General features: G+C 40.3%; 1 protein-coding gene and 2 long non-coding RNA genes across 4 annotated transcripts; 1 reads left to right on the forward strand and 2 right to left on the reverse strand.

The window, feature by feature from the left end:
• Nucleotides 1-45,966: 45,966 nt before the first annotated feature.
• Nucleotides 45,967-52,111, forward strand: AMER3 (APC membrane recruitment protein 3). The gene has a single exon (XM_081583137.1). The coding sequence runs from the start codon at nucleotides 49,047-49,049 to the stop codon at nucleotides 51,474-51,476; it is 2,430 nt and encodes an 809-aa protein (XP_081439263.1). The 5' UTR covers nucleotides 45,967-49,046; the 3' UTR covers nucleotides 51,477-52,111.
• Nucleotides 52,112-59,339: 7,228 nt separating this feature from the next.
• LOC145543012 (uncharacterized) lies at nucleotides 59,340-61,978 on the reverse strand. The gene is made up of 2 exons (XR_014080343.1): nucleotides 61,279-61,978; nucleotides 59,340-61,116 (listed from the first exon to the last, which is right to left on the reverse strand). It is a non-coding gene; the product is annotated as an uncharacterized LOC145543012 (long non-coding RNA).
• Nucleotides 61,979-65,464: 3,486 nt separating this feature from the next.
• LOC145543011 (uncharacterized) lies at nucleotides 65,465-121,107 on the reverse strand. Of its 2 annotated transcripts, XR_014080341.1 has the most exons (5): nucleotides 120,898-121,085; nucleotides 120,238-120,431; nucleotides 74,853-75,832; nucleotides 74,637-74,715; nucleotides 65,465-70,101 (listed from the first exon to the last, which is right to left on the reverse strand). It is a non-coding gene; the product is annotated as an uncharacterized LOC145543011 (long non-coding RNA). The 2 variants fall into 2 exon arrangements; XR_014080340.1 differs by lacking the exon at nucleotides 120,238-120,431 and having other exon boundaries at nucleotides 120,934-121,107.
• Between the last annotated feature and the right edge of the window lie 789 nt (nucleotides 121,108-121,896).

Here is a 121,896-nt window from a genome sequence, read left to right on the forward strand (position 1 = left end):
CCCGCTGCCAATGCAGGAGACAAAAGAGACATGGGTTTGATCTCTGGGTCAGGAAGATCTTCTGGAGGAGGGAAACCCACTTCAGTATTCTTGGCTGAAGAATCCCATGGACAAAAGAGCCTGGCAGGCTATATAGTCCACAGCGTCGCAAACAGTCAGACATGACTGAAGTGATGGCATACACCACGTTTTGATCTTTGAGGGTTGGACTTAGAACTGTCATGGCATCTCTGAGTATGTCATTTAGCTTGTTGATGTATTAAACTGAACCTATACTGAGAATCAAGGTCTCATCCAAGTTGACCTGTCTGTTATCCTGGACCCATTGGACTCATTCTTTCAAAGATTGTGCCCTGCCCCCCAACCTCATATTTCACTAGTGTCTGATGAGGAGCCTGCTCTGAACCAAGAGGGGAGTGGTTTGGGGGCTTCTTCTGGGACTTGCTAACTTTCAATTTTTCTAATTCCCCAAATAGGGACTGGGGCCCTTGTATCACAGTACAGAGGATGCCTTACAACTCTGATACAAATTGTTCTATGGTTTTAGTATGAAAACTGCTTTCTAAAAATGATATGCTTCCTTCAAAGATGAAACAGTCTTTGATACTGATTAATGTTTTAAACCTTTAGATGGGCGGTTAATTAAAGAGGTTGTAAAATAAACTAGTAGGGAATTGGTAAGCCTGGCTGTCATGAAGCCTCCCAAAAGTTGGGTCCATGAGCTACCGGGACCAGGACCCATGGATCTGAGTGGAGAAAACATACAGAGGAGGTTCTCTCATGACTTCATGAAACATCTGTAACGGGAGTCAAGACAAATATACTTTTAGATGTAATGATTAGTACTTGTTAATTGCATAATTTAGTTATATACAAAAGTAATTACATTTGTGAATTTAAATCAACTGGGTATAACAGGCAACCATTGCCAATTTTACTTCATTGATTATCCCCAGCACTTTTTCTCTTGAAGTTTTATAGGCAAATAACAGACATGATGATATTTCCTATGTCAAATAAAGTTTGGAAAATATGTGTCTTACAAGTGGAAACTGTAGAAGAAAGAGGGGAATGTCTTGCCAGCAAGATATGATTGAGGCTAGAAATAGGATGAATGTCCCATCTATGTTTGCTTAAGAGTTGAAATCAGCTCTGAGGAGGATTCAAATTGCCAGAGATCAATTTGCCAAATCTGTTGGATCATAGAAAAAGCAGGAGAATTCCAGAAAAAAACATCTACTTCTGCTTTATTGACTACACTAAAGCCTTTGTGTGGATCACAGCAAACTGTGTAAAATTCTTAAAGAGATGGGAATATCAGGCCATCTTACCTAAGAAACCTGTATGCAGGTCAAGAAGCAACAGTTAGAACTGGACATGGAACAATGGACCAGTTCAAAATTTGGAAAGGAGTACATCAAGGCTGTACGTTGTCACCATGCTTATTAAACTTTTATGCAGAGTACATCACGAGAAATGCTGGGCTGGATGAATTAAAGCTGGAATCAAGAATGTCTGGAGAAATATCAATAAGCTAAGATATGCAGATGACCCTACCCTAATGGTAGAAGGTGAAGAGGAATTAAAGAATCTCTTGATAAGGGTGAAAGAGTACACTGAAAAAGCTGACTTAAAACTCAACATTCAAAATACGAATATCATGACATCTGTTCCCATCACTTCATGGCAAATAGATGGGGAAAAAATGAAAACAGTGACAGACTTTATTTTCTTGGTCTCCAAAATCACTGTGGGTGGAGACTGCAGCCATGAAATTAAAACACACTTGCTCCATAGGAAAACTATGACAAACCTAGACAGTGTATTAAAAAGCAGAGACATCACTTTGGCAACAAAGGTCCATGTAGTCACAGCCAAGGTTTTTCCAGCAGTCATGTACAAATGTGAGAGTTGGACTGTAGAGAAGGCTCAGTGCCAAAGAAATAATGCTTTCAAACTGTGGTGCTGGAGAAGACTCTTGAAAGTCCCTTGGACAGCAAGGAAATCAAGCTAGTCAATCCTAAAGGAAATCAACCCTGAATATTCATTGGAAGGACTGATGCTGAAGCTGAAGCTCCAATACTTTGGCCACCTGATGCGAAGAGCTGACTCATTCGAAAAGACCCTGATGCTGGGAAAGATTGAGGGCAGAAGGAGAAGGGGATGACAGAGGATGAGATGGTTGGATGGCATCATCAACTCAGTGGACATGAGTCTGAGCAAACTCTGGCAGATAGCGAAGGACAGGGAAACCTGGCATGCTGCAGTCCATGGGTTGAAGAGTCAGACACGACTGAATGACTGACAACAACAACAACAACAAAAAATAGTCAACCAATTTTTACTGGTGCTTTGGGCTCATCTACTAGAACCATGAAATATCAATTATGGGCTTCAGTGTGCATGTGGTACACAAATCCGTCACTGAGATTTATCTGACCAGGTAGGTGAATTAATGGGCAACATCTTCCTTTAGAAAATACAGGTAAACCCCACCAAAACATACCAACTTTTATGCTAAATAACAGTAACAATCAGATCCATTGTAATAGCTAAGAAAAAAATAGCAAATACTGGGAATGATATGGAATAACTTAAGCTCTTACATTGGTGATAAAAAATTAATTTAAACACACAGCTTTTTCATGAACCAGCCATTTTGCCTTCCAGCTTTTATCCAAGGGAAAAGATAGGTCCACAAAATTGTGTGACCGAATGTTTACAGTAGCTTTTAAAATTCCTTACAAAAGTGGAGATACATTACATATCCAGCAATAGGAAAAGGTATAATACAGTACAGCTATATAAAGGTTTAAACTGGAAAATTTAGCTTTAAAATGTGTCAGTTTTATAGTACAACAATTGGTTAAATCTCATAAAAATCATGAAGAGCAAAAGTGAGGTAGGGGGAGAAGCTGTCCTGTTGAAAACAAGAGCCTTAATCACATATTACAAATGGGATCCCACCTCTTCTTTCCCTGATCAGCTTCCAGAATCCTGGCACCCATGCTTAATCCTGCCTGGAAGGAGACTAAAGAAGACGTGTGGAGACATCTAGAGACGTCCAGTCCAGGTCAAAGACCTCCAGCTCTGTATGCTTCCCATCAGTTAACACAGTGAGGAGCACTGAGAGATCCAGGCTATCACCCAAGCACATAGAGTTCACAGTCAGCTGATTCCTACCTTGCACACAATGTGAACAAGTGGAGGAGGGCATCTTCTAGTATGAAAGATGATTAAAAACAATTGCAGAGCAGTCTCCCAAAGAACAGAAAAAAAAAAAAAAGAAAAACTCTTAGGAAAACATGATAAATTATCTCCTAATGTATTTTAGAAAATAGGGAATATATTCTATCCATTGAACACTCTCATGTACTTATGTTACAACTATACATATGTATGTATGAGTATATATATATGTATAGGTATACGTGGATACATAGTATGCATATGTATATGGTTTCACAACAACCCAGAAAGTTGCACCAAGAGGTTTGCTACCCTCATTTGCAGCTCTACATACCTACATGGAATAGAAAGCTCCTGACTCACCTTGGAGAATTTGAACAGAACCACTTGGATTTTACAGTATACACTGAAAATGCACTCTCAGTACATACGTCATCATGCGTACTCCCATCACACATCAGCACAAATGGTTTTATTGTCAACTATATATTCAGGGCAGTTAAGAAAATGCCCCTCTGCTCCCTTGTATGTTGGCTCCCAGGGGACCCACGTGACTAATATTCACATGCAGGGTCTTCATGTTAGAGCCCTGAAAGCTGGCCTTGACTTGCACAAGTAGTCAACTAGGAATGATGACTGAATTTTCCTGCATCTCAGTTTACACCTCTATGATATGAGGTTATAGCAGAAACTACCTTATTTTGTCCTCATGAGGACTGACTGAGATCCAGATAATGTATGCTTTTAATTTCTTTTCTCATCTGAATGTTTCTGGCTAGTTGCTTGGCAGGATTAGAAGACTCATGTGGCTTGCATGGGTTCTGACTTCCTGCCTAAAGAATACTGAATTCCAGCCTTGGGAAGTGGAAGGGAATGGATTTAATGGTTCACGGGCTTACAGGGCTGGAAATTTCCCTCAGAAGCATAAGGGAAGGTGAGAACTCTTATCATCCAAAGATCACCTGACAGTGAGGGTTAGGATACACAGACGCAAACCAGAGTTCAAAACCCAATTGCAGGCTGAGTCTCCAAGTCAAACACTGGTTGGATTCATTTGACAAGAGGCAAAGACAAGAGCAGCACTTCCTGTACCATGACTCTGTATGATGGTTCAGACCATATTCCTCATTTCTCTCAGGGCTCTATGATTACCTGACATGCCCCTTCCCATGCTGTGAAAAGGGACTAGGGTGGGGATTCTGCACAACTGAAGCCCAAACATGTGGGGACAGAATCAAGGAAACTACTATTGCAGAAACTTGTTTTGGTGTTGATACTGGGAAAGCCAAATTGGCCTCTGAGCACAAACAGGCCCACAGAGTTCACCCCGTGAAATTAACCCAGCCCTTGGACTAATTTTCTGTTAAAGTAACTTTACTCCCTGATGATACTTCATAGTGATAGCTACATCTGTAATCACTTCCTAAACCCCAAGGCCCTTGTATCACTCTTTACACTGGTATTTTTGCTCTGGTGCCATGGGACCTCATCTAAACAATCTCTTCTCAATTTCCCATCCAACTACACTCCTCTGCCTTCAGCTGCATTTCAGTAGAAAACACCATCTCTCATGCAGATGCTCAGGTAGGAACTATTGACTTCATCCCAACTCTTCTCTTCCCTAGGAACCACAGGCATCATCATAGCTCATATTCTCTGCCTGTTGGACCTATCCTGGATCTGATTCTATCTCTCCATCTCCCCTTCATTTCTCCCCTTGGTTCAGCCATTACTGTTGGATCATTGTCACAGAATCCCATTGGGTTAAGCCTTTCTCAAAATGGCAGCCAATGTTCTTTAAAAGGAAATCAAACTCTTTATTGTGGTGTCAGTTCCCTCCATTTTCTGACACCTGGTGGCCTTCACCCCCATTTCTGCCATCCCCTCACTGCATTCTGGCCACCTTGCATTTTGGCTGGTCCTCACACCCACCATGATCCTGCCTCTTTCAGAGGTATCATTTGTAACTGTCTCTTCAGATTACAAAGCTTCTACCCAGTTGTCCTCAAATTTCAAGTGGCCCCTCCTCAGAGCAGCCTTCCAGAATCACTTCTACCAAGACCACCCCTTCGTTCCACTGCTTCCACTTTCCCTCTTCATATTTCTTCAGAAAACCTATCACATCCCAACACAAACCATATCTTCAGTTTAATTATCACGTCCAGAATCTTCCTCTCCCCACCATACCCCCAACGAAAAGACAAGGACTTTATGGTTTTTATTAATCTTCTCCAATCCAAGTACACTTTTTCTCATCAATTGTGAGGAATTACCATTACCATATCTTGATGTTCTGTCCTTTACTCATGTGATTCCCTCTAATTATAAAAATGTTATGTGCTGCTTTCCTTACACCATGATAAAAACCAGTTTGTGCTCACTGTCTAATGAGAGGACATCATTTGTGAACAGAGATGCTAATTATGGAACTTGGACTTAATTATGTGAGGAAAAAACCCTTGAGAATTCCTTAGCTTTCTACTGAGTAGTAAGTACATGATGAGGAGTGAAGGATGAGGAGTAGCAACTGGCAATTCCCACAGATTGTCCAGCTGGATTTCTTCTTGCTCAAAAAACTCATACTGCAGCAATCTTGCAATGAAAGGAAACAATCTCCATCTAATATTTCAAATGTAGCCATTGTTAAATTGAAATATAAATATTAAGTGATAGAAATTTCTTTCTATGTGATCTATATAAGAGCCTCTCAAAGAGGGATTATCATTTTTTAATAACAAAATGGCAGACAAGGTCCTTTGAATTAAACTTATAACTGTTTGGAATTTAGCTCTATAAGTATTGATATTGCCAGCTAAAAGTCAATATTGATGAACTATATGTATTTTTACATTATAGTGCAATATTTACACAGAGAATATCCTATAAGATTGATATAGATAACCAAAACTATCAAGAATTGTGACTTAATGAAGATTCAAACTGAGTAAAAGATTAGTCTATATAGTACTTTTATTTCACTGTAATAAGAGATAATCCAAGCATTCTGTAAATAGAGAAAGTCCCACCTATTTTGGTATGTTCTAGGAATTCCAATATATTTAGATGAAAGAAGTTGACCATGAAGGCGCTCACCACTGTGCTCAGCATATAAAGTTTGAGGAACTGCAGCCCAAGGAGGAGGCTCTCATGCATCCACTGGTCTGAGTATGGCTCCTGTGGAATGTGATGGAGGTGGGTGAATGCACCCTGGAATGTTGGGAGGCCTGAGAGGAGGGTATGGAACAGCACAGTTAATACTCAGGCCCACTCCTAGGGAAGAGACAACCAGGGCTTGGTGCTTGGCCGCCTTGCTGGTTTGAAAAAGGCCTTGGGATCCGGTGATTCTCATGACCTCTTTCAGGGACTTGAGCACTTTTAGCATCTCCTCCATCTCCTCTTCTTGTTTAGACTGCATGAATCTCTCTTTGATCAGTTCTTGAACCAGAGAGTTGAGTTCCTTCCTCAAAATCAGGTTGACCATGCTCAATTTTCTGTAAGTGTCAGTAAGACTGAGTACATTTACTGACTCATTCTCTAGCCTGGTTTTCTGTAAAGATGTTTCCATCTCTGCATACTCATTTTTGGCAGCACGGTACTTGTCAGTGAGTTGGCATTTCTCATCAATCTGTGCAGCCAGTGTTTCTGCAAGCTGCTTTTTGTGTCTTACATACAGTCAACATTTAACAGACTGAACAAGTCTGAATGTAAATAAGAGACCCACCAATAAGGTGATGACAGGCAGATACACCACTGTCTCCCACTGGAGACTCTGGAAAGTAAACTGTGAACTCTGGCCGCTTGGCAGCAGCAACATCACCATCTCACTCAGCTTCCCAAGGATCAGCCCAAAGCCAAGTTCCACAGAGGATGGAAGCCCCTCCATGGCATGCACTCACCATGGTGCTCTGCCCAGTTACCATGGTACCACCAGCCACAACAAACCCCAACATTCCACCTGAAACCCAACCAGCAATCAGCATCCTGGATTTCTCAGTGTTGGGGGGGGAGGTTGAGGTCATAGGAAGATTTGTAAATAAAATATGATTCTGTTATTTTCTAATGGTAATTTTTCTTTACCTCTTTCTTACAGTGCTTATGTCAATATATAATTGCAACATAGTGAAATGTGTCAGTCTTTATAGCTTCGCAAATCTTTAAAATTCATAAGCTCTACAGTATCTAAAAGTTTAGTGTATCAACATAAATATCACTCATATCCACTGGAACAGAAAAGACCTCTCTGTCACATTTCAGTTGAAACACACCCACTTTCAGGCCATGCTGCCTCAGTTTCAGTTTTTCCAAACATCGATCAGTTTGGCAGGAGTTGAACTTAACAAACACGAAATAAATCTCAATGTACACTTTGATGTTTGTGTCTTTTGCTTCAAGTAAGGTGGTTCTTTTTAAGAGTCACATAGTTTTATTTGAGAAAGCAGTTCTTTCTGTTTTTAGGGCTGAATAACTTTTCCTTGTAAGAGTATATCACAAAATCTTCATCTATTATCTTAATAATAGACGTTTAGGCTAGTTGAAATGTGGGGTATTGTGAATAGTTTTTTGCATATTTATGCACGTGTCTTTTTTCTAAATATCTGTTTTTATTTCCCCTGGGTAAAGAATAGTTGGGAGTGGCACTATTTAGTAGATATGTGCTAAAGAAATATATTCTTTTATTATGCAGGTGATTTCTTGAGGTATAATTTACATGCCATATAGTCACTCATTAAATACACAATTCTTTGATTTTTGTGTCAGTTAATGCACAGAGCTGTGTCTCCATCATAATTCCACTTTGGAACAATCATATCACAGTAAAAAGATTCTCAATCCTCAGAATCTCAATCTAGAGCTTATACACATTCTTTTTCTGTCATTTCCATTAAAAGTTATTACAGTGCCTCCATTGCAGGGGGCGTGGGCTTGATCTCTGGTTGGGGAAAAGATCCTGCATGCTGCATAGCTCAGCCAAAGTATATAAATAAAAATGAGTTTTAATAAACATAAATAGCGTTGCCATATGATCCAGCAGTCCTACTCCAGTACATGTATCCAGACAAGAGTATAATTCAAAAAGATATATGCAGCCCTATGTTCATAGCAGCAGTGTTTACAATAGCCAAGACATGGAAGCAACCTAAATGCCCATCAACAGATGAATGGATAAAGACAACGTGGTACCTATATACAACCATAAAAAAGAACAAAGTGATGGCATTTGCAGCAACATGGATGAACCTAGAGATTACCACACTAAGCAAAGTAAGTCAGAAAGAGAAATGAAATACCATATGATATCGCTTATATGTGGAACCTAAAATATGGCACAAATGAACTTATTTATGAAACAGATTCACAAAGACAACAAACTTGTGGTTGCCAAGCAGGATGGGGTGTTGGCAGAGAGTGAACTGGGAGTTTGGGAGTAGCAGATGCAAAGTATATATATTGAATGCATAAAGAACAAGGTCCTATTGAGTAGTACAAGAAACAATATTCAGTATCTTGTAATAAAACATAATGAAAAAGAATATTTATATATGTATAACTTAATAACTTTGCTGTACTCCAGAAACTAACATACCATTGTAAATCAACAGCACATCAATAAAAAATACTTAGTCTTCATTTAAAATAATAAAGTTTCCTACAAGAATATTGAATAGTTTCTTGTGCTATACAGTAGGTCCCTGTTGGTTACCTATTTTATATATGGTGCTGTGTATATGTTAATCACAGCTCCTAATTTATGTGTCTCCTCATGCCCTTTATCCTGTTTGTTAACCATAATTTGGTTTCCATGTCTGAGAGTCTATTTCAGTTTTGTAAATAAGTTTATGTGTATTACTATTTTAGATTCCACATATAAGTGATATATGGTATTTGTCTTTCTACATCTGACTTATTTCACTCTATATGATAACCTATGCCCATTCATATTGCTGCAAATGGCATTATTTCATTCTTTTTTATGGCTGGTAATATTCCATTATATGTCACATCTTCTTTATCCACTCAGCTGTCAATGGACATTTAGGTTGCTTGCTGCAAAGAACACTGGGGTGCATGCATCTTTTCATGTATTCTCTGTCCAGGATTGTATTGCAGGAAAATGTGTTAACTTTACTGTTAGATTTTTAAGGAATCTCCATGGTACATACTTGTTCAGTCACTCAGACGTGTCTTACTCTTTTTGTCTGCCAGGCTGCAGTCTTTCACTATCTTTCTTTCACTATCTTTCACTATCTCCCAAAGCTTGCACAAATTATTACTTCTTGACCTATATTCAGGTTTTACAGGAGGCAGGTAAGGTGGTCTGGTATTCCCATCCCTTTAAGAATTTTCCACAGTTTGTTGTGATCCACACAGTACTATAAGATTAAATTTATTTTCTCACATATTGAGTGCAGCACTTTAACAGCACTATTTTTAAGGATTTCAAATAGCTGAGGTGGAATTCCATCACCTCCACTAGTTTTGTTCATAGTGATGCTTCTGAAGGCCCACTTGGCCTTACACCAATGATCATCTGAATTAAATTCACCCATTCCCACCCATTTTAGTTCACTGATTCCTAAAATGTCGATGTTCATTCTTGTCATCTCCTGTTTGACCACTTCCAATTTACCTTGATTCATGGATCTAACATTCCAGGTTCCTAAGCAATATTGTTCTTTACAGCTTTGAGTTTTACTTTCACCACAAGACACATCTTCAGCTGGGCAGTGTTTTTGCTTTGGCTCAGCCTCTTCATTACTTCTGGAGCTATTTCTCCACTCTTCTCCAGTTACATATTGGGCACCTATTGACCTGGGAGGTTCATTTTTCAGTGTCATGTATTTTTGCCTTTTCATACTCTTCATGGGGTTTCAAGGCAAGAATGTTGAAGCGGTTTGCCATTCCCTTCTTCAACAGACCATGTTTTGTCAGATCTCTTCACCTTGACCTGCCCATCTTGGGTGGCCCTACATGTCATGGCTCATAGTTTCATTAAGTTACACAAAGCTGTGATCCACGAGATCATTTTGTTTAGAATTAAGACCAATCATTCTCAAACTCTTCCAAAAAATCGAAATGGCAGAAATACTTCTAAAGTCATTTTATAAGACTGACATTGTACTAATGCTAGAGCCGTACAAAGGCACTAGAAGAAAACTACATGTGCATATCACTGATGAATAGTAATTCAAAAATCTTCAACAAAATACAAGCAAACTGAATTCAACATTACTTAAAAAGGACCATATACCAGTATTGGGTGGGATTTATCTCTGGAACACAAGAATTATTTTTGTTATATTTCATATGTTATTGCAAAATACTTGGTATTCCCAACTTTAAATTAACTGAAAAAATTTGAAATCTTTTTTATGTATCTTAAATTTGAATCCCAGCCAACTCAATATATCAAATATAAATACTATGCCTAGGTTTATGTTAATAAATGCATATGTTATGGGATACAGTATTGAGTCATATTGTTAGGGCTAGAGTGAAAGTTAGGGTTGGCACAATGAATACAGACATGGATGATAGTGGTTGTAGAGGTTTTTACTGAATAGTTTGATATCATCAGGGATATGTTGTAACAAGAACTGGATATAACCTAACGCTTTGGGTCAATTAGTCTAAGGAATGCTGAGACAATATGGACAAAATGGAAGAAAGTTGGTTATGAACATTCTGTTAGGGAGAAGAATTGACCTTCTGGTAATAAAGGTTTAAGTTTCATGCAGTTACTGGTCTCTGCCACTCCAACAAACTCTGTTCTTTGGCAGGACAATATAAAAATTAGTTAGATTATGATTATATATTATATTGTTAGGTTGAAAGCACTTTTGTAAAGGAGGTCATATTTCTCTTACCTTTTCCTACTAGAATAAATGTAGAATTGATAGAAATTGACCTGCATTGCTTTGGTCTGAACTCGAATCATGCCAAACTCTAATTGCTGTACAAATAAACCATTAATAGTGGCTGTACTGTTGAGATGTCCTGATCCAACTTCAAGATCATAAACTCTTTTACCGATATAAGCTCTAGGTGGGATTGAGCTCTTTTACCGATATAAACTCTAGATGGCAGCTTCTTCCACTGATTATTATTTTAGATCAATATGTGGCTAACTGGTGTAGATTTTAATCATCTAAAGATCATTTTATTTTTCGTTCTCCCCAACCAAAATTATTAGCCCATGTAAAGTTTTGTTATTGCTTATTTGGGTTGTTGTTTGTTGTTTTTGGACTAATTAATTAAAACTCCACAGAGTCTTCTCATCATATTTGGTCATTCCTGCCTGTTCACAGACTGGTCAATGTCATTGATTCAAAGTAAGTAAGAGACAGTAAAACCTCAGGATGCCATTCAAACAAGTCCTTATCATGCTACCTTTGAACGATCAGGATCCCACAGCTGTTAACCAGATGTCAACTGTAGGCCATGCCATTAATATTATAAATGCCATTTCCTCCAAGATCAAGAATAAGACAAGGGTACCCACTCCCATCACTATCATTCAATATAATTTTGGAAGTCCTAGTCACAGCAATCAGAGAAGAAAAAGAAATTAAGAGAATTCAGATTGGAAAAGGAGAAGTAAAACACTCCTTGTTTGTAGATGACATGATACTATACATAGAAAATCATAAACATGTCACCAAAATCTTCTAGAGGTAGTCCATGAATTTAGTAAAGTTTCAGGATATCAAATTAATACACAGAAATCACTTGCATTCCTATACACTAGTAATGAAAAATTAGAAAGTGAAATTAAGGAAATAATCCCATTCACCATTTCATCAATAAGAATAAAATACCTAGGAATAAACCTACCTATGAAAGAAATAAAAGATGACACAAACAAATGGAGAGATATACCATGTTCTTGGATTGGAAGATCGATACTGTGAAAATGATTATATTACCCAAAGCAATCAACAGATTCAATGAAATTCCTACTAAATTTTCACTGGCATTTTTCACAGAACTAGAACAAAAAATTTCACAATTTGTTTGGAAACATAAAAAGACTCCAAATAGCCAAAACAATCTTGAGAAAGAAAAAACAGAACTAGAGGAATCAACCTCCCTGATGTCAGGCTGTATTACAAAGCTACAGTCATCAAGACAGTATGGTGCTGGAACAAAAACAAAAATAAAGGCCAATGGAACAATATAGAAAACCCAGAGATAAACTCACATATCTATGCACACCATATTTTTGACAAAAGAGGCAAGAATATACAATGGAGAAAAGACAGCCTCTTCAATAAGTGGTGCTGGCAAAACTGAATGGCTAGGTATAAAAGAATGAGATTAGAACACTCCCTAACACCATACATTCAAAAGCAAACAAACAAAAAATCAAAATGAATTAAAGATCTAAATGTAAAGCCAGAAACTATAAAGCTCTTAGAGGAACACATAGGCAGTACACTCTCATATAAATCACAATAAGATTCTCTCTGACTCTCAGATAAATAAAAATAAAAACAAAAATAAATGAGATGTAAATAAACTTAAAAGCTTTTGTACAGCAAAGTAAACCATAAGCAAGATGAAAAGACAACCCTTGGAATGGGAGAAAATAATGGCAAATGAAGCAACTGACAATTCATCTTCAGAACATACAGCTCAATATTAGAAAAACAGAAAACCCAGCCAAAAAGTGAGCAGAAGACCTAAACAGACATTTCTCCCAAGAAGATGCACAGATGGCTAATAAATATGAAAAGATGCTCAATAACACTCATTATTAGAGAAATTCAAATCAAAACAGAAGAGAAAAATATCTACTTCTACTTTATTGATTATGCCAAAAGCGTTTGACTGTATACATCACAACAAACTGTAGAAAATTCTATAAGAGATGGGAATATCACACCACCTTAACTACCTCCCGAGAAATCAGTATGCAGGTCAAGAAGCAACAGTTAGAACCAGACTTAGAACAACAAACTGGCTCCAAATTGGGAAAGGAGTGAGTCAAGGCTGTATATCATCACCCTGCTTATTTAACTTATATGCAGAGTACATTATGAGAAACACTGGGCTGAATGAAGCACAAACTGGAATCAAGATTGCCAGGAGAAATATCAATAACTTCAGATATGCAGATGACACCACCCTTATGGCAGAAAGCGAAGAACTAAAGAGCCTCTTGATGAAAGTGAAAGACGAGAGTGAAAAAGCTGTCTTAAAACTCAACATTCAAAAACGAAGATCATGGCATCTGGTGCCATCACTTCATGGCAAATAGGTGGAGAAACAATGAAAACAGTGACACACGTTATTTTTGGGGGCTCTAAAATCACTGCAGATGGTGATTGCAGCCATGAAATTAAAAGACACTTGCCCTTTGAAAGAAAAACCATGGCCAACCTAGACAGGCTATTAAAAAGCAGAGACATTTCTTTGCCAACAAAGGTCTGCGTCTTGCTTACAATGCAGGAAACCTGGGTTCAATCCCTGGGTCAGGAAGATCCTCTGGAGAAGGAAATGGCAACCCACTCCAGTACTCTTGCCTGGAAAATCCCATGGACGGATGAGCCTGGTAGGCTACAGTCCATGGGATCGCAAAGAGTCGGACATGACTGAGCGACTTCACTTTCAAAGGTCTGTCTAGTCAAAGCTATGGTTTTTCCAATAGTCGTGTATGATGTGAGAGTTGGACTATGAAGAAAGCTGAGCGGCGAAGAATTGATGATTTTGAACTGTGATGTTGGGGAAGACACTTGAGAGTCCCTTGGACTGCAAGGAGATCCAACCAGTCGATCCCAAAGTAAATCAGTCATGAGTATTCATTGGAAGGACTGATGCTGAAGCTGAAACTCCAATACTTTGGCCACCTGATGCGAAGAACTGACTTACTGGAAAATTTTGACCCTGATGCTGGAAAAGATTGAAGGCAGGAGGAGAAGGGGATGATAGAAGATGAGATGGTTGGATAGCATCATCGACTCGATAGACATGAGTTTGAGCAAGCTCCGGGAGTTGGTGATGGACAGGGAAGCCTGGCGTGCTGCAGTCCGTGGGGGTAGTAAATAGTTGGACATGACTAAGTGACTGAACTGACTGAAACATTAGCAGAGATTTTGAAGGAGACTGCTGAGCCAGGGCCTTCTTTCTCCCAGCTGTTGCATGAACCTATCTAAGGTTTCGAAAGAGTTTGAGCATTATTTCCCAACCACAAGAGACTCCCAAACTGGGGAGGAATGGATCCATGACCCATTTGTGAATAAGTCAGGTGAATCAACTTTGTTCATGCTAGACGATCAACTGCTTGAGATCACAAATGGTGGTGGCCTTGAAAGTATGTTTAAAACAACTTCAAATCTCCATATATTCTGGATTAAAGCCAAGATGGAATATCCTGAGATTGCCACAAAACACTAAAAAGCCTGCTTCTATTTCCAGAATCCTATTTTTGTGTGGTAGAATTTGCCCAGAGACAGCAACAAAAAACTATGACTAGACATAAGCAACACACTTCGGGTGTCATTGTCTCCCATAACCCCTAGATGGCACTGTCTAGTTGCAGGAAAACAGGCTCAGGTTCACTATGATTTTGCATTTTGGTGTGTTGCATATTTCATTATATATCAGAATGTAATAATAATAGAAATAAAGTGCACAATAAATGTAATGTGTGATGGAATAATTGTCTTCCACGAAACTGGTCCCTGGTGCCTAAAAGGCTAGGAATCACTCTCTTAAGGCAAATGATGTGGAGCATCTTTTAATATGCTTACTTGCCATCTGTCTCTCTTCTTTAACGAGATGTCTGTTGAAGTCTTTTGCCTATTTTTTAAAGTCAAGTTGCTGGTTTTCTTATTGGAGAGTTTTCTGTGTATTTTGGATAACTGTCCCCCCCCCTTTTTTTTGTCTTTTGTCCAAATATTTGTCTTGTGCATATGTTTTCTCCCAGAGTGTAGCTGGCCTTTAATTCTGTTCACATTGTCTTGATGAAGTACAGCTTATAAATTACTCCTTTCATTGTTTGTGCCTTTAATGCTATATCTAAAAAGTCATCACCAAACTCAAAATTATGTATATTGTCATACATATTCTTCTGTCTTATAGTTTTGCATTCTACATTTAGATCTGTGATTCATTTTGAGTTAATTTATGTGAAAGGTATAAAGTTCTTTGTCTAATATATATTCCTAAAACTAGCATAGCACATGGTAATAATGTCTCACTGTTCATGTGTAATTTTTCAAGGAGTAATTTAAGGAGAATTTCAGCTTTGTGTGCTGGAAGTAGAAGATCAATACAAAAAGATCTTCACAACCCAGGTAATCATGATGATGTGATCGTCAACCTAGAGCCAGACATCCTGGAATGTGAGGTCAAGTGGGCCTTAGGAAGCAACACTACAAAGCTAGCTGAGGTGATGGAATTCCAGCTGAGCTATTTCAAATCATGAAAGATGATGCTGTGAAAGTGCTGCCCTCGATATGCCAGCAAATTTGGAAAACTCAGCAGTGGCCACAAGACTGGAAAAGGTCAGTTTTCATTCCAATCCCAAAGAAAGGCAATGCCAAAGAATGCTCAAACTACCACACAATTGCATTCATCTCACACGTTAGTAAAGTAATGCTCACAATTCTCCAAGCCAGGCTTCAACAGTACATGAACTGTGAACTTTCAGATGTTCAAGCTGGGTTTAGAAAAGGCAGAGGAACCAAAGATCAAATTGCCAACATTCGTTGTATCATTGAAAAAGCAAGAGAATTCTAGAAAAACATCTACTTCTGCTTTATTGACTATGCCAAAGCCTTTGGCTGTGTGGATCACAATAAACTGTGGAAAATTCTTAAAGAGATGGGAATACCAGACCACCTGACTTGCCTCTTGAGAAACCTGTATGCAGGTCAGGAAGCAACAGTTAGAACTGGACATGGAACAATAGACTGGTTCCAAATCGGGAAAGGAGTACGTCAAGGATGTATATTGTCACCCTGCTTATTTAACTTATATGCAGAGTACATCATGAGAAATGCTGGGCTGGATGAAGCCCAAGCTGGAATAAAGATTTCTGGGAGAAATATCAATAACCTCAGATATGCAGATGACACCACCCTTATGGCAGAAAGTGAAGAACTAAAGATCCTCTTGATGAAAGTGAAAGAGGAGAGTGAAAAAGTTGGCTTAAAGCTCAACGTTCAGAAAACTAAGATCATGGCATCTGGTCCCATTACTTCATGGGAAATGGATGGGGAAACAGTGGAAACAGTGTCAGACTTTATTTTTTTGGGCTCCAAAATCACTGCTGATGGTGATTGCAGCCATGAAATTAAAAGACGCTTACTCCTTGGAAGGAAGGTTATGACCAACCTAGACAGCATATTTAAAAGCAGAGACATTACTTTGCCAACAAAAGTTGGCCTAGTCAAGGCTATGGTTTTTCCAGTGGTCATGTATGGATGTGAGAGTTGGACGGTGAAAAAAGCTGAGCGCCAAAGAATTGATGCTTTTGAACTGTGGTGTTGGAGAAGACTCTTGAGAGTCCCTTGGACTGCAACGAGATCCAGCCAGTCCATTCTAAAGATCAGTCCTGGGTTTTCATTGGAAAGACTGATGTTGAAGCTGAAACTCCAATACTTTGACCACCTCATGCGAAGAGTTGACTCATTGGAAAAGACCCTAACGCTGGGTAGGATTGGGGGCAGGAGGAGAAGGGGACGACAGCGGATGAGATGGTTGGATGGCATCACCGACTCGATGGACATGGGTTTGGGTAGACTCCGGGCGTTGGTGATGGACAAGGAGGCCTGGCGTGCTGCAATTCATGTGCTCGCAAAGAGTCAGACACGACTGAGCGACTGAACTGAACTGAACTGAGTTTGAATACCTTTTAAATTTATTTTCCTTTTCTAAGTCCTGTGGCTAGGACTTCCAATACTAGGTAAAATAGAAATGGTGACAGTGGACGTTCTTGTCCTTGTTCCTAATTTTAGAGGGAACACTTCTAGTTTTTACCTTTTGAGTATAATGTTAGCTCTGGGTTTGTCATAAATGGCTTTTATTATGTTGAGTTATGTTCCATCTATATGTGACTTTTTGTCATTCCTCTCGTTAATGTATTGCATCACATTAATTAGTGTGGGTATTGAACCCTTCTTATATCCCTGAATAAATGTCACTTGATCATGGTGTATAATTCTTCTATATATTGTTTAATTTTATTTGCTAATATTTTGTGGAGAATTTTGCATCTATATTCATCGGGAATATTGGACTTGGTGTTGGTGTTCTCTGCCCTGGAGCTAGCTTCACCACCTCTGAAGTGTTTGCAGGGATCCGCATTCCCGCTTCACAAATCCCAAGATGTCACTGGCTGCCTCTGGCCTGTTCAGAGGCAAGGCAAGGATTAAAACCAGATATGTTCCTTGCGTGTATATGCATTCTCATTGGCAACAGTAGCCTCTGCCTTAGTGGAGGGAAGTGCCAGAAAAAGGGGATGGAGGACCCTGACTCTAGCTGGAAGCTTCACTGGGGTGGCCCTGGCAGACCACCAGGCAATTTTCAATATTTTGCCTTAGCACTGTGATAGGGAAAAAGCAACTCTGTGTGTGCCTTCTTGAAAAGTGGAATTTTAGTTTCTAACAGCCCTCAGGTTAGCCCAGTGGTTTTCAAAGTGTTGGACCCCAGGCCCGAAGCAACTTGAACACCTCACTTCCCAAAGAGGATTCCCAAGCTCCCGATACCCCTTCATCTTCTGTGTCCTCCAGTGTGTCCTTACCAGGTCACTTTTGCTCCCTTCCTACCAGACTCCATGTGGATCTGTCTTTTCTTTGGTTGTAGAAGAGCTGCTCTTTTAGTCCCTAGATCAATTTCAGCAAGAGCCACTCTACATGTAGTTGTAATTTTGACGTGTTTTTGATGGGAGACGAGCCCAGAGTCCCTTACTCTGCTTCTTGATCTCTCTCTCTTCCCTTTTCACATTTTCATGGGGTTTTCCATTCTCTTTCCTCCAAGAATATGTTGCTCTGAGCCTTGCCATGAGGTGGCAGTATTAAACTGTTTGTCATTGCTTTAGCAAGCTTGTATGTTCAAACCTAGTACCTAAAATCATGGTGTTCATACTCTTGGGTACACAGGTTTCCTTGTACCTACTATTTTCACTATTGTTAGCTGTGGCCCCTCAACATTCCTGCTATCTGCACTGTCCCAGACCCCCTAGTTGCCTCCCCATTTATCTTCCCCTGTCAAGTGGAAACTTGCTTTCTCATTTTTTTCTTCCTTTGTCTGAGTCCACTGGCTTTAAGAACAAGCCATTTAACCCCCAGCTTTGCATTTACATGAGCCCTCTGTAAGAGGGCTAAGAATATGGTGGAAAGCAGGACAGACTGGATTCTTACTTCCGTGGAGCTGATTCTGATAGCAAAGTTAGACATGAGTCCTGAAAGGAAACTGAGACAAATTGTGGTAAATCATGTGAAAGAAATAAAGAGCAATGCATGAGTATAAGACAGAGAGCTGTGTTCCATTCTAGGTACTAAGGGATATTTACCTGAAGAGTTTTTCAAACTGAATTGGTTGATCTGCAAAGTGGGCAATAATGTTCCCAGGTGGCATGGCTCTTGTGTCGTTTAAGGAGTCAACAGGAGGCAAGTGAGCTGGAAAGAGGGACTGAAAAAGGAAGGGAGGGACAAGGATGGGCTGTTCTTGGTCTCAGGTGTTAGGTTAAAGAGCTTAATCTTTATGTTAAGAGCAATAAGAAACCAGTGGAGAGTTTTATTTAATGGAAGCAGCATGCTGATGGCGTGATGGTGGTCAGGGTAGTGGTGAAGATGGTGAAGAAGAGAAGGAAGATGATGGTGATAATGATGATGGTAGATAACTATGGTGATGGTGAGGATAATGATAGTAATGAGGTTTTTTACATAAGGATGAGTGTGATTACGACAGTGAGAGTGATAATGACATGGTGATAACAATGATGATGCTGTTACCTGAGATGCTGATGAGGATGGTGCAGATAATGAAGGGTCTAGTACCACTACCTGCTAAGAAGGCAGGAATGAGGATGGAAACAACACATTATTTGAAGGGAGACACACCTGGTACTCTGCCACTTATTTTCTGGTTGGAATCAGAAAATGCTTTGACCTCATGTGTACCTCAATTTATTTATCCTCGGAAGGGTTTCTGAAGATGAAATGATGTGTATAAGACTGCTTGGCACCCAGTAGTTGCAAAGTTAGCTCCCTAGTGTCTCCATGACACACAAGCATGCAGCCAGGCATGTGACAATGAGAGCCTATGTGTGGAGTCCCTCTACTGCTTCAGTTCTGCAGCCTGGTCAGGTGACACACTCAGAGACTGAGGGACATCATAAACTAAAAGCTCCTGTTTAGATCATCTCCTCCAAACTGGCTGTCCTGTTGTCTGTGGGAACAGTTGTGAGGTGGGAGCTCTGCTGGTGTATCTCAGTACATGCCTGTTGCCCTCACCCTTTTACCATAGTGAGTAACTCCTATCACTCTGGCAACTTAGGGGGAAACAGCAATGAGGACTCTGCATGTCTAGGGAAAAATCCTAAGTCTCCTCAAAATGTGACACTTGGCAAGACACAACCTCGCTTGGTCCGTTTCTCATCTGAAACCAGTTTGGCAGCTTAAGGTTGCTTCCTGTGAGATTGTGCATACAGTGGATGCTCCACAACGAGGTGGTGTGCAGTCACTCTTACCTTACCTCTCCCTTGGGGGCAGGATCGAGGGGTCCATCTATTGTCACTTTGAATCTATTTGCATTGAGTCTTCCACAGTTTCTGTTTAGCTCCAGCTTCCTGGACGTTACCTTCTGACCAGTCCCAGAACACGGAGAGTCCCAGAATCCCAAGGCCTTTGAAATGACACAAATGTGAAGACTTGTTTCCAAAGTGACATGTAGATCACTAACCTGCGCTGCACATCTGCCCTGTGTCAGCACATGGTGAGTGACCCCCACAAGGCTGACAGGCCAGGCTGTTCCGACCTGTAATGAATGCAGAAAATGGAAGGGGGCAGAGCATTTTAAGGGTCTGGGGTCACTAGCCAGAATCAGGTGGTGCTGGGTCATCCCCTTGGCTAGGTCATCCCCATGGTGGCCAGGGCATTTTGAGTTGGTCTAACTGTAACACAAATTCTTGAACACATAGCAGTTCACTCATCTTGGAAATTAGTCCCTTTCTGTTTCCCTCCAGCTGTTGCCTATTGCTGGCTATTGGAAGGGTTGAGCTCCCAGCCAGATTTTTACTGAAGGATTGTCATATAATGGGTTTCCCTCTTCCTGGGAATTTGCACTACAAGACAGGGACCTGTGAAAGAGAATACTGACAGCCAGCGTCTGGGAGGGGCTTTCTGCTGGGCTTAGAGCAAAGAGAGCTCTCACCTTCAACCCATCTCTATGACATGCAGATATGAAATGGAATATCTCCTGCCATATCAATAAACAAGAATATCATAGTGTTGCAGTGAATTAAGAAAAGTTTCCTTTTTCTCGTTTGCCCTTTTGAGTCCTTCTCTATTTTACCTGTTCCTGATGTTGAAGCTGAAGCTCCAATACTTTGGCCACCTCATGCGAAGGGTTGACTCATTGGAAAAGACCCTGATGCTGGGTAGGATTGGGGGTGGGAGGAGAAGGGGACGACAGAGGATGAGATGGTTGGATGGCATCACCGACTCGATGAACATGGGTTTGGGTAGACTCAGGGAGTTGGTGATGGACAGGGAGGCCTGGCGTGCTGCAATTCATGGGGTCGCAGAGAGTCGGACACGACTGAGCGACTGAACTGAACTGATCTACAGTCTGCATTGATAACTAAGTTTCTTCTTTTCAGAAGATTAACCTGTTATGTAAACTACATCTCACATCTGTCACCCTCTAACTCTGAATGGGCCACACTCTGCATCTTTTAATTTTATACTAGCCACATACTGATGCTTAACTTTATGGTACTCTCTCTCTTTGTAAACGACCCCTTGTGGTTTGTTTTTCCCTCTTTTTCCTTTAAGCTAACAATATCTTGATGCTTAACTTTATGGTACTCTTGGAAACCATCCCTTGTAGTTTTTTTTTTTTTCCTCTTTTTTCATTGCAGAAAGAAAGTCACAATGCCATCCACAAAGGACAATGGACCCAGTTACCAGGACGGACTGCCACACCCAGGTTACCTGATGCTGGCCTAATGACTGGAAACAATGCAAAAAGAAAGAATATAGGATCCCCACACCTTTGTTCTTTATCTCTAACCCTGACTGCAAGCCCCAACTATGTGATCCCCTAGATTCCCTGTGGAGAGAGGCACAATTCTTGAGACAGCAGCCTACTATGTTCTCTCCTCTGCCAGCTTGAGGATTAAAGCTATCTTTCTAGTTCCTCCAAACACTGTCTCCATAGTTTCTTATTCAGCTCCATTGGGCAGAGGAAGCCAAGATTTTGGCAGCAACAATAGCTATCCACAATTTCGGCCATCCAATATGAATTTCTGAGTCATGCAGATAAGCAACACCATTCCCTACATGAGAAAGTTAAGGATGATAAAATCATTAGCGATTACATCCCTCTGTTGTGAGCAGGAAGGTTCTAAGGAAATTTAAGAAAGAGAAAAACATCTCTGTAAATATACTAGAAGCTGGCCCCAGATAGTTTAGATACATATGATAGGAAAGACCAACAATTCCATATTCTTGCATCTTCCCATACATAAAAGAATGCTAAATTCCTTAATATCTTGTTTTCCTTACTTAAAATAATCTTTGATGTTCAGACTGCCTGCCACAATACTGCAAACTTGTATATAGCCTGACTCCCTCTCCTGCCTCCTTGGAGCACTTTTTCAGGGTTGCATGAAATATTGTCTCACAGGCTTCGAGTCTAAACATTCTCACCAAATAAAACACTGTCTACTTTCAGGTTGTGACTATTTTATTAGTTGAAAGATTGTACACATGCAGGGTAGGGCAAAAGTCTCAGAAAATTTAAAAAAATTAAAATTATCCAAAGCATCTTTTCCAACCACAATGCTATGAGGTTATTAATTACAAGAAAAAGTTGTAAAAACAGACACAAGGAGGCTAAATATTGTGCTGCTAAGTGACCAAGAGAACACTGAGGAAATCAAAGAAGAAATAAAAAAATACATAGAAACAAATGATAAAGAAAACATGCAGAACCAAAACCTGTGGGGTGCAGCCAGAGCACTTTGAAGCACTTTCAAGATGGAAATTTATAGCAATTCAATCTCACTTCAAGAAACAAGAAAAATCACAAATAAGCAATCTAATGTTACATATGAAGCAACTAGAGAAAGAAGAATAAAAAACCTCAGTGTCAGTAGAAGGAAAGAAATCATACAGATGAGAACAGAAATAAATGAAATAGGAATGAAGAAACCAATAGCAAAGATTCATAAAAGTCGGTTGTTTGAGAAGATAAAAATATAAACCTTTAGATGGAATCCTCGGGAAAAAAAGGAAGAGGACTCAAATTAGTAAATTTAAAAATGAAAAAGGATAAATTAAAACTGATAACACAGAAATATAAAATATCATTAAAGGCTACTTAGTTAGTCAGTTCAGTTGCTCAGTCATATCCGACTCTTTGAGACCCCATGGACTGCAGCATGCCAGGCCTCCCTGTCCATCAGCAACTCCCGGAGTTTACTCAAACTCACATCCATTGAGTTGGTGATGCCATGTCCCCTTCTCCTCCTGCCTTCAATCTTCCCCAGAATCAGGGCCTTTTCAAATGAGTCAGCTCTTCACATCAGGTGGCCAAAGTATTGGAGTTTCAGCTTCAAAATCAGTCCTTCCAATGAATATTCAGGACTGATTTCCTTTAGGATCAACTGGTTGAATCTCCTTGCTGTCCAAGGGACTCTCAAGAGTGTTTTCCAACACCACAATTCAAAAGCATCCATTCTTCGGTGCTCAGCTTTCTTTATAGTCCAACTCACATCCATACATGACTACTAGAAAAACCATAGCCTTGACTAGATGGACGTTTGTTGGTAAAGTGATGTCTCTGCTTTTTAATATGCTATCTAGGTTGGTCATAATTTTTTTTTCCAAGGAGCAAGAGTCTTTTAATTTCATGGCTGCAGTCACCATCTGCAGTGATTTTGGAGCCCAAAGAAATAGTCTGCCACTGTTTCCACTGTTTCCCCATCTATTTGCTGTGAAGTGATGGGACCGGATATCATGATCTTAGTTTTCTGAATGTTGAGCTTTAAGCCAACTTTTTCACTCTCCTCTTTCACTTTCATCAAGAAGCTCTTTAGTTCTTCTTCACTTTCTGCCATAAGGGTGGTGTCATCTGCATATCTGAGGTTATTGATATTTCTCCTGGCAATCTTGATTCAAGCTTGTGCTTCATCCAGTCCAGCATTTTTCATGATGTACTCTGCATATAAGTTAAATAAGCAGGGTGACAATATACAGCCTTGGCATACTCGTTTCCCGATTTGGAACCAGTCTGTTGTTTCATGTCCAGTTCTAGCTGTTGGTTCTTGACCTGCATACAGATTTCTCAGGATACAGATCAGGTGGTCTGGTATTCCCATCTCCTGAAGAATTTTCCACAGTTTGTTGTGATCCACACAGTCAAAGGCTTTGGAGTAGTCAATAAAGCAGAAGTAGATGATTTTCTGGAACTCGGTTGCTTTTTTGATGATGAAACAGATGTTGGAAATTTGATCTCTGGTTCCTCTGCCTTTTCTAAATCCAGCTTGAACATCTGGAAGTTCATGGTTCACATACTGTTGAAGCTTGGCTTGGAGAATTTTAAGCATTACTTTGCTACCATGTGAGATGAGTATAGTTGTGCAGTAGTTTGAGCATTCTTTGGCATTGCCTTTCTTTGGGATTGGAATGAAAACTGACCTTTTCCAGGCCTGTGGCCACTGCTGAGTTTTCCAAATTTGCTGGCATATTGAGTGCAGCACTTTTACAGCATTATCTTTTAGGATTTGAAATAGCTCAACTGGAATTCAATCACCTCCACTAGCTTTGTTCATAGTGATGCTTTCTAAGGCCCACTTGACATCACATTCTAGGATGTCTGGCTCTAGGTGAGTGATCGAACCATCGTGATTATCTGGGTGGTGAAGATCTTTTTTGTACAGTTCTTCTGTGTATTCTTGCCACCTCTTCTTAATATCTTCTGCTTCTGTTAGGTCCATACCATTTCTGTTCTTTATTGTGCTCATCTTTGCATGAAATGTCCCCTTGGTATCTCTAATTTTTTTGAAGCGATCTCTAGTCTTTCCCATTCTATTGTTTTCTTCTATTTCTTTGCATTGATCACTGAGGAAGGCGTTATTATCTCTCCTTGCTATTCTTTGGAACTCTGCATTCAAATGGGTATACCTTTCCTTTTCTCCTTTGCCTTTCCCTTCTCTTCTTTTCACCTACCATCTTGCTCAAAGGCTACTAAAAGCAACTATATATTAATAAAATGGACAACCTGGAAGAAATGGAGAAATTCTTGAAAATGTACAACTTTCCTAGACTGAATTAGGAAGAATCAGAAAATATAAACAATCAAATTATAAGTAATGCAACTGATTCTATAATTAAAAATCTTCCAAAAGTCTAAAGTCTAGGACCAGAAGGCTTCACAGGAGAATTCTATCAAACAATTAGGAAAGATCTAATGCTTGTTCTTCTTCTAAGCTCCTGTTCTTCCCAAAACTTGCAGAGGAAGGAACACTACTAAATTCATTCTATTAGATAACGATCACCAGATATCAAAACCAAAGATATCACAAAAGAAGAAAATTACAGATGAATATTGCTGATGGACATAGACCCAAAAATCCTCAACAAAATACTAGCAAACAAAATCCAATAGCACATTAAATGGATCATACATCATAGTCAAGTGGAATTTATATCAGGAATGTAAAGATTTTTCGATACATACAAATCAAGCATTGTGATACAATATATTAACAACTTGAAGAATAAAAACCATATGATCGTATCAATACATGTAGAAAGAACTTTTGATAAAATTCAACACCCATTTATGGAAAAAGCTCTCCAGAACATGGACATCAAGGTAATCTAACCAGCATAATAAAGGCCTTATACAACAAACACATAGCAACCATCATTCTCAGTGGTGAAAAATTAAAGGCATTTCCCCTAAAATCAGGAACAAGGCGAGTATGTCCATTCTTGCCACTCTTATTCAACATAGTTTTGGAAGTCCTACTCGTGGAAATCAGAGGAGAAAAAGAAATAAACAGAATACAATTTGAAAAAGGAGTAAAACCTTCATTGTTTATGTATGATATATTGCTAACACATAGAAAATACTAAAGATAACAAAAGAAAAGTACTGGAGCTACTCAAAGAATTTGGTAAAGTTGCAGGATACAAAGTTAATGCACACAAATCCCTTGCATACATATACATTTTCTTTTCTTTTTATTTTTTTATTAATTTATTTAGTTTAGTTGGGGGCTAATTACTTTACAATATTGTAGTGGTTTTTGCCATACATTGACATGAATCAGCCATGGGTTTACATGTGTTCCCCATCCTGAACCCCCCTCCCACCTCCCTCCCCATCCCATCCCTCTGGGTCATCCCACTGCCCCAGCCCTGAGCATTTGTCTCATGCATCGAACCTGGAATGGCGTTCTGTTTCACATATGATAATATACATGTTTCAATGCTATTCTCTCAGAATGTCCCACCCTCACCTTCTCCCTCAGAGTCCATAAGACTGTTCTATGCATCTGTGTCTCTTATTCTGTCTCGCATATAGGGTTATCATTACCATCTTTCAAATTCCATATATATGCATTAGTATACTGTATTGGTGTTTTTCTTTCTGGGTTACTTCACTTTGTATAGTGGGCTCCAGTTTCATCCATCTCAATAGAACTGATTCAAATGTATTCTTTTTAATGGCTGAGTAATATTCCATTGTGTATATGTACCACAGCTTCCTTATCCATTCGCCTGCTGATGGACATCTAGGTTGTTTCCATGTCCTGGCTATTATAAACAGTGCTGTGATGAACATTGACGTACATGTGTCTCTTTCATTTCTGGTTTCCTCAGTGTGTATGCCCAGCAGTGGGATTGCTGGGTCGTATGGCAGTTCTATTCCCAGTTTTTTTAAGGAATCTCCACACTGTTCTCCATAGTGGCTGTACTAGTTTGCATTCCCACCAACAGTGTAAGAGGGTTCCCTTTTCTCCACACCCTCTCCAGAATTTATTGTTTGTAGACTTTTGGATAGCAGCCATTCCGACTGGTGTGAAATGGTACCTCATTGTGGTTTTGATTTTCTCTAATAATGAGTGATGTTGAGCATCTTTTCATGTGTTTGTTAGCCATCTGTATGTCTTCTTTGGAGAAATGTCTGTTTAGTTCTTTGGCCCATTTTTTGATTGGGTCATTTACTTTTCTGGAATTGAGCTGCAAGAGTTGCTTGTATATTTTTGAGATTAATTCTTTGTCCGTTGCTTCGTTTGCTATTATTTTCTCCCATTCTGAAGGCTGTCTTTTCAGCTTACTTATAGTTTCCTTCATTGTGCAAAAGCTTTTAATTTTAATTAGTTCCCATTTGTTTATTTTTGCTTTTATTTCCAATATTCTGGGAGGTGGGTCATAGAGGATCCTGCTGTGATTTATGTCGGAGAGTGTTTTGCCATACATATACATTAGTAGTGAAATATCATAAAGAGAAATCAGGGAAGCAATACCATTTACTGTCACAACAAAAAGAATAAAATAGTGAGGAATAAACCTACTTTAGGAGGCAAAAGACCTCTACTCAGAAAACTATAAAACACTGATGAAAGAAACTACGGATGACACAGATGGAGAGATCAGCATGTTGGTGGATTGGATGAGTCAATATTGTGAAAATGAATATACTATCCAAAGCAACCTACAGATTCAGTGCAGTTCCTCTTAAATTACCAATGGCATTATTTACAGAATTAGAGCTTTTTTTTTTTTTTTTTTTGCAATTTCTGTGGAAACCCTAAGGACATTGAATAGCCAAAGCAACCTTGAGAAAACAAATAAAAGGAATCAGACCCCCCAACTTCAAACTATACTAAAAAGCTACAGTATTCAAGACAGTATAGTACTGGCACAAAACAGACATATAGACCAATGGTACAGGATAGACAGCCCAAAGATAAACCCGTGCCCTAGGTGACCTTGTGAGGTGACAAGGGAGGCAAGAATGTAGAATGGAGAAAAGTCAGTCTCTTCATAAGTGGGCCAGGAAAACTGGACAGCTGCATGTAAAAGAGTAGAATTAGAACATTCTCTAGAAGCATACAAAACAAACTCAAGCTAGATTAAAGATATAAATGTAAGGCTGGACTCTATAAAACTCAAATTAAAACTCTTGGAAATAAACCACAGCAAGATCTTTTTGACCCACCTACTAGAGTAATGAAAATAAAAACAAAATTAAACAAATGGGACCTAATTAAACTAAAAAACTTATGAACCACAAAGGAAATCGTAGATGATGAAAAAACAACTCTCAGAATAGAAGCAAATATTTGCAAATTAAGGAACTAACAAAGGGCTAATCTCCAAAATATATAAGAAGCTCAATGTAAACAACCCAATCAAAAAATGGGCAGAAGATCAAAACAGAAATTTCTCCAAAAAAGACATACACATGGCCAAAAACACATGTAAAGGTGTTAAATTTCCCTCATTAATAGAGAAATGAAAATTAAAATTACAATGCGGCATCATGTCAGACCCATCACAATGTCTACTATCAAAAATCTACAAACAATGCTGGAAAGGATGTGGAGAAAGGGGAACCCTCTTTCACTCTTGGTGAGAATGTAAATTGACCCCACCATTATGGAAAACAGTATGGAGATTCCTTTTAAAATAGAAACAAATCTATCATATGACCCAGCAATCCCACTACTGGGCACATACCCTGAAAAAGCCATAATTGAAAAAGACACATGGACCCCAGTAGACATTGCAGCACTATTTACAATAGCCAGGACATGGAATAAATAGTGGCTGTATCAATTCAATTGATACTTCATTGTAGTTTTGACTTGCATTTCTCTAATAATGGGGGGTGTTGAGCACTTTTTCCTGTGTTTGTTGGCCATCTGAATGTCTTTGGTGAAATGTCTGTTTAGGTCTTCCACCCACTTTTTGGTATGATTGTTTAGTTTTATGATATTGACTGAATGAGCTGCTTCTATGTTTTGGAGATTAATCCTTTGTCAGTTGTTTCATTTGCAATGATTTCCTCCCATATTGAGGGTTGTCTTTTTATGTTGTTTATAGTTTCATTTGTTGTGAAAAAGCTTTTATGTTCAATTAGGTTCCACTTGTTTATTTTTGCTTTTCTTTTCTTTCTTTGTTAATTAATTAATTAATTTTAATTGGAGGCTAATTACTTTACAATATTGTAGTGGCTTAATTTTCATTACTCTAGGATGTGGGTCAACAAGGATCTTGCTGTGACTTATATCAAAGAGTGCTCTACTTGTTTTCCTCTAAGAGTTTTATAGGTTCTGGCTTTACATTTAGGTCTTTTAATTCATTTTGGGTTATTTTTTGTGTATAATGTAAGGAAGTTTTTTTATTTTCATTCTTTTACATGCATCTGGAACACTTATCAAAGAGACTATCTTTTCTCCATTGTATATTCTTGCCTCCATTGTCAAGGACAAGGTGACCATCAGTTCAGTTCAGTTCAGTTGCTCAGTCGTGTCCGACTCTTTGTGACCCCATGAATTGCAGCACGCCAGGCCTCTCTGTCCATTACCAACTCCCGGAGTCTACCCAAACCCATGTCCATCGAGTCAGTGATGCCACCCAAACATCTCATCCTCTGTCGTCCCCCTCTCTTCCCGCCCCCAATCCTACCCAGCATTAGGGTCTTTTCCAATGAGTCAACCCTTCGCATGAGGTGGCCAAAGTATTAGAGTTTCAGCTTCAACATCAGTCTTTCCAATGAACACCCAGGACTGACCTCCTTTAGGATGGATTGATTGGATCTCCTTGCAGTCCAAGGGACTCTCAAGAGTCTTCTCCAACACCACAGTTCAAAAGCATCAATTCTGCGGCGCTCAGCTTTTCTTCACCGACCAACTCTCACATCCATACATGACCACTGGAAAAACCATAGCCTTGACTAGACGGACTTTTGTTGGCAAAGTAATGTCTCTGCTTTTAAATACGCTATCTAGATTGGCCATAACCTTCCTTCCAAGGAGTAAGCGTCTTTTAATTTCATGGCTGCAATCACCATCAGCAGTGATTTTGGAGCCCCCAAAAATAAAGTCTGATACTGTTTCCACTGTTTCCCCATCTATTTCCCATGAAGTAATGGGACCAGATGCCATGATCTTAGTTTTCTGAACGTTGAGCTTTAAGCCAACTTTTTCACTCTCCTCTTTCACTTTCATCAAGAGGCTCTTTAGTTCTTCTTCACTTTCTGCCATAAGGGTGGTGTCATCTGCATATCTGAGGTTATTGATATTTCTCCTGGTAATCTTGATTCCAGCTTGTGTTTCTTCCAGCCCAGCGTTTCTCGTGATGTACTCTGCATATAAGTTAAATAAGGAGGGTGACAATATAAAGCCTTGACGTACTCCTTTTCCTATTTAGAACCAGTCTGTTGTTCCATGTCCAGTTCTAACTGTTGCTTCCTGACCTGCATACAGGTTTCTCAAGAGACAGGTCAGATGGTCTGGTATTCCCATCTCTTTCAGAATTTTCCACGGTTTATTGTGATCCACACAGTCAAAGGCTTTGGCATAGTCAGTAAAGCAGAAATAGATGTTTTTCTGGAACTCTCTTGCTTTTTCAATGATCCAGTGGATATTGGCAATTTGATCTCTGGTTCCTCTGCCTTTTCTAAAACCAGCTTGAACATCTGGAAGTTCACAGTTCATGTATTGCTGAAGCCTGGCTTGGAGAATTTTGAGCATTACTTTACTAGCATGTGCTGCTGCTGCTGCTGCTGCTAAGTTGCTTCAGTCGTGTCCAACTCTGTGCGACCCCATAGATGGCAGCCCACCAGGCTCCACCATCCCTGGGATTCTCCAGGCAAGAATACTGGAGTGGGGTGCCATTGCCTTCTCCTACTAGAATGTGAGATGAGTGCAATTGTGCGGTAGTTTGAGCATTCTTTGGCACTGCCTTTCTTTGGGATTGGAACAAAAATTGACCTTTTCTAGTCCTGTGGCCACTGCTGAGTTTTCCAAATTTGCTGGCATATAGACTGCAGCACTTTCACAGCATCATCTTTGAGGATTTGAAATAGCTCAACTGGAATTCCATTACCTCCACTAGCTTTATTTTTAATGATGCTTTCTAAGGCCCACTTGACTTCACATTCCAGGATGTCTGGCTCTAGGTGAGTGATCACAGCATCGTGATAGGCGTGGGTTACCTCTGGATTTTCTATCCTGTTCTGTTGATCTATATTACTGTGTTTGTGCCAGTAACATGCCATCTTTTTAAATCTTTTCTTCATTCTTGTTTACTGTAGCTTGTAATGTAGTTTGAAATCAAGGGCTCCGATTCTTCCAGCTCTTATCTTCTTTCTCAAGGTTACTTTGGTTAGTCAGGGTGCTATATAAAAATTTAAAATTTTATGCTTCCATACAAATTTAAAAATTTTTTGTTCTAGTTCTGGGAAAAAGGGACACTCATAATTTGTTAGGGATTGCATTGAATCTGTAGATTACTTTGTATAGTATGGTCATTTTCACAATATTTATTCTTTCAATCCAAGAACATGGTATATCTCATCTATTTGTGTTGCCTTTGATATCTTTTATCAGTGATTATAGTTTTCTGTATACAGGCCTTTTGTCTCCTTAGGTAGGTTTATTCATAGGTATTTTATTCTTTTTGCTTCATTAGGGAATGGGATTGCTTTCTTAATTTCTGTTTCTGATTTTTTGTTGTTAATGTATAAGAAATCAAAAGATTTCTGTATTTAATTTTGTACTCTGCAACTTTACTAAATTTGCTGATTAGCTCTAGTAATTTTCTGGTGCTACTTTAGGGTTTTCTATGTATAGTATTATGTCATCTGTAAGCAGTGATAATTTTACTCCTTCTTTCCACTCTGGATTCCTTTTTATCCTTTTTCTTCTGATTGCCCTGGCTAGGACTTTTAAAACTATATTGAATAATAGTGGTGTGAATAGGCACCCCTGTCTTGTTTCTGATCTTAGAAAAAATGTATTAATTTTTCCCCATTGAGAATAGGGCTTCTGTGGGTTTGTCATATATGGCCTCTATCATGTTGAGATAGGTTCCTTCTATGTCTATTTTCTGGAGAATTTTTATCATAAATGGGTGTTTAATTTTGTCAAAAGCTTTTTCTGCATCTATGCAGATGATCATATGGTTTTTACCTTTCAGTTTGTTTATATGGTTGTAGCACATTGACTGATTTGCATATACTGAAGAATCTTTGTATTCCTGGGATAAACCCAAGTTTATCATGGTGTATGATCCTTTTAATGTGTTATTGGATTCTGTTTGCTAGTGTTTTGCTGAGGAATTTTGCATCTATGTTCATCTGCGATATTGGCCTGTAATTTTTTTTTTTGTGTGGCATCTTTATCTGATTTTTGTATTAGGGTGCTGGTGACCTCATAAAGTGAGTTTGAGAGTGCTCCTCCATCAGCACTTTTTTAGGAGAGTTTGAGAAGGCAGGTATTTGCTCTTCTCTGAACGTTTGACAAAATTCGCCTGGGAAGACACCTGGTCTTGGGCTTTTGTCTGTTGGAAGATTTTTCTCAAATTTTCAATTCAGTGCTTATGATTGCTTCATGAGTTCTATTTCTTCCTGGTTCAGTCTTGGAAGGTTGTACTTTTCTAAGAATTTGTTGATTTCTTCCATGTGGTTCATTTTATTGGCATATAGTTGCTCATAGTAGTCTCTTATGATATTTGGTATTTCTGCATTGTCTGTTGTAACGTCTCCTTTATAATTTCTAGTTTTATTGATTTGAGTCTCCCCCCTTTTTTTCTTGATGAGTCTGGCTAATTGTCAAATTTGTTTATCTTCTCAGAGAACCAGCTTTTGTTTTTATTGATCTTTGCTATAGTCACCTTCATTTCTTTATCATTTATTTCTGCTCTGATATTTATGATTTATTTCCTTAAACTAACTTCGGGTGTTTTTTGTTCTTCTTTCTCCAATTGCTTTAGGTGTAAGGTCATGTTGTTTATTTGAAGTTTCTCTCACTCCTTGAGGTAGGCTTGTATTGCTATAAACTTCCATTTTAACACTGCTTTTGCTGCATCCCATAGGTTTTGGGTCATGTGTTTTCACTGTCATTTTTTTCTAGGTATTGTTTTATTTCCTCTGATTTCTTCAGGGAATTCTTGCTTATTTAGAAGTATGTTGTTTAGCTTTCTTGTTTTTGTTTTTCAGGTTTTTTTTTTTTTTCTGTTGCTGTTGTGTGAGTTGCTCAGTTGTATCTGACCGTGACTGCATGGACTGTAGCTCACCAGGCTCCTCTGTCCCTGAAATTCTCTAGGCAAGAATACTGGAATGGGTTGCCATTCCCTTCTCCAGGGGATCTTCCCAACCCAGGGATTGAACTCAGGTCTCCTGCATTGCAGGCAGATTCTATACTGTCTGAGCCACCAGAGAAGCCACCCCCTTCACCCCACTTTTTTCTTTTTGTAATCAATATCTAATCTCATAACATTGTGGTCAGAAAAGATAATAGATATGATCTCATCTTTCTTAAATTTACCAAAGCTTGATTTGTGAACTGAAGATGTGATCTATCCCTGAGAATGTTTTGTGTGCGTTTGAGAAAAAAGTATATTCTGATGTTTTTGGATAGAATATGTTAAAGTTATCAATTCACTCCATCTAGTCTAATATGTGACTTAAGATTTGTGTTTACATATTAATTTTCTGTGTGGATGATCTGCCCAGTGGTATAAATGGAGTATTAAAGTCCCCTACTATTATTGTGTTATTGTCACTTTCCCCTTTTGTATTGTTAGCATTTGACTTATGTATTGAGGTGTTCCTATGTTAGGTGCATAAATATTGATAGTAGTTATGTCTTCTTCTTTTATTGACTCCTTGATCATTATGTAGTGTCCTTTCTTATCTCCTGTAATGGTTTCTATTTTAAAGTCTATTTTGTTTCATATGAGTATTGCTACTCCTGCTGTTTTTGTTGTTTCCTATTTGCATGGGCTATGTTTTTCCATCCCTTTTCAGTGTGTATGTGTCCTTAGGTCTAAAGTGGGTCTCTTGTAGGCAGCATATATATGGGTCTTTTTTATCTGTATCTATTCAGCCAGTCTGTGTCTTTTGGTTGGGGCATTTAATCCATTTACATTTATGATAGTTATCAATATATATGTTCCTACTGCCATTTTCTTAATTATTTGGGTTTTTAAATATTTATTTCTTTGGGTATACTGGGTCTTAGTTGCAGCATGCAAGATATTTTAGTTACAGCATGTAGACTCTTAGTTGTGGCATGGTAGATTTAGTTCCCTATCAGAGATCAATTCTGGACCCCTGAATTGGGAGCTTGGAGTCTTAGCAACTGGACCACCAGGGAAGAACCTGGGGTTTATTTTTGTGGGTCCTTTTCTTCTATTGTGTTTTTCCTCCTGGAGAGTTCCTTTAGCTTTTGTTGTAAGGCTGGTTTGATGCTGTTGAGTTCTCTTAGCTGTTGATTGTCCATAAAGTTTTGATTTCATCATCAAATCTGAATGAGATCTTTACTGGATAGAATAATCTTGGTTGTAGGCTTTTACCTTTTGTCAGTTTAAATATATCTTGCCACTCCCTTCTGGCCTGCAGAGTTTCTGCTGAAAGTTCAGCTGTTAACCTCATGGGTATTCCCTTGTATATTATCTGTTGCTTTTCTCTTGATGCTTTTAATATTTTTCCTTTGTATTTAATTTTTGTTAGTTTGGTTAAGATGTTTTGTGGCATATTTTTCTTTAGGTTTATCTTGTATGGGACTCTATGAGCTTCCTGGACTTGGGTCGCTATTTCATTTCCCATATTAGGAAAGTTTTTGATTATAATCTCCTCAAGTTTTTCTCGTTTACTTTCTTTTTTTCTTCTTCATCTGGGAATGCTATAATTCAAATGTTGGTGCATTTAATATTGTCCCAGAGGTCTTTAAGATTGTCCTCAATTCTTCTCATTCTTTTTTCTTTATTCTGCTCCTTTGCAGTTATTTCTAATTTTCTATCTCTCAGTCCACTTATCTATTCTTCTGCCTCAGTTACTCTGCCAACTACAAATTGATGTTTGCCAAGGGCATTTGTGATGTGCCTCTGCAGAGAGGTAACTCTGTGCTGCTGCAGCTATTTACCTTTGACACACCCTGAAAGGAGTTCAGGATGGAGAATGAGGCACTTTGTGCTCCAGGGAGACTGGTGGAACAGGTCTTTAGATAGCTTGATATTTTAGGAACTGATTTCATGATCACAATCCTTCCATCTCCTCATATCTAGAAAAGCACTAAATTTCTTCATGGTTATATTAGGTCCTCTTGACCAACAGGAAATCTTTTATAAAATAATTACTTGATTGCCTGAACTCCCCCTTCACCAAAATCACATATATTGACCTTCACCCACTACCTCTTTGGACTAGTTTATCAAAGCTATTTGAGGTACCATCTCCTGGGCTGTAGTCCTCATTTTGCCCCCAAATAAAACTTAACTCACAAATCTTACGTTGTACATCTTTTTTCAGTTTACAGTTATGGCAACCATGAAGGGACCCAGAGTGAACATCCCTTCTTCACTTGAACTCTACAAGGAACTGGAGCTTTGGTACCAGCAGCAGCTCCTTGCACCCATCTACCTTCTCAGGTAGTCCAGACGAATTTGGCTAAGCCTTTCCTGGTTCTCAGATATCCCATATTGTTTGGTGGTCATGAATTTTATTTGGCAGTGGAGCAGATTACTTATTCCCTCCCAGTTGAAAGGCACTGGGCAGGGAGTGGGGGTCGTTGAAATATACCAGAGCATACCCACTCAGTGTATAGAAACTGAGTGGAAAGATACTGGGGGTGGGCTGGTTGAAGGATACCAGGGCAATACTCACTAAGTGGAAAGGTCTGGGGGCAGGGCTTGGTTGAAAGATACTGAGGAATATGCAAGGCTCAACTGAAAGATCCTAAGGTTGCTCAGTTGTAGGAGACTGAGGGGTCTGTAGTGAGTAGTTAAGTAAGAGGCTAATCTGATGCTTTTCCTCAAATTGGCTGCCTTAATAGAATTTTGGGGAATAAAAGTGAAGATATTACATGAGAGCTTTACATCATAGAAAAGGGACAAGAATCCTCTCAGCTAGTTACAGCTTACTCAGGTGACTGAGAAATTTATAGAAGGGGTGGAAGCCGAGTCCTCATACCATGCAACGATCCCATAGGGAAACTCACTCATTAATTAAAACACTTGCTTATCCAGGGGTCACAGATAAGAATTGACCATTCAGTGATCTGAGCACTGGGGTGGTCTTAGACTGCCAAAGTGAGTAACTAAGACTTGTAAGAGGGCTCAAATGACTCTGGAGTGACTCCTGGAGGGAGTTAAGTTCACAAACAGTGTACTGGCCCACCACAGTTTCACGAGTGAATTTTATCCACAACAAGTTCAACTTAAAATAAGTAGAGCCTCTCAAACACAGAAATGAGGGACATCAGAAAGAAGCCTCTATCTCCAGCCAGGATTATGTACATACAAAACTTACACTTGCAAGTACCTACTTAATTGGGGAAGTTATACTAAAGGAAATCTCAACCTAAAATGTCCAAATTGAGGGTGTTTTGATATTCCAAAATTGATATTTTTGTGCACATAGTTAGAAAAAGTCGGCTTTATGATGAGATAGCCTGAATGAAATGCTTACTTTGTTATGCAGAACATTCTAAAAGAGGAAACAATAGAGTAACTTCTTTGCAGGAAACTAACAAGAAATTACATGAAACTATATAAGAACTCAAAAAGACCACTAGCAGTGACTCAGGTCTAGTGGGACTGGAAAGTCATATTTAGGGCAATTATGCCATGTGACTTTTGATTTCTGGGCATCGTTTTTCCATTTGCTCCATTTGGCTTTTGATTTCTGGGCATCTCTTTGCTATTTGTTTTATTTGGAGTGTAAATTTTGGCTGGTGTTATTTTGGTACGGTTTGATTATTTTGGTTTGAGCACACAGATTGGCTTGATTGTGCAGACATCTGTACAAACTGCTTGAGCTAAAATAGGAAGTGCTTCCTCTAAGCTTCCACCACCACTCCACACCTAAGAACCCCTTGGGAAAAATTTTAAATGGCTGGTCAACCTATAGCTTATGATCCAATGACAAAGAAAAATGGCCTAAAAATATTAGATCTTTATTGATGGGAAAATGGATAGAAGTTGCCTTATGTTCAGGACTTTTCTCCTATGATCAACAGCATGGGGCTGATCAAAATAAGATCCTTATCTCCCAGAAGAACAATTCCTGATAGAACATTTTATTAGTCAGTCTGCCTTTGTTATCAGGGCCAATTTGAGAACTATCTGGTCTAAATTTTGGTTATGAAACTATGATCACAGAAAAACAAAGATTTTTGACAGTGTGGCCACAATATTCTTTAGACTCCAGAGAAAATTGATTAAAACTTTTTTGAAATTGTCCTACTAAGAGAAGATGTTTTCCTCTCCTTGCGCCTTGAGATTATGGCTTTCAGGGACACCTATCTAGACCATCTCTAATTCCTGAAACTGAGAAGGAAAAAAATAGGAAAAGAAGCCTTAAAAAATTTTTTTTATTCCAACTGTTAGTTATAATCTAGTGAGTTTTATATTGTGCTATCTGATTCATAACTAAGTTTGGAAAACAAAGCTGTGAGATCTCTTGTTTCCATTTGGATATATGTATGTCTCACTATGTGTGTTTGTCTTTGGATATTGTTGCTGATATTTGTAAATGAGCTCTGTTTAATTGGCTTTAAGAAAAGTAAGCACTTACAACTCAAACAATTCTAAATACAAGAAAAATTAACCTAAATGAATTTTGTGTTCACATGAACTGGAAAATATTTAGCATTAAATACCCGGTATTAATGTGTTTGTTGATCTAATTAATATAAGGGTCATTAACATTAAGCATAGTATTTTCATTGTGCCTTGGTTTAATAAAAGTTAAATAAAATCTTGTTATAACAGCAATTACTGAACAACACCTTCCTCTTACAGAGAAACTAAAGAGATTTTGCACAATAAGGGAATACGTTTGATGCCATCCTGAGATATTCTCTATAAGGAAGCAAAGGTTTTTAGAAATTATCACTGGTATTTATGTTCACCAATCTATTGAATGCTAATATAAAGGATAGTTCATGGTTGCTTAAGGAAAGTAGGATGTGTGTTTTTAGTAAACAAGGTATGATGAACAGAATTTCATTTTGTTAAGGGAAAAGGAAGTAGGTTTGACTTACAGGTGGCTTTTTCAGGATAGGAGAACAAATTAATGGGTACAGAAAGTGATTTAAAAAAAAAGGTTCGTGGAAAGTGGACCCTGAGAAAAGAGTTTTGTGCATGCTCAGAAATGACTGTTTAAAGTAAATGTAATCGAGTAAATTAAAAGTAGGTACAAAATGTGAATTTGACTTTTCTCTATATTAAGAGGACAAGCTTTCTTCAGATGTTGAACTGCCTTTGATAACAGTTTCTTTACCTCTTAAATGTTTCTTTACCTCTTAAATGATCTGTTCCGTATTTGTCTTTGAAATCGTTTATTGTTTCTTTGGCTAAGTGAATCAAATTCCAATGAAACATTTTTTGACCTATAGCTAACTTTGGGATGCTTCAAAGGGCCCCTGAAGCATCCCAAAGAGAGCTATTAAACTAATTAGGTTCATCTGGTACATTTAATTGCAGGGAAGTATTGTCAAATGAGTAATAAATATTCTCAGGTTATATAGTATGGTAAATGTTACTAATATAGATATCCTAGAAATCCTATGGAGTTTCTAAAATTCTGATATGTCCTGACAAAATATTATCAGTCATAATTCTAGTTACTATCTTAAAGTGTTGTTACAGCAGTAACCAGGTTTCTTTGTCAATTATATTGTAGTCAGATTTTAAACGTGCCTTCTTAAGTCTTTTGTCATTATAGGCAGTTATGGTTATTTATTATTTATTTTAATAAATAAATAATATTGCTTTTGCAAAATGCTTCCTCTTCAGGAAGATTTATAGAAGGAACTTTTGGATAAACATATGTTTCTTACTTTCAGACCATAATGCTGACTGTGTAAGAAATTAAAGGATTCTAATGGGAAACCTGATAGCTTCATAAAAATTAACAAAAGGACTTAATCAACTGATGAATATGCTTATAAGTTTTATGGTTTCTATCTGAAAAAGTTACTGGTTTGAGTATATGTTTTCTAGGTGTAAGGAAAACCTTCCTCTCAAACTAATTATGAATCACAGTAATTGGTAAAATTATTCTTTTGTAAGCAAAAGTAAAACATTTATCTTTTTTCTCTCTCTGATCTCTCTAGAGACTGGGCGCTCTTAGATTTCCAGTAGCTTTATCAGATAAGTTAGGAAGGCTATCTCACTAACAAGTACAGAAAACTCAAAGAATCTTGGAGCCCTTGAGAAGGGAGAAATTCACCTAAATTTATTAGGCAAAATCTGTGATAAGCCCTTGGCATAATTTCCTAGCCTTCAGTTTTTTTTTTAAAGTTCAGCCTGAGACTCAGCAAAGCAAAAAATGTCTACAGTCAATTATGGCTATATAAATCATCAGGTAAAGTTTATTGAGACCAGACATTTTTCAAAAAAAGCTCGTCTTAATTTGGTTATATTTGGTAAAAATGAGGGTAATCTTAGCGAGGAAAAGATATTTCAATAAATGTTAAGTCCTAGTTTTGTTAATGGAGGCCTGTATCTACTAAAACTCATTTCCTGGACAGTTCTTTACTATATTAACATAAACTTTAATTGAGTTATTAAAGGACACTCTAAGTTTGTTTCTGAAGCTTATCTCAGTAATGTATCATTGGAGAAAGATCAGATGCCTCACAACCTGCAACCAGGACTGGAAAATAATTTAAGAGACTGTCTCCAACCCAAATGGAAGGACTTTTTTTTTATCAAAGGAAAATACATTACACCAGGACAAGAGGAAGATATCAGAAGTACACAGTTTGCCCAAGATGCTGGACCAACTCATGATAATTTATAATGTTTTCTTGACTTCTTGGGGCTTCACACACAAATCAAATGTTTTCTATCGTGGACATCATCCTATGCTAGTTTTAAAACTCAATCCAGTTGTTGGGTTTGTGGCTAATTAGCTGCGTCTAATACTTCTACATTACCTTGGTGGATTTCTCCACTCCAAGGCTCTAACTGGATAACCCTTAGGAAATGTATTTTAGAAGAATGAGAGTTCAGTCCTGTTCTATCTGTGCATATTACTAGATGGGACTCTCTCAGATGGCCTGTTGATAATACCTGCTCTGACCCTGACCATAGATTCAAATTTTCTTTTCAGGTCACTCAAACTCAGTCAGAATGATGACCCAAGTCTCAATCAAAAACTGTAACCTCTCATCTGTTTAAATGAAAACTCTCATAATAATGGGATGGATCTATATGGTTAGCATCAGTCTGTGGTCATTTAAGCTCTAAGGTCCCCCACTTTATCTTGGGAACAAGTAAATTATACTAGAATAATCAACCTAGTAACACTAGGAAATTGGGCTAAGTGTCTTATATAATTTTCCTAAAAATAAAAAATATTGGTACAGAATAGACTAAGTAAAATGACCTAAGAATGTACTGTGGTACACCTAATGTAAGTTCTTGGCTTAATTCTCACTCAAGTCTTTAATAATACTGCCAGTGACGTTATTTGTATTTGCCAGTTTTACAAGATTGTTGTTTCTTGCAATTACCAAATATGTAACTGAGTCTCCAATGAAAATAATGGTGACTAGGAGACTTGCAGTGGTTGATGAAACATATAGTTCTGTATATAATCAATGATTGTAATAGTATAACTCTAGATATGGGAAGATGCAATAAGAGAGAATATTTTCCTGGACAGAAGACAGGTGTTCAGAGATCTTTGACTATTAAAGACCCAGTCCAATAAGAGCACATTGAGTGGTCTATCAGTAAAACCTTCTCCAGAACTAGGAATGAGCCATGAAATGCCTCCCAAATTATGGTCAAATTTATGACTATGAGGGGGGCCCTATCAACTACAAATTGGTGCTTGCCAAGGGCATTTGCCATTTGTCTCTCTGGAGATTGAATCCTGTGCTGCTGCATCCATTGACCTGCAACATGTCCTGAAGGAAGTTCAGGATGGAGAATGAGCCCACTTTGTGCTCCTGGTAAACTAGTGGAACAGGTCTTTAGATAGCTAAATATTTCTAGGAACTGATTTCATAATCACAATGTTTGTGTCTCCTCATATCTAGAAAAGCACTAAATCCCTGCATGGTGACATCAGCTTCTCATGATTAGCAGAAAACCTTTTGTAAAATAAGTGCCTGATTGCATGAACTCCTTCTTCACCAAAATCACATATATTGACATTCCCCAACTACCTCTTTGGGCCAGTTTCTCAGAGTTATCTGTACTGTCCCCTGGGCTCTGGCCATCGTTTTTCTCCAAATAAAACTCATGACTCTTACATTGTGCATATTTTTTTAATCAACAACTCCTTCTAGAGTATTTTTAATTTCAGTAGTTGTGTTGTTCGTTGCTGTTTGCTTATGTTTATTTCTTCTAGGTCCTTGTTAAATGAGTTAGAAATTTCTTGCATTTTCTCCATTCTATTTTTCATCTTTTGAAAATTCTTTACTATGTTGTTGTTCAGTCACTCAGTAGAGTCTGACTCTTTGCCTTCCAATGGACTGCAGCACGAGAGGCTTCCCTGCCCTTAAGTATCTCCCAGAGCTTGCTCAAACTCATGTCCACTGAGTCAGTGATGCCATCCAACCACCTCATCCTCTGTTTTCCCCTTCTCTTCCTGCCTTCAATCTTTCCCAGCATCAGGGTCAGCTCTTCACATCAGATAGCCAAAGTATTGGAGCTTCAGCTGCAGCATCAGTCCTTCCAATGAATATTCAAGAGTGATTTCCTTTAGGATTGACTGGTTTTATCTCATTGCTGTCCAAAGGGCTCTCAAAAGTCTTCTCCAGCATCACAGTTCTAAGGCATTTATTCTTCAGCGCTCAGTCTTTTTTATGGTCCAGCTCTCACATCCATATGTGACTACTGGTAAAAACCATAGCTTTGACAATATGGACCTTTGTTGGCAAAGTAATGCCTCTGCTTTTTAATCACTGTCAAGGTTTGTCATACCTTTTCTTCTGAGAAGCAAGCTCCTTTAATTTCATGGCTGCAGTCACCACCTGCTGTGATTTTGGAGACCAAGAATATAAAGTCTGTCACTCTTTCCATTGTTTCCCCATCTATTTGCCATGAACCTTCATCAAGAGATTCTTTAATTCCTCTTCACTTTCTGTCATAAGGGTGATGTCATCTGCATATCTGAGGTTATTGATGTTTCTCCCAACAGTCTTGATTCCAGCTTATGCTTCATCCAGCCCAGCATTTCACATGATGCACTCTTCTTATAAGTTAAATAAGCAGGGTGACTATATGCAGCCTTGACATACTTCTTTCCCAATTTTGAACCAGTCTGTTGTTCTGTGTCCAGTTCTAACTGTTTCTTCCTGAACTGCATACAGGTTTTTCAGGAGGCATGTAAAGTGGTCTGGCATTCCCATCTCTTTAGGAATTTTCCATAATTTGTTGTGAACTATATCTACATATAGGTTATTTATATATATAAATATATTTTTTATCATGTATAATTGTATAGTTTTTTATTACATATAAATACATATTTATGTTATTTATATGTTTTGGTATACATACACATATATATCTGTGTGTATATATATATATATAAAGTTTGTTTTGGTTTGTGGTTTTTAATACCCAAAAGCAAAGATGTTTTTAAACTCTCTAAAAGAAGGAAGTAGATGGCTTAGAGTAGCTCTCACTGACAAAAGGGTGGCAAGCAGAGCATTGACTAGATCAATTATCACTCATTGGAAGAAGTTAAGCAAAAAGTGACAAGTTTAAGGAACATAAAAAGTCTTTGTAATGCTGTAACGTGGAAGAAGGGAGACCATAGTTGGAGAGACTAATGTTTATTACCAGTTGTTTTTCAGTTGCTGTCACGTCTGACTCTTTTTGACCCCATGGTCTGCAGCACGCCAGGCTTCCCTGTCCTTCACCATCTCCTGAAGCTTGCTGAAACTCAAGTCTGTTGAGTTGGTGATGCCATCCAACCATCTCATCCTCTGTCATCCCCTTCTCTTCCTACTTTCTCTTTGGATTGCAAGGAGGTCAAATCAGTCAATCCTAAAGAAAATCAACCCTGAATATTCATTGGAAGGATTGATGCTGAAGCTGAAACTCCAGCAATTTGGCCACACTATGTGAAGAGCTGACTCATTGGAAAAGACCCTGATGCTGGGAAAGATTGAGGGCAGGAGGAAAAGGAGGCAGCATAAGATGAGATGGTTAGATATCATCACCGACTTAATGACCATAAATTTGAACAAACTTCTGGAGAGAGTGGAGGACAGAGGAACCTGGTGCACTTCAGTTCATGGGGTTGCAAAGAGTGGGACACAGCTTAGCAACTCAACAATAACAAACGCTTATTAGCTTTAACTGGTGAGGAGTGTGGAGTCTAGGGGATCAGACACATGATTCAGGGTTATTTGGTGATAAGGCACAGATTCACCTTTGTTTTTACCTAATGGGGGAAAACTGATTCAGGGACCTCTGAAGGCCAGAAACTGCCAGGAAGTTCAGGACTATACTATCAACATGAGTGGAGGGGGACTTCTGGGATAACAGTGAGTCAGTCACTGGGTAGAAAGGTGGTTCAACTCCAAAAAATGTGAGAAAGGGGATCACCCAAATGTGGTTGGTGATCCTCACTGAAGGAGGGGCCTGTGGTGGAGCTCTTGAATGGGGTGACTGGGGTGGGACAATCTCAAGGTGACTCAAGTAAAAGAAGGCTGCTGCTCTATGACAAATTCAGCCCAGACCAAAGGTAGTATTCCGGTGTTTTGTTTTGTTTTGTTTTTTAAATAGGAACGGGGAGGGAGTCCACCATGCTCAAAGAAAGGAAAGGCCTTCATCATCCACAAATCTCTGATCTCTCTGGGGACTCAGCCCAAGCCTTGGGTGGAAGACTCCTTCATTCTTTCTCTCAGAGCTCCCCTCCTGCACTCTTCTGTGCTGCTTGGGATCCGTCCCCTCATCACAACCTGCACCCTGCCCCACCAGCCCTGTGCTACGCCCCTCACACATGCTCCTGGCACTTTTCTCTGAGCCATCCCAGAATTGCTTAATCCATATTTTATTCCTACACCCAGTGTGCAAACCCTCTGCCCTCAGCTCAATGGGGAGAGAGTCTTCACAACACTTTCGCCCCTCCTGCAAGACTTCGGCAGCCCACAGTATCAGCAAACCCCACGCTGTGACTACCTGAAAGGGAAGCACCTCCTTCCTTCTCATTAACAATCTAATTGGGGCCCAAGAAAGGTACTCCATAAGGAAGATTCCGGGAAGAGTGCCCCGCATCTCGAGTCTGACTTTCCCCTTCTTCCAAATCCTCTCTGAACACTGGGTAGGACTCGTGGCTAGGCCCTTCCGAGATGGTTGGGGTTAAACTTGCCAGGCGCTGCGGGATGTGGGGGTTAGGGGTACCCACACCTGCGCACTCTAAGGAATTCTGACCGCGGCTGTGGAATACAGTATATGGTCGGGCCGACAGTCACGATTGGATGACTGTCAATCTGGGGTGCACAAGAGGCTGGGCCTCAGGGATGCAAAAATCATAGCCCTGCGGGGAGGCAGAGAAGCACCGAGGCTGATTGCAGAATAAACACGAACAAAGCGAGACGGAGGCACTGCCAGAGCAGCCCCCACTCAGCCCCGCGCGCGTCACCTCTCCGACTACTGCGCAGCGGCTGACAGGCTCCCGGCCCACCTCTGCCCCGCCCCGGCCTAGTTGCCCTCTCGCGGTTAACCCTTGCGGGCCAGTCTCCTGGAACGGCTGCCCAGCGCCTTCAGCGCGGAAGGAAGGACGCAGGCCCTCCGCTTCCCCCGGGTCCTGAGTGGGTGCCAGGCGCCGGGAACTGACCGTGGTGCTGAGCGCGCAGCTCGGTATCGGGCGTGGCTCCCAGACCTGTCAAGACCGCATACTGCGACACTCCCGGCCTCAGCGGTAAGTCGCCAAAGCCCCGAGGATGTAGGCGTGCGTGGAGTGGGGGAAGGGAGTGATTTGGGAATTTTTGTGCGATTTTCGTGCAATGGGCGGGCTGAGTGGAGGAACCAGTGTCTGCACTCTGTCCACTCGCCGGTGCCCAGCGAAGATGATGTGGTGTCCGGGAGCGATGATCAATCAGTCTGAGCTAGGGAAGGGGAAAACCTTCTCGCGGATGAGGTCTTGGGAAAGGACGAGTAAGACTGGAGGCCCATCTTCTCTCCACTGGGCAGGCCAGAAATATCCAGACACTCCCTTATAAAAAGTGGACCAGGACCTTCGGTCCCCAAAGGTCCCTTTGTCTCCCCAACATGAGGGTTGAGTGAATTGGTAATGTTCAAAACAGTGCAGATTCTGTTTCTGCTTTATCCCCAATCTCACACCCACCCCAGAACACAGAGACTGTCCTTCCCCACAATGGCCTTCACTCCATCCATATGGTAGGTTTTGGCTTCTACAAGGTAGCCTATTACAGAGATAAACTACTGCTCCATACATACCCTCTCCACCCCAATGTCCAAGATGTCCCTGAGTGGGGCTCCCCTCAGAAGCCCCTACTCTTATCACCACTCACCCCTATGTGCTTCATGTTTGTGATTTCCTGGGTATTGGGGGGTGGGGCAGGGGAAATCAGGGTAAATACCAAAACTATTAGCCAAAATTTTTGTATTTCCAAACTGTTTCTGTTGTACATGTGTAACTCCAATGTTTTTATTTTGCTGCATGAAATACCCAATCATTTTCATGTTCAAAAATGAAAGAAAAGCATAGAATTACCTTACCAAAAAGAAAAGAAAATTCCAGGCAGTTGAGCTAGTTAGTCATAATGTAGAAAAGCAGCAAATGAAATTACTTCATTTTCTCAATTTGCAACAAGTTCATATGCATGTGCATGCTCTGTGTAAGATGCTTCGAGGGGAAGGTTTCACATGTGGGAAGTCTCTGCCACCACTTTCTTTCTGTTGGACCCTCTTCTGGCTCCTAACTGACCTCTCTGCCCTTTTGCTTCTACTTTACATTCTTATTCACAACTAGAGTGATCTGTTAAAACTAAAAATTGGTCTTCATGGCTGGCAAATAATGGGAGAGTATCTATCAGGTCCCCCCCACCCCCCAAGAGATTGTTTAGCCACAGGATAACAAAGCAGAGTGTGCATTTTTAAAACTGAGAACCAGGACACATATGGTCTCTGCCCTCAGGAAATGAGAGTGCCAGCACCTGGGTGTCTAGATAAATCCTACTGGGCCCCTGAGAATTATCAAGAAAGATGACTGCTCAGCCTGACTTCAGTTGGTTAGTGGATCCTCTGACCACTTAGGGAGTTCCCACCCATGTCACATAATGGACCACAGATTTCCAAAGAGTCAGGATCTGATAAAACATCTTAACATGGAAACTGAATGGACTAAACACACACTGAATTTCAGTGAAATAATCTTTATCATGACTGGTTGAAGTTATTTTCCAGAGTACAGTAAGAAAAAGATTTTTCTAAAACATAAGAAAAGTAACTACATAATCATAACCAATATCTTCAAAATTTCTTGCCATAGAAATTATACTACCTTCAGTTACAATTTTTCTAAGTTTGTGTGAGCTATACTTTTGCTTTTAATCTTCATTTTCCTTTCCAAAATTTCTTACAAAACATATTTAGATTTCCCATGAAGGGGAAATTGAGCTGTTGGTTCATAGAATGTCTATCACAGTTAAGAACACAGGTTTAGTATCAGTCAGTCTTGGGTTCAAATCCTAGCTCTGTTGCCACCTGTGTGAGGGCCAATTCATTGACTTTTCTGGATATTAAATTCTCCTTTGTTAAATGGGGTTACAGCAGTATGTCCCTTATAAGCTTATGGGCTAAGCATTCTGCCTGGTTACCACTATGCTGTGTGCCCCAAAATCCATCAGGGCTGGGCTACAAAGGATTGGGAGAAGTAAGAATGGAGTCTGCAGGTACAGGTTGGGAAAGGCTTGGGCACATGCTACATACTCCCCAATAGGAGGCAGAAAGGTAGCTGACCCACTGTCCAGGGTGCTGCCACCAAGAACTGGGCTATAGCCAGAGCCAAGCCTGGGTTCTGCAACTTTCCCTTGCATGGTGCCTACTCCTTCTGCTCTCCTCTGGTCAGAAGTCCCAGATGTTCCTCTACTGGGGAGGAAGCATTGCTAAGGGCTGGGAGTGGGACAGAGGTGGTGACATTTGCCCCTGTGAGCCTCTGCAGTGCCACCTTTGCCACCTCTTCTCATCCTCTTTGGTTTTAATGTTGCCAGCTGGGCCGGGAGGTAGCCCCTCCGCCCACCTCCCAGACCTCATGCTAAACATTTTTGAGACTCTCTGGAGGGGGCTGGTAAGCTTCTTTGGCAGTGGGTGTGAAAGGCATGCATACTGACAGAGTTACTTGCTTGCACACCTGCTCTATTCCTTCCTCACAGATTGTGGACTAAGGGAGAGTGAATCTAGGTGCTCCCTATGGAGAACCAGAGAAATCAGCCCTAACTCTATAATCTCTCCCTGGTCAAACTGCCAGAAGACCAACTGGCATTTCCTCACTGCCAAGGACATGTGGTGACAGTGAGACAGATGGAGGCTGAGAGCTGGATACCTGTGAGGTCCAGCAAGCCAGGATGGAGGGACTGGCTCTAAGGGGGTGCTCTTCACCCCTGCCTTCTTTTAGTTTGTTTTTTTTTTTAAGAGTTACATTTTATTCAGTGGGAATTTTTAGGACTTTAAGCCTTGGAGGCAGAATCTCAAGTAACCATTAGAGAACTGAAATTGAGAGTGGGAGCTAGGTTATATAGAGGATTTGCAACAAGGGGCAGGTAGTATTAATGTCAAATGATTATGGTTAATTAAAGAAAACTAGATACCCCATGTTAAGGAATTAATGCCTTTCTAGGTATGGGAAGATACAAGAGTCTGGGCTCACTGAAATCATTCCTTTGATATGCACCTCAGCTATTTGAGGCCAATATCCTGTGTGTTAACATCCTGACTTTCCTCAGGGCTCACTGGCTCCTCTTGGAGTGCTGCAATCACTGATGACTGTGACATCCTTTGATTACTGGCACAGTACTGCCTTCTTTTCATGTGTTCTCATGGGTTTCCAAACTCACTCCAAAGGTAATACATTTAAACTAGACCACTGCTTCTCTCCCCCAAACCAGCTCTTAGCACAGGTCACTTCCTTGCCTTCATTCACCTCTCATCCTCTCCACTTCAGCTTTCCCTCTTTTATGATCCCCCTAATGGCTTGTATCCAGGCCTCAGGCTTCTAGACTGTTTGTCTTCTTTATTCAGTTGCTGAATCCTGGTGTTTCTTCCTTTGAAAGATCTTATGGCTTTACTCTCTTTACCATGCTTAGAGCTGTAGCCTCCATCTAGACCTTATCTTCTTATACCTGGCCCATTTTACTGCCTCTTGTGAGTCTTCTCTCACAGAGCCTCTCTCATGGTTTAGTCCATCCTCCACTCAAACATCAGATAAATGGTCTCAGACCACCAAATTCATTATGCCATTGCTTCTACCTGCTCCCTCAGAAGACTTCTATAGCTCTTCATTGACTCAGGGTAAGTCCAGACTCCCCAGCTGTGCCAACAATGATCAACTTGTTAACATTCTTACCACCTTCCCACTCTCAAGTCCAGGGAAGACATCAATAAGCGATTCCAGCATTCTTTCCCATTGAACTCAGACTGGGCATCAGAAACTTTCTCTGGATGGCACTCCAGGTATCAATGTCTGTCAGTTAGGATATGTATGAAAGACAACGCCTGCCTGCTCCTCCAGCTCATGATGTGCTGTGTATGGCCAGTCTGTCCATTCCTGGTCTCATGCTTGTCTCTTCTCTTCCGCTTTCTGCCACATTGCTGTCTCTCTTCTTCTGCTCAAGCTCTCTGTGCACCAAGAAATGCTTGGTTGTGCCTTGCTTGCCTGCTGGGTACATCAGTCCTGAAGGGCATGCATGTGTCTTCCCCTTCCATTGATGACCTACTGCACCCAGCCCTGGAAGCAGATTTCCTTTCAGCTTTGTTGCTTACATGAAGGAAGCAACTTACTTATTGACTTCTCTGCTTCATCCACTCAGAAGGGCCATGATACTCCTTCTAAGGATATGGTGCTATTGGTAGAGTGTAGGGCCTGGATATAGGAGGCTAACTTGCCCAGACAAGCTTTGAAAGGATTCTTGAGTGAGTCACAAGATCACAGTTATAGGAACACCAGACCCTGTCTGCTCTCATTTTGGATCCAACTCTGTGCCTTTAAGCATGTGATCTAACTTCTCTGAGTATCAGTTGTCTACAAAGGCTGGAGCAGTAAGTGTGGGGGTGGGACAGTTCCTATCTCCCTCTCCTCTTGCCTCCACAGAGGATCCAAGCTCAGATGTCAGAGCTCAGCTCCCATGCCTGTGCGAGTGGGGCAGGGGCGGGGTAAGGGGACAGGTTTTCTAGAACCACAAGCCTCCATCCTAGATATTGAGTGTCTCCTGCTTTCCCCATAGCAGCATGGAGCTGAAGAGAGGAAAGACCTTCATCAAATCTAGCCTGCAGATTGACCATGAGAAACCTCCAGACCAAGCAGCGACTGCCCTGACCACAGAGGATACAGTCTCAGTGGGAGGGCAGCAGCTGCCCCACAGTGAGAGGGACCACCAGGTCAGTCCCAGCACCCAGGGATACAACAGATGCTCTGATCAGGAAGCCCAGCCAGACACCAATGGAGGGCCTGCAGCTCTCTGTGGGGCCACCTTCAAACTTGTTCGGAAGGGCAAGAATCTTGACAGTGTGCCCAGGGCTGACAGGGCAGCCACAGCAACAGGGCAGCTGGTGAACAGCGCGAGTTTCCCAGGCCCCCCCAGCAGCCAGCGCATGATCGACTACCGCCACTTTGTGCCCCAGATGCCCTTCGTGCCAGCTGTGGCCAAGAGCATCCCAAGGAAGAGGATTTCCCTGAAACGACCCAAGAAGTGCTTTCGTAACCTATTCCACATCCGCAGAAACAAGACTGAGAATTTGCCCTCACGGGCAACCAAGGGGCAGGGCTTGTCTTCTCCCAAGAGCCCGCCAGAGACTGGAGGGCAGCGAGGCATAGCTTTCTTCCCCTTGGGCGAGGAACTGGGACTGGATGGCCAGTGCCAGGACCTCTCTGACAGTGAGTTTCTGCCTGATTCTTCCTTTGACCTCTGCAGGGCCCTGTGTGAGGACGTGGCCTCACTGAAGAGCTTTGACTCACTCACAGGCTGTGGGGAGATCTTTGCAGATGAGAGCTCAGTGCCATCCTTGGAGCTGAGCGAGGGCTTGGCAAACCATGCCCAGAGACCACAGGCCTCTGACAGCAAGACTTTCAGGGGCCCCTTCCAAGGCAGCGTAGAGCAGCTGGCATCGCCTGCCCAGAATGAGATGTCTGACTTTGCCAAGTTCTGGGATCATGTGAATCAGTCAGTGAAGCAGCAGCAGCACGCCCTGCTAGGCCCGTGGTTGGGAGGCCCCCAGGCATCAGACACAGACCAGCCCAGGCCCGATGCAGCTAGGCTGGCTGAGCTCCCCCTGTGCCCATGCAGGGATCCCCACAGCAGCTCCAAAGCCAGCTCCATAGACACAGGAACCCCCAAGAGTGAGCGGCCAGAATCTGTGTCCACGAGCGATGAGGGCTACTATGACTCCTTCTCACCAGGCCTCGAGGAGGACAAGAAGGAAACCCCGAGCCCAGGCACACCCACAGCCAGCTTCCCCCGGGACAGCTACAGTGGAGATGCCCTCTATGAGCTCTTCTATGACCCCACTGAGGGCCCTGGGAGTCCAAGCCTGGATGATGACTTGTGCATGTCCGAGAGTCTATCGGGGCCAGCACTGGGAGACCCATTGTCCATGTGCAGCTTCCATGTTGGGGCAGAGGAGAACCTGGCTCCTGTTCCAGGCCCGGACCTACTCAGCCAGGGCTTCTTGCAGAGCTCTTGGAGGGGCAAAGAGTGCCTGCTGAAGCTCTGTGACACCGAGCTTGCCATCACTATGGGCATTATCAACTGGCTCCGCCGGGGCCCGGAGCTCCGTGCCTTGCCTGCCTCACCTCTCAGAGAGCCAGCAACTCCCTCAGGAGGACTAGTGGAGAAACCAGGAGCTGGCTCTGAGAAGATGGGCCTGGGTCCACTGAAACTGGAAGGCAGGGGGACCCAGGCTTTAGATGCAGGTAGGATCTCTACAAGCTCTGTACCCAGCAGGAAGGAACTGTGGGCATGTTCAGGTCCCAAGGGCCTGCTTGCTGGAGTGAGCAAGGTTCCAGCCGGGGCCAAGCAAGAGACCAGGTCTTCATCTTGTGACCCCTCTCTGGAGTGTGCGCAGGTCTCTGGGGAGCAAGGGACACAAGGCCACCCTGAAGGCTCATTCTCCTCCGTAGGGTCTGCAGCCACCATGGCAACCAACACATCCAGGAAAAACAAGGTCCCAAACCCATCTGTCTGGCCTGGCTCCCAGGAGCCCAGGCTGCCTAGGAACCTCGGGTGTTTCCAAGGTCCCTGGAGGCTGGGTCCTGGGGGAACCACCATGGATTCAAAACTCACCCTGACAGGCTGTGTGGCCCAGGTGGAAGCCCTACAGATCAACCCAGAATGCCAGTCCCCTGCTGCTCAGCCCCCAAGACAAAACACAGGTAGTGGGCTCTGCAGGAAGCCTCAGGCCAGGGGCCCTGACATTCTGCAACAGAAACAGCCTAATGGCTTCCCTAACCTGGCTGCCTTCTGTGGCCTGCCCTCCCTGGCCAACCCACTCCACATCCCACAGGACCACAGATGCCCAGGCAGGATTCTGGACCTGAGTCAGCTCAGGGAGGAGCCCGCCAAGCTGAATGTCCAGGCCCATGTCTCTGTGGAGGACCAGCCCCTGCAGCTCAACTCAAGGGCTATGGAGGAGGCTGCACAGAGGGACCAGCTGGACTTGTAGTGTGCCTCTGCCTGGGATCACTTGCCAGGAATTCTGGCCCTCACTTCCAACAGCTAGTGAGTCAGTGCTCCCCCTCTGCAAGTGCCCAGAAAACCGCTGCAGCTTTTTGGATCACAAGGGATCCTCTGCAACCAGCAGGAAGTAGGGGCTGCCAGGACAGCACGACTGAGCCCCAGCTTTGGAACAGTTTTGCATCATTGGGATCACATTCAGGAGAGTCTAAGACCCAAATCTCCATCCTTTGTTCCTGATGTGAGGACTGGAGGACTGTATTAGGGGGAAGGGAGTGTCGATATTCAGACAGGCAGGGTGGGGCATTTTAACACGGAGGCATCCATGTCTAACCCCAACAGCTCTGCCAGAAGAGGTCTTGGGAAGCCCAAGGCCAAGGACAACTCCAAAGCTGCCAGTGCTCTCAAAATGTTCCTCACTGATTTCCTCACACACACACACAAATGAACAGTCTAAACCCAGGTGTCTAAACATACCCTTGGCCACTTACCATACAGTATGTTGGAGAGAGGAACTCTGGCTTGAAACTTTCGGGGATGGAAACAGTACATATTGTAAAGGGCACATATTGTGCTGATAAGCCTGCACAAGAATTGAGGGTAATAAATGTGAGTGAAGAATCTGAGACTTGGGTAGAAGCTTGAGACTGGGGGTTAGCTCAGTAGTGTCTACTCACCCCACCTCAGCCTGCTCCTTGCCTCCAGAATGAGCAGCCATAACCTATGGCTTAAGGGCTGAAGGGCCCTGAAGGGCTTCTCTAAGGGAATCAGAAGCAGGACCAGCCATCTTAGCAAGAGCCTTGAACTAGCAGATGCCATGCATTCCTGTGCAACCTTGCCAGGGCTGGTGAGACCCTGGAGACCCTGAACAATGGGTGTTCCCTGTCACAAAACATCCCATACAAGCAATGGTTTCCCCCAATTTACACTAACTGATCTGTGGGTGGCAAGATGCTCTTGGGGAAGAAGCTGTCTGATTCTCCACACTGCCATTTTCACCCTCCATGCTGCCAGCATCCTAGCCTCCTCTTGCAAAGGCTCACTTTTGAATGAAGCTGTATCCCCTAACCCCTCCAAAAAATCACAACATTTGCACAGCACCAAACATTCAGAATCACAAAAGGAAAAGTGGCTTGTATCTCAGGAAGGGCAGGTATCTGTCTGGCCAGCCTCAGAGCAGCAGACCAACAACAAGCTCCTTGACAGGGTCCTCTATGATTAGATCCAGCCTCAGGTGCCCTGTTTCGTTGAGGTACCAGGCCGGGAGAGGGGGGAGTATGCTACAGGCAGCTATGAAGCTGTTTCTTGAAGAGATGCCATGGGCCTAGTGATGAGGGAGGAATTCCAGACAGAGGGATGCAGTCTACCATAGGCTGGGGCCACTCCTGATTGTCTGAGGCTTTGTTTTCAGGCTGGAACATGCTCCGCAGCTCTCATTAGTAACTGTTCCCTGGGGCCTGCCATGCGGAGGCTGAGGGCAGCAAATGGGAGGCTCAAGGGGGCATGACAAGGCTCCTGACCAGGCCCATTGAGACAGGGCACACGGGAGGCCAGGGCCAGCCTTCTTGGGAAGCAACACTTGACCCTTCCTCCTAGGACTGTCATGAGTGACAGTTTTGGGGACCTTGACATGAGCAGGTGATGCACGTCCGCTGCTTTCCTGGTTACTGACGTGGAAACCAAGGCCATGGTGTGGATGTGACTTGCCCACATCATACTCAGCCAGCATGTGGGGCTCAGTTCTTGGCAGACCCCCACTGTGAACACCCTCCTCGAGGCCTCCACTTCTCCCTTCTTTCAGGATACAGATGTCTGGGGCCTCTGGATGCCAGGAGTGCACCTCCCTGTTACTTTGTATTGCACCTGAGCAGAGCGAGTACCCAGTAAATACTGTTGCAAGAATGAAATATCAAAAAGTTGTGCATGGTTTTCTGATTTCTTGCTGCCTGTGGGCCTGGGGTCTAGAGAGCAACAGAGTTGGGTTTAACTTGGTTGAACTTCTGATGAAGACTTCCTTGACACAGTGACTCATGGAGATGTGGAAGAATCAGCCCAGCCCAGAGGTATTGGGAAGGGTATGAACCAAGGTGGTCCCAGGACTCAGGGGCCATGGCAAAGAGGGTGTACAGTGACTCAACAGCAGGGAAGCAGATGTAAAGCCCTGGGCCATGCATACCGGTCCAGTGGCTCTCAATCTGTGGGGGATCTTAGGCAATGCTGGCACCACAGAGATTATCATTCAGCAATCTGAGTAGCAGACCCAGTAGTGGCCTGAGAGACATCTTGCTGGGAGAGTGAAGGAGGCCATGTGATCTTCCTCTTGTGTTCTGTGAGTCAAGGTTCCCTCAGCCCATCTCTTTTTCTGTACCCCACTCTTCAGGCTGCCCTTCCCAGCAAGAGGGATCCAGGATCCAGGCAATGCCAATCTGACTGGGTTCCACAGGCCTCAAGTGTGTCCCATTTGTATGAGGTGATCCACTGGTAGGAAGAGGGAAACTTTGGAAGTCAGTCCTGGGACAGGTGTCTAACCCAGTGATGAGCGTGGAAAAGTTCTGCACAGGCCATTTTTGGAACCCTGGTCAATTTCCAGTCCTTCTATTCACTCATGGCTGTAGAAGTTATAGAAAGTTTTTCTCATGTAAAGTAAAATCCTGAGAAGAAAGCCCAGTTGTCCCCAGATCACAGCTGTGCACTGCGCTTCTGCCCTTCCAACCTTCTGAGGTTGAGTTCAGATATGGGAGGTGCTGGAAGGGATCCAGGCACCCTCGCAGCTGAGCCTGACAGTAGGGTGGCTGGGTGGACCAGGAGGGCAGGGAAGTGAGCAGAAGGTGCTGGAAAGGAGAAGGGGGTGAAGGCGAGCACAGGTTGGGGAAGACCCTGCAAACTACATTGGGGGCACTTCTTACATTTCCTGACTCTTCATTTTATTTATTTGTTTACTTGCTTATTTATTTATTTTTATCAAATGAGGACTAATACACTGAATACAGAACAATGAAAACTAAATTTCTTCTAATTCCTCTCTTACCCCGGTTGTTTTGATTCAAAATCGATTTCCATTCACTACAAGCAATCCAAACAATGCCAAGTGCAGAGCCTCAGCTTCCCTGTCCTTCTTGAAACTGGATGTGTTCTCAGACCCTTTCTGTGCCCATGACATAAATACACATGACTTGCACCTTTTTTTTTTTTTTTTTTACTGTACACTGTTTCATAGACATCTTCCTTGGGCTTAGCAGGCATCAGCAGCATGCAGGTTCTTCACTCTCTTGAACAGCTTGCAGAGCAGTCTCCTGTATGTGGTAAGTAATTGAGACACTCTGCTGTTGATGGATACTCAAGTTAATTTCCCATTTTAGCTGTTACAAATAATACTGCACTTCTTTTTTGCCTAAATGATCTCTCTGAAAGTTCCCTCTGAAAGTCCTCTTCAAAACTATGAAAGTGAAACTTAACAAGGAAAAGATGCATTTTTCTAAATGACCAGTGAATCCTGCTTCCATATCCCTACCCCAGTGCCAAACTATTTTAAGATCCTGGTGTTTTTAATGGCCTGAGCTTCATGCTCATACAAACATACTACATATGCCTTCATCTTTGGAAGGGAGAGGTTGGTTCTTTTGTTATTATGTGTAAGGCCTTGGAATTTGTCATTCTCCTCCTTACAAGAAAAAGGCGGGCAAACTGAAAATCCATAATTTTCTTGACCTGTCATAAAATGAGATCACAGAGCAAATAATTTCTCTGAAGCCTGGAGACACAGGTGCATCCAGAGAACGAGGCAACTGAGACCTGGAGCAGACGCTTCAAGATTATGAAGAACTGGTAGGAGCATTTAGGGGTAATTTTGACAAATTGCTGTGACTGAGTAGGAAGGTATAAGGGGCTTGGCAGTAAATGGGGTGCCCATACATTCATGGCTTTCTTCCAGAAACCATTCTATATTTTCAGGGTGAGGACAAATGTCCCTTCATGGTCCTGGCAAAGAGAGAATAGCCATTGTGAAACCCTCCATAGCCTTCTCCCTAACAGGCCTATGCAAAGGGGAGAGACTTCCTAGGGGGGATATTCTGAGGCCTTTTCCAAGCTGAAAGAAGGGAATTCTACCCAATCAGACATTTCCTGCCTTTGTGTCTCACTTAAGAAAAACATAGACAGGTAGAAAGACAGAAAGAAAGGGATAGTTAAACAGAAGAGGATTCCAAAATAAAAACTGGAAATGGTGAGCCAGAAGGAATTAGGGTTTCAGAAGGCTTTACCCTACCCCAGCATTACAGGACTACAAAAGATTGAGACTGATTAGAAGCTGAGAAGATAAGGGCACATTCTCCCACTTCCAACTAAACCTATCTCCACACTAAAAAGCCTCCAGTAATAAGAACGGTGGATTAAAACTAAAAGAGCTATAAGACAAAGTCTCTCACTAAAGATCAGAACAAAGGGAAGCCACAGAAAAACGAAGGGAAGGAAAAATAAGCCCATTACAGTAATACAAAGCCTCTGGTACTTATGCAAGAAATAAGAAAATAGTCTACCTCTTAGCCAGATTAGCATAAACCTTCACACTAAAAACCTGTTTACTTCAGTACCTGTTACCCTATACAATCTCTGACTTTCAACAGAAAACTATTTGCTAAAGGCAAAAGGAAACAATGTCTGAGGAACAAAGATATTGCCAGAACTAGTCACAGGTGTTGGAATTATCACATTACAGATTATAAAATGAGTGAGTAATATGCTAAGAGTTCTAATGAAAAAAGTAGACAAAATGCAAGAGCAGGTGATAATACAGCTGACAGGAAAAATTCCAAGAAAGAAATCAAAAGAAACTGTTAGACGTCAAAAACACTCTACATTAAATGAAGAATCTCATAAATGAGCTCATCAGTAGACTCACCATAGCTTAGTAAAGAATCTAAGTTTCTGATCTTCCCCGGGGGTCCAGTGGTATTTGTCCCCTGCTGATGCAGGGTACATGGGTTCAATCCCCGGTCCAGGAAGATTCCACATGCCGTGGAGCAAGTAAGCACATGCACCACAACTACTGAGTCCAGTGCTGCTATAATTACTGAAGCCTATGTGCCTACAGTCTGTGCACCACAAGAGAAGCCATCACAATGAGAAACCCAGGCATCACAAGGAAGAGTATCTCCCACTCACCACAACTAGAGAAAGCCTGAGCACAGCAATGAAGATGTGGTGCAGCCAAAAATAAATCAAAATAAATAAGTTTTAAAATTTAAAAATAATATTAATAACCTGTGAGTTTTATTAGAAAATACCTGAGACAAACAAAAATGAGACACAATATACAAAACTTAAGGGATACAGAGAAAGCAGTGCTAAGAAGAAAATTTATTGCTGCAATGCATATGCTAAAAAAGAAGAAAGATCTCAAATTAATAGCCTAACTTTATATTCATAATTTAAGGAACTAGAAAAAGAAGAAAAAACTAACCCAGACCCAGCAGGAAGAAAGAAATAATAAGCCTTAGAATGGAGATAAATACAATGCAGAAGAGAAAAAAACAGGAAAAAAGTCATCAAAATCAAAGTTGGTTCTTTGAAAAGATCAACTAAGTAGACAAACCTTTAGTTTAGACTGAGAGCAAGAGAGAGAAGACTTAAAAGTATTAAAATCAGAAATAAATAAGTGGAGACATTACCAATTTTATAAAAATAAAAAAGATAATAAGAGAATGCTATGAACATTTATATCAACAAAATTGCATAATCTAGATGAAATAGACAAATTCCTAGAAATATACATCTATCAAAAATGAACCGTGAAGAAATTAAAAATCTGAGTCGAATAGATCTATAACTAGCAAAGAAACTGAGTCAGTAATTTTTTAAAAAACCTCTCAGTAACAAAAGGCTCAGGACAAGATGACTTAACTGGTGAATTCCATCAAATTTTCAAGGAAGATTTAACATTAATTACCCTGAAACTCTTCCAAACCTTTGAAGAGATGGGAACAGTTTGTAACTCATTCCATGAGGCCAACACTACACTGATACCAAAGCCAGACAAAGATACTACAAGAAAAGTACATATCAATATTTCTTATGAATATATGACACAAAAATTCTCAACAGAATAGTAGCAAACTGAATTCAACAGCACAGTAATAAGATTAAACACATCAAGACCAAGTGAGTTTTGTTCCTGAAGTGCAAGAATGGTTCAATATATGAAAAACAAAATATGTAATACTATGCTATTAATAAGATGAAGGAAAAAAACATATGATGATCTCAATTCAAGCAGAAAAAACATTTGATAACATCCAGCAGCCTTTCATGATAAAAATACTCAGGACACTAGGAATAGAAAGAAATATCTCCAATACAATAAAGAGAATCTATTAAAAACTCACAGCTAACATTACTCTCAATGGTAAAAGACTGAAACTTTTTCCTAAGATTGGAAATAAAACAAGGATGCCCACTTTCACCCTTCTATTGGACACATATTGGAAGTTTTAGTCAGAGCAACTGGCCAAGAAAAAGAAATAAAGTACATCCAAATTGGAAAAGTAGAATTATGTCTGTTTGCAGACAAAATGATTTTAAAAATTCTAAAGACCTACGAAAAAACTGCTAGAGCTAATAAATTAATTCAGCAAAGTTGAAGGATAAAAAAATCAACAAATATCAGTTGAAATTTTGAAAATACACTAAAAATGAACAATCCAAAAGGGAAATTAATAAAACAATTTTTAGCATAAAAATAAAATACTTAGGAATAAATAAAACCAAGGAGGCAAAACAATCATACATTGAAAATAAATGCTGGAGAGGGTGTGGAGAAAAGGGAACCCTCTTACACTGTTGGTGGGAATGCAAACTAGTACAGCCACTATGGAGAACAGTGTGGAGATTCCTCAAAAAACTGGAAGTAGAACTGCTATATGGTCCAGCAATCCCACTGCTGGGCATACACACTGAGGAAACCAGAATTGAAAGAGACACGTGTACCTGAATTTCATCGCAGCACAGTTTATAATAGCCAGGACATGGAAGCAGCCTAGATGCCCATCAGCAGACGAATGGATAAGGAAGCTGTGGTACATATACACAATGGAATATTACTCAGCCATTAAAAAGAGTACATTCGAATCAGTTCTAATGAGGTGGATGAAACTGGAGTCTATTATACAGAGTGAAGTAAGCCAGAAAGAAAAACACCAATACAGTATACTAACACATATATATGGAATTTAGTAAATCGGTAAAGATAACCCTGTATGCGAGACAGCAAAAGAGACACAGATAAATAGAACAGTATTATGGACTCTATGGGAGAGGGCGAGGGTGGGATGATATGGGAGAATGGCACGGAAGCATGTAAATTACCATATGTGAAACGAATCGCCAGTCCAGGTTCAATGCATGATACAGGGTGCTCAGGGCTGGTGCACCGGGATGACCTGGAGGGATGGGATGGGGAGGGAGGTGGGAGGGGGGTTCTGGAAGGGGAACACATGTACACTCATGGTGGATTCATGTCAATGTATGGCAAAACAAATACCATATTGTAAAGTTAAAAAAAATAGATAAATAAACTAATTTAAATTAAAAAAAGAAAATTATAAAATATTGCTGAAAAAAATTTAAGACACAAATAAGTAGAAAGATAACTTATGTTCATGGACTGGAAGATTTATTAATTTATTTTTAGGAATTGAATTGAATCTGTCTTTATTATGAAAAGTATTGCTCTTTGAACAATATAACGTGTTCAAGTATTTAAACACACGCTGTTTTCCAATTATTTAGGTTCTCTTTAATTTATGTTTTATAGTTTTCATAGTAGGAGCCTTTCACTTTCTTGATTAATTCTGAAATATTTTATGTGATTTAAAAATTTTTATTGGAGTAGAGTTCATGTACAATGCTGTATTAGTTTCGGGCATAGAGCAAAGTGAATAAATTATACATATGCATAAATTCACTCTGTTTTAGATTCTTTTCCCATATAGGTTACTATGGAATATAGAGGAGAGTTCCCTGTGCTGGGCTACCTGTGTTATATAGCAGCTTCCCACTAGTTATTTATTTTACACATGGTAGTATATATATGTCAATGCTACTTTCCACATTCATTACACTCTCTCTTGCTCCTGCTGTGTCCGCAAGTTCCTTCTCTACATCTGTGTCTCCACTTATTCCCTATAAATAGGTTCATCAGCATCATTTTTCTAGATTCTATACATATGCATTAATATATGATATTTGTTTTTCTAACGTACTTCACTCTGTATAACAGACTCAAATTTGTTCATTTTATGGCTTGAGTAATATTCCATTTGGGGCTTCCTTGGTGGTTCAGTGGTGAAGATTCCGACTGCCAATGGAGGAGACGCAGGTTCAATCCCTGGGTCAAGAAGATCCTCTGGAGAAACAGATGACAACCCACTCTTGTATTTTCACCTGGGAAATCCCACAGACAGAGAAGCCTGGCAGGCTACAGTCAATGGGGCTGCAAAAGAGTCAGATGCTACTTTGAAACCAAACAACAAAACCAATATTCCATTATATATATGTACCACAACTTCTTTATCTATTTGTCAGTGGACATCTAGGTTGCTTCCATGACCTGGCTAATGGAAATAGTGCTGCAATGAACATTGGGTCCATGTGTCTTTTTGAATTGTGGTTTTCTCAGGGTATATGCCCAGAAGTGGGATTGCTGGGTCATATGATAGATTTATTCCTAGTTTCTAAAGAATCTTCATACTATTCTCCATAGTGGCTATATCAGTTTACATTCCCACCAACAGTGAAAGAGGGTTCCTTTTCCTTCACATCTTCTCCAGTATTTATTGTTTGTAGATTTTTTTGATGATGACCACTCTGATTAGCATGAAGTGAAACCTCATTGTAGTTTTGATTTGCATTTCTCTAATAATGAGCAATGTTGAACATCTTTTCATGAGTTTGTTAGCCATCTGTATGTCTTCTTTGGAGTAATGTCTGTTTAGGTCTTTTTCCTACTTTTTGATTGGGTTGTTCATTTATTTGATTTGAGCTACATGAGCTGCTTATATATTTTGGAGATTAATCCTTTGTCAGTTGCTTCATTTGCAATTATTTTCTCCCATTCTGAGGGCTGTTGCTTTATCTTGATTATAGTTTCATTTGCTGTGCAAAAGCATTTAAGTTTAATTAGGTCCCATTTGTTTGTTTTTATTTCCATTACTCTAGGAGGTGGGTTCAAAGAGGTTCTTGCTATATATCTTCTAAAGTGTTCTGCCTATATTTTTCTCTAAGGGTTTTATAGTTTCTGGCCATACATTTAAGTCTTTAATCCATTTTGAGTTTGCTTTTGTGTATGGTGTTAGGAAATGTTCTAATTTCATTCTTTTACATGTAGCTGTCCAGTTTTCCAGGCACCAATTATTGAAGAGGCTGTCTTTTTTCCTTCGTATATTCTTGCCTCTTATGTCAGGGGTAAGATCCCCATAAGTGCAAAAGCTTATCTCTCAACTTTCTATTTTATTCCATTAGTCATATTTCTTTTTTTTTAAATTAATTTATTTTTTATTAAGGATAATTGCTTTACAGAATTTTGTTGTTTTCTGTCAAACCTCAACATGAATCAACCATAGGTATATATATCTCCCCTCTCTTTTGAAAATCCCTCCCATCTCCCTCCCCATCCCACCGCTCTAGGTTGATACAGAGCCCCTGTTTGAGTCTCCTGAGCCATACAGCAAATTCCTGTTGGCTATCTATTTTACATATGGTAATGTAAGCTTCCAAGTTTCTCTTTCGATATATCTCACCCTCTCCCCACATCCATAAGTCTATTCCCTATGTCTGTTTTTCCATTTTTGCCCTGTAAATAAAATCTTCAGTACCGTTTTTCTAGATTCTGTATATATGCTTTAGAATACGATGTTTATCTTTCTCTTTCTGACTCACTTCACTCTGTATAATAGGCTCTAGGTTCATCCACCTCATCAAAACTGACTCAAATGCATTCCTTTTTATGACTGAGTAATATTACATTGTGTATATGTACCACAACTTCTCTATTCATTCATCTGTCAGTGGACATCTAGCTTGCTTTCATGTTCTAGCTATTGTAAATAACGCTGCAATGAACAGTGGGATACATGTGCCTTTTTCAGTTTTGGTTTCCTCAGGGTATATGCCTAAGAGTGGGATTGCTGGATCATATGGTCGTTTTATTCCTAGTTTTTCAAGGAATCTCCATACCATCTTCCATAGTGGCTGTATCAATTTACATTCCCACCAACAGTGTAAGAGCATTACCTTTTCTCCACACCCTCTCCAGCATTTATTGTTTGTAGACTTTTTGATGATGGCCATCTTGACCAGTGTGAAGTCATTGTAGTTTTGATTTGTATTTCTCTAATAATGAGCAATTTTGAGCATCTTTTCATGTGTTTGTTGGCCATCTGTATGTCTTCTTTGGAGAAATGTCTGTTTAGGTCTTTTTCCCACTTTTTGATTGGGTTGTTTGTTTTTCTGGTATTGAGTTGTATGAGCTGCTTGTATATTTTGGAAATTAATCCTTTGTCAGTTGTTTCATTTGCTATCATTTTCTCCCATTCTGAAGGTTGTCTTTTCACCTTGCTTATACTTTCCTTTGCTGTGCAAAAGCTTTTAAGTTTAATCAGGTCCCACTTATTTACTTTCATTTTAATTTCTGTTACTCTAGGAGGTGGGTCATAGAGCATCTTGCTTGATTTATGTCATCAAGTGTTCTGCCTATTGGTCTATATTTCTGTTGTTGTTCCACTACCATATTGTTTTGATGACTGTAGCTTGTAGTATAGTCTGAAGTCAGGTAGGTTAATTCCTCCAGGTCCATTTTTGTTTCTCAAGATTGCTTTGGCTATTCAGGGTCTTTTGTTTTTCCATAGAAATTGTAAAATTTTTTGTTCTAGTTTTGTGAAAAATGCTGTTGATTTAATAGATATTGCATTGAATCTAAGGATTGCATTGGTTACTATTATTTTCACAATATTGATTGTTTCAATCCAAGAAGATCATGTATGTCTCCATCTATTTGTGTTGTCTTTGATTTCTTTACCAATATCTTATAGTTTTATGCATACAAGTCTTTTGTCTCTTTAAGTAGATTTATTCCTAGGTATTTTATTCTTTTTGTTGAAATGGTGAATGGAAATATTTCCTTAATTTCTTTTTCTGATTTTTCATTGTTAGTGTATAGGGATGCAAGTGATTTCTGTGTATTAATTTTGTATCCTGTGACTTTACTAAATTCATTGATTAGCTCTAGTGATTTTCTCATGGCATGTTTAGAGTTTTCTATGTATAGTATCATGCCATCTGCAAACAGTTTCTATTACAATCTGTGTTCCTTTTATTTCTCTTTCTTCACTGATTGCTATGGTTATGAGTTCCAAAACTATACTGAATAACAGTGGTGAGAGTGAGCATCCTTATCTTGTTCCTGATTTAAGAGGAAATACTTTCAGTTTTTCACCATTGAGAATAATGTTTGCTGTGGGTTTTCCAAATATGGCCTATATTATGTTGAGGTAGTTTCCTTCTATGCCCATTTTCTGGAGAGTCTTTTATCATAAAATGGTGTTGAATTTTGTCAAAAGGTTCTCTGAATTTATTGAGATGGTCATATGGTTTTTAAGTTTCAGTTTGTTAATATGGGCCATCACATTGATTGATTTGTGTATATTGAAGAATCCTTGCATCCCTAGGATGAACCTCACTTGATCATATTATATGTATTCTGCTTGCTAGGATTTTGTTGAGCATTTTTTTTTTTTTCCCAAAGCCAGCATGACTTCTATTTATTTTTTATTTATTTTTTTTTAAAAGAAATATTTATTGAGCACCTGTTGTTGTTTAGTCACTGAGTCATGTCCGACTCATTGAGACCCCATGGACTGTAGCCCGCCAGGCTCCTCTGTCCATGGGATTTCCCAGGCAAACATACTGGAGTGGGTAGCCATTTGCATCTATGTTCTTCAGTGATGTTGGCCTGTAATTTTCTTTGTGTGTGTGTGTGTGTGTGTGTGTGTGTGTGTGTGATATCTTTGTCTGGTTCTGTTATCAGGGTGATGGTGGCCTCATAAAATGAGTTTGAATTTTCCTCCTTCTAAAATTTTTTGGAAGAGTTTGAGCAGGATAGATGTTAGCTCTTCTCTAAACATATGATAGAAAACATCTGTGAAGCCATCTGGCCCTAGGCTTTTGGAAGACTTTTGATCACAGTTTTTATTTCAGTGCTTGTTATTGAGTTCATTTTTTTCTATTCCTTTCTTGATCAGTCTTGGAAGTTTATACTTTTCTAAAAATTTGTCCATTGCTTCAATGTTGTCCATTTTATTGGCATTTAGTTGCACATAATACTCTTATGATCTTTTGTATTTCTGCATTGTCTACTATAACTTCTCATTTTTCATTTATAATTTTAATGATTTGAGTTTTATCCTTTTTTTCTTGATGAGTCTGGTTAATAGTTTCTCAAATTTGTTTATCTTCTCAAAGAATCAGCTTTTGGTTTTACTGATCTTTCCTATTGTTTTCTTTTTTATTTATTTCTGCTTTGATCTTTGTATTTCTTTCCTTCTACTACCTTTGGGAATTTTGTTCTTCTTTTTCTAGTTGCTTTAGGTGTAAGGTTAGATTGTGTATTTGATATTTTTCTCGTTTCTTAAGGTAGATTTCTATTGCTATGAACTTCCCTCTAATGCTGCTTTTGCTGTGTTCCATAGGTTATGGTTATTTGTGTTTTCACTGTAATTTGTTTCAAGATATTTTTTATTTCCTCTTTAATTTATTCAGTGACCTCTTGGTATTTTATAAGTGTATTGTTTAGCCTCCATTTGTTTGTGTTTTTAACAAATTTTCTCCTAGAACTGGTATACAAACACATAGCATTTGTGGTACAAAAAACTGCCTGATACCATTTCAATTTTCTTAAATTTACCAAGGCTTGATTTGTGACCCCAAATGTGATCTATCTTAGAGAATGTTCCATGTGTGCTTGAGAGAAAGTGCATTCTACTTCTTTTGGGTGGAATGCCTTGTAGATATCAATTAGGTTCATCTGGTCCAATTTTTTATTTAAGGCTTGCATTTCCATATTTTCTCTCTGAATGATCTGTCCTTTGGTATGAGTGAGGTATTAAAGTTCCTACTATTAAGTTACTGTCAATTTCCCCTTTTATAGTTGTTAGTATTTGCCTTATATTTTGATGTACTCTTTTGTTGGATGCATATATATTTATAATTGTTATATCTACATCTTGGATTGGTCTTCGATCATTATGTAGTATCCTTCCTTGTGTTTCTCAATGGTTCTTATTGTAAAGTCCATTTTATCTGATATGAGTATTGCTGCTCATGCTTTCTTTAGATTTCCATTTGCATAGAATATCATTTTTCCTGTCACTCATTTACAGTCTGTATGTGTCCCTAGGTCTGAACTGGGTCTCTAGTAAACAGCACATATATGGGTCTTATTTTTGTATCCATTCAGCCTGTCTGTGTCTTTTGGTTGGAACATTTTATCTATTTACATTTAAAGTAATTATTGATATGTATGATGCTTTTAGTTGCTCAGTCATGTATGATCATGTTAACATTTACTTTATTGTTTGAGTTTTTTTTTTTTTAAGTCTTTTCTTTATCTTGTGTTTCTGTTGTGTTTCCTGTCTAGAAAAGTACCTTTAGCCTTTGTTGTAAACCTCGCTTGGTGGCATTGAATTCTCTTAACTTTTGCTTGTATGTAAAGGTTTGATTGCTCCTTCCAATCTGAATGAGATCCTTGTTGGGTAGAGTAATCTTGGATGTAGTTTTTTTTTCCTTTCATCACTTTCAGTATAACCTATCACTTCTTTCTGGCCTGCAGAATTTCTGCTGAAAGCTCAGCTGTCAACCTTATGGGGATTCCCTTTTATGTTATTTGTTGCCTTTTCCTTGCTACTTTTAATATTTGTTCTTTGTGTTTAATTTTTGTTAGTTTGCTTAATATGTGTCTTCATGTGTGTCTCTTTAGGTTTATCCTGTATGAGACTCTCTGGGCTTCCTCAACTCTAGTGGCTTTACCATGTTATGGAAGTTTTTCACTAAAATCTCAAGTATTTTCTCATATTCTTTCTTTTTCTCTTCTTCTGGGACCCCTATGATTTGAATATTGGTGTACTTAATGTTGTCCTACGTGTCTCTGAGACTCATTACTTTTCATTCTTTTTTTCTTTATTCTGCTCTGCTTCTGTTATTTCCACCATTTTATGGTTGGATGACATCACCGACTCAATAGACATGAGTCTGAGTAAACTCTGGGAGTTGGTGATTTGCAGGGAGGCCTGGCGTGCTGCAGTCCATGGGGTCGCAAAGAGTTGGACACGACTGAGTGACTGAACTGAACTGAGCTTATGTTTGCATGCTCAGTCATTTCAGTCATGTCCAACTCTTTGTGACCCTATGGGCTGTGGCCCGCCAGGCTCATCCCTCCTTGGGATTTTCTGGGTAAGAATACTGGATTGGATTGCCATACCCTCTCCAGGGGATCTTCCTGACCCAGGGATTGAATCCATGTCTCCAACAGCTCCTGCACTGCAGGAGGATTCTTTACTGCTGAGCTATCAGGGAAGCCCCATTCCAGCTTATACTTGCTTTCAGAGTCCACAGCTGCCCTCAAAGCCCACAGCCTCAGAAGTGGGAACATTCATTTTTTATTCCAATATTCTACAGATTCATGGTTTACCAAGCCAGTTGTAAGGATTTAATCCACTGCTCCTATGGTGGTACTAGCAAATTTCCTTCCTCTCTTTTGGACACATAGCCTCTGGTGCTCACTTTGGGTTTTGGTCCCACCTCTGTTTGTAGGCCACCCTCCGTCATCTGTTCCCCATCCAGACAAGAGGGTGTGAAAGAGTGGCTGATTACAGCTCACTTGCTCAGTTGGGCCAGGGAGACGGAGCGTTATGGCAGACACAATTGAGATGTGTGAGGAATGCCTGCGATGGCAGAGGCCTGCACGGAGTTGCTACAGCCTATAGCGTGTTGTGAATTGGCTCCAGGTTGTGGGTTCCTCAGGAGTGCCAGGCTGCACAGGCTCCAAAAATGTGTTGACAGTGATTTGAGTCTGCTCACAGCTTGGTGGCAGCTCCAGCCTCCATCAGACCCACCTCTGGGATTGGGAACAGCAGCTGCATCTTGCCCCTCTCTGGCACTGTTACAGGCAGATGTGGCAGCTGGCATGTCCACCTCTGGGACTGGAGAACACAGCTGTGGCTTGCTGCACTTCTGACACTGGTGCAGTGGAGGCAGCAGCTGGGCTGCCCACCTCCTGGATCAGAGACTGCAGACACAACTTGTCCTACTTCTGATACTTGCAAAGGTGATACCTTGCCACCTATGAGTGCACAGGATTAGAGTGTCTGAGCGATAGTGATGTCTTGCCTCTCTGGCAGGTGCAGGGTTTTTCCTGGATTCCCTCAGCTGTGTCATACTAGCACCCTCAGATTTTCTTCACAGCAGTCAGCCCCAGTCCTCTCCCTGGGGTCTGACCTCCAAAGCCTGAGCCTCAGTACCCAGCCTTTACCTGCCTCAACGGTGAGCAGACAAGCATCTAAGGCAGGGAGTGCTCTGGTCAGCAATGATCTCTGTACAGAATTCTTTCCACTTTGCTGCCAACATACCTGCCGCTGTGCTCTCCTCTGAGGCTCCGAAGCCCCTTCCCATCCTTGTCCGTGAGGGGTTTCTGAGTGTGTGCAGAAACTTTTACCCCTTCACAGCTTCCTCCCAAAGACTGAGGTCCGATCTTGATTCTTTTGTCTCTTCTTTTTCTTATTTCTTTTACCTTACCCCATTATGTGGATTAGCTTGCTTTTTTGGAAGTCTGAGGTCTTCTGCCAGCATTCAGTTCTCTAGGAATTGTTCCAAAGTAGATATATTTTTGATGCATTTGTGGTGAGGAAGGTGATTGCTAAAGTATACTCCTTCACCATCTTGAAGGTCTGGCCTCGTAAAATTTAATATTGCCAAAATGACAATGCTACCGAAGCAATCTAGAGATTCAATGCAATCCCTAAGAAAATCCCAATAGATTCTTTTTTGCAGGAATAGAAAAATCTATCTTGAAATCCACATGGTATCTTGAGGGATCAAAAATAGCCAAAACAATTCTAGAAAGAACAAAGCTGGAAAACTTATACTACATAATTTGAAAACTTACTAAAAGGCTACAGTAAACAAAACAGGTGCTATTGGCATAAGGACAGACATGTAGGTAAATGGAATATGATAGAGAGTCCAGGAAAAAGTCTTCACATATTTGGCACCCTTTCAAAGGAATGTCAAAACCATTCAAAGGAGAAAGGACCATCTTTTCCACAAATCATACTGGAAAAATTGGATACCACAGGCAAAAGTATAAAGGTGGACCTTAACCTTATCAGTTCAGTTCAGTCGCTTAGTCGTGTCCAACTCTTTGTGACCCCATGAACCTCACTCAGCACGCCAGGCCTCCTAGTTCATCACCAAATCCTGGAGCCTACCCAAACTCATGTCCATTGATTTGGTGATACCATCCAACCATCTCATCCTCTGTCATCCCCTTCTCCTCATGCCCTCAATCTTTCCCAACATGAGGGTCTTTTCAAATGAGTCAGCTCTTCACATCAAGTGGCCAAAGCATTGGAGTTTCAGCTTGAACATCAGTCCTTCCAATGAACACCCAGGACTGATCTCTTTTAGGATGGACTGGTTGGATCTCCTTGCAGTCCAAGGGACTCTCAAGAGTCTTCTCCAACACCACAGTTCAAAAGCATCAATTCTTTGGCACTCAGCTTTCTTTATAGTCCAACTCTCACATCCATACATGACTACTGGAAAACCATAGCCTTGACTAGACGGACCTTTTTTGGCAAATTAATGTCTATGCTTTTTAATGTGCTGTCTAGGTTGGTCATAACTTTTCTTCCAAGGAGTAAGTGTCTTTTAATTTCATGGCTGCAGTCACCATCTGCAGCGATTTTGGAGCCCAAAGAAATAGTCTGCCACTGTTTCCCCATCTATTTGCCATGAAGAGATGGGACCGGATGCCATGATCTTAGTTTTCTGAATGTTGAGCTTTAAGCCAACATTTTCACTCTCCTCTTTCACTTTCATCAAGAGGCTCTTTAGTTCTTCTTCACTTTCTGCCATAAGGGTGGTGTCATCTGCATATCTGAAGTTATTGATATTTCTCCCGGCAATCTTGATTCCAGCTTGGGCTTCATCCAGCCTAGTGTTTATCATGATGTACTCTGCATATAAGTTAAATAAGCAGGGTGACAATATACAGCCTTGACGTACTCATTTTCCTGTTTGGAACCAGTCTGCTGTTCCATGTCCAGTTCGAACTGTTGCTTCCTGACCTGCATACAGGTTTCTCTAGAGGCAGGTCAGGTGGGTCTGCTATTCCTATCTCTTGAAGAATTTTCCACAGTTTATTGTGATCCACACAGTCAAAGGCTTTGACATAGTCAATAAAGCAGAAATAGATGTTTTTCTGGAACTCTTTTGCTTTTTCGATGATCCAGCAGATGTTGGCAATTTGATCTCTTGTTCCTCTGCCTTTTCTAAAACCAGGTTGAACATCTGGAAGTTCACAGTTCATGTATTGCTGAAGCCTGGCTTGGAGAATTTTGAGCATTACTTTACTAGCATGTGAGATGAGTGCAATTGTGCGGTAGTTTGACCATTCTTTGGCATTGCCTTTCTTTGGGATTGGAATGAAAACTGACCTTTTCCAGTCCTGTGGCCACTGCTGAGATTTCCAAATTTGCTGGCATATTGAGTGCAGCACTTTCACAGAATCATCTTTTAGGATTTGAAATAGCTCAACTGGAATTCCATTACCTCCACTAGCTTTGTTTGTAGTGATGCTTCCTAAGGCCCACTTGACTTCACATTCCAGGATGTCTGGCTCTAGGTGAGTGATCACACCATCATGATTATCTGGGTCATGAAGATCTTTTTTGTACAGTTCTTCTGTGTATTCTTGCCACCTTTCCTTAATATCTTCTGCTTCTGTTAGGTCCATACAGTTTCTGTCCTTTATTGAGCTCATCTATGCATGAAATGTTCCCTTGGTATCTCTAATTTTCTTGAAGAGATCTCTAGTCTTTCCCATTCTGTTGTTTTCCTCTATTTCTTTGCACTGATCACTGAGAAATGCTTTCTTGTCTCTCCTTCCTGTTCCTTGGAACTCTTCATTCAAATGGGTATATCTTTTCTTTTCTCCTTTGTATTTTGCTTCTCTTATTTTCACAGCTATTTGTAAGGCCTCCTCAGACAGCCATTTTGCTTTCTTGCATTTCTTTTTCTTGGGGATGGTCTTGATTCCTGTCTCCTGTACAATGTCACGAACCTCCATCTGTAGTTCATCGGGCACTCTGTCTATCAGTTCTAGTCCCTTAAATCTATTTCTCACTTCCACTGTATAATAGTTAAGGATTTGATTTAGGTCATATCTGAATGGTTTGGTGATTTCCCCCTTCATTTTAAGTCTGAATTTGGCAATAAGGAGTTCATGATCTGAGCCACAGTCTGCTCCCGGTCTTGTTTTTGCTGACTGTATAGAGCTTCTCCATCTTTGGCTGCAAAGAATATAATCAGTCGGATTTCAGTGTCAACCTTATACGATACACAAAAATTAATTCAAAATGAATAAAAGAGAATTGAGTCAAATGTAAGAAGATGTAGAGTTTACCTTTCCCCACATATTCATCAAAAATACATCAAGAGGGCTTCTCTGGTTGTATAGTGCTTCAGAATTCACCTCTCAATTCAGGGGACATGAGTTCAGTTCCTGTTCCAGGAAGATACCACATGCCAAGGAGCAACTAAGCCCATGCACCACAACTACTGCTCATGTGCTAAAACTCCTGAAACCCACATGTCTAGAACCCATGCTCTACAACAAAAGAAGCCACTGCGATGATAAGCACACACACACTACAATGAAGAGTAGCTCCTGCTCACCAAACCTAGAGAAAGCCCATGAGCAAAAGAGACCTAAAACATTCAAAAAAAAAAAAAAAACAAATATTTAAAAAATTAGTGTCTTAAAAAAAGAATTCATCAATAAATGAAACAGTTCTCAGAAAGCACCTGCTAAACACTAGCAGAGAACCTCAGACACCTAAAGGATGAGAAAGGTCCCCACATAACTGGGTAGGACCAAAGAAAGAAGGGAAAACGATGAGAAAGGGAAGCAGGGCAGAACCCATACCCCTGAGGGGGGATCTGAAGAAAAGAAGAGGTTCTTGCAACCTGGGAAGCCCCTCATCAGCAGACAGATCATCTGGGACAGAAGGGGAGCTTTGGGGCTTCAGAGGAGAGCAAAGCAACCAGTGGCAGGCAGGACTGACCTGTATAGAAGGTCCAAGCCACAACACTGTGTGTCCCAGCTTGAAAAGTGTGTCCATCAGTGTGGATGGGGGCTGCGTGCTGGAATGTAGGATTTGGAGAGCAGATCCAGGGAGAGGACTGCTCTTGGTTCTGAGGAGACAGCCTGAGGGGACAGGAGAGAGGAGTTCCACAGCTAGGAATGCTCATGGAGGAAGCCCTGACAGCCATAGAAATGAAGCACCATGGTTAAGTTACATGCAAAGGAAGGGGCCACCATTGCATCCTCTCTCCCCATGTGCCAGCCCCTGATTCCCAGAGTACTAGGAAGGGCTCCTGAGGTACTAGGAAGCCAGCTCTCCTGAACCTGCAGCTGCTGTCTCCTCCACATGTCCTGTCCCCCCTGAGGCTGGCTCTCTCATGCCCATGGCTGCCAGCCTTGTGTCTCCCTCCACCCCTGCATGCCCCATCCTGGTCAGGGCTGGCTGTCTTGAACATGTTGCCACTGGCTCCCCCCATGTGACCCATCCCCACCATGGGAGGCTCACGTGCTCCAAGAGCAGCCTCTGGAGCAGACACCTGTGAGTGGCCCACACACTGTGCTTTTATCGCTCAGTCATGTCCGACTCTTTGTGACTGCATGGACTGGAGCCCGCTAGGCTCCTCTGTCCATGGGGATTCTCCAGGCAAGAATATTGGAGTGAGTTGCCATGCTCGCCTCCAGGGGATCTTCCCAACCCAGGGAACGAGCCCAGGTCTCCTGCATTACAGGCAGATTCTTTACCATCTGAGCCACCAGAGACGTCTAAACTTTTTTCTCAAATCCTGTCCCAGCTCCCTTATACCCATTATCCATGTAAGTGAAATTAACTGCTATGAATCTGTCCTGTCCACTCTGTATCTAATACCTAAAAGAGTGCAAGAAATGTTATGAACGTTCATTAAATATTTGTTCACTGAATGAATGAATGAATATCTTAACAATAGAAGATGGCAGTGAGTTGTGACTGGGACAGAGATAATGGGTCTTCTCTCTGAGAAAGATTTTTCTAGGAAGAAATCATATATCAATCACCAAAGAAGCTAAAAGTGCATTAAGAAATTTTTGATGAAACTTAATTAATGTGTTAGAGTATCTGCCTGTCCATAACCCCTTCTGGAGACATACTTATTTCATTTGGGGGTTGGGGACTACAGGATCTGGGCCATGCACACACAGTGGTGGAGGTGAAATTACAGCTGAGTCCCAGGGGCCATGCAACTAAAGAAGAAGAGCTGGAATCTTTCCTCACAGCTGTACAAACCTGAGAATTACATCACCACAAACAGCTTTTTAATCTCATTCCCTGTAGAACATCTGAACAGTCATCAAGTGCTCTTGCAGCCAAGATGGGTCTAAGTTTAGCAACTGTGGACTTGTGAGTATGTACACACAGGATCTGAGCTGCCCCCATAGTGCCCACAGTGAGCCCAGATTCATGATTACTGCAATTCTGGGACCTGACTTTGGTGGATCTATGCTGGTAGCCTGGTGAAAATAGCACCCAAGTGACACCAGGGCCAATTGCCAGAACGCCCAGGTTCCAGCAAGACAGGAACAAAGCCTTATCCATCAGTAGACAGGTTGCCTCAAGTCCTTCTAAGCTCAAAGTCATCCCCAACACACCCTGTGACAGGGCATTGTTCACCAGAGAGACAATATCCACCTCTAACCACCAGAGAGCAGGCATCAGTTCTCCATACCATGAACCTGTGCAAGCCCTGGATCAAACTCACTCACCAGCGGTTAGGCCCTAGAAACAAGAGGAGCTACTATTACACAGCCTGTGAAAAGAAGACCATAAACATAAGAAGTCAGACAAAATGAGGCAACAGAGAAATGTTGCAGATGAAGGAGCAAGATAAAAACCTGTAAGAACAACTAAATGAAGAGAAGATGGGCAACCGATTGAAAAAGAATTCATTGTAATGATAGTAAAGATGATCCAAAATCTTGGGAAAAGAATGGAGGCACAGACTGAGAGGATACAAGAAATTCTTAACAATGAGATAAAAGATTTGTTGAAGAAACAAACAAAAATGAGCAGAGATAAACAACCAAAGTGAAAAATACACTAGAAGGAATTAATAGCAGAATAACTGAGGCAGAAGAATGAATAAGTAACCTGGAAGACAGAATAATGGAAATCACTGTCACAGAATGGAGTAAAGAAAAAAGAATGTAAAGAAATGAGGACAGTTTAAGAGACCTCTGAGACAACATTAAAAGCACCAACATTTGCATTATAGAGGCCCCAGAAGGAGAGGAAGAAAAGAAACCTGAGAAAATATTTGAAGAGATTATAGTCTGAAACTTCTCTAACATGGGAAAGGAAATAGTCATCCTAGTCCAGTAATCAGAGACTTTCATGCATACATAAACTCAAGGAGGTTTATGTACATACATAAACCCAAGCACCCCATAGACAAATGAAAGAAGAAACACACCAAGACACATATTAATAAAACTAACAAAAGTTAAATTCAAAGAAAAAATATTAAAAGCAACAAATAAAAGGGAATTTCCATAAAGTTATCTGCTATTTTTCAACAGAAACTCTGCACACCAGAAGGGGATGGCACAAATATACTTATTTGCAAAGCAGAAGTAGAGTCACAGATACAGAAAACAAACTTATGGTTACTGGGAGAAATAGGGGAGTGATAAATTGGGAGATTGGAACTGATGTATACACACTCCTATGTATAAAATAGGTAACTAATGAGGACCTACTTGTATGGCACAGGGAACTCATCATAACACTCTATAATGACCTATTTGAAGCTGAAACTTCAATACTTCGGCCACTAATACGAAGAGCTGACTCCATTTGAAAAGACCCTGATGCTGGGAAAGATTGAGGGCAGGAGAAGAAGGGGATGACAGAGGATGAGATGGTTGGATGGCATCACCAACTCAATGGACATGAGTTTGGATAGGCTCCGGAAGTTGGTGATGGACAGGGAGGGCTGGCATGCTGCAGTTCATGGGGTCACAAAGAGTTGGACACGACTGAGCGACTGAACTGAATGACCTATTTGGGAAAAGAATACCAAAGGCAGGACAAATACCAAGTACACACACACACACACACACACACACACACACACACACACAACTGGGCATAACATATTGAACTTGGGGAAACCAAAGGCAAAGAGAGAAATCTGAAGAAAACCAGAGGTGACAGAATGTGGACAACTTAACTACAGAGGATCAAAAATACAAATCACCTGAACGTCTCATTAGAAAACCATGAAAGAAATGTTAAAATAAGTTTTTCAGACAGAAAGAAATTAATACAGATCAAACACCTGGATCTACATAAAGACAGAAACTGGAAAAGGAAGAAATGGTAAAATAAATTATGTTATCTTGTTACTAATTGATATACAAGATTCACTTAAAACAATAATTGCAGCAACATATTGTGTATTTACGGCATATAAATTAGTCACATGAATAACAGCAATGTCACAAGGCATGGTGGGGGGAAGAATTGAGCAAACTCTGTTATGAGTAGCTGTAGTCCACATGAAGCAGTTAATATGACCTGTAGGCGGACTTAGATTATTTTTAAATGCATATTTTAAACCCCAAGGCAACCACTAGAAAAGCTTTTAAAGGTAGGAATGATATACTAAGATGGAGACACAATTGAATCATATATTTAAAACCAGAGAAGGCAGAAAAAGTGGTGGGAATGCTACAAAGAATAAATGCAATGGATATATACACACTTACCAAAAAATGGTAGATTTCCCTTCAGCTATTTCAGCAATCGCTTTAGTTGTGAATACCAGGTGAGAACGAGATCATGAGACTGTAGATAGCAAAACAAAAAGACTTGCATACATACTGCCTACAAGAAACTCACTTTAAGTATAATGACATCTATAAACTCACTTTCAGTATAATGATATCTATACCTTAGAAGTAAAAGTATAGAGAAATACATACCATGCTCAGTTCAGTTCAGTTCAGTCGCTCAGTCGTGTCCGACTCTGTGACCCCATGAACCACAGCACGCCAGGCCTCCCTGTCCATCACCAACTCCCTAAGTCCATCCAAACCCATGTCCATCGAGTCGATGATGCCATCCAGCCATCTCATCCTCTGTCGTCCCCTTCTCCTCCTGTCCTCAATCTTTCCCAGCATCAGGGTCTTTTCCAAAGAGTCAGCTCTTCGCATGAGGTGGCCAAAGTATTGGAGTTTCAGCTTCAACATCAGTCCTTCCAATGAACACCCAGGACTGATCTCCTTTAGGATGGACTGGTTGGATCTCCTTGCAGTCCAAGGGACTCTCAAGAGTCTTCTCCAACACCACAGTTCAAAAGCATCAATTCTTCGGTGCTCACATTTCTTTATAGTTCAACTCTCACATCCATACATGGCCGCTGGAAAAACCATAGCCTTGACTAGATGGACCTTTGTTGACAAAGTAATGTCTCTGCTTTTTAATATGCTATCTAGGTTGGTCATAACTTTCGTTCCAAGGAGTAAGCGTCTTTTAATTTCATTGCTACAGTCACCATCTGCAGTGATTTTGGAGCCCAGAAAAATAAAGACAGCCACTGTTTCCACTGTTTCCCCATCTATCTGCCATGAAGTGATGGGACTGGATGCCATGATCTTAGTTTTCCGAATGTTGAGCTTTAAGCCAACTTTTTCACTCTCCTCTTTCACTTTCATCAAGAGGCTCTTTAGTTCTTCTTCACTTTCTACCATAAGGGTGGTGTCATCTGCATATCTGAGGTTATTGATATTTCTTCCGGCAATCTTGATTCCAGCTTGAGCTTCATCCAGCCCAGCGTTTCTTATGATGTACTCTGCATATAAGTTAAATAAGCAGGGTGACAATATACAGCCTTGACGTACTCCTTTTCCTATTTGAAACCAGTCTGTTGTTCCATGTCTAGTTCTAACTGTTGCTTCCTGACCTAGCAGTAATGAAAAGAAAATGAGAGCTTGTTAATTTCAGGCAGTCTGATTTTAGAACAAGGAAGACTGTCCGAGATAGTCTTCATATACAGTCATTCCTTGGACTCCGTGGGAGATTGGCTCCAGGACCACCCCTTTCACACATACACACATAGTGGATACCAAAATGCATGGATGTTCAAGTCCCTTATATACAGTGGCCTTATACAGTAGGCCCTCCACATCCATGGGTTCTGTATCTTCAGATTCAATCAAATTTGATCCTCAGTTGGTTGAATCTGCAAATGTGAAACCTACAGATATGGAGGGCAGTTTGTAAATTATAAGATTCAATTCTCTGAGAGGACATGATTCTAATCATATGCACTTGACAATAGAGCACTGTATTACTGTATCTCACTGTCCACACTGTTTGCTGAATCCAGGGTAGGTAAGGCTTGAGCTGAGAGGCTGGAAGGAGACTCAAGGAGCCATTGGAACTGCAGACATATTTTTTTTCTCCTGGCTGGCACAGCAGCCATAACACAGCCTCTCTCCTGGCTGACGCAGCAGCCCTAGCAGTAGATACTCTATATTCTCTCCTCTCATGGCAGACCCAATGGACACAGCTGTGATACAGCAGTAAATAAATGCCACCACTTTCTTAGATGGAGCTCACATATGCATATAGCACAAAGTAGCCGGGGACCAAGCAAGTACCTGATGACAATGCATGCATAGTGCTACAAATGATCTCAGCTGTTACACAGTCATTATTTACAAAATGTGGGGCAAGAGAGCCTGAACATGCTGTCTTGGCCAATTTGCTCTCTCCCCACAAGCATCAAAATACATACAGCAAAAACTAATAGAACTAAAATACTAGAATTGGACACTTCAACACTTCTTTGTCAGTAACTGATATTAATAGATCAAATAGGTAGAAAATCAGCAAGGATATATAGATGAACTATATTATTATTGTTCAGTCACCCAGTCATGTCCGGCTCTTTGGGACCCCATGGACTGCAGTACAGGCCTTCCTGTCCCTCACCATCTCCAGGAGTTTTCCCAAGTTCATGTTCATTGCATCGGTGATGCTGTCTGGCCATCTCATGCTCTGACACCCTTTTCTTCTGTCTTCTATTTTTCCCAGGGACTTTTCCAATAAGTTGTCTCTTTGCCTTAGATGACCAAAATACTGGAGCTTCAACTTCAGCGTCAGTCCTTCCAGTGAATATTCAGGGTTGAGCTCCCTTAAGATTTACTGGTTTGATCTTGCTGTCCAAGGGACTTTCAGGAGTTTTCTCCAGCACCACATGTCAAAGGCATCAATTCTTTGGTGTTCTGCCTCCTAACTGTACTATTGATCAACTCGATCTAAGTGACACTTATAGAACATCCCATCCAACATCCCAGGGCTTCCCAGGTGGCAGGGGGTGCCAGAAACGTGGGTTCAATCCCAAAGTTGAGAAGATTCCCTGGAGTAAGAAATGGCAACCAGCTCCAGTATTCTTGCCTGGAAAATTCCATAGACAGAGGGGTCACAAAGAGTCGGACATGACTGAGCATGTATGCACATCATCCAACAGCTGAATGCACATTTTTATCAAGCATACATGGAACATTCACAAAAATAGACCACACCAGGGCCATGAAACATTTTAACAAATTGAAAAGAACAATAATCACATAAAGTGTGTTTCCATAGGGGTACAGGTTAACAACTCAGAGCCCACTGTACATGTTTACTAGGAGTGAACAGATAAGTAAAGGGATGGTAGCTGGCAGATAGTGGGAGCCAGGTCCCCACTGTTAGGGCTGAGGTTACAAATAAGCAAGTAGAGAAGGCTGACAAGAAACATGGGAAATGATTAGAGTCAGAGACACCAGTAAGCACTCATGTTTAGCTTATTGTGGGTTCTAATGGATAAATGTAAAAGTAATTATATGTGTGTATATAGATGAACTAGTAGTACACATACATATATTTCCTCTCTGTCCACTGAGAGGGCAAAGAAGAAAGCACATCTCAGTAGCAAAAAGCACACCCAGCCACTAGACCTTGTTTCCTAATACTATTCTCTCATAAAAGACTTTTCCTTTCTGGTTCAGTTTAGTTCAGTTTCTCAGTTGTGTCCAACTGTTTGTGACCCCATGGACTGTAGCATACCAGGCTTCCCTGTCCATCACCTACTCCCAGAGCTTGCTCAAACTCATGTCCATCAAGTCTGTGATGCCATCCAATCATCTCATCTTCCGTCATCCCCTTCTCCTCCTTACTTCAATCTTTCCCAGCATCTGGGCCTTTTCCAAGTTCTTCACATTGGGTAGCCAAAGTATTGGAGATTCAGCTTCAGCTATCAGTCCTTCCAATAAATATTTAGAGTTGATTTCCCTTAGGATTGACTGATATGATCTCCATGATTAAATTCCAGGTCTGGGGAGAGAATCTACAAAGCCCAGAGCAACATAAAGTAGGAAAGGACTCACAAATGCACACACTATGATGCAGTTTGTCAGGAGGACACAGAAAACCACTGAAAGTGCTCCCAATGGCCAAAGCTGGAGCAAGTTGAGCCACAAAATGAACCATGCAATATTGTGTTATATCTCAAAGATGTGTGAGCTGTACTTAGGACTTGCTTCTTAAGTCAACTGTGGAAAGAGAGTAAAAAGTAACTTTGCTCCCTATATTATACAGCAATTTCTCCCCATCTATCCACTTAACACATGATAGTGTATATATGTTGATGCTGCTTCCTCCATTCACCCCACGTTCTCCCTCCCCCATTGTGTCCACAAGTCCATTCTCTACATCTGTGTCTCCATTCTTTCCCTGCCAATAAGCTCATCAGTATCATTTTTCTAGATTCCATATATACGCGTTAATACACTACATTTGTTTTTCTCTTTCTGATTTACTTCACTCTGTATAACAGGCTCCAGGCTCATCCACCCAACTAGAACTGATTCAGATTCTTTCTTTTTTATGGCTGTGGAATGGGGGTAAGGGAGGAAGGCTTTAAAGGGAGAGTATATAATCATGGTTGATTTGCATTGTTGTATGGCAGAAACCAACACAACATTGTTAAAATTTTAAAAACAACAAAAATTATAAATAAATACAAAAAAGTAACTTTATAGTGGACAAAGTTGGTGAGTATTATCTGAGCCAGGTGGTCCAGGAGAAGTCCTGTTGAGAGCATGCTCCCTTGACAGGAAATGGTAAGAACGTACTGATTCTCTGTGATCTCCCTCCCCAAACCCACAAACCCAGTCTGACTACAAGAAAAATATCAGACCAGCCAAAACTGAGGGACACTCTATAAACCCTTGTCAAGATCATCAAAACAGGAAAAGTCTGAGAAACTGCCATAGCCCAGAAGAGACTACGGAGACAGGACAACTAAATGAATGTGGTATCTTGGATGATTCTGGAACAGGAAAGGGACATTAAGAAAACTCTCAGGAAATCTGGATAAAGTATGAAGTTTAGTTATCAATGATGTTTAAATATTGGTTAATTAGTTGTTATAAATGTACTATAGTAATATAAGATATTAACATTAGGGAAGCAATGTAAAGCATATATGGAAATTCTCTGTACTATTGTAATTTTTTGTGACTTTTCTGTAAATATGAAACTTCTGAAATAAAAATAAAAATTTAAATATACATTTTTTAAAAAAGCTAGCACTAGCACCACCACCTTCTGCCCATACATGACAACAAGGAGTAAATCTGCTGCTACTGCTCCTAATTGTGAATACACAGTCCTATTGTGGGCAAAGGGCATATTAAATGAGATAATTATTTGATGGAGAAGGCAGACACAATCTCAACTACACTTGTTAGCATGCCCAATGTAGAGACAGGCCTCCTCCTATATAGCACATCTCTGCCATTTAGCTTAGCCAAAAACAATCTATTTTTTTTTTTTTTTACAAATAATGATAGCTCAAGATTTGACACTCACACTTATTGCCAAGGAGATTTCTCTCTTACTTTCTCTGTGTATGTGTGTGTAATTGCACCTGTCTTCTGAGAGAAATCATTTACTTCCTATCATACCACTAAGATATCCACCCATATCTTAGTCAGCTCAGGCTTCCATAACAAAATATCATAGACTGAGTGGCTTAACCACCAGGATTGTGTTTTCTCACAGTTCTGGAAGCTGAGTTGGTTTCTCCTGAGGCCTCTCTTCTTGGCTTGCACATGACCACCTTCTCACTGTATCCTCATATAGTCTTCCTTCCTTCCTTCTGCATCCCTTTTGTCTCTCTGTGTGTCCTAATTTCTTCTTCTTAAAAGGATACCAATCAGGTTATAATAAGGCCCACCCAAACAGCCTCATTTTAACTCAATAACCTCTTTAAGGCTCTGTTTCCAAATGCCATCATATTGAAAGGGGATTACAATTTCAACATATGAATTTTGGGAGACAACATTTGGCCCATAGTAGGGCATTGACAGTTGGTGGGAGAGTCTATGGGTGTTTTTTGTGTGTTGGTTGGTGGCACTCATGTTCCCCACAATGTTTTAGGAATGACCAGGCTTTGGCAGCCAACTGGCTCCTCACTTCTAACTGAACAGTGATCTTGGGAAGAAAGTACTAAAGTCTGGTCTCTTTTTACAATCTGTGGCCAGCATATTGCCTACCTCGAAGAGGTATCAGGACTTGGGGCTCAAGCACAGAAAGTCATCCATAAAAGTGGTATTTTTTAATGTCATGAGTCAGGGACTCAGGCTCTGCTCTCCACATTCTGCTGCTTCCATCACTTCACAGGTGTGGGACAGTCATGAAGACTGAACCACTTGCTGACGGACAGCCCTGGACTGAGCATTGTTGTTCAGTGGGCAATCTATCTTCAAAATGCGGCCCATTTTTTAATGAAAATCTATCTATTCCCACCAAACATTTTAAAGTAGAAACCCCAAATTTCTTTTTATCTCAGAGATTTTTAAATAGCTGTGTGCATGTGTGTGTGTGTGTGTATGAGTTAGTCGCTCAGTCATGTTTGACTCTGCAACAACGTGGACTGTAACCTGGCAGGCTCCTCTGTTCATGGGATTCTCCAGATAAGAATACTGAAGTGGGTTGCCATTCCCTTCTCCAGGGGATCTTCCTGACCCAGGGATCAAACATGGGTCTCCTGCACTGCAGGCAAATTCTTTACTGTCTGAGCCACTAGGGAAGCTAAATATCTATAAAGGATATAATTTCTAGTGTATCCTAAAACTTGACATTTAAAAATAAAAAATATATATCATGCTTTCTAATTTATTCATTGGAATCTAAGAACCTTAGCACTTTGGAGACTATCATACAATTTTTCTTTAATGAGCAAGATCTTCTTTAATTTATATTATTTCTTTGCTCATTGAACTTATCTATCCATTCCACTTCCTTGACAGAAATTTCTTCTACATTTTTTCATTGCTCCCCATGTCATAGGTATTCTTATGCAGATTAGCTATAAAGTAGGGAAGTGTGGAAATTAAGAATCTGGGCCAGGGTGAAGAGTGGGAACCTGGCTGTGTCCCACACTGGTTTGTCTTGGACAACATCTCTCAGGTGGCTTCAAGTAAAGCAGCAGAGAAGACAGGTAATTCCCACCCCCCCCAACCAATTCAGGGATCAAAAAAGCAGGGAGAACAAAAGAAAAGCCAGATGGGGCTGATGTCAGGCAGAAATAATCCTGGGAGGAAGGAGGAGGAGAAGGCCACGGTGAAGGTGAAGAACAGCTCAGGCGGGTATGCAGGGTCTTGGACAGAGGGAGACCCAGACCAGAGCCATGCAGTACATGGGGGCTGCCATAGAGGAGACACAGGTGGCAGAAAGGAATAAGAGAAACCTGGCAACTGAGGGCTCAGAGGACCCTGATAGAGAATAATCAAAGGGAAGGCTCACTTCCAAAGCAGCATCTGTCTGAGTCTCACATATGCACTTGAATTTGTATTAGCATCTGTGTCTTCTATGCATGATGGAAAATGGGCTAGGGAGTTGCATTTTCAAAATGAATTTACTACAAACACAAATTTATTCTTACTTAAAACAAGCAAGGGAGAAAATCCTAGGAGTATTTTTCCTAGCAAGGAAGAATATTTATACAATTTATATTTAGAGGAAGGAAATTATAACAAGAACAATGAGGTAATAGTAGGTTAATTATAAGTTGGTGAGCAAATTCAGTTTTCTGAGATAAACATAGTAAATAGCTTGGTGTGAGATGAGGCAATTTTCTATAGCAAACATTCTGAGAAATGCAGTTTCCTATAACAATCATATGGGGTCTCAATACAATTTATAGATCATAGGATGGTATGTCAACTTTATGATGATAAAACGGAAAAAAAACATAAAAATTCACCTTAAATAGGTGCTTCACAGTATGAACTAATATTATAGATTTCTTGAAACAGTGCCTGACTTACAAGTACTGTATAAGAGCTACTGAATGAGATAACATAATAAAATGAAATATTTAAATTTTGCCACTTGTACCTCTATAGTAACTAATAAGTATTTCCCAACCTTCTTATTTCATTTCAAAGAATTGGTGTCATCAGCTGAATTGTGATGACAAATGTCCTATGTTGAATCTCTAATCCAGTTATACTATATTTGGAGATAGGGCCTTTAAAAAGATAATTAAGGTAAAATTAGGCTGTTAGAGTGAGTTTATTGTAATCTGACTGGTATCCTCATAATAAGAGGAAGACACCAGGCAGTTCCATGTACAAAGGAAAAGCCAAGTGAAGATAAAACAAGAAGGCAGCCATGTGTAAGCCAAGGAGAGAGGCCTCAGGAGAAGCCAAACCTGCAGACACTTCATTCTTAGGTTTCCTGCCTCCATAACTATGAGAAATAAAATGTTGTTGTTTAAGCCACCCAATCTGTAATATTTTGTTATGGGAGCCTGAGGTGACTAAGGCAGGTGGCATTCCCAAAAGCACTCAGTTATCAATTTTTTTCTTTACTGTCTGCTTTTTTTTTTTTTAATAAATTTATTTATTTTAGTTGGGGGCTAATTACTTTACAATATTGTAATAGTTTTTGCCATACATTGACATGAATCAGCCATGGGTTTACATGTGTTCCCCTTCCTGGACCCCCCACCCACCTCCCTCCCCATTCCATCCCTCTGGGTCATCCCATTGCCCCGGCCCTGAGCATTTGTCTCATGCATCGAACATGGAATGGTGTTCTGTTTCACATATGATAATATACATGTTTCAATGCTATTCTCCCAGAACGTCCCACCCTCACCTTCTCCCTCAGAGTCCATAAGACTGTTCTATGCATCTGTGTCTCTTATTCTGTCTCGCATATAGGGTTATCGTTACCATCTTTCAAATTCCATATACATGCATTAGTATACTGTATTGATGTTTTTCTTTCTGGCTTACTTCTCTCTGTATAATGGGCTCCAGTTTCATCCATCTCAATAGAACCAATTCAAATGGAGCAAAGTCTGATTGATTAAGTTTTAATACTTAAGGTAGTAATCAACTTGGTAGAGCTGTTAAAATACTAGAGAATAGAATTATAAGCTCAAAATACTGTGATTCTGCCTTTGTTAAAATCATTGTCAAAACCACAGTGGTTTAACAGCTCTACCAAGTTGATTACTACCTTAAGTATGAAAACTTAATCAATCAGACTTTGCTCCAAATAATTTAGATGGCTTCCACCAATCCTATCTCACTCAAAAGCCTAAACCATGCTGATTTTTTATTTATGTCATTAACAGGCAATTCAAAAGAGGCTTCCTGACACCTGGATTGTTCCTTAATGGCCAGCTATGGGGGAAAAGGGTGAATGGGGCCCCCAAGCATCAAGAATTAACATGCTATATGGGCCAGGCCACCCTTGGACATAGTGGGGGTCAGGTTCTGGCTCCTGGTGGACATTATTCCTAGTAAGCATGATTGGGAAGCTAGGCTAAAAAATGGTATTGTTGAAGGGGGAGATCAAAATGGAAAGGTAAGAGGGTACTGGGCTCACTGACCTTCATGAACACATGAAAATTACAACTACATACAGAAGTACCCTTGCTGAAATTAACCTGGGGACTAGAAGAGCAGCTCTTCTACAACCAAGGCTGAGCCAGTACCTGCTTGGGGGCATTCCTGCACACACTCCAGAAAGGTGAAGCCATCTCCCAGAGTGGTGACTGCCACTGCCTGAGCTCCCCTCGCTGTGCACACTTGGGAGAAGGCAGGGTCAGTTCAGTGGTGTGGCACCAGCCCCTATGGACCTGACCCAACCTCTAACCAAGGCAAGACACTGAGGGAAAAAGTAAAGCCAGCACAGAAATGCAGGCCCAAGCACTCAGGCCCCAGCTACTTCTCAACTGCCATCACACTGGAGAGAAACAATACTCCCTCAGCGCTCCTGCTCCAGCAACTTTGGTTTGACCCCACTCCTATAGGTGGTGATGCCAATAAGCAAGGAAGAAGCCTTGGTAGCACCTAGCTCTGGCTGTAGCCCCTCCAACTCCAGCCCTACCTCCCACCAAGGTAGTAGCTGCCAGCACAGCCCAGGGGAAGATGCAGCTGTGCTCACTTCAGATCTAGCTTTCCTGCCCAAACCACTGGAAACACACAGATGGCATAGCAACACTCCCACACAAGGACACACCTCCAACTGAGATAAATAACAGTTTCACCTAATTTCATAGAGACAGAGAAAGTTAAACAAAATGAGAAGACAGAGGAATATGTTTCAAGTGAAAGAAAAAACCTGGAAAAAACCCTCGTGAAACAGACGTAAAAAATTTACCAGATAGAGTTCAAAGAAGTAATGAGAATGCTGGCAGAACCAGGGAAAAGAATAGATGAACTCGTGAAAATTTAACTTAGAATTTTAAAATGTAAAGAAGAACCAGTCAGAGCTGAAGAAAATAATAACTGAAAGAAAAATATACTAGAGGAAATTAACAACAGACTAGGTGGTAGATCAGTGGTAGAGAATCCACCTGCAATGCAGGAGACACAGGAGATGGGGTTGGATCCCTGGGTCTGGAAGATCCCCTGGAGGAGGGCATTTCAACCTACTCCAATATTATTGCCCAGAGAATCCTATGGACAGAGGAGCCTGGTGGATTTGCAAAGAGTCAGACACAACTGAAATGACTGAGCATGCATGAATGCAACATATGATACATGAAAGCAATAATTTAAGATAAAGAGAGAATTCTTAAGGCAGCAAAAGAAAAAGTCACATACAAAGGAAACATATAAGGGCATTAGCTATTAATAGTAGATTTGTCAGCAGAAATGTTGCAGGCTAGGAAGGTGTGGCATGATATAGTCAAAGTGCTGAAAGTGAAAAATATAACTAGGATACTCTACCCAGCAAGATATCATTCATAATTGAAGGAGAGACCAAGAACCTCTCAGACAAGCAAAAGTTAAGTTCATAAATACTAAAGACCTTACAAGAAGTGCTAAAGGATCTTCTTTAAGTGAAAAAGAAAAGGCTACAATAAGAAATTATAGGAGGGGGGAATACCACGGGTAAAGAGAAATATATAGTAAAAGCACTTAAATAAGTTCAAACACTTAAATAAGTTAGTACAAAGATTAAAAGACAAAAGCTGTAAAATCAAATAAAAATCAAATAAAAGCACTTATTTAAGATCAAGCACTTAAATAAGTTAGTACAGAGGTTAAAAGAAAAACTGTAAAATCAATATAACTACAATAGACACTTAAGGGATAGACATGACACTGTAAAATAAAACATCAGACATACAAAAAATAAAGTAGAGGTGAGTAAAAAATGTAAAGCAGTTAAAATGTGCTTGAAGTGAAATCACTATCACTCTAAAACAAGTAAACATAGTTATAGGTCAACATAAATGAACTACATGGCAACCACAGATCAGAAACCTACAAAGATAAACAAAAACTACAAACAAAGGAAAACAGATATAACACTAAAGTATTTTTCAAACCACAAGGAAAGACTAAAGGAAAAAGAAAATAACTGAAAAGAACTACAGAAACAAATTTTTTAAATGGCATCAAGTACATACCGATCAATATTCACTTTAAATATCAATGCACTAATTGTTCTGATCAAAAGACATAAGGTGGCTGACTGAAAAAAAAAAAAACCCAAACAAGACTCATCTATATACTGCCTATAAAAGACTCATTTCAGAGCTAAAGATACCACCAGACTGAAAGTGAGGGGATGGAAAAAGGTATTCCATGCAAGAGGAAATGAATAAAGCTGAGGTAACAACACTCATCAGACAAAGTTGACTCAAAGCAAAGTTTGTAATTAAGGACACAGAAGGGCAATATATAATGATAAAAGCATCAACACAAAAAGAATATAATGTTCATAAATATATGTGAAGCCAATGTGGAAAAACCTAAAAATATAAAGCAAGTATTAATAGATATAAAGGGAGAAGTTGACAATAGTATAAGAATAGTAGAAGACTTTAACACCAACTTACACCAATGGATGGATAATCTAGATAGAAAATCAATAAACACATATGGTCAATTAATCTACAACAAAGTATGCAAAAATATGTATAATCAGGAAAATACAGTCACTTCACAGATGGTTCTGGGAAAACTGGACAGCTACACATAAAAGAAAGAAATTTGGATATTTTCTAACTCCATATACAAAAGAAACTCAAAAATAATTAAAGATCCAAATGTAAGACTGAAAACAGTAGAACTCCCAGAAGAAAACAGGCAAATCACTTTGGACATTGTTGTTGTTCTGTTGCAAAGTCATGTCCAGCTCTTTGGGACCCCGTGGACTGCAGCACACCAGGCTTCTCTGTCACAATCTCCCAGAGTTTGCTCAAACTCATATCTATGGGTCAGTGATGCTATCCAACTGTCTCATCCTCTGTTGCTCCCTTCTCCTGCCCTCAATCATTCCCATCATCAGGGTTTTTTCCAACGAGTGGGCTCTTCACATCAAGTGGCTGAAGTACTGGAGCTTCAGCTTCACCGTCAGTCCTTCCAATGTGTATTCGGGGTTGACTTCCTTTAATATTGACTGGTTTCGTTTCCTTTCAGTCCAAGGGACTCTCTAGAATCTCCTCCAGAATCACAATTTGAAAGTATCATTTCTTCAACGTTCAGCCTTCTTTATGGTCCAACTCTCACATTTGAACATGACTACTGGATAAACCATATCTGTGTTAGTCACTCAGATATGTCCAACTCTTTGTAAACCCATGAACTGTAGCCCACAAGGCTCCACTGTCCATGGAATTCTCCAGGCAAGAATGCTGGAGAGGGTAGCCATTCCTTCTTCAGGTTATCTTCCCGACCCAGGGATTGAACCTGGGTCTCCTGCACTGCAGGCATATTCTTCATTTTCTGAGCCACCAAGGAAGCTCTGGACAAAGCATAGTTTTGGCTATACTGAACTTTGTCAGCAAAGTGATGTCTCTGCCTTTCAATATACTGTCTAGGTTTGTCATAGCTTTCCTTCCAAGGAGCAAATATCTTTTAATGTCATGGCTGCAATCACTGCCCGCAGTGATTTTGGAGCCCAAGAAAAAAAAAATCTGTCACTATTTCCACTTTTTCCCCTTCTATTTGCCATGAAGTGGTGGAACCAGATGCCATGATCTTAGTTTTTTGAATGATGAATTTCAAACCAGCTTTTTCACCCTCGTCAAGAAGCTTTTTAGTTTTTCTTCACTTTCTGTCATTAGAGTGATATCATCTGCATATCTAAGGTTATTGATATTTCTCCCGGCAATCTTAATTCCAGCTTGTACTTCATCCAGGCTGGCATTTCACATGATGTGCTCTGCATAAGAGTTAAATAAGCAGGTTGGCAACATACAGCCCAGCTGTACTCTTTTCCAAATTTTGAACCAGTGTATTGTTTCATGTCCAGTTCCAACTGTAGCTTATTGACCTAGATACAAATTTCTCAGGAGACAGGTAAGGTGGTCTGGTATTCCCATCTCTTAAATAATTTTTCAGTTTGTTATGATACACACAGTCAAAGACTTTCACATAGCAATGAAGAAGCAGATGTTTTTCTGAAATTCCCTTGCTTTCTGCATTATGCAGTGAGTCTTGGTGATTTGATATCTGATTCCTCTGCCTCTTCAAAACAGTTTGTACATCTGGAATTTCTCAGTTCATGTGCTTCTGAAGCCTAGTTTGAAGAATTTTGAGCATTACCTTGCTAGCACGTGAAATGAGTACAATTGTGCTGTAGTTTGAACATTCTTTGGCATTGCCATTTTTGGGGATTGGAATGAAAATTGACCTTTTCCAGTCCTGAGGCCACTGCTGAGTTTTCCAAATTTGCTGGCATATTGAGTGCAGCACTTAAACAGCATCATCTTTTAGGATTTGAAATAGCTCAGCTGGAATACCATTACCTTCACTAGCTTTGTTTGTGGTAATGCTTCCTAAGGCCCACTTGATTTCACACTCCAGGATGTCTGGCTCTAAGTGAGTGACCACACTATCATGGTTTTATGGGTCTTTAAGACCCTTTTTTGGTACAATTTTTCTGTGTATTCTTGCCATCTCTTCTTAATCTATTCTGCTTTTGTTAGGTCCTTATAGTTTCTGTACTTTATTGTACCCATCCTTGCTTGAAATATTTCCTTGGTATCTCTAATTTTTTTGAAGAGATCTCTAGTCTTTCCTATTCTATTTTTTTCCTCTATTTCTTTGCATTGTTCACTTAAGAAGGCTTTCTTATCTCTCCTTGCTATTCTCAAGAACTCTGCATTCAGTTGGGTATAGCTTTCTCTTTCTCCCTTTCCTTTTGCCTCTCTTTTTTTCTCAGTTATTTGTAAAGCCTCTTCAGACAACCATTTTACCATCTTGCATTTCTTTTTCTTTGGTATGGTTTTGGCCACTGCCTCCTGTACAATGTTACAAATCTCTGTCCACAGTTCTTCAGGCACTCTGTTTACCAGATCTAATCTCTTAAGTCACCTTCACTGTATAATCATAAGAACTTGATTTAGGTCATACCTAATAGCCTAGTGGTTTGTCTATTTCCTTCAATTTAAACCTGAATTTTGCAATAGGGAGCTCATGATCTGAGCCACAGTCAGCTCCAGGTCTTGTTTCTGTTGCCTGTATAGAGCTTCTCCATCTTTGGCTATAAGGGATATAATCAATCTGATTTCAGTATTGACCATCTGGTGATGTCCATGTGTAGAGTCTTCTCCTGGATTCTACCTTGGAGTCACCCTCTTGTTAAAAGAGGGTGTTTTGTATGACCAGTGTGTTCTCTTGTCAAAGCTCTCTTAGCATTTGCTGTACTTCATTTTGAACTCCAAGGCCAAACTTGCCTGTTACTCTAGGTATCTCTTGACTTCCTACTTTTGCATTCTAATCTCCTATAATGAAAAGGACATTTTTTTTTGGTGTTAGTTCTAGAAGGTCTTATAGCTCTTTATAGAACCGTTCAACTTCAGCTTCTTTGGCATCAGTGGTTGGGGCATAGACTTGGGTTGCTGTGATGTTGAATAGCTTGCCTTGGAAACAAACCACAATCATTCTGTGATTTTTGTGATTGTACCCAAGTAGGGCATTTGGGACTCTTCTGTTGACTATGAGGGCTACTCCATTTCTTCTAAGGGATTCCTGCCCAGAATGGTCATTTGAATTAAATTCACCCATTTCCATCCATTTTAGTTAATTGACTCCTAAGATGTTGATATTCACTCTTGCTATCTCCTGCTTGCTAAGTTGCTGGTAAGTCATGTCAGTCGTGTCCGACTCTGTGCGACCCCATAGACGGCAGCCCACCAGGCTCCTCTGTCCCTGGGATTGTCTAGGCAAGAACATCAGAGTGGGTTGCCATTTTCTTCTCCAGTGCATGAAAGGGAAAAGTGAAAGTGAAGTCGCTCAGTCGTGTCCAACTCTTCGCGACCCCATGGGCTGCAGCCTACCAGGCTCCTCCGTCCATGGGGTTTCCGAGGCAAGAGTACTGGAGTGGGGTGCCATTGCCTTCTCCGATCTCCTGTTTGAGCACGTCCAATTTACCTTGATTTATAAATCTAACATTCCAGGTTCCTATATACAGCATCAGACTTTACTTTCACCACAAGACACATCCACAACTAAGCATCGTTTCCTCTTTGGCTCAGCCTCTCCCTTCTTTCTGGAGCTATTTCTCTACTCTTTCCCAGTTGCATATTGGATACCTTCTGATTTGGGTGGGGCTCATTGTATCAGGGGCTTCCTGTGTCATATCTCTTTTCCTTTTCATACTGTTCATGGGTTCCTTGAAGCAAGAATACTTGAGTGGTTTGCCATTCCCTCCTCCAGTGGATCACGTTTTGTCAGAACTCTTCACTGTGACTCGTCCATCATGGGTGGCCCAGCATGGCATGGCTCATAGCTTTATTGAGTTATGCAAGACCTTTCTGTAGGAGACAGGCCTACTAAAAGGCCTGGCAAAAGAATTAAACAATCTTGCTTAGAGGACATGACTCAGTATGTGACTCCTGAAGGAATCCAAGAAGGAACAAAAAGCATCTTGAAAGCAGGATGTATGCCTGGGGATGGAAAGCCATCAACAGACTGTTCCTATCTTTGGTGCCTGGGAGGCACATAAAGGTTAACTGGGTCTTAGTCCTTGAGGCAGAAAAACAAGGATACAAAAATGTTAAATGTTAACTGCACAGGATTATCATTGAAGGCCACCTGGCCTGCTATGCTTATGTAAACCCATACAAACAAGTCTCAAAAAGTATAAAACAGACTTGAGATCAGTTTGGGCACCTTCACCTCATGGTAGTGTTGGTCCCCTGATCCCCACTGTAACTTTCTCGAGTGTTTCTCATTCTTTTGCCACGCTGCACTTTCAGGAACCTGTGCTGTTGAGCTGTACTCGACACTTTCACAATGACAAGGCTGTGATCCATGGAGGGGATTTCTGATATAAGTTGTAGCAATAATTATTTTTGAGTTGTCCCTCATGCAAGGAAAACAAAAGCAAAACTAAACAAATTGGACCTAATTAAACTTAGAAGATTTTGCACAGTTAAGGAAACCATAAGAGAATAACAAAGAGACAGCCTATTTGATGGAGAAGATATTTGCAAATGGCATGTGGGATAAAGGGTTGGTATCCAAAATATATAAATAGTTCATATAACTCAATATCAAGAAACCAAACAACCTGATTTAAAAATGGGCATAAGACCTGAATAGACATTTGTTCAAATAAAATAAACGGATGGCCAACAAACATATTAAAAGATGCTCAAAATTCATAATCATCAGAGAAATGCAAATCCAATCACAATGAGATATTACCTCACACCTGGTAGAATGGCTATTATCAAAAGCATTACAAACTGTGTTGGTGAGCTTGTAGAGAAAAGGAAGCCCTAGTTCACTATTGGTGGGAATGTATCAATAAATTGGTGTAGTCATTATGGAAAATAGGATAGAGTTTCCACAGAAAATTAAAAATTGAACTACCCTATCCAGCAATTCTGCCTCTGGTATATATCCAAAGAAAATGAAAAGAGGCATGTACTAGTTCTAAAAGATACATGCAACCCAATGTTCACAGCAGCATTATCTACAATAGTCAAAGAATGAGGTCCACGTAAGCGTCCATCAACATCCAGATGGATAGGGAAGATGTGGTGTATATAAACAATGGAATATTACTCAGTCATAAAAAGAATGACATGTTTCCATTTGTAACAACATGAATGAAACTGAATGGTATTATGCTTAGTGAAATAAGCCAGACAGAATAAAACAAATACTGTATGTTTTCACTTATCATATGTGAAGTATAAATTACTATAAGAAAACAGAAAGAGACTCACAGATACAGAGGACATACTAGTGGTTATCAGTAGGGAGAGGAATGGGGGAGGAGCAAGATGGGGAAGGGGATTAAGAGGTATGAACTACTAGGTATCATAAGTAAATAAATACTATCATAATAAATAAATACATATCACAAACAAATACTGTCATAAATAAATAAATCACAAATAAATACTAGGTATACAAGAATGTAATGTACAGCACAAGAGAAATAATCAATATTTTATAATAATTTTAAATTGAATATAATCTATAAAAAGATCAAATACTAGTTGTACACCTGAAATTAATATAACATTGTAAATCAACTACAATTTAAAAAATAAGACTGTTGGGGAAAAAAGCAAGAAAATATTGAATCCATTAGAAAGCAAATACAGTCTCTCTGCCAGCCTCCAGGAGATACATGGTAAAACCACTGGGCATTCTCCCATATGACTACCCTGCTCTGGCCAGACACACAGTGGCCCCAGTTTAAGAATATCCCAGGTATGCATTTGTGAATTTGTCATTCAACTGAATTAATATTTTTTTTTACCAGGAGGAAGTCACAAATTCTGTTAATATTCTTTCTTAGAGGTAGCACTTAGTTGTATCCCTCCAGCTTGAGCCCATATCACCTCCTACCTGAACAAACACCATCACTTACTATTTGACTTCTCTCATATGTGCCAAATTCACAGGACAATCTCCAAACCAATGCAATGTTCCTTAAACTCTAAATTCTCCATGTTGTTCTCCTAGATCAATAACTTTCAATGGATCCCTATTACCTCTAGAGTCACCCTCAACTTTCCATCATAGCACTCAAGACCTCTGATCACAGCCTATCCCACAGCCACCTCTATGTCCCATACATTCTAACCTGAGTTCAGCATCTTCACTTCAAACATGCTCTTTCAATTCTTCCCATCTCCTCAATTACACAAGTAATTCTGGACCTTCCCTGATTCTCTAAGTTATTTTATCCAGACAAGTTCTATCAGTTCATCAGTTCCCCCTCTCAGACATTTCTCTTCCACTCCACCTTCTGCCTCTACTGATCTTTCCAGCACTGCTATTCTTCAAGACCCTTGTGTTGTCCCTGGACTCTGGTTTCAGCACTCTAACAGGACTTTGTGCCTCTTGTTCAGCCTCCTTCAGTCCACCTTCCATACTTCAACTTGGGATATTTTCTCAACAATATCATTCTTCTGCATAGAAACTTTCAATCACTCTCTCCCATCACCAGAGTGATGATTTTGAATGCTAATATTAGAATCCTTGGGGAGCTGATTAGGAGTTAAGAGGCCTAAGTCTCACCTGGACCACTTAGTCAGAACCTTAAGCAAGAGGACTCAGACAGCTCTTGATTTTACAAATTTTTCAGGAGAGACTGTTTCTTACACCACATTTTGTGTGCCTCACGAGCTGAGTGGTTTTTATATTTTAATTTTTTCTTTTATAACAATTATATAAATTTAAGGAGTACATGTTGATTTAATATGCACATATTGCAAAATGGCTACAACCACTGTGTTATCTAACACTTACATCACATTACATAATTACCATTAAATTTTTGTGGTGAGAACATTTAATATCTAGTCGCATTGACTTTGAAGTATAGAATATAGTACTATTAACTATAACCACCATGATGCATATTATACCTCAGAATTTATTTATTCATTATTTTATAACTAGAACTTTGTGCTCTTTGACCAAAATCTCCCCATTTTTCCAAATCCCTTGTCCTAGTTACCATCATTCTACTCTTTGTTTCTAGTTAGACATTTTTAGATTAACCATTAGAGTGATAGCATGCAGTATTTGTCTTTTAGTGTCCAATTTACTTCACTATGCGTAATGTCCTCACCTTTCATTCACGTTATCACATATGGCAAGATTTCCTTCTTTCTTATAGCTGAAAAATATTCCATTGTACATGTATGTCACATCATTAGCCACTCATCATTGACAGACACAGGTTGTTTCTGAATTGTGGCTATTGTGAATAATGCTGCAATGTACATGGACTGCAGATATCTCTTCAAGACCCTGTTTTTATTTCCTTCAGCTATGTACACAGAAGTAGGATTTCTGAATCATACAGTAGTTTTATTTTCAATATTCTGAGGAACCTCCTTATTGTTTTCTCTAGGAGGCTATAGCAATTTACATTCCCACCAACACTGCACAGTCATCACTTGTTATCATTTCTTTTTAAGTTATAGTTGTTCTAACAGGTGTGAAGTCAGCTATTCTAACCTATTTCACCTCTAAAGCAACTAGAAAAAGAAGAACAAAAAACCCCCAAAATTAGTAGAAGGAAATAAATCATAAAAATCAGAGCAGAAATAAATGAAAAAGAAACGAATGAAACTATAGCAAAGATCAACAAAACTTAAAGCTTTGAGAAGATAAACAAAATAGACAAACCATTAGCCAAACTCATCAAGAAAAAGAGAGAGAAGAATCAAATCAATAAAATTGGAAATGAAAATGGAGAAATCACCACAGACAACACAGAAACACAAAAGATCATAAGAGAGTACTATGAGAAACTACATGCCAATAAAATGGACAACTTGGGAGAAATGGAAAAATTCTTAGAAAAGTGTAATCTTCCGAAACTAAACCAGGATGAAATAGAAAACCAGAACAGGTCAGTCACAAGCATGGAAATTGAAACTGTAATAAAAAATCCTCCAACAAACAAAAGCTCAGAACCAGAAGGCTTCACAGGTGAATTCTACCAAAAATTTAGAGAAGAGCTAACACCAGTCCTACTCAAACTCTTCCAGAAAATTGCAGAGGAAGGCAAACTCCCAAACTCAATCTATTAGGTAACCATCACCCTGATACCAAAACCAGACAAAGATGCCACAAAAAAAGAAAGCTACAGGCCAATATCACTGATGAACTTAGATGCAAAAATCTTTACAAAATTTAGCAAACAGAATCCAACAACATATTAAAAAGATCACACATCATGGCCAAGTGGCCTTATGCCAGGGATGCAAGGATTCTTCAATATTTGCAAATCAATCAATGTGATACACCATGTTAATAAATTGAAAGATAAAAACCATATGATTATCTCAATAGATGCAGAGAAAGCCTTTGACAAATTTCAACACCCATTTATGATAAAAACTCTCCAGAAAGTAGGCATAGAAGGAACATACCTCAACACAATAAAAGCCATATATGACAAACCCACAGCAAACATTATCTTCAACGGCAAAAACTTGAAAACATGTCCTCTAAAATCAGTAACAAGACAAGAGTGCTCACTCTCACCATATTTTAACATAGTTTTGAAAGTCCTAGCCACAGCTATCAGAGAAGAAAAAGAAATAAAATAAGTTCAGATTGGAAAAGAAGTAAGATTCTCACTGTTTGCAGATGACATGGTCCTCTACATAGAAAACCCCAAAGACTCCACCAAAAAATTACTAGAGCTAATCAATGAATATATTAAAGTTTCAGGATATAAAATTAAAATGTAGAAATCCCTTGCATTCTTATACACTATGAAAAGTTCTACCTGAGAGCCATGAACTATGCTGGGATTCGTAATCTCTGGAGGAGAGGATTTTGATCCAGGGTCAGAGACGAGACTTTATCACTTGAAGCTTTTCTCTAATAAAGTTTTATTAAAGTATAAAGGGATAGAGGAAGCTTCTTACATAGTTATCAGAAGGGGGCAGAAAGAATGCACCCTTTGCTAACTTTTAGCAAGGAGTTATATATCTGTTAAAGAATCACCTCAAAACTGACAGAATTGCACCAAGTCCGTCTCCCACAACATTCATTTTGAGATAGCATTGGCACAAAGTGAATCATCCCCAGCTGTACAGCTGGGGATGATTCACTTTGTGCCAATTGAACAATTGACAGAAAGGTAGATTTCTGAACAAATACATAGCATCATTAACATATATTAAGAGAACATTGTTGAGCCATTATCAGTTCAAGGTTTGAGTCTTAGGCAGAACCAACTTGAAGAAAGGCAGATTCTAAGGCAAATACATAGTCCATTAACATAGTTTAAGAAAAACTTTTCCTTAAGAAAAACTCACTGGTTAGCTCAAGGTTTGAGAAAAGTTAAGTTCAGCCTTCCTGACTGTTACCCTCTCGCTAACAATGAAAAAACAGAAAGAGAAATTAAGGAAACAATCCTATTCACCATTGCAATGAAAAGAATGAAATACTTAGGAATTAAATAAAAAATAAAATACTCACTCACTCAGAATAAATTTACCTAAAAAAACAAAAGACTTACATAAAGAAAAGTATAAAACACTGATGAAAGAAATCAAAGATGATATAATTAGATAGAGAAATATGCCATGTTAATGGATTGGAAGAATCAATATAGTGAAAATTATACCCAAAAATCTACCCAAAGCAATTTATACATTCAGTGCAATCCCTATCAAGCTACCAATGGCATTTTTCACAGAAACTAGAACAAATAATTTCACAATTTGTATGGAAACACAAAAAACCATGAATAGCTAAAGCAGTCTTGAGAAAGAAGAATGGAACTGGAGCAATCAACTGCCTGACTTCAGACTACACTACAAAGCTACAGTCATCAAGACAGTATGGTATTGGCACAAAGACAGAAATATAGATCAATGGAACAAAACAGAAAGTCCAGAGATAAATCCACACACTCATGGACACCTTATCTTTGAGAAAAGAGGCAAGAATATACAACGGAGAAATACAATCTCTTTAACAAGTGGTTCTGGGAAAACTGGTCAATCACGTGTAGAAGAATGAAACTAGAATACTCTCTAACACCACACAAAAAAATAAACTCAAAATGGATTAAAGATCTAAATGTAAGACCATAAACTATAAAACTCTTAGAAGAAAACATAGGCAGAACATTCTCTGACATAAATCACGGTGAGATCCTCTGTGACCCACCTCCCAGAGTAATGGAAATAAAAGCAAAAATAAACAAATGAGACCTAATTAAACTTAAAAGCTTTTGCACAATGAAAGAAACCATAAGCAAGGTTAAAAGGCAGCCTTTAGAATGGGAGAAAATAATAACAAATGAAATAACTGACAAAGAATTAATCTCCAAAATATACAGGCAGCTCCTGCAGCTCAATTCTAGAAAAATGAATAACCCAACCAAAAATTGGGCCAAAGAACTAAGCAGACGTTTCTCCAAAAGATACATACAGATGGCTAACAAACAGATGAAAAGATACGCAACTTCACTCATTATTAGAGAAATGCAAATCAAAACCACAATGAGGTATCATCTCACGCTGGTCAGAATCAGTTCAGTTCAGTTCAGTCGCTCAGTCATGTCCGACTCTCTGCGACCCCATGAATCGCAGCACGCCAGGCCTCTCTGTCCATCACCAACTCCCGGAGTCTACCCAAACCCATGTTCATCGAGTCGGTGATGCCATCCAACCATCTCATCCTCTGTCGTCCCCTTCTCCTCCCGCCCCCAATCCTACCCAGCATTAGGGTCTTTCCCAATGAGTCAACCCTTCTCATGAGGTGCCCAAAGTATTGGAGCTTCAGCTTCAACATCAGACCTTCCAATGAACACCCAGGATTGATCTCTTTTAGGATGGACTGATTGGATCTCCTTGCAGTCCAAGGGACTCTCAGGAGTCTTCTCCAACACCACAGTTCAAAAGCATCAATTCTGCGGCGCTCAGCTTTCTTCACCGTCCAACTCTCACATCCATACATGACCACTGGAAAAACCATAGCCTTGACTAGACGGACTTTTTTTGGCAAAGTAATGTCTCTGCTTTTAAACATGCTATCTAGGTTGGCCATAACCTTCCTTCCAAGGAGTAAGCGTCTTTTAATTTCATGGCTGCAGTCACCATCAGCAGTGATTCTGGAGCCCAAAAAAGTAAAGTCTGACACTGTTTCCACATCTATTTCCCATGGAGTGATGGGACCAGATGCCATGACCTTAGTTTTCTGAACATTGAGCTTTAAGCCAACTTTTTCACTCTCCTCCTTCACCTTCATCAAGAGGCTCTTTAGTTCTTCACTTTCTGCCATAAGGGTGGTGTCATCCGCATATCTGAGGTTATTGATATTTCTCCCGGCAATCTTGATTCCAGCTTGTGTTTCTTCCAGCCCAGCATTTCTCATGATGTACTCTGCATATAAGTTAAATAAGCAGGGTGACAATATAAAGCCTTGACGTACTCCTTTTCCTATTTGGAACCAGTCTGGTCAGAATGGCCACCATCAAAAAGTCTACAAACGATAAATGCTGGAGAGGGTGTGGAGAAAAGGGAACCCTCTTACACTGTTGATGGGAATACAAACTAGCACAACCACTATGGAGAACCATATGGAGATTCCTTTAGAAACTGGAAATAGAACTGCCATATGACCCAGCAATCGCACTGCTGGGCATACACACTGAGGAAACCAGAACTGAAAGAGACTCATGTACCCCAAAGTTCATTGCAGCACTGTTTACGATAGCTAGGACATGGAAGCAACCTAGATGTCCATCTGCAGATGAATGAATAAGGAAGTTGTGATACATATACACAATGGATACAAATACTCAACTATAAAAAGGAATACACTTAAATCAGTTCTAATGAGGTGCATGAAACTGGAGCCTGTTATACAGAGTGAAGTAAGTCAGAAAGAGAAACACCAATACAGTATATTAATGTATATAAATGGAATTTAGAAATATGGTAACAATGACCATATATGCAAGGTAGCAAAAGAGACACAGATGTAAAGAAGAGACTTCTGAACTATGTCAGAGAAAGCGAGGGTGGGATAGTTTGAGAGAATAGAATTGAAACAGGTGTATTACCATATATAAAATAGATGACCACTGCAAGTTTGATGCATGAAGCATCGAACTGGTCCCAAAGCTGGTGCTCTGGGACAACCCAGAGGGATGGGGTTGGGAGGGAGGTGGGTGGGAGTTTCAAAATAAGGGGGACACTTGTGCACCCATGGCTGATTCATGTCGAGGTATGGCAAAAACCATCACACTATTGTAAAGTAATTATCCTCCTATTAAAATAAATTAATTAATTAAAGGAAAAAAGTTAAACATAAAATTACTACATGAAGCAGAAATTTCATTCCTAAGTACAATCAGTCCTCCATATCTGTGGATTCCACATCCACAGATTGACCCAACAGTGATTGTAAATATTAATATTTGGGGGGGGATTACAGAAAGTTCCCCCAAAACTTCAAAAATCCAAAATCTGAATTTGTTACAAGTTAACAACTTTTCACACAGTATTTACATTGTATTAAGTATTATAAATCATCTAGAGATTATTTAAAGTATACAAGAGTTTATCCATAGGTTGAATGCAAGTACTACACCATTTTATACAAGGGTCATGAGTATCCACAGGTTTTGATATCCATGGTAGGAATCAATCTCATGTGGATACTAAGGAATGACTGTGCATACTAAGTCACTTCAGTCATGTCCAACTCTTTGGTACACTATGGACTGTAGCTCACCAGGCTCCTCTGTCCAAGGGATTCTCCAGATAAGAATACTCGAGTGGTTTACCATGCCCTCCTCCAGGGGATCTTTCTGACTCGGGGATCATGCCTATGTCTCTTACATCTCCTGCATTAGCAGGTGAGTTCTTTACCACTGAACTGAACTGAACCAAACTGAACTCTTTACCACTAGCAGCAACGGGGAAGCCCCATATGTAAACAAAATATTTGAAAACAGGGACTCAAATAGACAATTGCACACCATGAGAACTGCAGCACCATTCACAATACTAAGAAGGTGAAACAAGTCAAGTATCTGTCAACAGATGAAATGATGAACAAAGGTGGTGAATACATACAATCAAATACTATTCAGCCATAAAAATGAATGAAATTCTGAAACATGGATGACTACTGAATACATTATGTCAGGTAAAATAAATAAATCAAATACAAAAGAAGTAATTATAGAATTCCACTTATATGAAATATCTAGAGCAGGCAAATCATAGACGCAGTTAGTAAATTAGAGGTTACCAAGGGAGAGGGAAATGTCTGATAGCTTAATATGTATAGAGTTTCTGTTTTGGGGTGATGAAAAGTTTTGGAAATAGTGATAATGGTTGCACAAAATCATGAATTTATTATCACTGAATTATACACTTAAATGGTTAAAATGCAAATTTTGTTATATATATTTTATCACAATAAAAAATGTCTCTAGGTGTGAAATCTCTAGGAGCTAATGATGATGGGGACTAGGAACCCAGAGGGTCAGAACTCTTTACCCTTCTAGGCCAGGGGAGAACCAGTCAGCACCCCAGGGCCCAGTTACTCTTACATAGGAGCATCCTTGCTGCAATAAAGCTGACATGGGTCTAAAGATGGGCCCCAGGGAGGTTTGTGCTGAATGAGGGGATAGGACACGGCTCTAACTCACTGCCTTCTTTTTCCTCTGTGGAAACCTTGTTCCCATTTGTCTTCAGCCTTATTCCAGTCATGCTTGGAAAGCGCTGAGCCTGTATCTGGGAGCTCCTCCAAACTAAGCTATAACAAGGTGCACCATAAAGAGGTTGACTTACAGTATCATGATTTCATCAGTCTGTGAATAATACAAATCTTCTCATTCCCCCTTCATTCCCTACCAACTTTTCCCCCAGGGACAAAACAATTTAAATTTTCTATGTTTCAGAGAGATGGGGAATGTTGGGGATGTGGTGGTGGGTTGCAGGTATTTCATCAAGGTGACCATCAAGGTATTCAGGATGGCATGAGCAAGAATAGGAGAGAGCAAGTGGTTCCCCAGTGGGAGTTGGAGAGCAGTCCACAGTACAAGGACTGGGAGGGAAGACTCCATGCAGTGTTCTGCACACAGCCTTTGTAGCGCAGGCACAGAGCCCTGTGACTTGGACAGCCTCAATGATGGTGCTTAGGCAAACACAACACAGGAGAGCAAAACCTCAGACCTGTCCACAGGGTCTGCGCCTGCAGGGAATTGCACAGCACAATACACTCTAACAATATGGCCTGGGTGAGTCTTGGGGTCCTACTTTAGCCCAAGGAGAGTGAGGGGTCAGGGAAATGATGGCCAACAATCTCTCACCACCTGGTGAGCAAGCATACATATTACCTACACTGTATAGTCCTTCTTATTACCTGCATTTCCCAGAGCATGTCTCACCTATCACAGCTGTGGTGGCCTGGGAATAAATCTCATGGGGAAAAGGAATTTTATTCTGTTTTGTCATTTTCTAAAAGCAAATTCATAACCCTTCGAAGTTTTAGTCATACAAGTTAAAAGATCAAAAAGGACATATACCCTAGACTCAGAACTACTACTACTGCTGCCATCATCATCAACACCCAACACTTCAAAACAATAAAAAAACTGCAGTAATAAAGACAGTATGCTACTGTCATGAGAATATACACAGATATTAATTGAATTGAGTAGAAAGTCTAGAGATAAATCCTTATATTTATGATCAGTTGATCAACAAGTGTACCAGGGCAATTCAGTAGGGAAAGAACAGCCTCATTTCAACAAATGGTGCTAGGAAACTGGATATCTACCTGAAAAAGAATAGTTAAACCCCTCCTTGCACCTCACAAAAAAATTAACTCCAAATTAATCACAGACCTAATTAAATGTAATGACTAAAACTATAATGATCTTATATGAAAACATAAAAGTAAATTTTTGTGACCCAAAGTTAGGCAATGGCTTCTTAGATATGACATCAAAAGCAAAGTGGTCAAAAAAAACAGATGAATTAGATTTAAACAAAATTAAAATCTTTAATGCTTCAAAAGATACCAAGAAAAAAGTGAAATGACAACTCAAAGAATGAAAGAAAATATTTGTACAGCAGAATGTGATCCAGCAAATGAAAGAGAAACTGAGACTTTCCTGCTAAACAAAAGCTAAAGGAGTTCATCACCATTAGACCTGCTCTACAAGAAATGCTGATAGGATTCCTTTAGGTTGAAATGAAAAGATACTACACAGTAATATGAAAGCTCTCTGGTAAAGATAAAAGCATAAAAAATATAGAATTCTATAATACTGTAATGTTGGTGTGCAAATCACTTTTAATTCTGGTATAGAATTGGAGGGGGGAAAATCATAAAATTAACTATGGTGGTTTAGTCTCTAAGTTGTGTCTGACTCTTGCTGCCCCATGGACTGTAGCCTGCCAGGCTCCTCTGTCCATGGGATTTCCCAGGCAAGAATACTGGAGTGGGTTGCCATTTCTTTCTCCAGGGGATCTTCCCAACCCAGGAATTGAACCCAGGTCTCCTGAATGGCAGGTGGACTCCTGCACTCCAGGTGGATTCTTTACCAACTGAGCTACAAGGGAAATCACAACTATATTAATAGACATATAATGTTAAAATGTAATTTGCATGTGATTACATTTATAGGAAGAAAATTGTACTTTAAAAAGAAATATACTGGGCTAGCCAAAAAGTCTGTTGGGGTTTTTCTATAATATCTTGTGCAAAACCCAAATGAAGTTCTTGGCTAGCTTAATAAATCTGACCTTAGTAACCAGTCCAAACACAAAGTTTCTAAAATCCTTGGAATTTACCTGAAGATACACCTTAGAGATAAAGATGTCTCTTGCTATCTTAATGAGGTGACTTTTGGGCCACATCTAAGTAAGCATTGGGGCTGGTTGTCAGGTAAAACCAACCAGTGATATCTACTGTGAGGGTTGGAAGTTTTAGCCTCGAATCCCTGATCTCTGGGAGGGGTGAATGGTTGAAGGTTGAATCGATTGTCAGTGGCCAATGATTTAATTAATCATATGTATGCAATAAAGCTTCCATAAAAACTCAAAGGGATTGGGATTGGAGAGCTTCCAGGTTTATGCCCTATGTATCCCTTCCATATAGCTGTTCCTGAATCATATCCCTTTATAATAAGGTGGTGGACTATCCTGTCTGCAATGCGGGAGATCTGGGTTTGATCCCTGGGTTGGAAAGATCCCCTGGAGAAGGGAATAGCAACTCACTCCAGTAGTCTTGCCTGCAGAATTCCATGGACAGAGGAACCTGGTGGGCTGCAGTCCATGGGGTTGTGAAGAGTTGAACATGACTGAGTGACTAACACTTGTAAGTAAATGTTTATCTGAGTTCTGGGAGCCACTCTATAAATTAATCAAACTGAATGAGGATGTTTCTGGAACCTCCAATGTATAGCCAGTGGATCAGAAGCATAAGTAAAACCCTGGGCTTATAATTGGCATCTTAAATGGAATGGGAAGCAATCTGTCAGACTGAGGCCTTAGCCTGTGGGATCTGACACTGTCTCCAGGTAAAAAGCATCAGAATTGAGTTGAATTGTAGGACGCTTTCGTGGTATCTGAGAATTGCTTGTCATTGGTGGTGTGGAAACACCCCCCCCCAACAATACACGCATACACACAATGTAATTGGTTGCAGAATCAATAATTTCTTGGTGGTGGCATGAGGAAGAACCCCACACATTAACACATTGGAAGTGGTGACCAGAAAACATTTTATTGTGATATTAACACATAAAGTTGAGGGAGGAGGACAGAAATGTAGAGATATTTGTATGTGATTGAAGTTAAGTTGTCAGCTTAAAATAGATAGTTATAACTTCAGAATGTTTTATATAATCTCCTTGGTAACCACAAATACCTACAGTGATACACAAGAGGAAATGAGGAAAGAATCAAAGCACATCACTGCAAAGAAACAATGAAACAGAAAGGAAGGGGACAAGAGAGGAAATGAGATACCAAATGGCTATAAGACATACAAAAAATTAATATGATGGCAATAGTGAGTTCTTCCTTATCACTAATTAATTTAATGGGTTAAACTCCCCAAAAGAAGATATACTGGAAAGAATGGCTTAAAAAGGAAAAAAGAACCAGTTGTGTGCTGTCTAAAACAGATTGATTTAGAGCTAAAGGCACACTCTTAGATTCCATGGAAATGATAAACAAAAGAGAGCAGAAGAGACCATATTTATCATACAAAATAGATTTTAAGTAAAAAACTGTCACAAGAGACAAAAAGGACATTGTATAATGATAAAACAGTTGATTCCTTAGGAAGATATAACAATTATCCAAAGAAAGGAAATGCCAAAGAATGCTCAAACTACCGCACAATTGCACTCATCTCACATGCGAGTAAAGTAATGCTTAAAATTCTCCAAGCCAGACTTCAGCAATACATGAACTGTGAACTTGCAGATGTTCAAGCTGGTTTTAGAAAAGGCAGAGGAACCAGAGATCAAATTGCCAACATCCGCAGGATCATCGAAAAAGCAAGAGAATACCAGAAAAACATCTATTTCTGCTTTATTGACTATACCAGAGCCTTTACTGTGTGGATCACAATAAACTGAGGAAAATCCTGAAAGAGATGGGAATAACAGACCACCTGATCTGCCTCTTGAGAAACCTGTATGCAGGTCAGGAAGCAACAGTTAGAACTGGGCATGGAACAACCGACTGGTTCCAAATAGGAAAAGGAGTACGTCAAGGCTGTATATTGTCACCCTGCTTATTTAATTTATATGAAGAGTATATCATGAGAAATGCTGGGCTGGAAGAAGCACAAGCTGGAATCAAGATTGCCGGGAGAAATATCAATGACAGATATGCAGATGACACCACCCTTATGGCAGAAGGTGAAGACGAACTCAAGAGCCTCTGGATAAAAGTGAAAGAGGAGAGTGAAAAAGTTGGCTTAAAGCTCAACATTCAGAAAACTAAGATCATGGCATCTGGTCCCATCACTTCATGGCAAATAGACAGGGAAACAGTGGAAATAGTGGCAGACTTTATTTCCCTGGGCTCCAAAATCATTGAAGATGGTGATTGCAGCCATGAAATGAAAAGACACTTAACTTCTTGGAAGGAAAGTTATAACCAACCTAGACAGCATATTAAAACGCAGAGACATTACTTTGCCAACAAAGGTCCGTCTAGTCAAGGCTATGGTTTGTCCAGTAGTCATGTATGGATGTGAGAGTTGGACTATAAAGAAAGCCGAGTGCTGAAGAATTGATGCTTTTGAACTGTGGTGTTGGAGAAGACTCTTGAGAGTCCCTTGTACTGCAAGGAGATCCAACCAGTCCATTCTAAAGGAGATCAGTCCTGGGTGTTCATTGGAAAGACTAATGTTGAAGCTGAGACTCCAATACTTTGGCCACCTGATTAGAAGAACTGACTCATTGGAAAAGACCCTGATGCTGGGAAAGTTGAGAGCAGGAGGAGAAGGGGATGACCGAGGATGAGATGGTTGGATGGCATCACTGACTCAATGGACATGGGTTTGGATGGACTTAGGGAGTTGGTGATGGACAGGGAGGCCTGGAGTGTTGCGGTTCATGGCGTCGCAAAGAGTCAGACAGAACTGAGTGGCTGAACTGAACTGAACTGATGCACCAAACATCAGAACTCCCAAATATATGTAGCAAATATTGAGAGAATTGAAGGGACACCAGTACAATAATAGTAAAAGGGTTCAATACTCCACTTTCAGTAATGGATAGAAAAGCCAGAAAGAAGATCAATAGGGAAAGAGAGGACTTGAACAACATTATGAAGCAGACATATCAGACACATACAGAACATTCCACCTAACAATAGCAGAGTACACATTTTTCTCAAGCATCCATGGAACTTTATTCAAGATAGGTACATGTAGGGGCACAAAATAAGTCTTAATTTAAGAAGATCAAAGTCATACCAAGTATCTTTTCTGACCACAATGCAATGAAACTAGAAATCAATAGCAGAAAAAAAACTGGAAAATATATAAATACATGGAAATTAAGCAACACACTATTAAAGAACCAATGAGTAAAATAAACAAATCACAAGAAAAATTTAAAATATCTTGAGACAAATGAAAATGAAAAAATAATATACCAAAACTTATGGGAATGCAGTTAAAGCAATAGTAAGAGAGAAATGTATGGTGATAAACACTTAGGTTAAGAAGAAAGATCTCAAATCCACAATCTAATTTTACACCTCAAGGAACTGGAAAATGGAGGAAAAACTTAAACCGAAGACAACAGCAGTAAGAAATTAATAAATATTAAAGTAAAAAAAAGTGAAACAGAAACAAGTAAAACAATAGCAAAAATCAACAAAACTAACAGTTTTTTTTTAAAGGTCAACAAAATTGATGAGCCCTTAACTAAATTAGCCAAGGGAAAAAGATAAAATAACTAAAATCAGAAATGGAACTGGGAACATTACGAATGATACCAAGAAATAATAAGAAATGTAAGAGACTATTATAGAGAGTTATGAGCAAAAATTGGATAATTTAGAAGAACTTAATAGAAACATCAGTACAGTTCAGTCACTCAGTCGTGTTCGACTCTGTGACCCCATGGACAGCAGCACGCCAGGCTTCCCTGTCCATCACCAACTCCCGCAGTTCATCCAAACTCATGTCCATTGAGTCGGTGATGCCATCCAACCATCTCATCCTCTGATGTCCCCTTCTTCTCCTGCCTTCGATCTTTCCCTGCATCAGGGTCTTTTCCAGTGAGTCAGCTATTTGCATCAGGTGGCCAAAATATTGGAGTCTCAGCTTCAACATCAGTCCTTCCAATGAACATTCAGGACTGATCTCCTTTAGGATGGACTGGTTGGATCTCCCCGCGGTCCAAGGGACTCTCAAGAGTCTTCTCCAACACCACAGTTCAAAAGCACCAATTCTTCTGCCCTCAGCTTTCTTTATAGTCCAACTTTCATATCCATACATGACTATTGGAAAAACCATAGTGTTGACTAGACGGACCTTTGTTGGCAAAGTAATGTCTCTGTGTTTTAATATGCTGTCTAGGTTGGTCATAACTTTTCTTCCAAGGAGTAAGTGTCTTTTTATTTCATGGCTGCAGTCACCATCTGCAGTGATTTTGGAGCCCAGAAAAATAAAGTCTGCTGCTGTTTCCACTGTTTCCCCATCTATTTCCCATGAAGTGATGGGACCGGATGCCATGATCTTAGTTTTCTGAATGTTGAGCTTTAAGCCAACTTTTTCACTCTCCTCTTTCACCTTCATCAAGACGCTCTTTAGTTCTTCATTTTCTGCCATAAGGGTGGTGTCATCTGCATATCTGAGGTCATTGATATTTCTCCCAGCAATCTTGATTCTAACTTGTGCTTCTTCCAGCCCAGCGTTTCTCATGATGTACTCTGCATATAAGTTAAATAAGCAGGGTGACAATATACAGCCTTGACGTACTCCTTTTCCTATTTGGAACCAGTCGGTTGTTCCATGCCCAGTTCTAACTGTTGCTTCCTGACCTGCATACAGGTTTCTCAAGAGTCAGAGCAGGTGGTCTGCTATTTCCGTCTCTTTCAGAATTTTCCCCAGTTCATTGTGATCCACACAAAGGCTTTGCCATAGTCAATAAAGCAGAAATAGATGTTTTTCTGGAACTCTCTTGCTTTTTCGATGATCCAGTGGATGTTGGCAATTTGATCTCTGGTTCCTCTGCCTTTTCTAAAACCAGCTTGAACATCTGGAAGTTCACGGTTCATGTATTGTTGAAGCCTGGCTTGGAGAATTTTGAGCATTAGTTTGCTAGCGTGTGAGATGAGTGCAATTGTGCGGTAATTTGAGCATTCTTTGGCATTGTCTTTCTTTGGGATTGGAATGAAAACTGACCTTTTCCAGTCCTGTGGCCACTGCTGAGTTTTCCAGATTTGCTGGCATATCGAGTGCATCACTTTCACAGCATCATCCTTGAGGATTTGAAATAGCTCAGCTGGAATTCCATTACCTCCACTAGCTTTGTTCATAGTGATGCTTCCTAAGGCCCACTTGACTTCTCATTCCAGGATGTCTGGCTCTAGGTGAGTGATCACACCATCGTGATTATCTGGGTCATGAAGATCTTTCTTGTACAATTCTTCTGTGTATTCTTGGCACCTCATCTTAATATCTTCTGCTTCTGTTAGGTCCATACCATTTCTGTCCTTTATTGAGCCCATCTTTGCATGAAATGTTCCCTTGGTATCTCTAATTTTCCTGAAGAGATCTCTAGTCTAGAGACATACACTCTACCAATATTTAATACAAAGAAATTAAAAATCGGAACAGACCTATAACTAGTAGAGAATTTGAATCAGTAACCAAAAAGCTCCTAACAACAAAAATTTCCGTAACAGATGGCTTTACTGGAGAATTCTATCAAACTTTTTTTTTTTAATTAACACCAGTCCTCCTCAAACTCTTCCGAAAAATTAAAGTGAACACTTCCAAACTCGTTCTGTGAGGTCAACATTTCCTAATAGCAAAGCTAGGCAAAGATACCACAAGAAAACTATAGGCAATATCTCCAATTATCATAGATGAAAAAATCATCAACAAAATACTAGCAAAGTTAATTCAACAGCATATTTAAAGGATTATATAATATGCGCATGCATGTGTGCTCAGTCGTGTCTGACTCTTTTTGACTCTTTGGACTGTAGCCCACAAATCTTCTCTGTCTATGGGATTTTTCAGGCAAGAATACTGGAGTGGGTTGCTATTTCCTTCTCCAAGGAATTTTCCCAACCCCCAACCAGAGGGATCAAACTCGCATTTCCCGTGGCTCCTGCATTGCAAGTGAATTCTTTACCTGCTGAGACTTGGGGTATAGTATGACCAATTGAAATTTATTCCATAGAAATATTTTGACTTCTTTTTTTTTTTCCCAAATGAAGTGCCTTTTCTTTCTTCTTCTTGCCTAACTGCTCTGACCAGGACTTCTAGTACTATAAAGAGTAGACACTCAAGCCTTGATCCTCATATTAGAAGAAAAGTTTTCAGTTTTCACTATTGAGTATGATTTTCAGTATTGAGTATAATATGGAAAAAACAGTCAATGTAAGATACCCTAATAACATAATGAAAAAAAAGATCATTTAAATAGATACAGAAGTAGTATTTGACAAATTTCAACACCCTTCTCTGATAAAAAGACTCAAACAACAGGAATAGAAGGAAACTACTTCAACATAATAAAGGCCATATATACAAAGCTCACAACTAAAATCATACTCAATAGTGAAAAACAGAAAACTTTTCCTCTAAGATGAGGAACAAGGCAAGGAAGTCCACTCTTTATAGTATACCATAGGGAACTCTGCTCTATGTTATGTGATAGCCTAAATGGGAAAAGAATTAGAAAAAGAATAGATACATGTGTAGTATAACTGAGTTCCTTTGCTGTACACCTGAAACTAACAACGTTGCTAATCAACTGTGTTCCAATATAAAATTTAACAAGTTAAATTGTTCATAGCACTGAAAGTATCAATCTAGAAGAGTGGGATGGGGTGGGAGATGGGAGGGAGGTTCAAAAAGGAGGGGATATATGTTTACCTATGGCTGATTCACGTTGAGGTTTGACAGAAAACAACAAAATTCTGTAAAGCAATTATCCTTCAATAAAAAAAATTTTTTTTAAGTGATAAAAAGATACAATGTAATGCCCCTCAAAACCCCAATAGTATTTTTTGAGATAAAGGGTGAAAATCCTAAAATTCATATTGTAAACTCAAGGGACTCCCAAAAAGGCCAAAACATACTTTTAAAAAGAAGAAGGAATTTGGAGACTACACATGCCCTGAGTTCAAAAACATGTTATAAAGCTACAACAACAACAATAACAAAAAACAGTGTGAAATAAAGACAGACATACAGACACATAGACCAGTGGAACAAAATAGAGTCCAGAAACAAATCCTCACACATACAATCAGTTCAGGTCAGTTCAGTCCATTTTAGTCACTCAGTCATTTCTGACTCTTTGTGACTCCATGAACCTCAGCACGCCAGGCCTCCCTGTCCATCACCAACTCCCGCAGTTTACCCAAACTCCTGTCCGTTGAGTTGGTGATGCCATCCAACCATTTCATCTTCTGTCGTCCACTTCTCCTCCTGCCTTCAATCTTTCCCAGCATCAGGGTCTTTTCCAATGTCAGTTCTTCTCATTAGGTGGCCAAAATATTGGAGTCTCAGCTTCAACATCAGTCCTTCCAATGAACACCCAGGACTGATCTCCTTTAGGATGGACTGGTTAGATCTCCTTGCAGTCCAAGGGACTCTCAAGAGTCTTCTCCAACACCACAGTTCAAAAGCATCAATTCTTCTCTGCTCACCTTTCTTTATACTCCAACTCTCACATCCATACATGACTATTGGAAAAACCATATCCTTGACTAGATGGACATTTGTTGGCAAAGTAATGTCTCTGCATTAATATGCTATCTAGGTTGGCTATAACCTTCCTTCCAAGGAGTAAGCGTCTTTTAATTTCATGGCTGCAGTCACCAACTGCAGTGATTTTGGAGCCCCCCAAAATAAAATCTGACACTGTTTCCACTGTTTCCCTGTCTATTGGCCATGAAGTGATGGGACCAAATGCCATGATCTTAGTTTTCTGAATGTTGCGCTTTAAGCCAACGTTTTCACTCTCCTCTTTCACTTTCATCAAGAGGCTCTTTAGTTCTTCTTCACTTTCTGCCATAAGGGTGGTGTCATCTGCATATCTGAAGTTATTGATATTTCTCCCAGAAATCTTGATTCCAGCTTGGGCTTCATCCAGCCCAGTGTTTCTCATGATGTACTCTGCATATAAGTTAAATAAGCAGGGTGACAATATACAGCCTTGATGTACTCCTTTTCCTGTTTGGAACCAGTCGGTTGTTCCATGTCCAGTTCTAACTGTTGCTTCCTGACCTGGATACAGGTTTCTCAAGAGGCAGGTCAGATGGTCTGGTATTCCCATCTCTTTCAGAATTTTCCAGTTTATTGTGATCCACACAGTCAAAGGCTTTGGCATAGTCAATAAAGCAGAAATAGATGTTTTCTGGAACTCTCTTGCTTTTTTTGATGATCCAGAGGATGTTGGCAATTTGATCTCTGGTTCCTCTGCCTTTTCTAAAACCAGCTTGAACATCTGGAAGTTTGCGGTTCGTGTATTGTTGAAACCTGGCTTGGGGAATTTTGAGCATTACTTTACTAGTGTATGAGATGAGTGCAATTGTGTGGTAGTTTGAGCATTCTTTGGCATTGCCTTTCTTTGGGATTGGAATGAAAACTCGTTTGTTTAGAATTTTTCATTTATTTATTTTTTTTAACACCCAAAACATTTTGATTGGGGCATAGCCAATTAACAGTGTTGTGGTAGTTTCAGGTGAACAGTGAAAGGACTCAGCCATCCATATATATGTATCCATTCTCCCCCAAACACCCTCCCATCCAGTCTGGCACATAATGTTGAGCAGAGTTTCATGGACTATACAATAGGACTTTGTTGGTTATCCATTTTAAATACAGCAATGTGTACGTGACCTTCCCAAAGTCCCTACCTATCCCTTCCCCTCAGCAATCAAGTTCATTTTCTAAGTCTGTAACTCTTTCTACTTTGTAAGTAAATTCATTTGTATCATTTCTTTTTAGATTCCACATATAAGGGATGCCATATGATATTTCTCCTCTGTCTGACTTACTTTGCTCACTATTACACTCTCTAGGTCCAACCATGTTGCTTCAATGGCATTATTTCATTTTTAATGGCTGAGTAATATTCCACTGCATATCTGTACCACTTCGTCTTTATCCATTCCTCTATTGTTAGACATTTAGGTTGCTCCCATGTCTTGGGTATTTTAAACAGTGTTGCAATGAACACGGGTGCATGTGTCTTTTCAGGCCTTGTTTTTCTCTGGGTATATGGCTGCAAAGATGAGCTCGATAAAGAACAGAAATGGTATAGACCTAACAGAAGCAGAAGATATTAAGATGAGGTGCCAAGAATACACAGAAGAACTGTACAAAAAAGATCTTTTACGACCCAGATAATCACAATGGTGTGATCACTCACTTAGAGCCAGACATCCTGGAATGTGAAGTCAAGTGGGCCTTAGAAAGCATCACTACGAACAAAGCTAGTGGAGGTGATGGAATTCCAGTTGAGCTATTTCAAATCCTCAAGGATGATGCTGTGAAAGTGATGCACTCAATATTCCAGCAAATCTGGAAAACTCAGCAGTGGCCACAGGACTGGAAAAGGTCAGTTTCATCCCAATCCCAAAGAAAGGCAATGACAAAGAATGCTCAAACTACTGCACAATTGCACTCATCTCACACGCTAGCAAACTAATGCTCAAAATTCTTCAAGCTAGGCTTCAGCAATACGTGAACCGTGAACTTCCAGATGTTCAAGCTGGTTTTAGAAAAGGCAGAGGAACCAGAGATCAAATTGCCAACATCCACTGGATCATCAAAAAAGCAAGAGAGTTCCAGAAAAACATCTATTTCTGCTCTATTGACTATGCCAAAGCCTTTGACTGTGTGGATCACAATAAACTGGAAAATTCTGAAAGAGATGGGAATAGCAGACCACCTGACCTGCCTCTTGAGAAACCTGTATCCAGGTCAGGAAGCAACAGTTAGAACTGGACATGGAACAACCGACTGGTTCCAAATAGGAAAAGGAGTACATCAAGGCTGTATATTGTCACCCTGCTTATTTAACTTATATGCAGAGTACATCATGAGAGGCTGGAAGAAACACAAGCTGGAATCAAGACTTGCAGGAGAAATATCAATAACCTCAGATATGCAGATGACACCACCCTTATGGCAGAAAATGAAGAAGAACTAAAGAGCCTCTTGATGAAAGTGAAAGAGGAGAGTGAAAAAGTTGGCTTAAAGCTCAACGTTCAGAAAACTAAGATCATGGCATTTGGTCCCATCACTTCATGGGAAATAGATGGAGAAACAGTGGAAACAGTGTCAGACTTTATTTTGGGGGGCTCCAAAATCACTGCTGATGGTGATTGCAGCCATGAAATTAAAAGATGCTTACTCCTTGGAAGGAAGGTTATGGCCAACCTAGATAGCATATTTAAAAGCAGAGACATTACTTTGCCAACAAAAGTCCGTCTAGTCAAGGCTATGGTTTTTCCAGTGGGCATGTATGGATGTGAGAGTTGGACAGTGAAGAAAGTTGAGCACTGCAGAATTGATGCTTTTGAACTGTGGTGTTGGAGAAGACTCTTGAGAGTCCCTTGGACTGCAAGGAGATCCAATCAATCCATCCTAAAGGAGATCAGTCCTGGGTGTTCATTGGAAGGTCTGATGTTGAAGCTGAAACTCCAATACTTTGGCCACCTCATGCGAAGTGTTGTCTCATTGGAAAAGACCCTAATGCTGGGAAGGATTGGGGGCAGGAGGAGAAGGGGATGACAGAGGATGAGATGGTTGGATGGCATCACTGACTCGATGGACATGGGTTTGGGTAAACTCCGGGAATTGGTGATGGACAAGGAGGCCTGGCGTGCTGCAATTCATGTGGTCGCAAAGAGTCGGACACGATTGAGCGACTGAACTGAACTGATATGGCTGGGAGTGGAATCGCAGGGTCATATGGTAGCTTTATTTTTAGTTTTTTAAGGAACCTCCATACTGTTTTCCATGGTGGCTATATCAGTTTACATTTCCACCAACAGTGCAGGAGAGTTGCTTTCTCTAGCATTTGTTGTTTGTGGACTCACACATATAGTCAAGTGGTTTTTAACAAGGATGTGAAGACCGGTCAACAAGGAAAACCTCTTCAACTAATGTTGATGGAAAAATTGGATATCCAAATGCAAAAGAATGAAGTTAAACCCTTACCTGTACGAATGCTAACTCAAAATGGATTAAACACCTAAACAAAAGACTTCATGATGTAAAACTCCTAAAAGAAAACATAAGGAGAAACTTTTATGACATTAGACTTGGTAATGGTTTCAAATCCTATACCCACCAGGTGGGTGACCCGCAGACTGGAGAATAATAATACCGAAGAAGTTCTCACACTGTTGTGAACGTTCTGAACCCCACATCAGGCTTTCCAACCTGGGGATCTGACAAAGAGACAGGGAATCTTCAGGGAATTCAACCTTGAGGGTCAGCGGGATTTGATTACAGGACTTCCGGAGGACTGGGGGAAACAGAAATTCCAGTCTTGGAGAGCACAAACAAAATTTTGTGCACACCAAGACCCAGAGGAATAGTGACCCCACAGGAGACTGAAACAAAACTCCTTGCCAGTGTTGGAGGACCTCTTGTGGAGGTATGAGTAAGCAGATGCTCACCACCACAGGGCCAGGGGCACTGGAAGGTCCTACTTGGCATAAACCCTCTGGGAGTTCATCATTAACCCTACCATAGAGCTGTAGACCCCAGGGCTGGGTCACCTCTGGCCAAACAACTACCAGGGAAGGAGTGTAACCACCCCCATCATCAGATAATTGGATTAAAGCTTTACTGAGCAAAGCACTGCTCACCAGAGCAAAACCCAGTTTTTCCCATTATCAGTCCCTCCCATCAAGAAGCTTACACAAGCCTCTTAGCCTCATCCATCAGAAGGCTGACAGAAGAAGCAAGAAGCTTCTCACAGCAGTTAAAACAAAAACCATATTACAGAAAGTTAATCACAATGAAAAAGCAGAAAGTTATGTCCCAGATGAAAGGACAAGATAAAACCCCAGAAAAGCAACTAAATGAGGTAGAGATAGGCACCCTTCCAGAAAAAGAATTCAGAATAATGATAGTGATGATGATCCAGGATCTCGGGAAAAGAATGGAGGCAAAGAATGAGAAGATGCAAGAAATGTTTACCGAAGACCTAGAAGAAATAAAAAACAAGCAAACAGATAAATAATACACTAGAAGGAATCAATAGCAGAATATCTGAGCCTGAAGAATGGATAAATGACCTGGAGGACAGAATGGTGGAAGTCACTGAGACAGAACAGAATATAGAAAACAGAATAAGAAGAAATAAAGACAGTCTAATAGACCTCTGGGACAACATTAAACATACCAACATTCACATTATAGTTGTCCCAGAAGGAGAAGAGAGAGAGAAAGGACCTAAGAAAATATTTGAAGAGATAATAGCTGAAAACTTCCCTAACATGGGAAAGAAATAGTCAACCAAGTGCAGGAAGCACAGAGAGTCCCAGGGAGGATAAACTCAAGGAGGAACACACCAAGACACATAGTAATCAAACCGACAAAAATTAAAGACAGATGAGAAAATATTAAAAGCAATAAGGGAAAAATGACAAATAACATAAAAGGGAACTCCTATCAGGCTATCAACTGATTTCTCAACAGAAACTCTACAAGTCAGAAGGGAACGGCATGATATATTTAAAGTGATGAAAGGGAAGAACCTACAACCAAGAATACTCTACCCAGCAAGAATCTCCTTCAGATTTGTTGGAGAAATTAAAAGCTTTCCAGACAAGCAAAAGTTAAGAGAATTCAGCACCACCAAACCAGCTTTACAACAAATGCTAAAGGAACTTCTCTAGGCAGGAAACACAAGAGGAGGAAAGACCTACAGAAAATATACCCAAAATAATTAAGAAAACACTAATGGAATCATACATACTAATCATTACCTTAAATGTAAATGGATTAAGTGCACCAACCAAAGACATAGACTAGCTGGGTGGATGAAATCATGTGCATGTATGCACTTCCAGTCACCACATCACTCTGCTTGGCCCCCCAATTATATGTAATAATTTTATATTGTTAATTTAACCATTCTTTCCCATTGTGGCTTGCATAGTAATTATCTTTCTTTTTTTGGTCTGGCTATTGATTGTGAAAATTGATAAACATTTTTTACTGTTGTGATTATGTAATATTACTCACTTAATACCATTGTATCTTGATTGGTTGACAGAAAAATAGTAGAACTCTATATTACCAAAACTAGGCTCTAATAGAAAAACCTGTAATCACTTTTCAAAATCCAGATGCATATTAAAATTATCTTGAAATTTTTTTGAAAAATGTAAATGCTCAGATATTGCTTTTTTTCTCCAGAGCTCCAAACATATTTCTAATGAGCAGTCATGTTTAAAAACAACTGGACTATATAATGATCTTTTACTTTTACTTAGTTTCACTTTTTAAATTTTCATGTTCAGTGCTCCCATTTCATTTAGTTTATGTTCTCCAATTTCTCCATCTCTTTTTTATGTTCTTTCTTAAGCCTTTATCAAGCATAGTAGAGAAGAAATAGATATAATAAAACTTATGAATTTTTGCCTAACTAAAAATTTATGACATTTTTATTTTATTTGCTTGACTTAATATTAATAGAATGCTAGATTTCTAATTAAAAAATAGATATGCAACAAGCAACAAAGGTTTACTGTATAGCATAGGGAACTATAGTCAATATCTTATAGTAACCTATGATGGAAAATAATTTCAAAAACAATATATGTGCACTTGTATAATCGAATCACCTTGCTGTGCACCTGAAATATTGTAAGTCACCTATACTTCAATAAAATATATATATTTAAAAAATTTATTTGCATGAAAGGAAACAGTTAACAGAGTGAAAGTGCAACCTGCAAATGGGATAAAATGTTTGAAACTTATGTATCTTATATTTATATATAAAGAACCATACAACTCAATAGCAAAAACAAACAATCTGATTTTAAAATGGATAGAGGAATGGAATAAACATTTTTCCAAAAGAAATATACAGATGGCAAACAGGTATATGAGAAAGTGGTTGAAATCTAATCATCCGGGAAATGCAAATCAAAACCTCAATATGATATCACCTTACATCCATGGCCATTTTTTAAAAAGGAAATAATGAGAACATTGGTGAAGATATGGAGAAATTGGAATTCTCCTACACTGTTGATGAGAATTTTAATGGTGCAGCCAATTTGGAAAGCAGTATGGAAGTTACACAAAAAACTAAAAATAGAATTATCAAATGATCCAACAAACTTCCTTATGGGCATTTGTCTAAAAGAATTGAAAGCAGGATCTCTAACAGATATTTGCACAACCATATTCATTGCATAGCCTTCCCCAGTGGCTCAGTGTAAAGAATCTGCCTGCAATGCAGGAGCCACAGGAAATGCAGGCTTGATCCTTGGGTTGGGAAGATCCCCTGGAGGAGGGCATGGCAACCCACTCCAGTATTCTTGCCTGGAGAATCCCATGGAAAAAGGAGCCCGGTCAGCTACAGTCCATGGGGTCGCAAAGAGTTGGACACAACTGAAGCAACTTAGCTCTCAAGCACGCATATTCACTGCACAGCATTGTTCACCATAGCCAAGAGGTAGAAGCAACTCAATGTCATTTTACAGATAAATGAATGAAGAAAGTGTATTCAGCTATATATATATATATCACTGATCCTATTCACAGCGCCAGTTATCTCGCTGTTCACACTATTCACACTGATTGCTGAACCCAGGGTAGGCAAGGTGTGAGCTAAGAGGCTGGAAGGAGACTTGAGGAGCTGCAGGAACTGCAGACACATTTATTCTCTCCTAGCGGATGCAGCAGCCATAACAGCAGCCACAGCATAACCTAGCACAACACAAACTCTCTCGTGGCTGGCACAGTGGCCATAACAGTACTTTCTCCGGGTTGGTGCAGCAGCTATAGCAGTAGACATGCTATACTCTCTTCTCTTGCGGCTGACCCAACGGACACAGTCATGATGTAGCAGTAATCAGGGCTTTCATGGTGAAGCTCTTACAGACATACGGTAGAAAGTAACCCATGACCAAGCGAGCACAGCGTAATGCACATGCGCAGTGCTATAAGTGATCTCAGCTGTTACATAGTCATTATTTACAAAATGTGGGAGAGAGAGCCTGAACATGACATCTTGGCCAATTTGCTCTCTCCCCACACTCCACCCTTCTTCAGCATCTCTCACCTCACATTCTATGTGCAGTCCATCTTCTGTGATTTCCCTTGGTGAGTAACACTGACCCTTGGATTTACATCTTGCAACAGCAGTAGCTACAGCAACAAATAGTTGCATCCCCAATACATAACAAAACCCAATGCCAGGTATCAGCTGGAACTCATGTTGCAGTACTTGCCCTCACGGGGCTAGAAGAGCCAATCACCACATGTGGAGTGCCTTTATCTTCCATGGCCAAGTCCAGTCCACTATTTGTCCTTAGAAATCACAGGAAAGCCTCCACAGAGGCAGCTCCAACCCTGAGGGTTTTTTATTAAGGATCCACAAAACCCCCCACAGGCACTGGGCCCATCCCTTCAAGGAGGGGATATTTATGGCATTCACAGCCCACCCACAAAATTCCAAATGCTTTCACGCTGTTCTAAATCTTTAAGCCAGTCAGAGGGTAGTCGTACATCACAGGACACAGCCTATCTTCACACAAATAAGCCCACAGTTGCATCTGCATAATCCAGATGGGACCAACACCTATTCTGATTCTTTGGACACCCCTGCCCGCTCAGACCCCTCTCCAGGGTCTTCACACTTTCAAAATGACATCTCACATGCATCCCTCTACTTCTCTCAGTAAGGGCCCACAAAACCCCCACAGGTGCCAGGCCCACCCCTGTGTCCTGGAGTCACAAAAGCCAAGTTGCCAAGGTTTCCCCTCATCGTCACTTACTACCTCACTGTCAGAGATGCTGGGTTCTTTATGGTCACGGGGCTCTTGCTCTAATGCTAATATACTTTGCTCTATTTCTTCCAAGTGTCCCTGCATACTGTGTACCAGTGTGCCATTGTGTAGGGCACTATACATATTTGCCTTCAAGGCAGTCAGGAAAATCCATGGGGCCAGCAGCAGTCAGTGCCACCTTGTTCAACCAAGCACCTGTAACACCTTTTCAATGCTCCCTGGCTAACCGTCCACTGCCTCCCAGTCTTCCACCAGAGCCCATGCTGAGAGGATCACAGCCACAAGGTACCACATGCTATCTGGCGGTCACTGGCTTCCTCCATTCAGTGGAGCCTCAGGCTCCTCTACCTGCTGGGTATCCTGCCAACTACATCAATTGTATCGGTGATCCTGTTCACGGCACCAATTGTCTTGTTGTTCACACTGTTTACACTGTTTGTTGAACTCAGGGTAGGCAAGGCACGAGCTAAGAGGCTGGAAGAAGACTTGAGGAGCCATAGGAACTGCAGACACATTTATTCTCTCCTGGATGATGCAGCAGCTGTCACAGCAACCATAGCATAACCCAGCACAACACAAACTCTCTCCTGGCTGGCACAGCAGCCATAACAGTACTTTCGCCTGGCTGAAGCAACAGCTGTAGCAGTAGACATGCTATATTCTCTCCTCTTGTGGCTGACCCAACAGACACAGCCATGATGCAGCAGTAATCAGGGCCTTCATGTTGAAGCTCCTACAGGTGAACCACACAAAGTAACCTGTGACTAAGCGAGCACCTCATGACACACGTGCACAGTGCTATAAGTGATCTCGATGTTACAGTCATTATTTGTGAAACATGGGGCAAGAGGCCTAAACACGCCACCTTGGCTAATTTCTTCTCTCCCCACAATGTGTATATTACATTATGGGCATCTCTGGTGGCTCAGATGGTGAAAAATCTGCCTGCAATGCAGGATACCTGAGTTTGATCCCTGGGTCAGGAAGATTCCCTGGAGAAGGGAATGGCTACCCACTCCAGTATTCTTGCCTGGAGAATTCCATGGACAGAGGAGCCTGGCCATGGAGTTGCAACGAGTTGGAGACAACTGAGCTACCAACACACACACACACACACACACACACACACACACACACACATTCCATTATATATTAATATCTACTAATTCAACCTTTAAAAAGAAGGAAATTTTGGATTAAGGGAGAGATGTACAAGATTACAGTATAGAAGAACATAAGCTCACCTCTTCTTCTGAAAACATCAAAAATAAAACTACAGTTAAATCCTCTATACACAAACCTTCAAGTTGTGAAGTTTCAAAGATGTTAACATGTTCAGAGAAAGGATGAAAAGAGACAAGAGGAAGAAGTAACTGAAAAGCTGAAGAGAATCATGATGTAGGAAATAGCATGGAGATTCTGAGGAGGCACTGTTAGTTTATGAGACACAGGATCTGAACAGAGAACAGGACAGGAAGGTTGCAGTAGCGATTGAGAATGCAATCCAGTGCTACTGTGTCATCAATGATAAGAAAAAAAGAGCTGCTACCCAGACATCACTGGATCATTTTTTCAAGAGTGTAGATAGAATTTAATCCATCAAGGAACCGGAACATGTGCCATCAATGCCAAGCATGAGTGAAACTGTAGTTTGCCCTGATGATCTTCAGCTCTACTATCTCCCGCCCTGTTTTCCTCCTCCAGTCAGTAACTGTTGTTGCCTGTTCACTCAATGCCAGTCCCTGAATGCCAGCTGTTGTACTGTACTACTGTACTTTTTAAGGTATTGTGCTGTAAGATAAAAAGTGTTTTCTTTATTTTTTTGTGTTTTTTTTTAATAAATTTATTTATTTTAGTTGGGGGCTAATTACCTTACAACATTGCAACAGTTTTTGCCATACATTGACATGAATCAGCCATGGGTTTACATGTGTTCCCCTTCCTGGACCCCCCACCCACCTCCCTCCCCATCCCATCCTTCTGGATCATCCCATTGCCCCGGCCCTGAGCCCTTGTCACATGCATCGAATATGGAATGGTGTTCTGTTTCACATATGATAATATACATGTTTCAATGCTATTCTCCCAGAACGTCCCACTCTCACCTTCTCCCTCAGAGTCCATAAAATTGTTCCATGCATCTGTGTCTCTTATTCTGTCTCGCATATAGGGTTATCGTTACCATCTTTCAAGAATTGAAAGAGACGCGTGTACCCCAATGTTCATCGCAGCACTGTTTACAATAGCCAGGACATGGAAGCAACCTAGATGTCCATCAGCAGACGAATGGATAAGGAAGCTGTGGTACATATACACAATGGAATATTACTCAGCCATTAAAAAAAATACATTTGAATCGGTTCTACTAAGATGGATGAAACTGGAGCCCATTATACAGAGTGAAGTAAGCCAGAAAGAAAAACAACAATACAGTATACTAATGCATATATATGGAAATTGTGTTTGTTGTTTATGTATTATTTGTGTGAAAAGTATTATAAACCTATTACAGTATAGTACTATATAGCTGTGTTAGTTGGGGGCTTAGGCTAACTTTGTTAAGCTTATGAACAAATTGGACTTAAGAACACATTCTCAAAACAGAGCTCATTTGTATGTAGGGGACTTATTGTAACTACTGAATGATCACTGAAAGAAAACACTGAACCTCCCAAGAAAGATATCATACACCCAAAGATAAAGAAGAAACCACAATAAGACAGTAGGAGGGGCACAATCATGGTGAAATCAAATCACATACTCACTGAGTAGACAACACACAAACTGGAAAAAAACTATACCACAGATGTTCTCCCATAAGAGTGAAAGTTCTGAGCTGCCCACGTCAGAATCCTCAGCCTGGGGTCTGGAAAAAAGAGGGAGCTCCCAGGGAATATGGCTAAGAAGGCCAGCAGGGTTTGACTGTAAGGAATTCCACAGGACTGGGAAAATCAGAAACTCCACTCTTGGAGGTCACGCACAAAGTCTGTGCACTATGACACAGAGAAAAGAGCAGTGACCTCATAAAAGAGAGGGCCAGACCTACCTGCTAGTATTGGAGGGGATCCTGAAGAGGTGGTGTGTGGCTCTAGCTCACTGGTGAGACAAAGACAGTGGTGGTACTAGCTCTGGGTAGTACTCACTGGTGTGAGCCCTCCTGGAGGCTGCCATTTCCTTGCCAGGATCTGACCCCACCCAACAGCCTATGGGCTTCGGTGCTAGGACAATTCAAGCCAAGCAGCTCACAGGGCATGAACGCTGCCCCACCCACCAACAAGTGGGCTGCTTTGTCTCCCTGAGCATACATCTGTCTACTAAACACATGTCTTAACATGACTCTGTTCATCAGAAGGACAAGATCCACCTCCATCCACCAGTGGGCAGGCTCCAGTCATTCCCACCAGGAAGCCTGCACAAGCCTCTTAAACAACCTCATCCACCAGAGGGCAGACTTTGAAGCAAGAAAAACTACAACTCAGCAGCCTGCACAATAGAGACTGCAATCACAAAAAGGTAAACAAAATATGACAGCAGAGAAATATATTCCAGATAAGGATCAAGATAAAACCCCAGAAGAAAAACTAACTGAAATGGAAATAGGCAATCCACTAGAAAAAGAATTCAGAGTAATAATAGTGAAGATGATCCAAGATCTCAGAAAATGAATACAGGCATAGATTCAGAACATAAAAAATAGCTTCACAAAGACCTAGAAGAACTAAAGAACAAGCAAACAGAGATGAACAATACAAAAACTGAAATTA

This window comes from Giraffa tippelskirchi, chromosome 3 (assembly GCF_054371585.1).
Source record: "Giraffa tippelskirchi isolate mGirTip1 chromosome 3, T2T-mGirTip1v1.2.pri, whole genome shotgun sequence".
NCBI classification, from domain to species: Eukaryota; Metazoa; Chordata; class Mammalia; order Artiodactyla; family Giraffidae; genus Giraffa; species Giraffa tippelskirchi.

Excerpts from the sequence above, each read along its gene's own strand:
- AMER3 (XM_081583137.1), top strand. The coding sequence starts at position 49,047 with ATGGAGCTGAAGAGAGGAAAGACCTTCATCAAATCTAGCCTGCAGATT.